Source organism: Amblyomma mixtum, chromosome 2 (genome assembly GCF_055824585.1).
Source record: "Amblyomma mixtum isolate Tamu chromosome 2, ASM5582458v1, whole genome shotgun sequence".
In the NCBI taxonomy this organism is placed as follows: Eukaryota; Metazoa; Arthropoda; class Arachnida; order Ixodida; family Ixodidae; genus Amblyomma; species Amblyomma mixtum.
Genome location: NC_143013.1, coordinates 182021134 through 182165312, shown reverse-complemented (window position 1 = coordinate 182165312; position 144179 = coordinate 182021134). Strand labels below are relative to the sequence as shown.

The 144179-nt window shown below is 47.4% G+C and overlaps 3 protein-coding genes and 2 pseudogenes across 15 annotated transcripts in view; 3 read left to right on the top strand and 2 right to left on the bottom strand.

The window, feature by feature from the left end:
• LOC149361755 (monocarboxylate transporter 2-like) overlaps nt 1–20726 on the top strand; it is a 21896-nt gene extending 1170 nt beyond the window's left edge. Inside the window, exons 2-6 of the mRNA XM_089568147.1 lie at nt 6815–6961; nt 9974–10117; nt 16223–17008; nt 20436–20609; nt 20716–20726. Of these exons, the coding sequence (XP_089424273.1) occupies nt 6815–6961; nt 9974–10117; nt 16223–17008; nt 20436–20609; nt 20716–20726 (1262 nt within the window). The remainder of the gene's footprint in view (nt 1–6814; nt 6962–9973; nt 10118–16222; nt 17009–20435; nt 20610–20715) is intronic.
• Nucleotides 20727–29318: 8592 nt separating this feature from the next.
• On the top strand, nt 29319–58553 carry LOC149361754 (monocarboxylate transporter 2-like). Of its 5 annotated transcripts, none has more exons than XM_089572791.1 (6): nt 29319–29590; nt 44687–44811; nt 50900–51046; nt 53706–53849; nt 54466–55251; nt 57529–58553. In XM_089572791.1, exons 2-6 carry the CDS (start codon nt 44709–44711, stop codon nt 57705–57707), a joined length of 1359 nt encoding a protein of 452 aa, XP_089428917.1. In that variant the 5' UTR covers nt 29319–29590; nt 44687–44708; the 3' UTR covers nt 57708–58553. The 5 variants fall into 5 exon arrangements, with proteins under 5 accessions (XP_089428917.1, XP_089428918.1, XP_089428919.1 ...); XM_089572792.1 differs by having other exon boundaries at nt 29319–29607; XM_089572793.1 differs by lacking the exon at nt 44687–44811.
• A 39-nt stretch (nt 58554–58592) lies between these two features.
• LOC149361753 (uncharacterized) lies at nt 58593–65542 on the bottom strand (annotated as a pseudogene).
• A 21051-nt stretch (nt 65543–86593) lies between these two features.
• LOC149361751 (monocarboxylate transporter 12-like) lies at nt 86594–139394 on the top strand. Of its 9 annotated transcripts, none has more exons than XM_089572784.1 (7): nt 86594–86771; nt 91028–91111; nt 99097–99239; nt 130698–130844; nt 135333–135476; nt 136099–136884; nt 139177–139394. In XM_089572784.1, exons 3-7 carry the CDS (start codon nt 99119–99121, stop codon nt 139353–139355), a joined length of 1377 nt encoding a protein of 458 aa, XP_089428910.1. In that variant the 5' UTR covers nt 86594–86771; nt 91028–91111; nt 99097–99118; the 3' UTR covers nt 139356–139394. The 9 variants fall into 9 exon arrangements, with proteins under 9 accessions (XP_089428910.1, XP_089428911.1, XP_089428912.1 ...); XM_089572785.1 differs by lacking the exon at nt 91028–91111 and adding an exon at nt 87167–87235; XM_089572786.1 differs by lacking the exon at nt 91028–91111 and having other exon boundaries at nt 99097–99221.
• Nucleotides 131389–132609, bottom strand: LOC149361752 (uncharacterized; annotated as a pseudogene).
• Nucleotides 139395–144179: the final 4785 nt, after the last annotated feature.

Sequence of the window (144179 nt, the reverse complement as noted above, 5' to 3'; positions counted from 1 at the left end):
ATATTTACACTTCAATAGATTCAAAATAAATACAGAAATTATTCACCTGACCTAATCAGATATAAACCTGGTTTTCTGGACAGCTTTTCTCAAAGTGAAAAGAAAGATGTTTATATGCTACAAGAACGCAACAGATCTGATTAACTGGTTTTTGCTGGCAGCATGAACTTTCGTTGCTTTGGATGCAGCACAGCTTCTGGTTCAGCACAGCACGGTACGGTCAGTGGATAGAAAATGAGAAGATAGCGCCCACTGCTTTCTCGCTGATTTGCGAAAGTTGAGAATTTGGATTACTGGTGTTTTGGATCATCAGCTGGATCATCCAGCTAGTCCGCAAGGCAGCTGCCGCCAGCGGAGCCCTGGACTAGGAGTCCCGACCACGCGGTTCCTTCGAATTAATCTCTTAAAAACAAATTTTTTCTCTCTGTATTTCCTTCAATTCGTTTGCATGAACTTGCCGAAATAATGCATTCGCCATTTATAGGCGGGCTCCCCTGGGCATGCCGCAATCTTCTTTCCTATGAACGGCTAATCGTAACGCTGGGCGCTGTGTCTTCGTTGGCGCGGCGAGCGCGCCCTGAACATCTCTGGGTCCTTGCTTCCGTATTACATCCTTACTGACTGCAAACCTGAGGCTAGGCTCACATAGCGGCAGTGAAGACCTGGAAATACGCCAAACACGGTCTGCTAAAGCGTCCGGGCGCGCCCGTCTCGGGTGCGAAGAGGGCACTTCTTTTCATAGCGAGCGTCTAGGGACTTTTGGCGTGGCCGCGCCTATCGATTGCGCTCGTCTCAGAATCAAGCACTGCAAGACGTGAATTGCTGACGGGTGGCAGCGGCTTTTCCTTTTATCGCCCTAGCCCATCACCATCAGCCTTGCACCGTGATCTCCAATAATGTTACCGCTGGTGCGAGTGCCGGGAGACGTATACTCCCCTCGTAACCTGTTTCGTAACATTGTGTCTTAGAGGCCATCTGTGATTTTGTAAGAATAAAATCACATTCCTTAGCGTTCCCTTGCGCCGCTACAAAAAAAGCTTTTCAAAATATCAAGTAGAAGAATTTATAAAGCGCAAAAACCAGGACACCGACACTAGGTTTCCACCAAAGAATGGCTTCACGACGGACCATCCTATCGGACGCCATATCACCACGAACATCCTAATGCCATCCGGCCAACTAACTTTCTGTAGCCTCCTGCTACGCTTGCCTTTTCTTGGAATCCACTCTGTTACCCATAACGACCGCTGGTTACCTTGCCTTCGTAATACGTACGTGCCCGGCCCAAGCACATTCCTTCTTGGTTTCGGACAAGGGTGACACTGACACCGCGTTTGTTCTCTGACGCATTCGTCCATCTTCCTGTCTCTAAATATTACTCTATCACTTTCGTTCCATAGCTCGCTGTGTTGTCCTCAGTTTAAGCTGAACCCTTTTGGTTAGCCTCCACATTTCTGCTCCATAGGCGAGTGTCGATAATATACAGCTGTTTTCTCTTGAAGCATAGTGGAAAAGTGCCATTCATAATCTGAGAGAACCTCGTGTACCTCATTTTGTTGCGAAAGCAACACTCCGACAGCCAAAGCGAGACCTGGGGTGGCCGCCGTCGCGCCGTAGCTACGCTGACCTTGAGCCGCCGCCGCGCCTAGCAGATGACGCGCCGTAGCCCAGCAACGCTAGGGTGCCGCGATGCGCTCGCCCTCTCCGCCGCACGGAGCGGTGGAGAGGGCGCATCGAGGCACCCTACAGCATGGAGGAAGGAAAAACTAGGAGGGAGCACGACGTCACAATCTTGAAGCCTAGTCATAAAAAATATAATGGAAAGCATCATGGGAAATAGGCCCTCACGTGACAAGGCAGCGGTAGCTCTTAGTCGGATTTCAGTTTCGGTTTCGCTCTCTCGCTCTACGAGCAACTGCGCAACCATCTGCTTGTGTTCACTGACGGCTCCGTGGTGAGCGCAAACTGCTCGCTCGCCGCAGCGGCCACCACCCCCGAGCGACGCGTGCGATGACTGCGGCGCAGTGGAGACCACATGCTCCTTCGCTGTGCCGCTTCTGCAGTCTACAGGGCGCTGGGAATCATACCGGACAGTCTCGAAGCGCTCCTGTGGCCGCGCGGCAGTGCGAGCACCCATGACAGAACAATGGTGAGCCTCTGTGCGTTCATCGAGCAGGCGGGCTTGACTTCCCGCTTGCTCTTCGCCAGGTAGTGCACGCGTGACCCGAACGCTCCGTGGGTGCTACCTCGTACGGTATACGCGGCCAGGCACCCCACCCTGGCCGCCAGTGCAGTGTGCCGCGCGCGCGATTAGTCGAGACAGGAAGTTACGTGCGCGCGGCTATGTAAATACAGTTCACTTCTTTTTGTTAGTAATTGTGCGCAGTGGCCGGTATATCCCGCGCAGGGGCAGACGTAAAGCCGCCGGCACTCTCTCTCGACAGCGAGAGAGAGAAATACTTCACTGCTGCATTTCACGTCGGAACCGCGTATGTGCGCGAGCGTATTCGGCGCGAGTTGTGCCTCGAGAACAGCGGAGAACGGCGGGCCCATGGGCGGGCCGAAGTCCGCCTGCCCGAGAAACAGAATCTTGCGCAGCGCGCCGGAGTGCTCGTTAAACACGTCCGTCCGCCGCGAGCGCTCTGGAAGCCATTGTGCCCTTTTTTAGAGGCTCGTTTTCTTCGCCTACTCTCGAGTTCTCCGCTTATAGCATGCGCTGAAATAAAAGCTCTGTATGTGTGTATAACGACGAAAGGAATTCCTCTCCATTCTCTTTATGAACCACAGTTGAACAGTGACGATCGAGGTCGCAGCCGCACCCTTTGATAAAAAGTTTACCTGCAGTTTTATGCAGTGCACCCAAAAACTCGAGTGTAATCAACAGAAGTGTTGAGACGCGGAGCCTTCAGACAACCTCAAGCTCGGTACGCATTCCGCCAAAGCTGCAACACTGGCGCTGCGCTTCTGCGCTACATCGGAGCACGGACGTTCACTAAAAAACACCGCTGGTTGCCAGTCTAGTAACTGTGGAGGGCCTATTTCCCAAGAGCCAGTGCGCAAAAGGGCCCTCGGCAGCGGCGTCAGAGGAGAATGGCTTGCAGAGGCTGAGCGCACTCTCTCCTAGTTTTTTTTCCTCCATGCCCTACAGCAACGCGAGAGCAACTCGCTCCGCCCCCTCGCAGTCGCCTAGCAGCGCAATAGAGAGCGCTAGCTCCTCCCTCTCGCCAGCGCTCAATCCGAGAGAGGAGGTGATTCCTTCGGCTGGGCTGAACAGTCTCGCTATGGATAAAGCTAAGGAGAACCCAAGAACACAGACGAAGGCGAGGAGGAATCAACGTGCTTTCGGATTCCTTTAGGTGAAACAGCGTTAAACCACAGCCAATTTTTTATTCTCCTTGTTATTTCAATTTCGTTATCCCGATCTGAGGTGCTACCTGGCTTAAGTACCTATCGCACACTGCTGTAACCTTCCGAGGCCATTAAAGGTCAATTTTGCACGTTTTAATTTTTAGAGACACTGTTTGCCTAAGTGATTGATCAGGCATTGTATTTTCGCCCCAATGTTACTTATCAAGGCAGCGTCAGCAGTAAATCGCAGATAACTAAGGAATTCTACATTAACTCTCAACTCCAGCTGCTTTCGACACAGGTGTCTGAATACTAGCTATAAAGATGCGGTAAATAGCAATAGAGATACCTTGAATCCATGCCTGGCGGCCTTCTTTCGGTTTTTATTTGTCTCTATTAAAGAATACCATGCATACAGCAGCTACAGATATTTTGCAGTACTTCTACATAATTCTCTTCTACACCCGAATGCCTTAATGCCTGTATGACTGGTCAGGCTTGAAATGGATTTTTGCAATATATGAATCCCATAGGTTGGGGTTGATTATACTACTGATTTCTCTATCATGTGATTGACACTGTGAATTCTATTTATCGGCGAGAAGCCTTTAAGAAAGCCTGCCAGCTCCTTTTATTGACTGAACTTTACGCTTCTCCTGACTCCATAAGCGATTATCTTAGTCAACCCGTTCTACAAAACTGACTCCAAACTGATTAGTCGGTAGATAATGTTTCAGCGTTTTTTCGACATTTCGGTGCACTTACGGTGAAGAAGCATTGCGTATACAAGGTAGGCTTTTTTTTCTAACAAAATATTTCTTTAATTCCTATTCCTTTACTCTCCTGATATCCAGTTGCTCTCCACTTCTGCCTCTCTCATTACTGACCTGATTATATCGGCTAGTGCACTGATCTGTGTGGAACCCTGGACTACTTTTACTATGTCATCCATATTGATGATAACATATTGCTCTCAATCTCTTGCCCCGAATATATGTCTGTTGCCAATCTCTCCTTTTATCTTGCCAGCATATAATGTATCTTCGTGCCTCCTAGCATGCTCGATTATCTCTTTATTCAAAAAACAGCGCGAACAAACGCTGACGGAATGAAGAATACACAGAAACAAGCGCTGACTCTCAACTAAAGTTTAATCACAAGAAACACGCTTATAAAGGAAACAGAAAACAAATAACACCAAAACCAGAACGGATGTGCTACTAAGTGATATCCAGATATGCAACCTCACAGTCACGCAGGAGCAGGGATGGTTTGCTGACACACAATCTTGCTTTCTTTGCCATATTATACGCCCCGATGATTTTCCTGGTCAACTGGTCGGGGTGTTTGTACAAAATGTCAGTACAATGCAAGGACGGAAGGCAGGATTGACACTCTCGGCAATGATCAACTAGATTAGTGGATCCATTAGTTTCTAATGAATTGAGATGTTCTCCGAGCCGTGCGCTAATACGTGTATTCTTCCTTTCGTCCCCGTTTGTTCGCGCTGTTTTTTGCATAATATCACCAACTCGCCCGCATAGCTATTCTGTCTATTATCTCCATATTATAATTTCTTATGTCGGTTACCTGACTCTCATTGATTAACTTGGATAGTTTTCCAAGGTCTATCCCCTACCTTAGATTGCAAGGTTTTATATTTTGGCGTTTTCTAGTCAGGTAATTTGTCTTCTGAGACAGCTTGCCGAAATCCTGTCTAGCTATCCAACCGCCTTATCATATTGCGCACTCCATAATAATATATTTGATAGTATCTTTCATTGCTTTGAGTGGAACAGGAGAAGCTTGAGGAAACAATGTCCAAGCTAACGCAAGACGGCAACAGGCCGCATGAGAAGCAACAGTAATCAATTCTAGAAGGCCTTCTAATGAGACCATTAGGCTGAATCAATTCAACAAAGGTGAGCTGGGAGAATCTGTATCAACCAGCATAAATAGGGGATCACATATACAAAAAAAACGTGCCTGGCCAACCTGAAATTTTAAATGACGAAGACGACTTGACTAATTTTTAAATGTGTAACAGCTATACCACCACGTAAGCAGGTATTGCTCACCAACGTCGAAGTGTCTTAAAGAGTCCTCGGCCGTGTATACGCCGTGGTAACGAAAAATATTTCGCCAAGTAAGAATTGCTGCTCCGGAGCCGTGGGTACATATATAAAGCCTTTGCGAACAGCTTTGAGACTAAGTGGATTGCCATTGTATCGGTAGGACACAACATCATCTTAAGTTCGGACGAGTTGGAACTCTGGGGAGGCATTACCTGGTACGCAGTGAAGTTTAGAAGCAATGTCACAGGGCTTTAAATTTTAACAAACTGAACCCCGCATCGTGATATCAGGTTTGAACAGACACCTCGAACAGGACGCGTCATACCAAGCTTGAGCTAAGAATCTTCACGCTTCGAGGGCTGCAGGAGGAAACTCGAAGCTTCAAGCAGGCGGAAGCCTTTGGAGACTAACTGGGTCCTCGGCCGTTATTAGGCTGTGGGCTGCATACTGGGAACCGAGGCCAGGCGTGTCGCACGCTGATGTCCTTTGATCAAAAATTAGCCAATGTTTAACTCAACTTGAACCGATGTGTAACGTACGAAAACGCGGTGACGTGAATGTTGACACCACAATGGACATCAGAGCAACGAGATTACGCAAATCGTAAAGCTATGAACAACTTTTCTGGGGTGGCCAGTATTAAACTGTCGGAAATGACCAGGGTAAAGCTCGGACGCCGCGAGTGTGCCGGGCACGCCAAATTTTGGTTGCACATCGAGTTTGGTTCATATCGACCAAGGTTAAATTTCGCGGCTGGTTTGGGCTATAGACTCTTGCCGCTTGGTGTCGCAGTTGATATGGCAACGAGAGATGCACAAGCAAAATAAACTAGCAAGATGCGCAGGCAAAATTTTCCTCGTTTCTGACGATCGTATGAGTGCTTTCGCACTAAAATTAATTTTGTTGTCATTTTCATGGCCATGGCGCTAGTAGCACTGCACGAAGGTGGTCGGTCGTACGCTGGGCCCTGGGCCTCGTCAAGCTGACGAAAGCAGGTTTTAGCTGAGGTGTCCCACCAGAATTTTTTCTGGAAATAAAACTGAAACTGAAAAAAAAAACTTTCCCTCCGTTTTCCATTATGCGTAGTTGATGAAAACCTTTGTAAGCTAGTATTACCTGAGCATTTCGCTTTGGAAATTAGGATACCGAGAACCGCTTCTCGGTCAAAGTTGCACGGCATTAATTTTGAATTCTGAATGAAAGGCATCGTAACGCGTACAGCAGGCAATAATAATCGAAACATAGATACGTCCATCACCGTAACAGTTTTCTGAGGGGTAACTTTTATGGAAGTAGATTCGTACGTTCCCATGATTAGCTTGTATAAGAAGGCAAGCTAGGGGTGGTGAGGGGCAAAAACGCTGCTTGCGTTCTGTTTTTACCTTCCGCAGGGGCCTGCGCGCTGGCCAGCTTCTTTGCAATGGCGGGGAGGCGTTCTTCAGGGTTCCTCTTCGTCGCCATACAGGAAACCTTCCAGACAAACAAGAGCGATGGCTCGTGGCCTGTTATGGTCATGGGTGCTGTCGTATACCTCGCTGGTGAGAAAAAGCCTCCTATTTTCTCCGTATTAAAAGGAGACATTAATATTTCTTGTTAGTCTTGCAAACCCTCTTCCTCAAGCGACTTTCTTCTCGAGGTTACCCCAGTATTGATGGAATGAAACAAGTTATTAGTATTTATATACATACGGTATAGAGGGTTAGATTCTGGTCAAACATTTAAGGGAATCCCCCTAAATCTGCAAGCTACTATGTATACGCACTGACGTTGGGTAACACTTACCGGATGTTAAAACGATTCTACGAATTCATTATTTACTTGAAAATACTGCAGCCCCATTCTAGTGGCTATAGCAGGAGTGGTTATATAAAATGTGCAACAATTCCATGTATAAAAGGGTACATAACAAGGATTACCAATATAAGGGCTGAAAACAACACCATACAATGCTACGACTCAGTTGCCGACGCAAGATAAGAAATTGGTAATGCACGAACGTTGGCATGCAAAGCGTTCCAACGCTCTACAGTACACGAAAAAAAAAGCTGTATTTGAAAACGTTAGTACGGGCAAAAAAGGTTGGATATAAAGATCGTGATGGCTCCTTGTTGCAGGCAATTTTCAAAACGAGATATGCTTACCCTCTGAAAGACAATTAGCAGAATGGACTATTGAGTGACGAAGTTTTATGGGCTCAGTTTTCCGGTGGGATGTGAGTGGGCTTAAGTGTAGGAAAGACATGGCAGATGAGGGTGAAAAATGAAAGTCGCAGCGGCGGAAAGTAAATCTTACACCTTTTTGTTTTACAGATTTCAGTGATCGATTTCACATCGCTTCATATTCATAGGCTTCATAGGCGTCATTGCTTCATAGGCTTGGCAAGGTTAGCTGAAGAGATGGAAGCTAGAATTATCACTGATATAATAGGACAGGAGAAAAAAGCCAGCGAGGAAGAACATGAATAGGTTGTAGCAAGTGCGGAATAACGGGAGCTCTGAATTTCTATTCATACAAAAATTCTGCCTTAGCTAAGGAACAACAGAGCCCACCGGCTATGAACCTCAGCGTCATCAATATAATCAGAGAGTGCTGAGTGAAAACAGTTACCACGAAATGAATGGAATGTCTGCGGCCAAGCCCCTTACAGGAAAAGAATAATCCAATTGCGTAGGCCAACAACATGAAAATCTGAAACCCGTTCTGTTAGATAGGGCTCACAAAGCTGTCACATCTAATTGTAATTCATGAAAATAGACGTGTGGAGTATTGTTATCTTCCCATCAATGAAGCCAAAAATAACCATCTAACATGCCTATTCACGACCACGCAATGAAAGATCGAGGCCCCCATACCACTGACAAAACTAACCTGTTATATCAAAACGTTTGCTGAACGCAGCTAAGCGAGAACATGCACCCTTTCACGCTTTGAAATGCTGTGTTGCTTTAAGATCAGTTACCGCTGAGGAGGTACCGCCCCAGAGAAAGGCCATCACTGTATTTTGGAGATTTCGAAGCATACACGGGCTGCAGAAAATGTTTGGCCATAAACCCGCGACTCCGCGTTGTGAACACGCGGGCCTTTCGACGCGGTAACATAAGGAGCTCGCCGGCCCAGAAGTTGGCGTAAAGTGCCACTCTCCGTCGGGCTGTGAACTAAAAGAATAGGGAGACAAAATATGACGTGCGCGTTTTGAACCAAAGGCAGCGTGAACAGATAGCCTTCGCTTGCGGCTGAATTAGACCAATGCTCCTTCGTCGCGTAGCTATGTTCGCCGTCACCGGCAAACGAGCGCACAGACCCGAGGGTATAAGCGGCCATTTTGAACAAAGTTCAGCATTGTTCAGCCAAGTTAGCTCATAGGATGCTGCCATTTTCAGGAAGACGCTCACCAATAGACTTTAACAGCCATTTGCACGCGCGACATCAGTATTACTTTATTGTACATGGCAGCTGAGTGACATACGTTTACGCGTTTATCAAGTTCCAACTTGCAGTTTAGTGGACTACTTTGCACGTGAAGGTGTGAACGGAGCTGGATGTACACTAGACGGTCGTCGGGTGATCCTTCACCACAAAGCTCACTGCATGGCATCCGTGCGCGAACACATTTGTTTGAGGAGCGTCATTATAGCAAACCAAACGCAACTTCGATTTCATTGTCGCAGCGGCAGAAATACTTACTTACTTTATTTCACTTTATTTCAAAAATGTGCATACAGACTTTAGAATAAGTCACATGCCAAAAGCTAAAGAAAAGAGCTTGAAAATGCCTGTGGCTCATCTAAGAACCGTTACAAAAATAAATAAATAAAATAAACACATACATACAAAGGTGGCAGGTCGCATACGAGCACACTATAGAAATTGATATTTACGATTTAACCGATTGCTACACAGAGAAGCAGTTTTAAAACTAGAAAAAAAACATTACAAATGAACAAATGCATTTGAAAGTTAAACACTGGTGGGTTGATGACAAATGGGAAAAGGACACCGATACATACACAAACTACAATATATGAAAAGTATTTATGGAATATTATTTACAAAGTACACTTTTAAATCATGTGATCGGAGGTTACACATGCTAAGCTGGCTAGATCCATAGCTGCTTAGAACATGAAGTATAAAGAAATGAAGTGCTTGTTTGCCATAATCTGTTCTAGCACGTGGAAGTGTCCATTTTTCAGTGGATCGGGTTTGAACATACTTTTCTATGGGCTTTAACGTTGCGATATTAGGCAAAAAATTACATATTGATGGTGAAAAAAATTTTAGATACTATAATATGCTACACACTACCCACATACACTATCCACACTATCCACATCTTCATTGTTGACCACCTCTTGGGCTTCGACGCAAAATACGTCTCTAAGCAAATATTTCAGCAGCCTTTTCGTCTATTAAGATAAATATAATGAGCTGTAAAATTTGTTGTTTTTGCTATTGTCTATTGGCGTTATCTTCCACATTTGGATTTTCAAAAATCAGGAGAATGGGAGCTTACAGCATGCACCAATAATATTTGTTGTATTTCCTTCCAGGGTTGATAACAGGTCCCGTGGCTCACAGGTTCACTGCAAGGCCAGTGATCATAGCGGGAGCCGCTACTGCAAGCATAGGCGCCATCGTCAGTTACTTCGCCACAAGCATTGGCTTGATCACCTTTACACTGGGCGTTGTACATGGTAAGACAAATGCAGCGCAGCCCTGTAACATAATTATAAAATCCTAAATTGTGGGCTTTAGTGCCCTGGAGCAACACGGTCTATGAAGGACACCGCAGTGTAGGTGACGGAGTTAATTTATACCGTTCAACGTGAGCCGACATCGCGCAACGGAATGATGTTTTTGTATTTCGCCTCCACCGAAATACCGCCACGGCGACCCAGATCAAATCGGTCAGCTTTAGTCCAGCAGTCGAAAAGCAAAATAAATGAGTACTATAAAAAAGAATACTATATGAAACCAATAAGTCCTTGGGTGATACCTGCTATACTAAATGTTATGAAGCAACGTGATCATTGGCTTCTTAAAATAAAACAGAATAGGGGTAATGAATACTATAGCATGCAGTATCGTACCTATAGAAATAAAGCTGTGAGCATGATGAGGTTGCAGATGTCTTATCATTGTGGTGAATTATATAAGTGCGCTAATAATTTTAAAAAGATCTGGACTATTATCAATTCACTTATTCAACCCTCTGTCTGTAAAAGTGTACTGCCCCCATCCGACGACTCTCCACAAACAACTCCCACTGTTGATCGCTTTAATCACTTCTGCTCAGTAGCGTTATATGGTAAAGAGAGAGAGAGAGAGACTCTTTAATGAAATGCAGAGAATTTAGCCGGCGTTTAAAAATCGCTGGCATGCTACTCTGCGTAGGAAGGGGAATTTGGGAGAAAAAGACAGTAGGAGAGCAGCGTGGAAGAGGTAAAAGAAAAAAAAAACGAAGATAAAATGCGGCCATGAAATGGGTATTAAGGATGCAATGGCGAGTATTGATGTAACCTATGGAATGATGGAGCGCATAGTCCGACAAATGGGCTGACGAAGTTCTCTACATGAAGAATGCATGAAGGTAACGTGCAAGTGAATTTAGAGCTTATCTAGATGTCCAATGTCTTTTAAATATGAAAAAAGAAAGTTCATTGCAAGTCTCTGTTGCCTGAAGCAGGCTAAGGGACCTAAAACTTTGTCCATTGTTAGGGGCACTGGGCAGAGCTTCTGCATGCAATGTTCATAGTACGCACGCTCGTTAGCATACGCAGGGCACACAAGTAGGATATGTTCCACAGTTTCTACCGCGGCACAATTGTCACAATGCGGACTGTTCGTTTGTCCAAAACGGTATCGCAAGCGGTTTGTATATGCAGAATTCAGACGAAGTCGGTGATAAAGTGTTTCCAGTTGTCGAGGAATTCTGGGTGAGAGTCTTGATCTAAGATGTGGGTCGATTGAGTGAAGAAATTGGTACTGATGTGTCGGCAAACTCCAAAGCCGATACGTTTCTTCGTAGGCAAAACTTTTAGCCATTTGGGACGCATCCGATTTTGTGAAAAAAGTTCGAATGTATCTTCGATGTTGATGGCCCTTACGGGCCGCTTCATCTGCTTTTTCATTAGCCAGAATGCCACAGTGAGCAGGTACCCACTGAAATGTTATGCAGTGGCCTGCGGCAACAGCTAAATGATGTATATACCCGATGTCGAGGGAAACTGGCTGGTGATTCGTTTTCTTCAGCAGGTTGGCGAGGATCTGCAGCGATGCTTTTGAATCGGTGAAGATAACCCAACGGCCGGCGGTTCGGCGCAGGATGTAAGAAACAGCTTCCTTAATGCCGTGAAGCTCAGCTGTCGTAGAGGATGTCCTCCGCTGCAGCCGGTAAGAAAGGGCATGGTCTGTTGAGGGCACATAAAGGCCACAAGAAGAGGTTTCTTTAGTAGTTGAACCATCGGTGAAGATATGGATGTGCTGCGTATATTCCTCCGTTAAGTAGGCTAGAGTAGTTTGCAGAATCGCTGCCTGTGGCATGCGGCTCTTTGCATTCACACCTGAAACAGACTTCTTCACCTTTAGAGAAGAGAGTGTCCATGGAGGAAAGGCCAGAGGTAGTAGCTTCTGTGGCTGATTAATAGTAGGAAGGGGCATGAGCTGTACTGCCTGGCCAAAGCTAGAGTTGCTGTGAGTTAGATGGACGCGGTGTAGGAAGTGCTTCTTCCCTTGCAGGACATGGCGGAGATGGGTACGCATAGTTTCCTGGGCGGCAATCACCTCTAGTGGGAGACATCCTGCCTCCGCTACTGTTCCTGACGCAGAGGAACCTTTTGGTAGGCCAAGACATATTCGCAGGCAGTTGTTCCGTGCGGCATTGAGAGTCTTATTGCTTGATGTAGATAATCTTTGAAGCACTGGTAGACAGTAGCGCAAGGTTCCTTCAACGTAGGCTTTTTCAAGCAGAAGCATTGATCGGCAGTTGCGACCCCACCTTGTTCCCGCCATGAACCTGAACACTTGCGATGCTGCAGTAATCCTCTGGCGGAGTTTTTTGATCTGAGGTGACCATGACAGATTGTAGTCGATTACAACACCCAGGAATCGCTGAGATCGTACATATGGCAGCGATCGTCCGCCTAGGAGCAGCGGATATCGGGTCATCGTTTTTCTTGTAAACGCCATTGCAACACTCTTTTCTGGCGATAGACGAAGACCTCTGGAAGCCAGGTACATCGAAACGTGCAATAGCGCTCTCTGAAGACGTTGCTGGGTAATATAGCGCGAACGTGATGCGGTCCAGATGCAGATATCATCAGCATAAATTGTTATGCGGACCCCTCGCGGAAGGTTTCTTGTTATGTGAATAAGGACAATATTGAACGAGAGGGCTGAGCACCGCTCCCTGTGGTACGCCCCTCTCCACTGCGTGAAAGCGAGTTGGACCGTCTGGAGTGGTCATAAAAAGTTGCCGTTCTTTTAAATAATGCCCAATCCACTTGTATAGCCTTCCTCCAAGGCCAAGACTGGCAAAGGCGGCGAGTATTGCATGGTGAAAGACAGAGTCAAAGGCGGCCTTGATGTCTAGGAAAACGGCTGTCGGGATGTACCCAGCATGAAGGTACTCCTCAAGTGATGAGACGAGGGCGATGATATTGTCAGTCGCCGACCTGTTTTGACGGAACCCGTTCATTTCTTGGGGGAACTCATTTCGGCTTTCTAGGAACCAAATTATGCGCTTGGAGATCATGCGCTCCATGAGCTTACCTACGCAGCTCAGTAGGGCAATGGGCCGGAATGATGCGTAGCTTGTTGGCTGCTTACAGGGCTTCAAAACGGGCACAATTTTTGCCAGCTTCCATTCCGTGGTGACCTCACCAGCCATCCAGGAAGAATTGTAATACTCCAGAAGTCGAAGACGGGAGGTGTGGGGTAGCTTAGCAATGGCGTCATAGGTCACCTTATCATGACCCGGAGACGTGTGTCTGTTTGTCTCCGCGATAGCTGTGGATAGTTCTTCCATTGTGAAAGGCAGGTCTAACGCTGGCACTGCCGCCTTTGGGATGCCTGTTTTACCATCTGCGGAGAGTGTCGAATGCCCTGACCCTGTCGACAGTAGCCTGCAGTATTCTTCTGAGACTTCTTTTATAGATTTTTGTTCGTGAAGGGAGAGTGCAGCGAAGGGGTGGAGTTGTTGAAGTGGCGTGCGCATACCTCTAACTATCCGCCAAATGTTGGTTACTGGTTGGCGCACATCCAGCGTAGAACAAAAGTCACGCCACTTTTGCCGACTCAGTTTATCCATGTAGCGTCGAATGGTAAGAAATGTTAATCAGCAATTAAACAGCACACGTAGCATACGGCCGAGCCGATCTGTATGCTCTACTTCGTCGTCTTCCCTTCTCCCATGCCGCGAGTGCGTGCAGCGCACCTGCCACACTTCATCTTTATCACAAGTAGGCAACGACCTACAGCCCACTGAACCAGTAAATACTAACGTTATTATGCCAACGCGGAAAGAATCCTGTTTCGTCTACGAATATGGATCTGTTGATGGGGTCATAAGTACTGTTAAATAATTCTGTCAGGAAAGGCGTTGGGCATTGATGAAATTTCTATATCACTTTTTAAGGGCACCATCAATACACTTGGGTCAACTTTGGCCTCACTAATACATAAAGCATTTTATCCTGCTAGCTACCCTGATGCGTTAAAGGTTACCAAAGTTATACCATTTTTTAAACATGGTTAACCTAATCAGCTCAGAAATTATAGACCAATTTCGACTCTTAGTTACCTTAGTACTCTGTTTGAAAAATTGCTAGTTTGTCGTATAAAGCTCTTCTTAGAGAAGAATAACCTTATTTACACTAACCAGCACGGTTTTCGAGGTAACAGGTCAACGACGACTGCTATTTTATCTCTATGTGAAAGTATTAATGAGGGCCTTGATAGCTACGAAATTTCAATAGGAGTATTTTAGATATTACAAAAAAAATTGATACTGTAGATTTAGTGTCCGAAACTCGAAAGATGTGAATTTAGAAGTGTAGTTCTCCATTTCTTTAAAAGCTGTTTGTGCGATCGTAAACAGAGCGTAATTGTTGACGAAGAAGCTTCTGGCCTTCTGCGGATTCGAATCGGGCTGCCACAAGGGTCAGTTCCGGGGCCTTTGTTTTTTGTTCTATATATAAATGATTTGCCGGATTGTTTGACTAGCGCTCTCGCAGTAACGTACGCCGACGATACAGCTACTTTAGTGACCTTTAAATGTGAAACTCAAGTGGAACTCATTAAAAAAATAGAGCTTCAGTATTTAAATGATTGGTTTTTGTCAAATAACCTGTCTTTGAATTTTGACAGAACTAAATACATTATCTTCAAATCAGTTTACAGGCGCAGGAATATGCTGCCTTGCCATATACAGCTAGACAGCAAAGAAATGCAACAAGCGTTAACAGTTCCTTACCAAGGCATTACATTGGACTCTGAATTATACTAAAAACCGTATTTATACACCCTCGTTCTGTCAAAAGCACGTAAGTATTTTGATAAGACTCCTTTATGAACAATTTATTTTTGTATCTTTCAATCACATATCGCACACTGCATTGAAGCTTGGGGATTTACATACCGTACATTTCTTGAACCTCGCATAATATTACAGAAAGAGAGCTTCACGGGTTGTTCACTCGGCACTACCTGTCGCCCCGACGGGAGCGCTGTTTATCTACTCTAAAATAATGCCCTTACTTAAACTGCGTGGTTACCGCTCCACTTTACTGGTATAGAGGGTAATACACAGCCCGACTCCCCTTCCGTCAACTACATTTCCTTCACCTCATAGCTCATAGAAATTCACGCGCTGTGTCCGAAGGCAAACTTTTAATACCTCCCTCTCATAACATCTATGGCCACCGGCTCCTGAGGTACACTGGTGTGAAAGCTTGGAATGATCTTCCTCGTAGGCAATCTTCCTGCTTTCTCCAGTTGTAACGCACTAACCCTGAACAAATATATTTTGGCGCCGAATTTTTAATCATGTAATTTGCAAACTATAAGTGAAGGTCATTTGTTCACTGGTTGTGTGCTTTAGCCGTAATAATTAGTATGAGTGCAATGTGGACTATGCAGTGTATTCTTGATGGTGGTGTATGAAGTGCGTATTATTTACCTTATGATCTTGTATCCGTTTATCTGCATGGCAGTGTTATGCAACGTTGCTATGAATATTCGTTTTGTTTATTTTTATGAGACAGCTGGAAGAGACGGGTGAACACTTGATTTTCATGTTTAGTGTGTGGTCTTGAGTTCGTGCGTGCCATCTCTGTCTTACTTTTTCATACACTTGTGTATGAATCATGTACAAGCCTTTGGCTATGGATCCGCTCAGCTTTTTATATTGAAGGTGTACCTATAGTGACAATAAATCAATAATAAATAATGGGCCATTGTGTAGTATCAGCTTCAGCCCTGGGGAAAAATAACATTGCCTGAATAAAAGAGTCTCCGCTTTAAACACTACTGGTTAAACTAAGCTTGTGAAATCTAGTAAACAACATTATTATGGCGTCGCTATTCTTTAAAATACACTTACCTTCTTACTGATGATGGCACAAAAAACTGCTGTAATTTCTCTTTGAGTCCAGTCAACGGCTACCTGTTATAACGTGGGCCAAACTTAACACTAATGCGCTCCATTCAAAAGAACGATTTTAATGCTGTCATCCAAAAAATACAAACCACAGTGGTCCTTACCTGGTGTTGCTTAATTTTTTACAAATTCTCTATCGCAGCCATCGGCACCGGAATGGTGTTCATCGTTGCACCCACGATCATCAGCGAGCACTTCGACAAACACAAGGCACTCGCCACTGGCATCAACTACACGGGCGTCACCATGGGCCTGTTCGTGTTTCCCAAGCTACTCGAGTACCTCACCGGAATTTACGGCTTGCGTGGCTGTCTCCTCATCTTCGGAGCGGTTCTCATGAACGGTTTCGCATTCAGCCTATTTCCGCGTACTCCAAGGTGGAGGAATAGTAAGAACCAAAACCAAGGGATGGCCGGAAACTCCACAGCCTCCAGCACTGAAAGAAAAGAGCAAACTCTGCAGTATGGGCTCACGGTCTTCAAAGACCCTATTTTTTATCTCCTCATGTACGGTTTCATCGCATATAGTCTCGTCTTCGAGTGCTATGTAGCGCTATTTGTCGACTTCGCTATCGACCGAGGGCTACCTGTGTCCACCGCTGTGACAATGACTTCAGTGGGAGCAGTCGCCGAAGTCGTAGGGAGACTCGTGATCCCAGTCGCTGTTGATCGTGGCTTACTTGGGAGCAAAGCCTCTATGCTGCTGTTATTGAGCGGCGGCGGCATTCTTCTTATTCTGCTCCCAGTAATTTCCACTCAAGGGCTAATCTTTAGTGCAGTGTTGGGTATAGCTTTTCTTGTCGGCATTGGCATGGTCATTTTCCCCATGGTTCTGGTGTCTTATTTTGGACTCGAAAGATTGTCTATGTCGTTTGGAATGATCATCGCTTCTGCAGGACTGCTGTCATTTGTGAAGCCTTCTTTCATAGGTATGTACCTGCTAAATTTCAATGGCATATTCTGGAGTGCATTGACACGTGGGAAACAATATGAACAACGGTCAAGGGGAGGATCAGACTCCTATCCAAGGCTTCGACAAGAGGACTTGTCTTTTTCTATACGTAGACGAAGTCAAGATTTCTTGTCGAACGATTGGTCAGCGGTCTGAGACACCATCTCGGCCATTTTGGTTTGTGTTCCAAAGAATGCTATGTCAAAAATCACAGAATCTCTACTGTCTATTCTCCCACGTGGCACCTCAACAGGAGTGCTTGAATAAATAAATTAACTAATGTACGCAGCATGATCAGTAAAGGCCTCTTTGAAGAACCCTATTCATGAGAACATTACTTTTGTAGCCACTTTGGCTACTGAATTATGAGTGTGAAATGAACATAAAAAAAGAATTACCAAATATATTGGCATCTTATTAGTATAAGATCAAGATTACAGTTTATATATTTAAGTTGGTCCGATACCAAGGAGCAAAGTTCCGCAAGAAGTTTCCGCACTGAGTTCGATATTGTGTTGGCCACAAACATGCAGCAAATTCTCTCAACGCGGACGATGGAGTTAGAAGTAAGCGTCCGTAAAAATGCTTCTCTGTGGCTCTTATATTTAGATATGACCTTGCTAAGCCTAAAAAATGGCTTAGGCACCGAGCGACCATTGCCTATCCAGCGCGTATACACAGGTTCTTAAAGGGCATATCACTTAAGCCTGCTACATAGATAATATTGGGCTCTAAGACCGGCTAAGTCACACAAAGACTTTTGCATCACACTGAATTCATATTCTACGAAAATGCTGCATTTTAGGCTGGAAATGCTGAAGTGTTCTCTACCACTGTTGGAAAACGCCGGTGACGTCAAAAATCACAACCTTCACTGTACTCTGACTGCTGTGTTGTGAAATGTGCTCTGGAAACCTTTGGCGATACAAAGGTACAAATACGAACTGGTTTCTCAGAAGTGTTGGCCGCCATACGCTGACGTACTTTCTTTCAGTGAGGAAAATTTTTTTTCTTGGAGGCTAATTAAAGACACCAGTGCATTGCACCGTAGCTGCATTGGCCTTAATGAGCTGTTAATAGTGCGCGTTTCTGGTACTTACCAACACTGAACCATGAAATAGAATGAATGGGCGGCTGTTACGACGCAGTCAAGGGGAAATATTTGTAGAAGAAAGCACGTATTTTCGGTGGTATAACTGCTCACAAGTTGTGAAATGTGTACTTCCGTGCCCGCACACCAGTCCCCGGACATGGAATAAATTTAACGCTTCATACTGCTGCCGAATAAGACTGGAAGTGGCGGTTCACTTGCAGAGGTTCATGTTCAAAGCCGTATGGCAGCTCCAGGTATACAATCAAGTCAGATGACTTGCAGAAAAGGTGATTAGGCAGGGTGGAAAAGCTCTTTAAAGAAAGCTTTACACACTGCATCCTCCTGAGCCGGCAGTAACAGGTTGCATACATCAGAACGCGAAGCGAAAAGTAAAACGCGACAAATGGGATACCCATGCTCCGTAACACCCAAACAAGGCAGGAGCTGCTTTTAAAATGTCAGTTGTACACTGAATGCACATTTATTATTGCTAATAATTTACAATTTCGATCTAAACTTGAAACATGCCTACGCCACCATACAGACTTTAAAATGACTATCGTACATTTGAAATGAAATGAAACCTTCGCCTGATTAGGAAAAAAGTCAACAAAAGTGGACATTATTAAGCAAAAGATATAGAATTAGACCATCTTTAGACGTAACAGCAACTAGTTGCTTCTAGTGAACATCAAAGATATTTGAAACTCGCTCACGATGGGTTCATTTCCTTTGAGACGAAATGCCAAAACACCCCTATGCTTCGAGATGTCGTCGCTCCTAGATCCATGACTGGTGGAAATCAGTTGTGAAGTCTCTGCTGCTGCGTGGCTCGCATCATGACTGTAGCTAGATGAAATTACATATTACCCTTCCGTAACAAAATTCTATCGTATATCATTAAAATAATTTTTTCAGTGATGATTAATTTTCATTCATATATGGAGGCTCCCTACATCTGAAAGTGCTTTATCTTTGCTTTTAATGCCCTAAAAACCAGAATTCAGCTGCAATCCCTAATCATTGGTTGATTTAATAACACAAGCAGTAGTTGCAGTTGTGAAGTTCTCCAGAAAGCATTTCAGACGAAAAAAACAAAAGCAGAAGTGTTTGGCCCCTAAAACCTCTCGGTTTGCGGAAAGGAACGTACCTTGAAATGTGCCTAGATGAAATTCTTTCCTAATTACCGAACATCTTACAGACGTTCTCTATTACACTTAACGCTAATTTCATCTTGTCATCAATGTATGTCTCCTTTGGTGTTAGCAACCTTTGTCCTGACGAGAAAATATATTTCGTTTGATTAATGGGGGTTTAACGTCCCAAAGCGACTGTAGTTATGGGGGCGCCGTTCAGAAGGGCTCTGGAAATTTCGACCACCTGGGTATATTTAAACTGCACCGACATCGTACAGCATACGGGCCTCCAACATCTCGCCTCCATTGAAAGACGACCGCTGAGACCAGAACTGAACCCGTGTGTTTCGGTAAATCATCCGAGCAGCATATACCCCGAGCCACTGCGGCGACTGGACAGTACTTTTGAATATTTCGGCATTCTCGGGCCGCCTATTTCTGGCCTCCTTATATAAGGGCCAAGTCACTGTCTTGTTCCTTGGTTACAAAGGACATAGTTGTGTCTGCCTTTAAGGGTGTCCATGTTCAAATTGCAGGAAACGCCTCCATAAATTTGAAACGTCAAGTTGCAAAAGACTGCCGTGGACGTGTTCTTCACACGTCGTTAGACACCCCGATATTTTGGGAATACTTTTCTTTTGGGAGATTCAAATAAAATCTTATTTGCTGGTTGTAACAGCTGCAAGACTAAAGTACAGAGAAGGACATATCACTTGTGTGGAGAAAAAAAAACAGATTAGCGTGCGCTCTTTGTTGGTAGTCTGTGCCTGAATCGAATAATTTATTTATGGGAACTGAAAACTAATAGAGAGAAAGTAGCAGAGCGCACACGGTACACTATTGACACGGTGTGAATGTAGTCGGTAGCATAATGGCCAAAGGAGCCCAATATATGTTCAGAGGTGGAATTACAAACTGCATGCTTGTAGATGAAAGCAGAGGTGTAGGCTTCAAGAAGAAACGGCCGAGCTGTAAAAAAAAAAAGATTATCTTAACCTCAGTATTATAACACCGTGCAGTGGGATATCGGGTGGCGTGGAGTTAGGATTAAGTTATTCGCCTGCGCATCTTCCCCACTAAATCCGTTCACTGCTTTCTTTTTGTTCTCCTTCACCAGAAAGGATTTCAAAGCTTTGTCGATGGGTTGTGACCACGCGAGATCATATTTTTTGCAGGTTTCTTCAGAGACAGAGTTGGTGCCTACGATTGGATCTTCGTGATCTGTGGATCCCTCAACCTTATCGGCGCAGCTATCTGGGTTGTAGTCCTGATATCGGAGGCGAGGCATCGAAAGAACCTGAAGATCCAAATTGCAGATCAACCCTCCAAAACAACAACCGTCGTCGAATGTACGAACGCATTTAAAAATCCAGTAACTACGTGATAGAAAATATCTAGTGATTTGAAATGTACAAATTGTGCATCGTGGTGCATTTCGCGTGTTTTGCACTGCAGATGCGTACTAAACGCAAAGGCAGCCGTAATGTTTTCACGAACTGGGCAGCAGACAGAATGCAAAAATTTTATAAATATCATAGAACGCACGACAATTCCTGACTCATAATACGTGTTTCAGTTTTGAGGACTGATGAACGTAATGGTGCACGAATACTACCACTTCGAAATGAGCTGGATCAAGTATTGTTCTTATGCAGCATTGTTTAGACCAGCTGATATTAATGGTCCAGCCGAAAAGAAAGTTATCAATTCTGATCAACCTCCGAGAGGGAGAACGGAAAACCGAAGTCAAACGCGGACTTGCTGTCCTTGTTGTACTTCGTTCTATCTTAATATCTGCGCAGATGTCGACACTTTAATAGCCTGGTTGTTTTGTCGAGTGTTCAAAATTTGCAGAATTTTTGCTATTGGTGACAAATGTTGTTCAAAAGATTAGCGTCTGTAATAAAAGTAAATTACTGGGCGAAACTAGCAATTGATTGCGAATGAAATTACAGCAACGTTCTCTCACTTAATGCCATTAAGAAGAGAAGGTTGCTGTAAAGAACAGCGCCTATTCTCGACTGCGCTGATATTGAAATACCGTATCAGTGCATAGTTAAGCCACGTAATTCATTCAAAAAGGATGAAGGCCCGCATGTTTGCGCTATTATGTGCTCGGTGGCCGCGAGCACCTTCCACTGAATGGAGAAATTAGGGGGTCACTCAAGCTCCACCTTTAAGGTGGAGCAGTTTCTCTTCCCGCACAGTAACAAACATCAACCGCAATTATCACAACAGAATTTCCACATTCTTGTCTTTGATCTCTTTCATACTAAAGTTTACGCACATAACTTTACTCTACTTAATACATAATTGGCATGTGTCTGTTTCACTCTACTAGTTCTAGCATTCCTAAGCTTCAAGTTAAGCCAATGGCGCACACACAGCACCGCCCCGTATCTCAGCGAAATCAACGTGCCTCCTTGATAAACAGCTTGAAAAGTTTTGAATTTGAGGCGGAATTATTAGAATACAATATTTTGACTTTTAATTTTACTGGGCAAGTTTACATGCTGAAATTGAAGGTCGGGAACATCAAAAGAAAGCGCTTTTTTCACTCTAGAAAGTGCCTTGAAATATTGGACCTGAAAATTCATACTTAAGAGTTCACTGAGCTTGCTTGTCCCCGTTACGCATTAACAAAATAGTATCGCTGTGCGTATTATCATCGCTGATACTACATTGGCTACCTCTGCCGCATACAATACACATTTCTTTGCTGCTTTAAAAATGAAGCGATCCCATTTTACATATCTGCAAAGAGGGAAAGCGAACTTTACGAGTTTGATATCCGTACTTTTCATTTTTCATATTCCTAAAAACCTAGCCAATTAAGAAAGTAAAGAGTTAGCCCACGTAAGATGCGGACGGCACAAAATATCTGTTACAATACTTCCATCTCAAATTCAAAAATTTTTAAAGCTGTTTATTTAGGTTCAGTTTCTTCGTCTGATTATTGACTTATATCACGTATTTAATGTCTGCCTTGCAGTAAAATAGACCGGCACAGACCGCACTGTGAAGTCTGTTAGATACAAAATACCTAAATTTAAAAAAAAATCACCCGTTATAGTGATGTAAAATTGATAGACCGGAAACTAAAAGTGGGCATGCATCTATTAATTACACAGCTCCAATTTCAAACGTTCTAGTCGGCTACTTTTCGGCCCTTCTTCATCCTTTCAGGCACAAGGTAGGAGGCTTACTTCTCATTGATTTGAATACTTTTTAGACTAAGTCAAGAGAAGTACGGTTGTTGAAGTAATGGAATCCTTTGTCAAGCCCAATTCGCAATTTTTGGAAGGCGGTAGTTAAGGCTGAGGGCAATGCTCCCTTGTAATATTTCTATTGAACCTATTTCAGCTTTAACACTAACCTGCGTTTGAAGTTTAGGTTGAATTACTGGGCATTTGAAAATTCGCCTTAATTAAAATCGTCTCAGAGAGATTGTCACCTTTAAAGTTACCTACTTTTACCTTGTTCTATAAAAGCCTCACTTATCAATTCAGACCAATGGCTTCCCACCTTTCTTCCTCTTTCCTTAACATTTTTCTGACACTCAAGCCTTTTGAGCCTTTGGTAGGCCTGATTTATGTTGTATGATAATTAACATGAATAAAAGTACTATCTATCTATCTCCACGCCGCTTTGTCTATTTTTTACTGCTCAATTGTTTTCTCCTGGCTTTTCCAGCTCAAACAAACCAGCCACAACACTGCGCCTACCGCGGCTGCCCATTCGTGAATGCGCAGCCTTTTAAGCAAACGTTCGCGGTCTACGTCATTTTCGATCCCAAGGTTTCATTCTGTAAAGCTGGCGTGTGTCTGAATAACAGCTTTCCAGTGCTACTGGCTAATCCTCTATAGTAGCCATCCTGCTTGGAAAAGATTTTCAGGTTCACGCTCCGCATTCTAAGACCCTTCGCGCATTCCGCCTCCTCGCCCTCACCGGATCTTCCACACTGGAACAACCTCATTTATTGTCACACTGCTGTGACCGGGAATTCATATTGTCACAGTACGCCGGTAGAACGTTCTCCCTGGCAGAACAGTACTTGGCAAGAGCACTGGACAGAGCACAGCCGACTGACCCTAAGAGCGAGCAGAAGACGACGAAGTCCGGCGCGCGACAAAGGATGAAGACAGACCGCACGGGGGCGCCGGTAGAGTGTCTAAAATAAGCGTGGCATTGCCCCTCCCCTCTGGAAAGGCATCGACTCGATGCCTGAAAATGAGGGGGAGCCACGTGTGGGCGTGAACAGAGTGCCAGGCACTGAACGTGGCCAGAGATGTCCTAGCGTGCATGGCATGGTTGAAGTCTTGCGATGTGCACAATTTCGGATGTCGGCGGGCGTCTTGAAGAGTGAACACTCCCTTGCGGTTTCAATTCGTATGTAACGTTACTGAGTTTGTGGAGTACCTTGTAGGGGCCGAAGTAACGGCGCAAAAGCTTCTCGGAGCGACCGCGCAGACGGATGTAGCTCCAAACCCACACTTGATCGCCAGGCTGGAAAATGATGACGAAGGTTGTAGCGGTGAGCATCGACTTCTTGCCGCACGCAGGTTCGTTGCCGAGCCAGCCTGCTGGTAGCCTGTGCATGGCGAACGAATGCATCAGCGTCGGCAACGGAGGGTGCGCAATATCGAGCAACAACATCGTGTCCAGCATAGTCACGACTTCACGACCGTGTACCAAACGAAGTGGCGTGAACCCCGTCGTCTCTTGAAGGGCAGTATTGTAGGCAAACGTGCCGTACGGAAGTATTTGGTCCTAGTTCTTATGGTCATCGTCGACGTACATAGAAATAATGCCAGCGATAGTTTTATTGAGGCGCTCGGTTAGGCCATTGGTTTGAGGATGGTAAGCTGTGGTCTTACGCTGCCTTTTGCCACGGAGCCGCACAACTTCCTGAGTAAGCGTGGACGTGAACGCTGTGCCTCGGTCAGTTAAAACATCATAAGGGGCGCCATGGCGGAGGACTATGCTGATGATGAAAAAGTCAGTTATTTCAGCAGCAGTGCCGCGGGGAAGGGCTTTCGTCTCACAATACTAGGTGAGGTAGTCGCTGACAACTACAATATACCGGTTACCCAATGATGACAGGGGAAATGGGCCTAGTGAGTCCATGCCGACTTGGTGGAAAGAGATTCTCGGTGGAGCAATGGGTTGGAGCAAGCCAGCCTGCTTGAAAGGTGGTTTCTTCCGACGTTGACCGTCGCAGCAAGTGCGTACATAACGCTTGAAAACCACAGAAAGCCTGGGGCAGTAATAACGGTGACGAACTCGTGTCATCGTTCGAGAAAATCGGAGGTGGCCGGAAGGAAGCTCTGCATGGCATGCCTACAAAACGACAGTGCGGAGCACCGTTGGAACCACGAGCAAGTATCCAGAGTCCGTAGGGCCGAAATTTCGTTTGTAAAGGACGCCATCCCGCAAGCACAACGTCGACAAGCCACACGCGAATAGACGAGGTTTTAACGAGGCGCTACCCTCGAGATAATCGATGAGTGGCCGCGATTCCGTGTCATCCCTCTGTTGTTGAGCGAGAGCGGATGTGGTCAGAGCACCAACAAATTTAGGGTCATCTTCGAGGTCATCAGAGCTGGACGGGATAGGAGCACGGGACAAGCAGTCTGCATCACTGTGTTTGTTTCCCGACTTGTAGACAACTGTAACATCAAATTCCTGCAAACTAAGGCTCCAACGAGCTAGCCGGCCCGAGGGGTCTTTAAGGTTCGCGAGCCAACACAGTGGGCGGTGGTCGCTCATGACCCGAAATTGGCGACCATACAAGTAGGGTTGAAACTTTGTTATCGCCCGCACAACAGCTAGGCACTCCTTTTCAGTGGTTGAGTAATTCGCCTCGGACCGTGACCGCGTGCGGCTGCCCTAAGCAATCACGCCCTCAACACCATCTTGCCACTGGACGAGGACTGCACCGGCATCGATGCAGGCATCGGTGTGAAGTTCCGTGTCCCCCACTCCGTCAAAATGGGCGAGAGTGGGCGCTGTTTGTAGGCGTTTGCGGAGCTCTTCGAAGGCGTCCTGCTCTTCCTGTGCCCAGGCGAAAGGCTGATAGCCTTTTGTCAAACGAGTGAGAGGCTCAGCCAGCCTGGAGAAGTCTTGCACGAAGCGTCTGTAATATGCGCAGTGGCCAAGAAACCGGCGCACAGCTCGCTTATCAGTGGGGGTCGGGAACGCAGCTACAGCAGCCGTCTTGTCGGGGTCAGGGCTGACGCCTTCAGGTGTCACAACTTGCCCAAAATCTTCAGCCGTTGGTATGCGAAGTGACATTTTTCAGGTTTTAGAGACAGACCGGCTGATCAGATTGTCGCCACTACTGCACTACGGCGTTTGAGATGTGCTTATTAGGTCGCGGCGAAAATAACCCCATAATCAAGGTTGACGAGGCATGACTGCCATTTGAGGTTCATCAGGACAGTGTCCATGATTCTTTGAAAGGTGGCAGGAGCGGTACACAGGCCAAAGGGGAGCACCTTGAACTCGTACAAACCGTCGAGGGTTATGAAGGCGGTCTTTTCACGGTCACGTTCATCGACTTCGATCTGCCAGTACCCACTGCGTAGATCAAGAGAGGAAAAGTACCGGCCATGACGCAAGTGATCGAACGAGTCATAAGTTCGGGCTAACGGATAAACGTCCTTTTTAGTAACCGTCATGGCCTTTTGAGGCGACGATAGTCGACGCAAAAACGCAGAGTGCCCTCCTTCTTGGCCACCAGCACAACGCGCGAAGCCCACGGGCTTGTTGACGGCTGGATAACCTCGTGGCGGAGCATTTCCTCAACCTGCCTCCAAATCACCTCCCGTTATTTATAACGGGAGACACTCGCAGACACTCGATAGGGGTGGTGTTGTATAGGCCTCTCGCCTTCATCACCTTCAATGCGATGTTTAGCGACCGATGTTTGCCGGACTTTAGAAGTGGTCGCAAAGCAGTCACGAAAAGAGTCGATGATCATGCGGAGGTGGTGTTTCTGATCGGTGGTTAGGTCGGGGTTCACATCAGTCATAACGGGGGCGTCAGACGGCGAAGCATGGGTATCGTTGAGGGACAAGGCGCACTAATTTTTTCAAGTCACTAATTTCATCGAAATAGGCTATGGCTGTTGCTTGCGGCAAGTGGCGGTATTCGGCGCTAAAGTTGGTAACAAAAAACTGCGTTCGCATTCCGCGGAGGGAAGTAACACCCCACGCAACGCAGACTTGTTGACTCAGCAGTAACGACAGATTACCGTCCGCAACCCGGTGAGGCGTGCGTGGGTTGGAGCATTTCACCGAACTAAACAAACTGGAGCGTGGTGGTAGCGTGACATTGTCATCACACACGCGAAAAACAGGCCTGTCGTGCTCGCTGCTGTCGGCTATGGCACACTGAGGTTAGAACGTCACGACAAGTTCGCGGAGGTTGATTATCGCACCGTGTTCCCGAAGAAAATCAAACCCGAGGATGAGGTCCTTCGAGCAATGAGCCAACACAGCGAAGCAGGCAGTGAAGGTTACACCACGAATCTCCATTATAGCGGTGCAGACACCAAGTGGTGTCACCAGATGGCCTCCAGCTGTCCGGATGTGCGTTCCAGGCGAAGGTGTCAGTACTTTCCTCAAGACAAGCGCCAGACCACGACTCATGGCGGAGAAATCGGCGCCGGTATCGACGAGAGCAGTCACGCGGCGGCCATCAACGATGATCGGGATTTCAGCCGAAGCTTGGTCACCTTCAGAAAAACGCTGTGTGGGGGAGGTCGGACTAGGGGTTCGTTCCCGCGGTCGAGTTGGGGCGTCAAGCGGAGGCGTCTCTGTTCGTCGAAAAGTCGTCGGACTTAAGGGTCGTTCAGATTGTCCAATTGAAGGGTCAAGCGGAGGCGTCTCTGGGCGTCGAAAGGTCGTCGCGGCGTGGGGTCGGAGGTCGGGTCGCATGCTAACGTCGGTGAGCGGAGGATGTTCGTCATTATGTCCAGTGACGGCGGCCCTACCTCCGGGGGTCGCCGCCCTCAGTTTTTACGGCGCGGGCTGGAGGACTGCCGGACGTAGGAGTGGCGGGCTGGTGAAGACAACCGCGGAGGCGACGGTGACCTGGACTGACGTTGGGCAGTGGGTGCAGGTGGGATGTTGGCCGCTAGGTACTGATCGATCTCGCGGGGTCGTTCACCATAGCGTGGCAGGGGTGCGTCGGGCGAGAAGCCGTTCAGGCCAATCCGGCGGTACGGGCAGTGACGACGGATGTGGCCTGCTTCGCCGCAGTGGAAGCACAGGGGCCTGTTGTTCGATGTGCGCCACATGTTTGCCTTCCTGACGGGTGGGCGGTCATCTGGCAGCGCTGTCGTATACGGGAATCGGTGGGACGGCGCGGTAGGGGCAGGAGAGTAGAACGCCGGCGGTGGTGGCGCAGGACTTCCCAATGCCTCGCTGTATGTCATCACATAGGGCGCTGGCGGTTGGGGAGGTGGAATGGGCTGACCGTGCGGCGTATCTCGTCACGGACAGCATCCGAGATGGCGGTGACACTAGGAGGCTGCTCCACAGAGCGAAGCTTCTGCAGCTCTTCGCGAACGATGCTGCTGATGAGTTCTCGGAGGGAGGTGTTCTCATCCCCGGACCTCGACATGTGGCACTCCACAGCAGTGGTGTTTGATGGACGGCCGTAGTGAGCAAACCACTGTTGCAGGACGCGCTCCATGCCTGCCGCTTCCTTTGCAAAATCGGTGACTGTAGCCGGAGGATCGCGCACGAGCCCGACGAACAACTGCTCCTTCACTCCCCGCATCCAATGGAGCACCTTCTTGGCTTCTGACATCGAAAGATCAGCGCGGTTGAAAAGCCGGGTCATGTCCTTTACGAACATTGCCACGCTCTCGTTTGTCTGCTGCGCTCTGGATTGCAGGGCCAAGTCAGCATGCTCCATCCATTCATTGTTGCTGAACGTATCCAACAACTGCCGCCGGAAGCCTTCCCAGGTGTGGATGCGGACTCGTGGCTTTCGAACCACGTCTTGGTGGTGCCCTGGAGGGCAAAAAAAACGTTCCGAAGCTTGCCGTCCTCGTCCCACAGATTAAATTTAGCGACCCTGTCGAACCCGTTCAACCAGACCTCCACATCCTCAAGCTTGTCACCATGAAACGACGCGGGCGTACGAGGTGTATGAAGAAGCAGCGGTAGCGAACTCACAGATTGCTAGGTGGTCTGGCTGGCTGCCGTAGAGGTTATCTTGCGGGGTGGCGCGGTGAGGGGATTGTATTCAGGGGCTAAGCCTCTCAAGCGGCGGCTTGACTTGTGGACAGGTGTCGTGTCCAGTGGGTGTGGCTGAGCGCTGGAGGTTCCTGGGACCTCTTCCTCCATGGAGGAAGAGGTCCCAGGAAGCAGCTCAGCAGACTCAGCAGCTCCCCCAAAACGTCGTCGGACACCGGTAGAGCGTTCTCCCTGGCAGAACAGTACTTGGCAAGAGTGCTGGGCAGAGCGCAGCCGACTGACCCTAGGACCGAGCAGAAGACGGCGAAGTCCGGCGCGCGGCAAAGGACTAAGATAGGCCGCTCGGGGGCGCCGATAGAGTGTCTAAAATAACGTGGCAATATAAAATGTCAAGCACTTCTGTGTGTGGTTTTCTCGATGCGTGGAAGCGGAATCCGTAGGGCGCGCTCCTACCGATATAGGTGGCTTTATCCTGACATTTTAATATTTGCTGGTTCCGGGTGTTCCACTTTGCCTTCGTTCACTGACTGCTGTCACTCATACTCGGATAAAAGTAGAGCGCGCAGAGCTCGAGAAATCTTACATAAACAGTAGTTCCGGCCATATCGCGAAGAGTTAGTTACTCGCGGGTTGAGTCGAAGAAGGGGAAATTAGGAACGTAGGGACCCGTAATGGACCATCTTCTAGCCACCATACTGATTTTGACCGTCTTGTGAATCAATTTTTATAAACAGGGCAGGCGAAGAGGGCAGGGCGACGACAAGAGGGGCTTGCAGCTCAAGCTAGGAAGAAGAATGAAAAGGGTTGATAGCCGGCGGCAGTAAACAGAGCGGACCTTGACACCGCTATGACTGCACCTCGAAATAACAAGAGTGCCTCCGCTGTCCACATCGCGGGTGGCTCTTATCGCTGGAGACGGCCGTCCTAACCCTAAAAACCTACTCTGCTCTGACATCGTTTAGTGCTGCTTCAACCGTTACCTGAACAGGGAGGCCGACGCCCTGCATTCTACTCTCTCAGGAAATATAACCGCTTTCTAGCTAATGGCACGTTGAGCAGACCACCGAGTGGTCCGCAAAGGTCCCGAGGAAGCACCGCTTAAGGAGCTCTGTTTGTACCAGGTTAGCGCATTTTCCTCGTGAGTAGGCATTCAAAGTTTTGCATGGTTTCCGGTGCCTTTGTCACTGCTCGCATGTATTATGTTTTTGTCCGTCGCGGTCCTGATGCTCTACAGGACCATGCTCGCCCTTATATATTGAATTTTTCTTAAACATACTGCACAGCATGTCGACGCACTTACAGGTAAACTCCCCAAATGGTTTGCCATGACCGATATGAAAAGTTTGAAAAGTGAGCAAAAACGCTACAAAGAGTTTAGGCTGCTCTAGTCAGGCATCTGAAAAGTACAAGAGCGGCTGTGCTTAGGTTCTTTGATGTTTGTAGAGTAGTATGAGGGTTTGAGGGCGAGTTTGGTGTTCCAACCAAATGTTGCCAAGTGTAGTGATGAGGGTTTTTAGTTGGAAAGTGTTTCCAGCCGCGCGCCTCCGTTTTCTGCAGTGTCTGTGTGAAGCTATTGAGTTGCAGGTGTAACTGGGGCACTGAGTCAGTGGACATCTCTTTCGCGCTGTGAGTAGGCGGCTGTGTAAACCTACAAATTGGGGCAGTTCTCGCCTCTCCTTTACTGAAAACCAGTGAAAGGTTTAGGCTTCATTGAATTTGAGGAATGGAAAGGCGCATAAGTGGCTCTGTGGGGTAGTGGACACTTCAATCGCGATTTGATATAGGTGACGGAGATGTCGTCGGCGGCCTATTGTTCCAGGAGGAAGGGTGACGTCATTTGCGTGCCGTATTTCTGCCAAGGGTTTCTGATGGCGGCGGAGTTTTTGCACAATGTCCGAAGTAATGCAAGGTATGCTCGCATCAATAATATCGGGTACCAAGGTATCTTCCACGGGCACTGAAGTCCCACAACAGACAGGCGCTTTTTAAACGGATGTAAATACACAGGCAAAGTGCATGTTACGCTTTTTCGCAACTAGCGCAGCACGGGGTAAGGGCAAAAATATTCTGTGTTCATTTTGGTTTTCTCTACAATCCTCCGCAAGATGGCTCCACACTTCTTACCTTGATCAGAAGGCCTGAGATGAACGACCACCAGCTTAACTGTTTTAACGCGGTAGAATTAAGGCTTTGTTTCCCATCCTGCAGCAACTCTCCCAGATAAATATTTTTCTTTTTATATGAAGTCCTCAGCCCAGAACAAGACCACTCGAACAAGACGCCAGCTTACTTTCACCGCACTTTTCCGCATGGGAACGCTAGGAATACCGGCATAGTTCCTCTATAATGGGCTAAAGCAATTTGCCGTCAACACATGCACACTGCATTAGTTGTGTTGCAGCGTTGCTCGCGGACTCCCCGGACTGTTCCATATGTGGCGTGCTAGAGACTGTCGAGCATGTTTTAGGGGCGTTCCCAGCATATGCACGAGAAAAACTCATCCTAGCATCTATTTTGAAGCCTTTTGACACCAGATCCTTTCGGAAGATTGGATGCTCGGTGCTTGGCCCGATATTTCGAAAACTCTACAGGCAACGCGAGCGCTCCGAAGCTTTTTAAACGACACGGGCCTTGACTCGCTTTTTGGAATGTTAGCAAGTGTGCCTTGTTTTTTTTTTCATCTGCCACCTCCCATCATCCTCATCCCCCATCGTGACCCTCACTTTCTCCTCTTCCCGTTCCCCAATGCTGAGTAGCAGGTAAGATATAAATTTTTCCGGCCAACCTCCCTGCCTAGCCCGTAAATAAACTCTCCCTTTGTCTTTTTTGTCGATTTCGTGTTGGCATCTTCCAAATGAAAGCGTTTTTGTTGTTTTGAGGCACCTTTGACGCACACCATCGCGCACCATTGTTTCCGAAAAACCACTTGTGGATTTTATTTCCCCTAGCAATGAGTCTGTGCAAATGCTCTCGACTTGTTGTCAGATGACAGAATGGTATAAAATGTTTTTGTTTTCCTAATCAAAAACTTGTTGTGAGTCTCAGCGCTTTTATTTCTCCTCTTTCGATACGTCTTGAGTCTTTTTGCGGTGTGCCTACCAGTATGAAGCGTTACCAACTTGCCCAAGTTTGTAACTTCATAAAGAGGCGAAGTTTATAACGCATGATGCTTTATACTAGATGCGACTTTAGCGTAAATGATATACTGGTATTGGTTACAGTAGAGGTGACAGGATGAATGAATAATTCTATGAAAAAATTTTACGCAGATAAAGTAGTGGTGTTCTGCGAGCGATGTTGCGTTAAGCAAAGTCATGACTTATGACGGCGAGAGCCAGAAGTCATTACGGCTGTAGATAAATAAAATAGATTTAATAAGGAGTTTCATAAGAAAATATGGCGCGCATAAGTGTTGTAAAGAATAACAACAATTTAGTGTCGCGTGGAGAATTAACCAGGGTACGACATAAAGAGCCTGGTTTTTGTAAATATTTAGTAGTTATTGATTCAATATTCTTCGACCATGACCGTTTAGTGGTGAACGTAAAACTAAGACATTTATATTCTAAAACTCTTTGAAGGGAACTGTAATTGAATTTGTAAATTTAAAAGAACAGAAAAGTATTTTTAGCGACAGTCATGACGGCGGTATTACGGAAATTAATCCTCATTTGCCGCGTTTCATAATATGCGGGAAATCATATGAGCGATTCATTAAGGCGAACATAGTCAAGGGGCGATGAAATTGTTGTAGAAAAGATTTGGAAAAATTTATGAATTAGCGCCTAGTTTGAAGCCCTTATTCGGGTTACAGGCCCTAGTGTGCACGAACTCGGGAAGTGGTATTGTTGGGCCAAATCTCCGCCAAAATCCATGCTGAAGAACAGAATGTTATTTGATTAGGAAATATCTGCAGTGGGTTTGAATATTATGCGCTGTAGATTTATCATGATTAACTTGCTATATGTGTCGCTTGGTACTTTGAAAGATATTTTTTACTAGACTTATGTAACAGAAGCGTCTTGGACAACTGCCAAGGCGAAGGCACTGCCATGTAAGGTTGTGATTTATTGAAGATAAGAGCAAGAGGTCGTGAAATCCATCAGTATATCGACAAAGAGAATAGTTTGAGATACTGTCGTGATGCACTGCGTCGTAGTCGGAACACTTAGGAGCGACGATGCAGGGAGCACTCGTACTAGCGACACGAAGGTAGATCAGTAAAGAACTTTTTATTCTATGCTGAATTTGATGATAGTACGGTACTGCGCAGGGCCTTCTAATGATAAGTATGACATTTGTACAAGGCAATCGATCTTTCTCTCTCTTAAAACAAATACTACATTTCTTTGTACCTCATAAACAATTTTGACTCTTCACAAAAAACAAGCACAGCACACTAATAACTCCAGAAAAACTGAATGAACGTTCTCACCAGATCACAAGGGACGCACAGATTTTTTATAGGCTGATGCGAGTGAAGTGAGTAATAACTTTATTCAGTTATCACTCACCATTTTATTTAGTTTTTCAACTTTCTTTTTAGATAGAGTGAAACGTTTTCGATTTATGACAGCACTTCCGAAAGAAGATCCTGGTTCAACGTATATGGCACCTTTCTTGGCACCTTTTTCCTTCAAACATACAAAATACCTTGTGTTAACGGTTTCATTGCTGTACCTTCTTATCAGAAAACTAAAGAATCTTCGGCTCTATGTACTGCCTTCCAGTTCATGCTGATTCCTGATTCTAATCTACTGAGGTCAGTCTGCGGTTGAAGCACGTCTTCTGACTGCTCATTTTGCTATCTGTTTTGATGCAACAAGGCTTCCTTATGCTTATCAGCGTCTCGTTCAACTTTTTCATTATCATATAAGTTATCTGCCGCACGGGACCGGATGAGATCCTATACTTTCGGCGTATCTTGCGTCTCTAGCAGCAAGAAGTGTTTAGAAGCAAGGTCGTATTGACATAAACCGACTTCAAGCAGAGCACTTTCTATTGAGATTGAAGCTGGGGCTTTAAACTATATTTGCGTTGTATTTGCAACCCTAAGGCGATAATAGCGTTAACATACATCTTGAAAAATTTAGCGCGACACACAAGGACAGAAAGAGTAGACGACACGAGCGCTGTTTTACTAACAACTGGAAGTTTATTCGAAAACACGTAGAATTATAAAGGAAGAAAGTGCGATAAAATCGTTGGTCTCTTTCTGTCCTTGTGTGTCGCGCTAAATTTTTCAAGATGTATGTTAACCAACTCGCCCAATCTGCAGTATTGTTAAATAGCGTTAAATTCAAGTGCGACTATTTCTTGCGGATCAATATAGAAAAGCTCCCTAACTTAAGAATCTCTGATAGTGATTGGAGCCACGAAGCATTCTTGCACCTTGATTCTGTTCTTAAAGCAGTCAAAAAGTATCTCACTGGCTGCATGCAAATATATCGGCAGTCCCGGCCTGGTGCACCTTGCGGAGGACAAAATTATCAGTTATAGCCGACACTATAAGAACCAGAAACGACTCCTTCTTTCCGCGCAAAGCCTCTAGAATATGTACGCTGGTTGTCTTAGGCCGGTCCTGAAGCAATACGCTGTCTCCGATCCGATTCGCGGTACAGTCGATTTCCTGAACATCAGTTCCTCTTTTGGCAGAAAGTCTTGGCGCACTTCGGCAAACCCGCTGGAAAGGACCTATTTTGCCACACTCCTTGCACTTCTTGTCCTTGCCAGGCAAGTAGAATTAGCCATGTGTTGTGTCGAACTGCAGCGGCAGCAAGCCTTCTGCACATCTGAGGAATGCCTGCGCCCGCATTGTAACTGCCACAGTTGGTCGACCGCGAAGGCGTCGGACAGGCATAACACTTTCACGTGACAGGCGGCTTCTTACAGACTCCTGGCAATGGTACACGCTTGTTCCAGGAATGAAAGGCGGTTCTCAGAGCATTGATGGATGTTTTCGACAGGATCTGATCTGGGATGAAACCATCCATCTTCGAAACAAAGTCGCAATTGGCACGCAGCTCTCGATGTGTCGTGACGAATCGTTGCATGGATTCTCCAAATTGATAGCGGCTGATGAAAACGTTCGCAGAAGCTGTGTAGTGCGCATGCAATGCAGCCATTGCCGCGTCAAACTCATCGCTGCGAGCAGCCTCATCTCTGGAAGGATCGAAGCCTGTCTTTGCGAACGTATAGAAGACGTCTTTTCCTCCAACCCCGAGATATTCAGTAGCAACGCCTCCCGTGACGTAGGAAAATGGGTATCAGATCCGGAGGCCAGCTCGTAATGCTCAAACATTGGCCGGTATGGCTTCCATAGAATAGACGGCTTCTAAGAAGGCGGCTTCTAAGGCAAAATCGTGATGGCCCACCTTGTAGCCGCAGTACGCGAAGAGCACTCAATAGCAGTTCGTAATCCTCGTCGCCAAATTATTGTGATGTATCGCGCCGTTGCCGCGTCACTAGTCAGCGACGACACAGGGAACAGACGTATGTACGACTGGCACGAAGGCAAAATAACCAAAAATGCCGTTGCCTGCTGCCATCTAATGATAAATGTGAGATTCGGAGCTGAAATAACATATACCATAAGGTCTCAAGCGCTTAATTGTATGAAGGCTCCTTCTGTGCTGAGATATAAATGATGACAATTCTCCCGAAATTTTCTGAGCAGTATTTTCGGCCGATGTCACAGTGAACAAAACTATGCCTTACGAGGAGCTTCAAGAAGTCTCAAGATGATGTTTTTTCCTTTCAAATTCCATTTCATGCCTTCTGTACACAACTTAAAACCATCGTTTTTCTTTCAATTTATTTCGGTGAAAAAACCTCTCGTCCTCTGGGCATCATTCTAAATAAGAAGTAGACCTGTTTAAAACGCGAGGAGTAATACCTTCTTTATAGTTACGTCACTGTTCCGGTGCTGAAGTAAGTGGTGAAGAAGTCTAACTGAAAAGTGAGCTTTTAATGAGGTAAAAATTGCAGGGTGAAGAGAAAGAAGCGTAGGCACTGGTGACAGAAGCACTCAGGCGTTGGAGGCACGATCGATTTCGCGCTAAATACGACTCAAGACATCTAAGACACCGCAACTACAAACTCGCTACAGGCGACTAACATCGTATGATCAGCCCGTGTGTAAAAAATCCACTGCCAACGATTTGGCCGCGTTCAGTAGCCATGGCACAGCTAGAAGGCCTCAATGGCAAACAGGGTCATAAGACCGCCTGTCTGCGGTTGTAAGTAGAAAATGTGAAAATCAAACATAAGCTTCGTGGCACTATGGACTTCGCATGCAGTGGCTGTGTGTAGGGTGGCAAAGTGTATGATGGCATCGGAGATCCTGTGTGTTGGTGCATGGTTCAGGGGGGTTCAACGTCCAAAGCGACTCAGGCTATGAGAGACGCCGCAGTGAAGGGCTGCGGACATTTCGATCACCTGGGGTGCTTTAACGCGCTCTGACATCGCACAGTACACGGGGATCTAGAATTCTGCCTCAATTGAAATTCCACTGCCGCGGCCGGGATCGAACCCGCATCTTTTGTGTCAGCAGCCGAGCACCATAACGACTCAGTTACCGCGGCGGCTTGATCCCGTGTATTTCTAGGGTGATACGGGAGAGTGGGGAGGTGTATAGACCGGTTGTGTGAATGTTGGTTGTAGAGACGCAAGGGTGGAGGAAGAAGGCTGCTGTGGAGGCTGCGGTTTCCGTGAGAAAGGCCATCGTGTAGGTCACCACCGCCGCCATAAAAAGAAAACGCGTCTCCGAACGCTAAATCCATAAACGTTAAGAACACAAAGGTCCTAGTGACACAGTAGGACACTAGGGTCGAATTTCTGTCCCGAGCTAGCCGCCAACCTGACTGAGAAACGTATGCTATTTGGAAAGAGAAATCGCACGGCGTCTCCCGCAACGGTATAGAATGAACGTTTGCGTCTCAATTTGGATAACAAAAAAAGGATTTTGAGAAAAATAAATGACGGCGTAAATCTTGCGCATCTAGCCGATTTCCTGGCATGGAATTTATGCCCAATTATGAAGTTTCTCTTCTTCATATGTGCATGCTAGGGTTGATATTCGTTTCACCGGTGATGTAGCGAGCACGTAAATTGCCTCTTTCACCTCAACCCATGTTCTCCTGACGGAGTTCGCCCTAGCCTTTCTCGTTTCCTTATGAAATTCCGATTGCATATTTATAGAAATACATCGCGCTATGACCTACATCATATGCTGTTCTTCCAAGTCTTCTCTGTCCTCCGTAGACTAAATGAATGGGAGCCCTAGTGTACCCAGCACGTCCCTTCCCGTCCTGCTCCCTAATACGGCTTCCAAAGAAATCAAACGGCTTTAAGTAATTTCGGTTGCAGTGTTGCGAATGGCCATGTTTCTAAACTGCAGGTCTCTCCTGTTGTTGCTGCCTTTGGTTGTCCTTTGCATATCGTCATCCTTGTCAACTTCTATGCTTGGTCAATGGATCTAAAAACCGAAACCGATGTGAAAGCCGAAGTAGTTGTGCAACTTAATTGCATCAGGACTATGTGCCTCGCTAGCGAAAGAGCCATCTTGTCAGGCTGTTGATTAATCAAAGAGTTTAAAGCCTGTCAGAGTTTAAAGCAGGCAAAGTAGACATAGGGAGATGTTTCCTTTCGTCTTGTAGAGGAGAGATGGAAGCCAAGACTCAGATACACCGAAAAACCCGGATCTTTCAAACGCTCCATATTACTACTTAAGCGGAGTCCAAAGGGCATGTGCTTTCTCAGTTTCCAAGCATAGTTGAAACTGACCGTCCTAAATTTAGCTTTCGATTGAAGAGCGGCGTTGAAGAAGAGTTTTTCTGCACATTCCATTATCACCGAAGATTTGGCCATGAAGAGAGTTGCGGCGATATTCGCGCCGAAGCTGCTCACGGTGGAGCCAAATCAGCTTCGTGTTGAAGTCTCACAGGACACGCTGGATTCCACAAACAGTGACCGCGACTTCATTAACACCATAATCACTGGTGACGAGTCTTGGGTGTACGGGTACGACCCGGAAACCAAATCCCAGTCGTCACAGTAGAAGCATTCCACGTCCCCAAGACCAAAGAAGGCCTGCAAATGCTCAGCAACGTCAAAGTGATGCTGACTGCTTTCTTGGACTGTCGCTGTGTGGCACACCACGAGTACGCACGCCCCAGGGTCAAACAATGATTAAAGAGTACCACAGGGGTGTCCTCCGTCGCCTACGCGATGCTGTGCGGCGCAAGAGACCGGAGTTGAGGTCAACAAGAAATTGGCGCATCCATCATGACAATGCTCCTGCACATTCCTCACATTTGATTCAGATTTTTTGGCGAAAAACCAGGCTCCTGTAGTTCGGCAGACTCCTTACTCTCCTGATATGGCCCCCTGCGACTTCTGGTTGTTTCCGAAAATCAAGAGGCCATTGAAAGGAGCGCGATTTCAGACAAGAGAGGACATTATGGCTGCAAACGACAGCTGAGCTAAATTCCATTCAGAAAAAGGCCTTTTCGGAATACTTCCAACAGTGGCAGCGCATCTGGGAGAAGTGTCTGGAGTCCCAAGGAGACTACTTTGAAGGTAATTAGGTGTCCAACGCTCCAGTTATGCCATTTTTTTTTCTACGGCCAAAGGTCGGATACTTTTCTAACAGACCTCGTAGTAGACACCGCGGAAGTACAACCGAAGCTGTGGCCATCTCCTGACTGAGGTCCGACCTTCTCGCCGGGAGGCCAGTACCACATTTGAGAGCATTCGGTAAGGTTCTCTGCAGACTCTTTGATTGGGGGAAGCAGCCAAAACGTTCTTGTACACTCTGAGAAGTGCGCTGAAATTTTTCGCAGCTGCTCTGAACGCAAACAGCAAACGGTGATGCGCCCTCTGCACACGCACGGTTAACTTGCCAGTTCTCATTCAGTGACCTCTTGTGAAATGCAGACCAATTTTTTAGGAAGTCGAAATTTTTTGCACTTCACGAAAGATCGTAATGCGTGAAGTTTTTTTCCCCAGGCTCTCCAAGGACAAGCCCGTTTTGGAAGCGCGCATCATTTGGCGCGAGGAAAGGAAAGTTTGTGTAGAAACAGTATTGAGAGTAATACCTATATCGAATTTACAAGAAACAGTCATGGCTGTTACAACGCTAGTTTGAAGTCGCGAAAATGAACCTGCTGGCTAAAGGCCATAAATAAAAAATCCAACAACCTCAAAATAGTTAAATGGTATTCAAGTTAGCAATAACCACCCTGGTCTGGCGCCCGCCATCACCAGTATTACCAAGCCGCAGAAGCCACACGTATACCTCAACAAGCTTATAATTAAAATTAGTGGCAGGCTTCCCAAAAACCTGGTAGAAGGTACGTCTGTAATATGTTGTCACCACTGCCTCAGCCACCATTAAGTACACTCTCCGCTACCATATACGAGGGCAGTACGGAGAACTCCTTAAAGCCAGGTGCATAACTGCTGGTACGTCTCTCTACAAAGTTTGGTGACGGGGACGGAAAGCTCAACACGGCCAGGCCGACCAGTTTGTTCTGCCTCTACACCGAGCTCCTTCACCGCTTCGTCGTCCACACAAAGCACCTGACACTCCCCCCTCTCCTCTTCCTCTCTCGCAGACGAAGCCCCGGCCGCGAGATAAACAGGTTTTTCGAGGGTTAAATTGTTTGAGTCGAGCTACATGCACCACCTGGGTCTTTCGTGAGCATCGACCGCTGGGCGATTGTCGGTGGGCACGAACGCCGCGAAAACCGTGAAAGGATAACTGTTGTTTGTGCGAGTACTGCTGGAGTAAGAGCCGAAGCACCGAACGAGTGGTGTGAAATATCCGTCATCTTAGTACTGTGGGACGGTCGGGGTGGCGGCACCTGACTTGGCGGAGGGGATCCTAGTCGAGCCCCTGTAGGTTTTCCGTCTCAGACGGTCGGAGATGCCCGCAAAACGTTCTCTGTGGTGCGGGAGTACGCCCGACGCCGAGGGCCCACTATTGGTGGACGGAGTGCTCGCCCTCCAAGGAGGCCTGAAAAGGAACTCAGGATCAAATCAAATCTGGTCAAAATCCCTGCTGTCCCCAATCCCACCCAATTCCCACCACCCAAACCAATTTCCCATCTATTTGCCCATCGCTTCCGCTACTTCCCACGGGAGATCAGGGGACTCTCCTCGGGCCCGCTCCCCCGGCTGTGTTGTGAAGGTGTAGGTTGCGCAACCACGGGACGAACCACGAAAAAAAGACAGAAAGACACAGAGAGCGTCCCGTGGTTGCGCAACCTACACCTTCACAACATCATGTACCAACTAGGCCCTTCCCAAGTTTTACTGAAGCCCCCGGCTGTGGGTCGCTACAGTAGCTTTTCCCTTTTTTATTTTACTTTTTCCACCCACGGGTGGTGAAATTTCAATTTGCCTATGAGCCTATTCTTTTATTTTCAAATTGGGCTAAGCCTGTTGTACGTACGTGGTGCAGGCAGGGGCCTATTTTTCTTATTTCGTTTTGGTTGCCCCAACTTATTCTTTGTCACTAAGGGGCGAGAGGACGTAGTTCACATCACTTATGCGCTCAAGCACAACAAAAGGGCAAGTGTAGAGTGACAGGGGTTTCTGACGCAAACCACGCTTGCGGAGCGGCGTCCACAGCCGCACTAAATCGCCATCGCCGAGACCATAGGAGATGGGCCGGCATCGGATGTCGTAGCGCTGCCTAGAGCGCTCCTGCCAGTACAAAATCCGGATGCGGGCAAGTCGGCGTGCTTCTTCTGCTCAGCAGAGAGTGGCGGCGATTCAACGTGCTTCGTGAAGAGGAAAAGGAAGGATAGTGTCGTCACAACTGCAGGGCTCTCGAGCGTAGAGAACGGCGGGGCTCTCGAGCGTAGGTATGCGTGCGCATACATAATGAAAGGGTGGACATCATCGCAGTTACTGTGGTGAGAATTTACGTACAGCGCCTGCGGTTTGTGTGTTTGACGAGGCAATTTGTTTGGGGGTGATACGGCGTCGAGTAACGAAAGCTGCATGCATAGAGACAAAGAAGCTATTCAGCAGTACCCACAGTAAACTGGCGCCCACGATCACTGATCAGAATCACAGAAAGGCGCGTAGGAAAGGGAGAAAGCGCAGAAAAAAAAGAGACACATCGGATGCAGCGGCTCATCGTATGGCGGCTGTTTTGCTGTAGCGTGTTAGGTGGTTGAGACATACAGTCACACTGCGGCTGCCACTGGAAAACAGTGGAAAAGGGGCTGACAGTTCAACGCCACTCGCTAAAATTGTGCAGTTGAGGATGCGACATGGTGGAGCTAGCCAGAGGAACACACGTACGGAGCTCAAAGCAACTTCACTGTTCGCAACTGCCTACGCAGCGTCGGATCGTTTGACGCATTTTGGGCCAGTAAAATCGTTACTGTGTGCGATGAAGAGTACGGGCAACTCCCAAGTGGCCAGACGTGGCACCGTCATGCATCAGTTGAAGAAGAGGGATGCGAAGGCTCTGCAGTACGACGAGTAAAAACCGCGTACCACCAGGCGCGCAATTATTTTTGTACGTTTAGCAGAGGAATCGCGTGTGACGTCGAAGAGCGACATAAATGTCGTTTCTTTACGTGGTTCGGTCTTAAAGAGGGGAAGATCAGGAAACATGGGTGAATTAGAAGCGAGGTAGTCGTCGAAGTTTCCATTAGAACCGGTCGTCGGGAGAGGCAAGCACTAGAGACAGACAGTGTCGGTGTGTTGACGACCGCTCTTGTACACGACACTGAACTCAAGTTCTTGAAAGCCGCCGAAAGACGCGAGTTCGATCCCGGCCGCGGCGCTTGAATTTCTTTGGAGGAGAAATTCTAGAGGCCCGTGTACTGTGCGATGTCAGAGAACGTTAAAGAACTCCGGGTAGTCGAAATTTCCGGAGCCCTCCACTACGGCGTCTCCCGTAGCCTTAGTCGCTTTGGGACGTTAAACCCCATAAACCAACCATAAACCAACCAAGTTCTTGAAGACGAAATCCCAACGGGCGAACGGGCCGCACGGATCTTGGAGGTTCGCGAGCCAACAGCAGTGTATCAGTGTAATTGCGTTCCGACTTAGTCAAAGACCCGCTGGGATAATCTATCACATGCACATCTTTAGCGTGGCGCTGGATGAGCACAGCGCCAACTCCGTCACCGCTGGCATTAGTGTGAACTTTGATGGAATCAGAAGGGCAGAAATGGCGCAGTATAGGGCCCGATGTAAGAAGAAATTATTTCAGATGGACGTCCAGTTGTAAGCCACATCTTTATGTAGGAGGCACATGAGAGGAAAGGCGGCGTTGGAAACTTTGGAAGAAAATGGTGAAAATGCGAACAATTTTCCTAAAGAAACTGAGAAATTCTTTCGACGACTGCACCATTGTGATGTTGGTGACAGCCTCAATAAAACACCATGTTTTAGCATGTCATGAACTTGTTCGTCTATTACCTTACACACTGCCTGGGACACGCGGTAAGGCTTCTGTTTCTTTGGAGGTGTAAATCCAATACGAATGACATGGTGAATGCGAGAACGGGGAAGGGGTTCTGGGTTGCCCTTGAAGAAATCGACAGAGCCACATGCTTCCCAAGCAGTTCCATAAAAATTTATTTATTTATTTATTTATTTCAGCATCAGAGGAAACACAGAGTTAATGCAGAGAGAGAAGCTAAAGGCTAATGGTGCCTGACGAGGCCTCTGACCCTACAGAGTTCACAGCGGTACAGATGAAATACTCATCTTAGAAACAGAAAAATGAATTGTGCATCCCACCTCTAATAACAAAAGATAAAAACACGCAACATTTGACACTTGTACATAAACGTATTGCATTTACTGTTCAACACACAAACAACAAGTCACACATAATAGGACGTCACACAAATTACATGAATAAATCAGCACAAATAGCTGCTGTACAGAATCATACAAAAATGCACAATGCACTTTTTAAATTGTCACTGAAACTGCATAATGCGGTTTGAAACAACACAAACGTAAGTTAAATGCAATTCAGAAAGTCGTTTTGAGTTATACTTTTTTGTGTTTCTTTTGTGAGACGACAGGTAAACATGAAAAACAGTGTTCAGTTTAGACTATACCTAATCTCACAACATAACAATAAAATTAGGTTGGCATTTAAATGCGTTTAAATGCGTGTAAATAAATGCGTTTAAATGCCTTCCATAATTTGTTCGGATTTTTGGTGTACCGTGTTTTCGGTGCCTCAAAAGGTATTCAGCGTTTTCGGAAGAAATAATTCCGTACAGTTTCTTCTGCTGTATTACTTGCAGTGCTTTGAAATAACATAACTGGTGTGCCTTTAGGATGCCGTGTTTTTTTTTAAAAGAGGAGTGGTTCTTAAGTCCTGTGCAATGCAACAATAAGATTCGAAGCAGCGCAGGATTTTCTTCTGTAACGTGATCAGCTTAGTATAATTGTATTGTGTAGTAGTGCCCTTAACCATTAAAATGTAGGTTAGTTTAAAATAAAAAAGTGACTAATAAATATTCTTTTTCAGCTAGAGAGGCATGAGCGCAGATATTTTGTACAGACATCCAACTGTGCGGGCAAGTTCTACACTTAAGTTTCTTACGTGTACAGACCAGCTCAAGTCTTCATGAAAACAAACCCCAAGAAATTTTTGTGCCTGAACTTGTCTTATAAAGGTGTTCTGAAATTTTATGTTAAGTTTGTCGTGTAGAGGTTTGTTGGCGGGACGAAATATTACGTATGTTGTTCTGGAGGCATTTAATCTTAACCTATTACTTCTTAACCAGTTTGAAAGTTGTACAAGGTAGTCATTTACCGAAAATTCTGGTGTCATTAGGTTACGTGAAGAGAAGAAGACATATGGCGGTCGTTTAGTGAAAGAGACTTATTAATCATAGCCTAAACTTGAGACTGTGGGCATGGCTGTGCCGGCTGGTCTAAATCGGAATTACTGAGTGCGCCACCGAAATGGGTAAGGCTTCCCCGAAATGAGCGAGTGTCATGCCACGAAGTACCAAAGCTGTCTCTTGCGAATAGTTCAATGTACACAGCGCGGCATATCCACTAGTCACGGGTGCGAGGCAACGGCGCACGATGATACACGTCTTAGCGCACGTATGTGCAGTTGACTCTACAACGGCTTGAGGTAACAACCGGCACTAATCAAGCGGACAATGTCGGCACAACTGAGTCTTCCGACCCAAACGGTCACAACTTAGGGAGCGAGTCTACCACTAGAGCTGACACCAGATTTGAGTTCAACGAATTCCCTTCATTGCGACAGTCTGAAGTTGCACCGCACTTTTGTAAAAGGCCAAGCATAACGTCATGCGAAGGAGGCGGAAGGACAGTAAATATGATTCTAAACGTTTAACCAACGATAACAACATTCCCGCAGCATACAAAAAGTGGAACGAACGTTTCACCTCAAACACCGCGAAATATTACAGCCTGATCAATTCGTCACCATAGCACTTCTTTATTTCTTCTATACAACGGTCCGAGGTAGCGAGGGAGTCTTCATGATTGTCGTACCAAATCGGAGCAGTTGGTTCCAAAAGGAACAGGACGTTCGTTAACATCACGGAAGAATTCCACCGGCAGTACGGGCTGACTCGCTCGTAATTCGTGAGCCACTCGTCGACGTCTTTGCCAGTTTTCCCTGCAAAGAACCAAGGTTCTCGGTGATGCTGCCAGTAGCTAGCCGCGGCTGCTGCTCGCTCGGTGTCGCCGTCCTGAGGCATATCGAAAGGAAAGGGGGTAATACAGCAAGTCTAAGCCTCAGTCGAGCACCAGAGGGATTCGTCTTAGTACCGAGCACAACCACCAAAACTGCTATGTACTCAGGATGCACCGAGCATGCTGAGGTGTGTGTCTACAACTTTCGGTGACGGCGACGGAGAGCTCAAGGTGGCCTGGCCGACCAGGTTCTCCTGCCTCTACACAGAACTCCTTGACCGCTTCGATGGCGACGGAAAGCACTTGACAATTTTTTTTTATTTACTGAATTTGGGGTTCGTGTGCTGGTCCTCCAGATTTATTTTGGGACCTCTTGGATAATAATACCTGTGACAGCATCTGCATTCTTTTTTTCTTAAGAGAGGTTGGTACTGTGAATACGAATGGAGCAGCTGCCCTTCATGTGATTCCACCACCTCTGAGGCAATAACATTTACCGCTCTATGGACGGTGGGAGCTAGCCTACAATTTTTATACCTTTCGCACAGGAACTCAGCATTCCGCCCTGGAATGGAAGCCAGGATGCCCGAGGGTCGTCAGCGGAGTCATTGGAAATGGGCTACCGAAGTACCCCAGCACGGTCCAGACAGCGTCCACAGCTGGCTTGTGGCTGGTAAGCGGCAAAATGGTCGTGAGAAGCATTCCCTAAGCAAAACCTTTGATCCTTACCTTAGCTTGAATGACGCTCACACTTGGATTTCGCCCCTTTAAACTATGCCGCGTTGAAAACCTTACGATGTCCTTTTTTACAGTTGCCTGATTTCGTGCTCAAAAAATGGCTGAGGCTTAGCTAAGGTTAAGCCTAGTCAGATGCGAAGGATATTGATTGCTAGGCTTGGTCGTCGCTCAAATCAGCCCTGCTTCTAGGCGGCATCCCAGCACCTGGCCGCCTCGTAAGTGCCCGGAGAGCGAGGCAAGCTCAGCTTTATACCGCTGCTGTAGCATCACGTGGTCAGCCGCCGCGCCTCTGATGTGGAGCCTCCACCGCCGCGGCCGACCGCGCGAGCCGGCAGCCCATCTCTCCTGTGCTGTGACGTCATGTTGTCACGTGGTGTCACGTGGCCATGGTAGCTCCACCGCCGCTCTCGACGGGCTGTAGTGTAGCTCTAGTAATATGCTTCGCATAAAACACCTTCACGAATGGCGTCGTCGTTTACGTCCACTAACTCTTTCGTTTGTCTCGTTTTTTCAGTTCGACAAAGCACCGCAGAAGACAGATTTCATGCATTCTTAAGTTTCATTACATTTAACTCCTACAGACTGCTCAACTGCCTGATGGCACCCGGTCTGTCGTCAGAGTATGGACGAGCTGCGGATGTTCCTTTGAGGCTATGTGGCACTCAAGCCGTTCGTATTTTGTGAGCAAGACAAGTTTTACTGCTGTGTTCACAGTTTAAAACTGAGTCAGTCACCGAGTTTCTCGCCGAATTCCAAAAAATTTGTCGATCAAGCGACGTCGAGCTATTTTCTGATAAGGCTGCCAGAGCCAGATTTGTCTGTCGCTTGCACAGAATTGACACTTAAGAGCCCTCTGCACGGATGATGAGTACGCGTTTCATCGGCTCCCAAATGAGCTCTCACGACGGAATCCGCCATTACAATCACAAGAATAGAGCACACCACGGCCGGTTCGGTTCTTGACGTCCAGAAGGGATATTCCCAGGCAGAAGCCGACTTCTGCGACGGGAAGTGCATGGGAGCATGGTAGAACCAAAGGCTTTATTTAGATGCGGCTTACGTAAGCACAGTGCCAGAGACTGTACGTGCTTGTCAGCTACGTGTGACGGCTGTAGGAATAAAGAGCATGATCATCCAGTATGTCTGGAGGACAAAAACTGCTGATGGCCGGAGAGACTTTACCCTTCATCACCCTAGCCCCTCGCTACTGGCACTGCATCGGGCTCGCGAGTTATGTTGTCGCTTCCGCGAGAGCGGTAGACGCTTATTAAAGCTAACGCTTTACTAGACCATGTTCTGCTAGTTTCGCTGACTCTGTAGCTTTGACTTTCAGCGACTTTCAGCCGCTCCGAAGGTGCGCTGGCTCGAGCATGTTACTAGCCACGTCACACGCCGCGGTAGTTCCCCCGCCGTCGTGCGCGCTCTCTGCGGTGCCGCCGCTGGAGCCATGCGCTCTCCCTCTGTCTGAGTCCGTGACTCGTCGCGCACTTGGCTGCTGTTTATAGAGAAGCGTACTGCTCGTTGAGACAGTGCACGCTTCGCCATGGGTCCGAGAAAAGCTGGGCCATCTCAGAACGTTACGCTGAGGACCTTGCGACGTCCTCAGCCAGCGAAACCTGACCATCCTGCGGATATCACCCGCTTTTGCTTTGTTCTTGTATCTGTTTCACTCTAATGGTCCAGACCTACGGTAACTACATGTCTTAATCAGACGTATTCCCTTACCGCTTCCAGCGCTCTGCTTCTAATCGTAAACTCCTCTTCCATTTAAAAACCTTTTGAGCAAAAAAATTGAGCATATTAACATATATACAAACCGCTTTGCTTCGCCTGCTCAAGTCAATAAACACGATTTGGAATTCGTACCGTCTGTTACTCAGTAAGGCAGTGACATCAGGGAATTCGACGCTACTAAGCTGTTCTCCATTAAATCTTATCCGCACCTGTGCCCATTCTAGGACACTAAATACCTCCTGTCAGCATGTCATGAAAAGCATTGGAGTCATCGCGTCTCCATGATTAACACCATTCCTCATGGCAATTTTGCTGCTCAATTTATAGAGGACTAATGTGACTATGATTTAACATGATAGTCTTCTAGGCTGTGATGCCGGAATGCTAAATGACTGATGACGTCTCTACTGTGTCAAATGCCTTCTTGTTCTCTCTCGAACGTTATTGACGGGAGCTAGCTTTATTCTGTGCATTTTTTTTTTCACCTGATTGATAGGTTTACAATGTATGTTCTGGGTGAGCAAACTCTAAGGTTCTCCAATTATATTACCGACGACCTTCTGAACCACCTCGTAGGCCACAGATAGTAAACTGGTCGGTCTCCATCCGCTCAAGTTCTTGAACGCCCCTTTAGCGATGAATTACGATGTTATCAACGTTCCTCCAACATAGGGGTAGAATTAAGGTCATGATGGAAGGCTCATGTGGGGTTGCCATTTTTCTAGCACAATATTTCTTTGTTTCCTCTTTCATCACTGGCGGGACGTCGAATAGCTCTGCACTACGGCCGCTACAGTTAGGAACCTCATCACATTGAACAGTGTATTCATCTGTGTAGAACTCCTCAGCTGCTTCGACAATCTTATTCATATTGAAAATGACATTGATTTCCTTGTTTCTCAGGGTATGCATCTTACTTTAGTCTTTCTCTCGTTTTCTGCTCACCAATTTAAGGCTGTTGCGGTTGTGAAAAGCATGCTCAATTCTTCCGTATTCTAGTTTCTTACATAGCTTGCCTTAAATTAAATATTTAACTTTAAAGCTCTGCTACTTCTGTTCGGTCTGATGAGTTAGAGGCTCTCATTTTTAGGTGTATTTTAACAAAATGTTTTATTTCCTTGGATACTTCTCTGGAACCTCTCCCGCCTATTATTTCAACCGCGTGCTCCGTAACATATCTCTGTGACTACCATTCATCTCTTCAATGAAAAAACCGACATTTGACTAAAACACACGGTTTTAACTCAAGCTGGCAGGCAAATAAGCAGTGCCATCAACGGCAGCAATAAATGGCTAGTAGGCTTTCTTTAAGGCCATATAACTGTATGAGTTTGAAAAAATTCAAGAAATGTAGTCTCGCAGCATCTCTATTAACTAGCGCGCACAGGTGCCTGCATAAATACGAAAACGTGCCTTGCCGACCCGAAATCTTGAAACGTGAAGACCTGTAGCATTATTTCGGAATGGGAATTTGCAGCATGATCAGTTGTTGCTCACCGACAGCGTGCTGTTTTAATGAATCTCTGGGTTTGTGTCCCCGGAGCTGATGACGGATACTTGGGTGAATACGCAAGAATTGCTGCTCCTGAGCGATGCGGAGACCCACGGGCCTTACGACGATAACAGCACGCTTGCAACACAGACATGGGGCACGACGCATGGTTTCAAGACAGCAGAGAATTCTTGCGCTTGCGTCCCTGCACAAGGAAGCGAGAGACATCAAACATGGCTGCAGCTGGCGGAGACCCACGGGTCTTCCACGTTTTTCTGCTACCCGCTGCATCCTTGCAACCGAGGGTGGCCACATGGAATGGAGGTGTCCTTAGAATGCATGGAAAACTTTTACGATCGGCTTGAGCTACAAGTGTGTTAGATGATCTTGCTAGGCGGACGTCAGTGGTAGTTCCGGCAACCCGTTGGGCTTTCATCATAAACCGCACTTGAGTTTCCAGGTGCAGCTGAGCTGCACCCTTCCACAGGTGCAGGCGGGCGGGCCTCTCAAGCGATATTGGTGGAGGATCTGTCGGACAGTCCCAGAACATGTTGTCTACGGTGGCTTTACCGCACAATTTCTGCACTCTGGTTAAAATGTTTGCGGTTACACATGGCTTAGGACACATGGCTCAGGAGCGTTTTAGTTTGCAGTTGTTTACAGTACCCCCTCTTCAATGGTTAGGTTGTCTTCTAGAGGTTGTAAGATAAGCCTTTATATGCTGTAATGCTGAGTGATCTCACGATAAATATTAAGGCCGCCTCTTGTCAATTCGGCGTCCGAGTTAGCACCGACAGCGCGGCGGATAGATCTTCGAGCTTCGTCGCGGGCTACCTCGTTCCACGGGGCTGACGAGTGAGCTGACAATGAGACCAATTCCGCGTCTTTCTAGTCTTTCGTGTAATTCTTGAGAATGCAAAAGGAGATGGCAGATATTCCGCCCTTGGAGAAATTTCCAATGGCTGCTTTAGAATCTACCTGCTGTGGTTGGCCCAGTGGTGAAGGCGCTCATTTACCGAGCCGGAGTACCCGTGTTCCAGCCCGACCGCGGCGGCCGCGTTTCGATGGAGGCGAAACGCGAAAGGCGCCCGTGTGCTATGCTGTGTCAGTGCACGTTAAAGATCCCAAGATGGTCGAAATATTTACGGAGAGCTCCACTAGGCACCTTTTTTTTTCCTTCCTCTTTCACTCCTTCCTTCCTCCTTACCCTTACGGCGCGGTTGGGGTGTGCACCGAGATGTGAGATAGATGCGGCGCAATTTCCTTTCCTCAATAACCAATTATTATTGTTTCGTTTATTGGTTTGGTTTGTTTCATGTGGTTTAACGTCCTAAAGCGACTCAGGCTATGAGAGAGGCCGTAGTGAAGGGCTCCGGAAATTTGGGTTTAACGCACCAAATCAACTCGGGCTATGAGGGACGCCGTAGTGAAGCTCTCCAGAAATTTCGACCACCTGGGGTTCATTAACGTGCGCTGACATCGCACAGCACACGGGCTTCTAAAATTTCGTCTTCATCGAAATTCGGCCACCGCGGCCGGGATCGAACCCGCGTCTTTAGGATCAGGAGCCGAGTACCGTAACCGCTGAGCCTCCGCGGCGGGCCCAATATTATTATTATGATTATTTGGAATCGCTGACAATACCGGTCTGTTTTTCAACGCCAAGGTAATTCCTGCTCCTTCGGCTATTTCTGGAGACTTTGTTCGGACAATCGCGTTTGCTACTAGCTCGTCTTCCTCGCTCACGGCGTCTATCGCGTATGTTTCCTCGTGTTTTGGGTAAGCGGCCACGTCTAAGCAGCCTACGTCCGGTCGGCTCTCAAGTTTCTTGCCTAGGGCTTGCGCTTTGGCCTTGCATCTTCGTGCTGGACGCGGTGCACGCTTTCGGTAGTGATTTTACGTAATTGCCATTTTAACGTTGTGCGGTATTTTCCGGGTGACCACGCTGAGCGGTTCCGCGTTTATTCCGAGCCTTTCTAGGATCCCTCTACCCGCACTGGTGACAGCGAACTTGAGCTCTTGCATTCTGATATGGGCCTCAGTCAAATCCGTCTAGCCTGTTGTGTAGGCCGAGTTGCATGAGCTTGTCGTTGGAGGTGTTGATGAGTATTCCTAGTGCCGACTTGTGGGATTGCCTGAAGAGTCCTTCAATTTTGATGTTGCCTTTGTTGTATAATGTAGATAGGGAAGGCGTACGTCATCCTCAGTAAGTTGCTTCGTTTATGCTAACTTATAAAGGACTTGGTGAACCTCGCGAATAGAGAAAAAAATTTCTTCTTCTTCGCAGCCACTTTCATGCGGTGCTGCTCGGGCCCCGGCTATGAAAATAAAAGTAATTTTCTTCTAGTTTAGCTGTACATGTCCTAGAGAAAATTTATCTTTCTCGCTTTTATAGCCGAGGCCCCTATTAGCATCGCAGGAAAATGACTGTGAAGAAAAAAATGTTTCTTTTTTATTCGCGAGTTTCAGCAAGTTCCTTATAAGTTACCGCAAACGAAGCGCCTCGCTTAGTCTTAGAGTACCAAAACTTGTTTTCCGTAAGAGTTACAAGGCTAATTTCTTCTGAATTACCAAAGAAACCGCCCGTCTTCAGGCGTTCCAACTTTTGCAGCGGCCAGTGATGTTGAAAACATAAACACGATCGTCGACTTTACGGTTATTTGTATGATTAAGTACAGCTTGTAGCTCCTGTAGATGTAGATTCATACATTCCTGGGGTTAGTGTGCACGTGAAACCATGGTAGGGGCGGTCAGCGATAGAACCTTTGCATGTGTTCTAAGATGTTATCTCATGCAGGGGCATGTGCAGTGGCCAGCTGCTTTGCAATGGCGGTGAGGCGTTCTTCGGGGTTCCTCTTCGTCGCCATACAGGAGACCTTCTTGACAAACAAGAGCGATGGCTCGTGGCCAGTTATGGTCATGGGCGCTGTCATGTACCTTTCTGGTAAGGAAAAAGCTGATGTTCTGTCCATTTGAAAAAAAAAGCGGCGCGGTTTTAAAGTAGTTAAACCGGGTAGACATGTTAATGCATCTGTTTAGAGTGGTTGTGTCATGGTTTTGATTTGCTGAGTTTTCGGCATGTTTTTCGAGGACATTAATTCTATAGTAGCATTAGTTGAAGACAACGGTGTGCAATACAAAGAGTGGGAATGTGTTGCATTTTAACACAAGGCATGATCGGCTGAGGCGATAGCATAGTGCTCGGTTGAAGTGACCAGTGAAGCTGATCTGTCGATGCCGCCGCGGTTTCAAATCCGAGTAGTATTAATACCAAAGCTAATGCCTGTCTTGGTCATGCATGACGTGGAGGGGAGTTGGAGGCAGAGGCTGTACTGAATGTGACGTCTCCAACTGTCGGTGTATGGTTTTTTTTTTTTTATAGGGGATTCACATCCCAAAGCAACTCAGGCTAATAGGTACGCCGTAGTGAATGGCTCGGGAAATTTCGACTGCCTGGGGTGCTTTAACGTGCACTGACAACGCACAGTACATGTGTCTCTGGAATTTCACCTCCATCGAAATTCGACCGCCGCCGACGGGATCGACCCAGCATTATTCTGGCCAGCAGCAGAGTGCCATAACCACTGAGCCACCGTGGCGACTCCAAACTGTCAATTGCAAGAACAGAAACAAATTTGAGTGGGAATCGAACACTGGCAGACGGCGTGCGAGACACTTGCACTGCCACTCTGCCGCGAGACTTTTTTTTTCAAGATGGTATTCATTGCATCATGCAATAACGCGAGGACAGTGAGAAATCAACACACATTAGCAACGAACCACGAGAAAAGAGCGCATCAATTTGTTAAATTACTTCTCCGTTTAATCATGGTTTGGCTAAAGTAACCCTGCAGGCCAAGCTTCCCACAGACTCGATCAGCCCGTTTCACCGCGTGAAGTAGTGCTTTCACACTAAGATAGCACTTATTATTTCCTTGCTGATGTTGAAAATAAATTTATTGCGTAAAGCCTGAAGCCTGCACAAGTCCGCGCATATGTTTAGTCACGATAACGGGATAAGAGAAAGGTTTCATAAAGATGTCCAATTAAGCGCGATCGAATAAACATCACTGAAGGCTTCCTAGAGGCATAAATAATGGGAAACTAAGCAAAATTTCGGCCGTTGAAATTAAGGCTTTGGGCCAGCAATTATACAGTGCATGTTTTATTTCTAGTCATTGCGGTAAGAAACCACCCAACAATTATGAATCCCTGCTTGCACAAATGCGAGGAAAGAAGGGAAAATCGAAGATCGCGAATAGGGGCATTGAAATTAAAACAGATGGAACATCATGCACAAACCCAGAATTGTAGAGGATCTGGACCTGCCAGGCAAGGTGACGTATGGAAACGGGAGCTAGAATTAGCACACACTTGAAATGAAAACGTAAAACGTTCGCGGGGAAGAAGTTTACCGAGGTGGTGGTGAAAAAGGAAATGCACTACTTCCGGACTCTTATACAGAAGAAACGCTCTGCCTTGTACAAGTTCGCGAAAATATTTAGTCACAACGACGGGATAAGAGGAAGGCTTCATAAAGATTTTCAGTTATGCGCGATGGAATAAACATCGTTGGAGGACTTCTAGAGGTATCTACAATGGGAAACAAAGCACGAGTTAGGCAGCAGAAAGTATGGTCACGTGCCAGGAATTATTTAGGGTAGTGGTTTATTTGCAGACATTATGGTAAGGAAACAACTAACAATCATGAATAACTCCCTGCACAAATGCGAACAAAGCAAGGGAAAATCAAAACTCCCGGATTGGGGCTTTGAAATTAAAATACATTGCACAGCATGCCCCTAGCCCAGCACCGTAGAGAATCTGGACCTCCCAGGCAAGGTGAGGTGTAGAAACTGAGGCTAGGAGGAAATGAGAGCGGGAAAAGTTAGTGAGGAAGAAGTTAACCGAAATGGCAGTGAGAGAAGAAATGCACTACTTTTAGACTTTTATAGAAAACACATGTTCTGCCCTAGACAAGGAACGAGGCAGACAGCTTTTCATGAATTTCAGGGCTATCAATATAATCATGGAGTGCGAAATGAAAGTGGGGCAGAGGATCGAATCAGCATAAGGCAAATCAATCTACAGTGTAGAAATCATATGTTCACGAAGCTTTAGAACGTGAAAAGCAGGCACCCCTCAAATAAGGTGCGACTAATACGACTGTAATCGCTAATCGTACGTTAAATAAAGTGAATCAGAGTAGTGTCTTCTCAGCGATGAAAAGAAGTGCGTAATGCGCCTGCCGATGCCCGCAAAATGAAGGAAGGTAGTCACTACGTGATTGTTGAAACAAAACTCTTCTTTCAATGATTTTTCTACCTTTTACGCCAGCAAATTTAATCGGACTTTAATCTGAAGTATAGCTATAAAGCTGCCACCCAAGCGAACGGCCAAGTCCTCCGTATTCAAATCTAATAAATCTCGCTCGCTAGGTTTACAAAAAAACCTTTTCGGCTAATAGGCCAGACATAACTTGCCTAAATGCGTTGTTGCATTTCTCTTTCGACATTTATTAAATGTGTCCTTTGGATTTTAGAAATTCTGGAGATGGGGACCTCACAAAGTACATAAAGAAGTTTTAACGCTTTTGGTTCCAGGGTTGATAACCGGTCCCGTGGCTCATAAATTCACTCCGCGGCCGGTGATCTTAGCGGGAGCAGCTACTTCAAGCATTGGCGCCATCACCAGCTACTTTGCCGCAAGCATTGATGTTATGACCTTTACACTGGGCATTGTGCATGGTAAGATTCTAAATGCAGCACACCTTTGCGAAAAATTACAAAATCCTAAATTATGGATCTTAACACACGGAAGCAACACAAAGGCAATTAGGGCCGCCGTATTGTAGGTGTACGGGTTCATCTACACCAGCTGTGGTTCTCTCACAAGCGCTGTCATCGCCCTGCATACGATTTTTATACTTCTGCATGAAAATACGGCCACCGCTGCTCAAAAGAGCCTGCGATCTTGAAACAAGCAGCCGAATGCGAAAGCCACAAAGACACAGCGGAGGGCCCGTTGCAGTAAAAAAGGTTGTGCAAAAATTAGTATTTCCTTAGTAAAAGAACTGATATGGCCAGTTTTAGTTTAAAGAGGATTATATAAAATGTCTCCATGAAAGCAAGAATACACAATTTTTTGGTTTCGTAATATTTTAGCTTACACCTTGCGTCGTTGGATGTAGGGACAACAAATTCCTGCAATGCCTTCTCGTCTTCAGTCAGGGGTTTGCTATTTTTATAGTGGGCCACATTATTAAAACAGACCGCGCTGCAATTAAAACTGTTTTATCTGCTGTTATCTAAATTAGGAACTTTACCTCCCTATGCTTATATTGCTACAAATTCTCTATCGCAGCCATCGGCGCCGGAATGGTGTTCATAGTTGCACCCACAATCATCAACGAACACTTCGACAAACACAAGGGTCTGGCCATGGGCCTCAACTACACGGGCGTAACCATGGGCCTGTTCGTGTTTCCCAAGCTACTCGAGTACCTCACCGGAATTTACGGCCTGCGCGGCTCTCTTCTCATCTTCGGAGCCGTTCTCATGAACGGTTTAGCATTCAGCCTCTTTCCACGTACTCCGAGGTGGAGATATAGCAGGAACCACAACCAAGGGATAACCCGAAACTCAACGGCGTCGAGCAATGAAGGAAGAGACCGAACGCTGCAGTATGGACTCGCAGTCTTCAAAAACCCTATTTTTTATCTCCTCATGTACAGCTTCAACTCATATACCCTGGTCTTTGAGTGTTACGTATCGCTTTTTGTCGACTTCGCCATCGACCGAGGAGTACCTGTGTCCAGCGCAGTGACGGTGTCATCAGTGGGAGCCATTGCCGAAATCGCAGGGAGATTCGTTATCCCAGTCGCTGTTGATCGTGGCTTACTTGGGAACAAAGCCGCCATAGTGCTTTTATTGAGCGCAGAAGGCATTCTCCTTATTCTGCTGCCAGTAATCCCCACTCACGGTCTAATCTTTGCCGCAGAGTTGGCCATAGCATTTCTTGTCGGCGCTGGCGTGGTCCTTTTTACCATGCTTCTGGCGACCTATTTTGGACACGAAAGATTGTCCATGTCTTTTGGGATCGTCATCGCTACTGCAGGAATGTTGTCATTTGCGAAGCCTTCTCTCATAGGTATGTACGTGATTTGTTTCATCTATATAATTTGCAAGACGCTACCACATAGGAAGTAGCTTCAAGAAGGGTCGAGGGAAGCATCAGTGCGCTATCCAATGCTTTAACAAGAGAACTTTTCTTGCTTTGACGCCAAACGAAAAAAAATCTCTTGTCGAAGGACAGCCTAGCGGACTGAAACACCCTTTAACGTTGTTTATTTATTTTGTGCTCTTAAGAATCCCATACTCCCGCTTTCTTTGTGCGTTGAATTAATGCGCGCGGTATTTGACCAGCAGTGGTCGAATATTTCATTTTCTGGATGCACATGATGCGGAAACATCTGTGAGGAACTCTACTCTGGAGCAAACACTGCATTCATAGCGATGGTGGTTTCTATACGATGAGTATGTAATAAATATAGTAAAATTTCTAAATTACACTTCACCCTTTACCACAAAATAGGGTAAAATTTTTGCTCTTAATTTGCTCCTGGGTCAAGTAGCAACGATCCACAGGATGTTTCCGCAGTGACTGCAATATTGTGTTCTTCAGACACATGCAGGACATTTTAAGACGGCGCAAGACTGAACAGTAAGAAGCCGGTGTGAAAGTGCAGTCAGCAAAGCTATGAGGCTCACATATGAACTTTTACCTCAGCAGAACGATTCAGCCTTCACACCACCATAACATATTTAACACGTAAACACAGGATCTTCGACAATTCTTCATGCAAGCCTGTTGAGCAGGTCATGTTGCAATGTATGACTCGCCAAGTGAGCTGCTGTTATCAAGAATATATCAATATTCTCAGAAAATGATGCAATTTGCGCTTCAAATGGTCAAGCGTTCTCTATTAATCTTCGTAGCGCCAAGTGCAGCAAAGAAAAGCCAGTGACGTTAAAGCCAAACCTTGCACTGTATTCTAATTCTCATCCGCTGAGGTGTTCTAAGAGAACATTCAGCGACACACAGATAGAAATGTGAATGAAATTCGCAGGACACTTTGAGAACGGTGATCCATTATATGTATCGCGAACAGGACGAAGGGCAAAGACAGTGGTAGATTCCACAGGAACTGTCTTTGTCCCTCCTCCTGTTAGCTCCACATATCATGTTATATCGTTACTGTCTCGCGCTACTTTCCACCTTTGTAACCTTTGGGAGTCACTGGACCCCGCTCCTCTTCTGCGCGTTCATAAAACGTTATCTGTGTAACGAATTGCAGACACCAATTCATGGCAGTATAAAAGCATGGATCGTAATTAGTCGTAGAATGGTGAGCGTTTTTGGTACGTGGCAACATTAACCCAAGATATAAAATAAGGAGAGAATGGAAAGCTCCAGCACCGCAGTCTACTAAACATTTGTTAATGTGAAGGAGCATATTTATGCGTTAATTTATATGCTGCTTCTACTCAGGACTCCTCACAGCCTTCAGCTGTGGTGGCTCCCTGGATTTTCAGGCCTGGTAGTGAGCTTATAATCTCCGAACGCATACTATCCCAGGCCACCACATTTCGATGCGGGTGAAATGGGAAAACTCCAGTGTATAATGTGTTTTTTACCGAATGTGCAAGAATATCAGGTCGTCTTGTAGCCCTTCACTACGGTGTCCCATGGTCCATGTTTCGCTTCGCGATGGTAACTCCAAATACAAAGCAATGCATTCCACAAGCTATGTTGAAATAATATGTTACTGCGTGTCCTGCTCCCAAAAGGGGGGAATGAACGATTTCTTGAGGCGTGATTAGGCACCTTGTTGTTTTGGAAATATTTCTGTGTGAGTGAAGTTCAAATCAAATTTTGTTTTCAGGTTGTTACAGCTTCAACCCTCATGTACTGAGGAGATATAATTTGTGTGGAGCAAAAAGCAGATTTGCGAGCAGTCTTTTCGAATAGTCTGTGTCTGTAACGAATGGTTCATTAAGGCCAACTAAAATCTAACAAAGAGTAAGAAGCAGCGCGCACCCATCGCGAACTTTTGATACTATGTATGTGTGGCCGTTCATTGATGGACCAAAGGCGCCCGATACCTCTTTAGAATGGCATTTCTAAGCTGCTCGCATTTCAGTGAAATGAGATGCTTAGGCTTAAGGAGACACGGCTGAGCTACAGATAACGAATTTCTTAACCTCATGTCTATACTATTCTGCAGTGGATATTGGATCGTGTGGAGTCAGACATAAATTAATCGCCTTCATATTGTTTGCCACTGAGTCCACTCTCCGCTTTTCTAAAATACAGCTAGAAGACTTTCACTCTATTGCGTTACAGCGCAGGATTCTCTTTTTGCAGGTTACTTCAGAGACAGAGTTGGAGCCTACGATTGGCTTCTCGTGATTTGTGGATCTCTCAACCTTGTCGGCGCCGGTATCTGGGTTTTTGTTCTGACATTAGAGTTGAAGCATCGGAGGAAGCTGAAGGTCCAAACAGCACATCATCCCAGCAAAAGTGCAGTGATCCTGGAATCTTAGAATGCTACTAAAAAGCAAATACTTAGGCGATAGAAAATGACTATTGTTTTAAAGGTTATCACTTGCGCATCGTTTAGCCCTGATCTTGTGCACTGTAATAGAAGAAGCCTTATGCAAGCAACGGCGGCCGTGATCTTCCGAAGCTACGGGTCGAAGAGTCTGAGTGCAGAAAATTAATGAATATCATTGGGCGGACGGCAGCTATTGACCTATAACGCCTGCTTCACTTTTGACGATTCATAAGCATTAGAGTCGTGTGAGTGCGCTTCCTGCCGGTTCACAAAGGACTGGCTCAGGTGTTGTTTCCAACGCAGCCCATTTTATAGAGGATAGAGTTAATGGTCCAGCCGAAGGAAAAGTTTATCATTCTAATTTTCCACCGAAGGCCCAGAACGCGAAACGTAAGCGAAACGCAGACTCACTGTTTTGAATGTACAAAGGGCAAAACACATGTCTAGAACATCTTCTGAGCGTGTTTCGGCCTTAACACGCGATAACTAGCGATACAATTTGGTTCAAAATAATGTGGATGTAAACATGTGCAGTTCAACTCATAGAATTTTATCGTAATTTTTTGCCTTCTTGATCGCAGCAGCTTTGGGAGCTGTGGAACACACATTTGGTTGTTCTAGGCATGTGTTTTGCCCTCTGTACTTCTTTCTTTCTAAACATCCGTGCGGAGGCACAGATATTAATAGCCTGGTTCTGTTGCGTAGTCTTCTAAATTTACCAGAATGCTGTTGTTGGTCGGAAAATTTCCTGTAAAGCATTAAAGTTTGTCATCAGCGTTCATGGCCGCTGATACCTCAAGTAATTCTTTGGGAATAAAATACAGCAACTCCTCTTTTTAATGCTGGTTGAATTTTATCGGCTCCTTGGACATTGTCATTCGCCACAGTGGTACTCATTGTCGATGAAGATGGCGTAGCCCTGAGTCCGCATATTGATACCCTCTCCACTTCTCTCGAGCGCCGGCGGCGGTGGTTCGGAAGAAACAACTCGAACTTCCTGGAATACGGTCTCCACGCCTGACTAATACAGACGCATGCCCGGCGTGAAAGCGTGAAGGACGTTGTGTAGTTAATACTGGGTGTCTGCGCGCACCTCCCTTGGGCCAAGAACAAACAGACGCTGCGCGAGCCTATATATGAAGGGCGTTGAACGCTGTGTTTTAGCCGAGCCGCTGTTTAAGCTTCAGAGAAACGCGCCCGCACGACATATATAATACATATATTTACCAACCAGCTTGCCTCTGACGCCGCTGAGGTTATGGTGAACTTTTTCCTAATTAGATAAATTAATTAAGACATTATTTTAGATATTTGAAAATTAGGAACAAGGGTTTTGGTATATACATCACATTTCTGCAGCAAAATATTCGCTGTATAACACAAAAACTCAGAGAAAATTGGTTGAATGCATTTGTTGGGAAAAGTAGCCATGAAATGAAAATGGGCTGCCGCGGCTGAGGTGGCCGAACGACGTGGGTTATATTCCGGCTTCAGCGGTCGCACTTCGATGGAGGCGAAATTCTATAGGCCCGTGTAGTGTGCGATGCCAGTGCATGTTAATGAGCCTGAGGAGGTCGAAAGTATCTGGGGCCCTTCACTACGGCGTCCCTCACAGCCTGAGTCTCTTGGGGACGTTAAAGACTAAACCAAAACTTGAATTGGAAACAGAACTCCAGTGCTTGACTGCTGTACCGATGTGTACAACATTTGAGGCTTTTGTCAAGTCATTGGCAAATCGTGCATTACCTTCTTAAACGCCAGCTATGTTTAAAATGGCTTGAAGGTGATGATTATTTCTAGAGTAGTTCTCTGAGTAGCAAGCCTTATAGGAAGAGTTCCACCCCTTCCGATAGACTTTCTTTGATGGAATAGAATACAAAATATTGGTCGCGAAAGTTGTTGCATCCCCTGCTCAGAGCTCAAGGAATTCTGACCATCAATGACTGCACAGTGCACTTGGTGATATAAGTTCAGCGCTTTAAAAGATGTTATACTGCTTGCCGCATTAGCTCACTGATAGTAATTTTCTTGACTACCTACTGTCACTTGCCTAGTGTGGGATTCCTACTGTCGACTGCCTACTGTGGCCTAGTGCCGTTTCGCTATTGCACTACAAATCATAAAAAAAATATGTTGCAATGCACTGACCGTTAGATGAAGCAGGAAACATCAAAAAATACTGTCTACTCGCCTTAAAATATGCACATAAGTTATTATTAAATTTAGGAAACAATATCATGACAGCAAACTGCTTTTTAAAATTGTAAACAGTTGATTGCTAACATTGCACCCTCAAATACAGGCACACTTCTAGGGTTCCCTGAGTTTTTGTCAATGAAATGTGGACCTCTGTCACGACATGTCAAATAAGGCATTTTAAACGACTTTCACATTTCAACACCAATATGTGTGCACAGCATCCTTCCAAGATTTCTCATACTTCGCTGTCTGTCCTGGGATGAAGTGGAAAAGATACCGATGCGAATTCCTTGTAATTAAAACTGGTACAGATAGAGATTAGAATGAAACTAGGGGTGTCCCTTCCTTATCTCTACATTAGGGCGTCACACGTTGTACAGCCTCCCCGGCAGTGATGCTCTGCTATTCAGCACAAAGTGTAAAGTTCAGTCTGAGCTTCAGGAAAATGGACAGTTTACGCATATATTTCAGGACATCAGAGGTGAGAAATTAACGCACGAGCTCCATTGCAGCATTCCCACATAAGCACTTTATATGCTTGGTATAACAATTGCCGAGTGATTAAAATATCTCCATGAGGCTTTTTATTAACTTATAGCTGATAAAGTCTTATTTTCTGTTAGTGATCTCCGTTGTCATAGTGTCCGCAGTGGCTCCGTAGTGGCATTCAGCTACTGATCTCATTGTCGTGGGATAGCGGCAGCCGCATGTCGGTGACGGCGGTGGGCAAAAAGAGCGGTGCGCTATGCGCTGTCAGTGCGCGTGAAAGAACACCGGCTATCAAAAAATTCTCGAGTCCTTTACTACACCTTCTCTCCTGACCCATGTGTTGCTTCGGGACATTGGACTATAAAACTTACAGTTTACTTTCGATTTCCTGCGCGTGCTGTTAATCACTGTCAATAACTTTTGGCAGCGTGCATGGTGCAGCCTCTATTCTTTTGCGGATTTAATCAGTATGCATTGTGCGTGGATATCTTTCAGTTCCAATATAGCAATAGCACCTGAAAGAGACAGAAAGCATTTCATGATCTGCAGAGGTCAATTGTATTGGTTTCCCAAGCAAACAGCCGCTGCGCGCAAGAAAATTCTTTTCTTGTTCGCATGGGAACCATTCTCAATAACCTGAAAAATGTGCTTTATAAAAAGGAATTTATTCCCTGTTGTGCAAATATCTTTTTTGGCCTTGCATACATTGTTCTATGCAGCACAATGGAACGGGTACTAACCTAAATGCAATCAATGTAAGGTCGTTTTTTCTTTTGTTGAAATGATAGAAAACGCGTCGCATGACCCAAACGCATACGTGCTACCCACACTAGTGGCGTTCAGAGTGCGTGCGTGCTCCAGCATCATGGATGGGTAATTTAACGTCATCAGACGCGCTTCATACAGTCCTGGCATGCGTGACACGTAGTCCAGCAGTACGCGACCTGCGTCAATATAGTGACAATGTCTTAGTGTAAAAATGTATTTTCAGTAATACCAAAAGGGTTACGCATAAATTAAGCGCAATTGATTAGTAATATCAGGTAAAGAAAGTAACTATGGAGACCACAAGAGTACCTTTCATAATAAGTTGGTGACCAGGGAAGGGATGCTGATGAACACCGTGAGAAGATGCAACGACGAGCTCATAGAGCTGAGTCAGGCTTGAAACACAAGCACCGTATTAGGCAATAAAGGCAAAGACGAGATATCTTCGCAAAAGAAATATTGAGCAATTTGTTGTGCGATGCTCATGAGAACGTTAGCTACTAAATGTCTTTTTGGATTCGTTTTGATTTGTTATAGGTAGGCGTATGCTGTTTTCTTTTCTCAGGCGAAGAAAACAAAGTTTTGTGTTTCCTCGGTTGCTTTTGGATTACAGGTGTTTAGATGCTGACTTTCTGAAGCGAGGTAGAAAACCATGAAAACTGCTAAAATTACAACTGGACGGCTGCGGAGTGCTGTCACCTCAACTTCTAGAGAAAGAAAACTACTAAGCACTGCACAAGCATGACCAGAGGCGGCAGCTCACGACGGCTAACAAAAATGCACTCTTTTTTCTGCAAAGAGACTAGTTCCATTATCCTTTATCCGCCATTCTATTGGGGCAATAATAAGCAACAACTGAACATTTAGAGACACTTAGTGACAAACGATGTATACCTGTGTATACATCGATGTATACCCAACAAAAATGCATTGGGAGATCTTATGAACTAGAAAACATCAAAAAATGTTGTACAGATATCTCCAGTCTTTAACAAATGAAAACTGTAGTGACATTGAAGAAGGTATTCCCTCACATATCCCAAAGGCTAGGTAACCTTGCCGTCGACTCTCGTGCATTGAACACACTCTTTTCCAGTCAATTCGTCGTGAGTTTGAAGGAAGTGGTGGGAAAGGATATGAGCCACTCTGTCTATGAGATGTATTAGACTACATTGGTGCGTTCTACACTGACACCACTTTCATGAAATTTTCAAGCACTACACATCCTAGGTATAGAGAAAAGGATAAGAGAATCAGAGGCAGCACAAGTACTACAATTGTCATAAATTGCTCATGCCAGGCACCTGCAGACAAAAGTGCGAAGCCCACCTCTCTTTCACAGCTGCCATATTTTCTCGCGGTACTGCCAACGTCCAAATTAAAACAAAATATTTTGCAGCCGGGAATAATCTGCATGAATTATTATGCTGCAATGTCAGATCTTCCAGCGGGGGGTGAATATGGCTTCAACCAGTACTGCATGCGCATGCGAAGTAGCATGCGCAAATTGTAACGAAGGATATAAAGGACCAACAAATGCCGCTATTCGCTGGCTTTCTAGGGGCACTTGTCCATGAGCGTATGTGGCAGTCAAGTGAATGATTGTGGTGACTTTATTGATAGCAGCCATCTCTGCACTTTTCCCGAGGTTGCACGACGTCCTGAGTGAATGAAAATGTTATGACTTGGCGCTGGTGTGCACGTAACAAGGCCAATAACTTATAGCTGTTTACAGTTCCATTTTATGGAGAAGCTTTCTAAATATAGCAGCTGGAGCCGCATGCACAAATTCTGTGTGCCCTTTTGAGCCTTATGTCACAACATAGCAGCTGGACATATTGTAAAAAAATGGCTTTGGCTTAGCTAAGGTTAAACCTGGATATCTCGAAGCGAAAAGCTCTCGCTGCTTTTCAGCCAACCCCCAAGCTACTACTTCAGGACCGGTGTTTCTGCGCCGTCCGACTGTTGCATCTTCTTTTCCTTCCATGGCGAGTGTGTGCGCCTGTTCTAAGGGCAAGCGCTCCTTATCTATCCCTCCTTCAAGGTTGCCGTTGGGAACTTTTCGAAAAGAGCCAGAACTGAAGCTAAAAGTAGCCAAAAGTGGCCACGCCACCTGATCTTGGAGCCAAATTTGTAGCCAAGTAGAAAAGAACCATTATTATAAGCAACTTTTATTAATGAACAATGAATAATATTATTTTGAATCAACACAAAAACACAGAGTAAATAAAGAGCACGGAATTTTGGGTCTTTTGCTTGGCCTTCAAGCATAAGGTACGTTGCAAATAAATAGAAGTTCAGTCCGCGTAGTTTATCTAGAGTAGATAGTGTTCTTGCCGGAGTAATTTTGGCACAATATATTCAACAACTCAGCAGGAACGTTAAACGATGATGCTGTTTTTTTCTTGGAGTTGTAGCCCAAATTTGATTCGCAGAGTCGCCATAAGCAAGTCCAGCTTTATTTTGTTACGGATCTCTGTTTTCGTCAAGTTCACGCAAGAGAACACGCGCTCTGCATCAGCATTAGAAATTGGAAGGGTCAAAATTTTCAGTGCTCCTTGCGCCAGGTGTTGAAAAGGCCATTCGCCGCAAGCGTCCTTGTACGATGCCGCTGCGTGCGAGAAAGTCAAACATGATGTGCGATCAAGTGCACCGCTAACTATCTGCAGCTGGCGTACTTCAGACTCCAGTTCGATGGAGGAGAAACGAAAAAAATTCAGCGGTAGCTTCATTATGCATTCAAGGCTCTTATCACTTTCTATGCCATCGGGATTTATGTCGCCAGTCTTCGAAGTGCAGAGGAGGCATTTTGAAGTCGCTGCTGCAGTCCCATCGCCATTTGCCTCAAGAATTGGAAACAGCGCTCCCTCGTGGCCCTTTGGTCTTCAATAAGGACTAGTGAAATCTTCTCTCTGAAGACGTCACCTAGGTTGGCTACATCTGGTTGCAGGAAAATCGACTTCATTTCAACCAGGTCTAGCGACAGCAGACTTGCCGTTGTGTTGTGCCTCAAAACTGATGGATTCAAAATCCGTCTAACAAGACAACCAGTGGGTCAGTTGCATTTGTTTGGAACATTTTGTTCACTCGCCTGACGTTACGGAGAACTGAGGCAAGAAACACGACGTAAGCATAATTTTTTCTTTCTCGATACATCTCTCGCAAAATTCGCACGTTGTAGCTGCGATCTTCTGCTTTCTCAAAAAACTCTTCGAGAGACTGGTACTGCACAAAAATTCTTTCTCTACAGTCTGCAATAGCAAGCTATCTCGTCTGCGAAAGCGAAAAAATCTTGGGCGGTGGATTTGCACTATCATCTTCCCCTGTCATGCTGGCACATAGTCTGTTATAAGCATCTTGCCGGCAGCTGCTGTGTGCAAAGTAGTTGTAGGTTTCTCGCAACCTCAGCGGGAATCGCCTCCATCGACTTGGATGCCGCAAGGTCCGGGCTGTGGCAAGAGCATTTTATCAGAATCAAGTCTTTGTTGTCCTCACTAAGACGACTGAAAAGAGAATTGTGTTTGCCGCACATGGCATTTGCACCATCGGTGCAGAGTCCGAGACAGTTCTTGATCGATAGGCCGTGCTTGTTCAACGTCTTCAATACCGTGTCGTGAAGCGTTTCTGCCTTTCCATCAGACAGCTCGACGAGATCAAGAAGGGTGGTTGCAATGCTGCTTTCTTCTAAACTCAGAAACCGCACAACCAGGCAAAGTTGCTTTGTGCAGATCAAAATCATTGAATTCGGAATGCGGAATCTCGCCAAGTTCGTCGACAGCATTTGTGGAAGTGTGCAGTGCAGTGTACAAGGCGATCCTTAACTCTCAGCGAGCCTTTTCATAGTACGTTCGACTCGAAGACGCCAGAAACTGCGGCAGTTTTTGTTGCGAACTTGGGATTACTGCGCACTCGCGGTGCTTTTTGGTTTCTGCCTGTTTCAACAGATCACTGTAGTGGGGTCGAATGCTGCAATTGTAGTACTTGCAGTGAGCAGTCGTTCCGCTGTCAGGTGACTAAATCTATCCAGTAACGCATGGTAATAAGCATATTAGATGCTAAGCAGCATGCGACTAAACGCCTAAAGAATAGTTTCCGTTTTGCTTACCGCTTAGTTTCTTGTCCTTTCTCTATTCTTCTCGAAACGTGCGCTTTGCTCTTGCGTCTTTTCGCATGGTAGACGCTGGTATCGGCGAGCCGAAGGCACAAAATGAAGCATCGTCGCCTTGGGGTAGACAAGTGTTATTTCACCCGTACCGTGCTGCTCGTTCCTCTCCTGGTGTCATGCCGTTCACACGGCTGAACCTAAACGCATGGTTTCGGATGCATTACCCTAACGGAGAAAGTACTCTAGATTAGCGTTATTTTGTCCAGATGGAGCGCAGCGTCCTCGCGGCCTTTGCTTCGCCGTGCGCTTGAACTAGCGTTATTTTCTCCAGATGGCGCGCAACGTCCTCGCGGGCTTTGCTTCGGCGTGCGCCCATCACCCAGAGTCCGCGCTTCTGCGCACCCGCGTCTGCGAGTTGGTATAATTGCTCTATGTGCGCACCGCCGGCGGAGAGAATATATGCGTAGAGGACGCGCGCGCGCGCATCAAGGCGACCAGGACAGCCATGAGGACAGCAAAGCTTGGAAATAATTTTTCTTCTTTGTTCTTCCTTGCTATTGTATATGCAATTGCAAACATGGCTAGTAAATTCGCCAAAATAGAAGTTCAAAGTAGCCAAAAAGTAGCCAAGGAGCCAACGTGAAATTTTCATCGCCAGACGGCGTCGAAAAGCTGCCATTTTGGCACAAAGTAGCCACCAACGGCAGCCCTGCGGGCCTCCTTTCAAATGCGCACTGCGCACGGCTGCGGCGAAAGGTCAAACGGTGGCGAGGAGGAAAAGCGGCGGCGCACATGCGCAGTAGCGTGCGGCGGCGACAAAAGGTCAGCCGGCGCAGTCAACGGCGGCGACGGCGGCCATCTGCGCCGTGCGTGATGTCGCTCGGTTTCGCGCATGCGCAGAAGTGGCAAATCTGGCCACTGCCTCACGCGAAGCGCTGTGTTGACTGCTTCAAAAAGTCATTTAAATGATGTCAGGCGTTTCCTTTGCGATGAAAACATTGAGAAGGATAACAGGAAAAAAACTGCTTTTTGTCTTCTTCACGTGCAGAAAAGTCACACAACTGTATGAGAAGATGGTACTGGTTGTAGTAAAGCAGAATTAGAACATTATTGGTCAAGATGAAAAGCCTGAGACTAGATTACATTCCAGCATGGCACAGCACACCAAGATGTTATGCCGCAGAGTTCACATTTCCAACTTCAGGAATACAATCACGCTTTGTTTTCACTTATAGTGTATGCTGCATAAAAGAGTTCTTTCTTTAGCCACTGCCACATGTTTACCAAGTGCAATATTAGGAGGAGAGGTTAATTGCACTCCTGTGTTTGTATGCACCTTGAAATGTTTAAATTAGAAGGTGAGCGCAAGACCGAGTGATATGAACCAGATGCAAAGAAAAGAATTTTTCAGCACGTTAATTTTGATCAATGTGTTGGTGATTGCTTACAATTAATGTGAGTAATGCACACACCTCCAGATGCTGAGTGGCACTTCACGGCTGCTATGCCGAGGCTTTTTCTTTGAAGGTGTAGAAGTGCAGCTTACTCGACTTGAGCATGCCGACCATTTATTCGTATTATGCATGTGAAGTTAGGAGCCTCCTCCTGATCATAAGCACCTTTGCGCTTTTTCGTAGTGAGTTATTATTCTTGCCCAATTTAGAAAGAAGGACTTGGCCACACATTGCTTGATAAGCCAGCTGAATGAGCACTTCATCTTTAAAATGAGAGCTAACATCCACCATGTAAGCAGCTGACCTGAACGGAATTAGTTTATTAGGGATTACTACTCAACAAACTTTGCTTTCGCATTGTTGTTAGGCTAATTCTAGTTGAATGTAGCCTTCAGCAATGTAGTGCAGAGTTTTATACGGTGTTACAATGTTACTTTGTGTTATACTGTGAAGAATTGTAGCAGTTTTGTTTTTCCCACGAATTACCAATGTAGAAAGTTTGCTTAGAGTTCGACGTATCAAACCACTGGTCAGTAAGGCATTTGTGAGCCCAGTGAGCCCACAATGCATGTTCTCCACTGTGTGACGAAACACAATGTTAGAGTGTTTCAGATGATTCAGCGGGGTCCACCGTGTAAAGCCCATTAAAAGCTTCATTGATTTTCTCTGCGAACTCCGTGCCTTTCGATATCTCACCTGTGGTCTGGTCCTCACCGACTGTAACATTCTCTATGCCTTTGGTCCTCTGGGAAAAAAAAACGAAAAAATAGAAAGTGTTCTCGATTGTTTGCCCACCGAAAGCAAAATCTATAGGAATTAGGCAATGCCTGTGCATGCTTTATACATCGCACGATCATGATTCAAAGTAAGAGATTCCTCCGCTCATGTAGCGAACCATGCCACATATCATGAGGGCGCTGCGTGACGAATTACTCTAGGGTGCCTCGATGCCAGCGCGGCCGTACGGCGGAGCGCTGCCATCGAGGCACCCTAAACTACTCGTCTTATTGAAAGCATCGCAGAGCGCCAATCGTGACACCGGGAGGATTTCATCACGTAGTGCCCATGTGGAGTGCGGCTTGGTTTGAACTGTGAAGGGGAAGTCCCTTACTTTTTCTATGACAGCACTCTTACCGGGTGGAAAGGCTCTCACATGACATTCGCGTGATGTGTTAAAGATAGCAAATTTTAGACCCACTTTCAATACTTTGCACCTCACATTTGCTGTCACGGGCAAGTGTGGCATATCTTATATGTCGGAAGTTCGTAATGGTAATTTCATTGGGGCGAGAGCTTGCACAAAGTGCAGCGACAACTTTCATATAAACCCTCTGGTGCACTGGCATGCGCCAGAGTTTCCTCGAGGGTATCCATAGAAACAAAATTTAATAAATAACGGACACTCGGCGAAATTTGGCCCCAGTAACAGCGTAACGAAATAGTTTTTCCGCTATCCGTTTAGTTCACCAGCGTAGGCACGTGCGTTGTAGGGAGGCCTGCCTTGGAAGCACATGGTAATACACCTAATAAGGGGGTACAGGATGATATAGAAAAAGGTTTCTTTCGAAAGCAGAGAACCTGGCAGTCGACACAATACGCAATCGACGAAAATAGAGAAAGCGAGTTAGAAACCGGACATACAAAAATCTGGACATCAGTTGGGGGCGAATCAGCAACTATCGGTTAAGAAAAGGCTAAAGAAACAGAGAGAGCCCTGTGAAAAACAGGGATGCTGAAGAAATCGACACTGGGTGCATACAGAAAGTTTAAGCAGGAAATTGCCAAAGAAAATATCTACGATACTTGCATGGCAACCCTTTTGTAGTTCCAGCCCAGGACGGGAGTTTCACGGACTAGGACATATCGAGTCAGGTACCACGAGATGGCCACTTTATGCGGTGAGTGTGGAGAGGGGGAGGAAAGGGTGAACACTTGATGCTTTTCTGTAAAGGGGTTCACCCTACACTTGAAAGCAGCGGGGCTGATTTATTCAAAGCACTGGGGTTTAAGGACAGTGAAGGAAAAATATATATCAAGCAGGTAGAAGCAACGAAGCAAAGGTTTAACTCATGGTGAATTCCAACCGCAGGCCCGGAGCGGTCTGCCCGCTCTCTGACAGACAGCCTGTATCCGGCGGAGAGCGCGCGACCTGAAATTGCTATTTGAGTACATTTGGTCTTGCCACAGCATGTAGGTGGCGCTCGCGAACTGCTTGAGGAAGTACCCGTCATTCCTTGCGCTTGCCCGCGCTTTTCGAGTGCGCCTCGTCTGCTTTTCGAGCGTAGCTGCAGGAGGTGAAGGTTACTCCCGCTGCTACTGCTACTGCTCTCCAACTCGCTGTTGTCAACCAGAGCGAGCGCAAGTGCGCGATTCCATAACGGCGGGCATGTCGGCGGGAGATGATCGTCTGCTACGGAGCGCCGAGCCAGCGCGGCGGGCGCGACAAGCCGCCGGAAATGGAGGGCGCCGCTGAAAAAGAACCTCACGCAAACTTCCGGTCGACTCCGCCGATTTCGACGGAGCAGTCCCGACTGCTCCACGGAGCGAACTCGACTCGGCAACCGCTCCCTGTCTACGATTGGAATACGCGACCCGTGGCTCAGATCTGCGTTTGGAATACAGTTGATCCGCAAAGAGCAGGAAACGTTGCTCCCCAACTGCTCCAACTCTGCGTTTGGAAGTCACCATCAGTGGGAGTAAAATGAAGACAATAGTGAAGTTTCACTTTTCATGGCTAAGTGGCTTTAGCCACCGCCTGATTTAAAGGGTAGACAGGGAACGTTTGCCGAGTCGAGATCGCTCCGTGGAGCAGCCGAGACTGCTCCGCCGAAATCGGCGGGGTCAACAGGTAGTTTTCGTGACGTTCTTTGTCAGGGGCGTCAGCGGCGCCCTCCATTTCCGGCGGCTTGTCGCGTCCGCCGCGCCGGCTCCGAGCTCCGTAGCAGTCGATCATCTCCCGCCGTTATGCCCGCCGGTATGGACTCGTCGACAGCGCGTTAGGCGTGATTCTCTCGGCCGGTGTCCTCTACGGCGCGGCGGCGAGGGAGGCGGAAACCGCGGCCACAACGGAGCAGAGTGGTGTTCTAATCGAGAGGCGCCGGACACCGGCAAACCAGTTTGGGTGGCGCCTGCTGCTCCCTGCTCCTCGCTGCTTTCTCAGTTCCCATGCACCCAGGCACCCGCGCATCACCGCCGATGGATGGATGTATAGGAGCGCCCACTTTGAAACGGGCTGGTGGCAATTGCCACCATGCTAAGCTTTTCTTTCTTTATCATTTTTTTGTTTACTGTGTTGGCAATTCTCATTAAGAATCACCATCATCTTTACCTACGGTTTCCTACAATTTTAACCTTAGGCCACATCTCTGCTTTTCAGCCACCAATCCTCCAATCACTTTTTGCTAACTTCCACTGCAGATTTATTTACATGACCATTGTTATCTTTAAACCCTAGGGCCTCAGGAAGAGTGACTGCGCCTGCATCGACATCCGGACGGATACCATCGCATTTGATTATGAGGTGTTCAATTGTTTCCACAGATCTACCACACACTGCACATGTGTCATCTTCTTCGTTAAATTTCTTTTTGTAGCTGCGCGTTCTAAGACACCCTGACCTAGCTTCAAAAATTAGGGCGCTGCCTTTTGAGTTATCATAGAAAAATTCTTCCCTGATCTGCCTTTTCCGGTATCGATATAGTTCTACACTATGTTTCTTTTCCATTGAATTCATCCAATTTTTAACTTCCGCGTTTTTAACCTGTCGTTTAATGCTCTTTCTTTTTCCGTCCTCATGACCGGCATACTTACTGGTTAGTTTTCTAGTTCTTTTCTGCCACGGTGAGTCAACGCTCTTTCTGTATAATTATTTAAATACCTTAGCTGCCCACCTGTTATCGTCCAATTTCCTCAGGCGTTCCTCATATAGTATTTTACTCTTAGCTTCGCGTGCTTCGAACGATGCCCAGCCCATATCCCCTTGTACTGCCTCGTTTGTGGTTTTGCCGCGCGCACCTAGTGCTAATCTTCCAACAGCTCTCTGATTTACGTCTAATCTCGACTGAACTTCTGCCCTTAAGCACAGAACCGCATTGCCGAAAGTAAGTCCCGGCACCATTATTCCTTTCCAAATACCTCTTAGTACTTCATATTTGTTGTACCCCGATAATGCCCTATGTTTGATTATCCCGGCGTCTCTTCGTCCTTTTGCCCTAAGAGCCTGTTCGTGCTTTTCCGTGTATATCTGCCCTTCGTTTAGCCATATCCCGAGGTATTTGTATTCGGCCACTTTGGGTATTTCGTGGCCTTGTATTGTAAGCACCTGGTCAGTTGTATCGTTAAAAATCATCAAACCTGATTTAATTGCGCTAAAACTGAATCCTAGAGCGTCTCCTTCGTCTCCACAGCAATTAACCAAAGTTTGTAAATCTTCCTGGCTATCTGCTAACAGTACAATATCGTCCGGATCATTAAACCTGGGAGTCGCTGCTCAACTAGATTTCCGCCTAATCTGTACGACAGATTATAACCTTGATTACTTTCTTCTAGCCTTCTTTCCATATTTATCACGTAAAGCATGAACAGCAGCGGTGATAGAGGACAACCTTGCCTTAATCCTTTGTGCACCCGCACAGTTGTGGTACTTTTATGCGTAGCATATTGCAATCACTCAGTTCAGCCTTTGGGCGCGGCCGGGCAGCCAACAAACCACGTGACGTGACGTCACCAAACCACTTAAAAATATTAAAAAATAAAAATAAACAAAAATATACAAAAAAAGAACGGCTGAGCATGGTGGCGGTTGCCACCACCCCGTTTCAAAGGGGGCGCTCCTATCCATCCATCCACCCATTCATACGTCACGGAGGAAACGCTGCTGAGAAAATCGAGTGCCGCCAAGCAATACCTCGCGCAAAAAGACCGCGCAATATGCAACGCAGTCTTGGCTTAACCAAGCTAAGCCTGAGCATCTTTTTTTTGGCTAAAGGAGCAAGTGTCGACCACTGCGCGCGCGCTACCTGCGAATCCTCCGCTCCAAGCAGTGCCCCCGTTCGAAAGGGTGGCTGAATGAGAGCGTACCCCCCCCCCCCACCCCCAAATCGGGCGGCCGGTGCCGCGGGGTCCTGCTCTACGTTTCCGTCGCCGCCGCTGGACGGAAACGTAGAGCAGGACCCGGCGGCACCGGCCGCCCGATTTGGTGGGGGGGGGGGGTCCAAAAACCGGACCGTCCGTCAGCTGCGGGCGCGATGGAGGCGACGGAGTGAGGGAAAAACCGGCTGTGAGAATGTGGCCTTACCGCCTGCCCTCCCACCCGTCTGTCCGTTCGTCCGTCCGTTTGTCCCTCCGTCGATCCGTCCTTCCGCGCGTCCGTCCGTCCGTCCCTCCGCCCATTCATTTCCTGTTGCTTGACGGCGGAACGAATCGCTGGCCCGTCAACGCAACGTTTTGGTAGAATAGAATGTTCTCAGGGATTTGACCACAGAAAAGCCGAGCACCAAACGGGGCGAAGTCTCGTACACTGTAAACACAAATACGCCCAAATAGGAGTATAAATGACTAGTGTCCGCTTTTAAACTCCTTATTGAAGATTGCGCAATCGACTTTAAGTAGTAAAAAAGAGGAAATCCCCCTTTTTTACTGCCGTTGCGAAATTGAGGAGTAAAATAAAGCATTTACATGATTTTACTACTTTTCCAAGCAGGAGTATGTCGGCTTCAATACTCCTTCAGGCCCTTTATGCACTCCTCAGTGTCTGCCCGCCGCCTAGTGGCAGCTGCCGGTTGCTGAACTTGCAGGTGACGACGCCGGCTCTGTCGTCGCTGCCTGCTCGCTTCTCGCCTCTGCTTTTCCTGCTTCACCCACGTTTGTCATGTTATACGAGACGCCGAATCGCCGCAGCCTCGCGCACCAATGTGCGCCACAGACAGTGCCTGTGAAGCCTCCAGTGTGTTCGGAGAACGCTTGGTGTTGCATCGCCTGCGACGGCAGTTCGTGAGAGGCTTAGCCAGCCGAGCTCAGTCGAGCCAACATGGCGGTGTGTGACGCGTCGACCTCCCCGCAGACGCCAGTTTGCCACCCACTCCTTTGCGCGCTCTTGTCGTGCCGTAAGAGACTGGACATCATCGACCTTAGCAGCAACGTGCTGCAATGAACGTCTCACTCAAGCCAGCAATACGTGCAGAAGCAGCGGCTGGTCATTCATTGTCTACGCAGCATACAAGTGTTGGCTGCTGCCGTTTCGCCGCGCCATGGCGGTGTGTGTGTGTGACGCATCAGTTTTCGCGACATCGTCGGCCCCTCGTTCTTTCGCTGTATTGCAAGAATACTAAAGACCGGATTATCATCGTCGTGTGTACTGGTAAGCAGCATTAAACTCTCCTTTAATGCCACAGACGCGCATGCACTTAACGCCGCTCCCTTTTCAGTGTGCGTAGACTTGCTGTGAACCACGGGTGCGCCGAGATGAAAGGCTTAACGAGAACAGCAAAACAGCAAAGGCTTCATCGTGGTCCGGCGGAGCCAACTCACACAGCAGTCATAAAGTAAGTATCTGAGAAATTTGTTGTTGCATGCGGCTGAAAAAAGAGTGTGGCACTGCAGTTGTGTCTGTTACGCTAACATGTACAACTGGAAGTACGGTCAGTTCTTCTAGGGACCAAATTTTCTTCATGCGTTCACGCCCCATGAATATGGAAAAGTTGTACAGGCAATGACAGGTGAAAATGCACAGCCTTGGGGTCCGTTAATTTTTGTCACGTTATTACGAACAGTGCTGAGAACAAAATATTGCCTGCCCTAATCGGTTGCTTCCTTTCCTGTGTTTTAACAGGGCCTTGTTTTGCAAACAATGCAAGCGGTTTTATTCTTTTCAGTCATAGCACAGGACATGGCGACGCCTTAGCGCTCAAGGAGATTAGCTAAACTGTTACATTTTCCGAGTTGGTGGCATCTTAACGTTGCAGCGATTTTCGGCAGCGGATATGAGGCGGCAACCATACTGAGCGCTGCCTTTCGGGATAGTTAGGCGTCTAGTTTCAAAATGTGGTATCTTGTAAGCTCTTCACATTTGAAAAATGTGGAAAGAAGTTTCCACTTCGCGTGCAGTTTCCGAACACATTCCATTATGTGAAACTCGTGGAGGCAAGCGTTCCGGTTCAGACTGCTGATCCCAGGAAGGCAGCGAAAGAAAAAGAATAAAGCATACGCCAGTGTAAAGATCCCCTGCTCGTGCTGGACGTACTACATTGGCGAAAGCAAGCATTTCCCAGAAAACCTGAAGCAGCACAAAGCGGATGCCAAACAAATGAACAAGGAAGGAAGCGCGGGTTGACAAGACTGACTTCGAGGGAACTATTCTTGCATGAACGGTCCAGGACCAGTGACCCGGCGGATGACTAACGGAAGGCTGCTGACTAACCGAAGCTTAAAAAAGGCAAGCTGTGACTCGCTCGCAGTCACACCTGCTGAAAGAACGAAGAAGATTCCGAAGCGTCGTGTTTTTTTTTCGTTTTTTTTTTGGGTTGGCGTTCATCCCTACTGGGAAAGTATATTCCTTTCCCAGCCAGATAGACCTGTGTAGAATGTTTTCTTTTGAACCCTGGCCACGAATGTCAGGGCAAAGCTTAACAGAGGACACGTGGTGGCGGGAGGGTGGGTCTGGTGGTAGCTTTCTATTCCTAACAATGCCTGCTATGTTAGTCACCCTTGCCCTGCCTTTGACCTATACACAGAATGAGGACGTCCTGAAAATGCGTAGCTGCGGGTTCTCCCATCAAGGAAATTTCATGTAAGCTTCCGCTGCGTGTATGCAAAGCGCTGTCGTTTGTTTGCATGTTCTGATTTCAATAATTGGTTCTGATATGGTGCCTGAAAAGCATGAGGAGCCTCTGACAAGTGAAAAAGAAAATTATATCGCAAGGTCTCTTTCAGTGCAGGAACGCAGCCAAAGGCAGCGCCAATGCGCAAGTGCCTCAGTAAGACCATTTTATTTTTTCAGTTTTATGCTGTGCGGGAAAAATGTTCCCTATCGATGCTGCTTCCCATTCGCTGTATTACCTTAACGTTTACGAAAACGGCCTCTGGAATGTGTGATTCCCTGAAAACCGCGTTTAGCCGCTGTCATCCGACAGGGTACAGGTATGTATTAGCTAGTTGATTACCTACTATGTTCTACTAGCTAATTTTTTGTCATGAAAAGCGTTTAAACTTCAATAATACCTACTTTATTGAAAAGTGCACTCTGAACTGCTTTGGGACCTTGACTTCTACACTTGAAGCACGTCACACTTCAAGCTTAGAGGTGCAATTCCTCTGATGCACTTTTTTTTCTAATCTTTCTTTCAGAAGGAGCCTGTATGTTGACAGCAAAGCATTTCAAGGTTCCCTCCCTGCTTTCAAGTGTGGTATCTCTATTTTAATTCCTTTGGGCATTTCAATTCTGTACCCAAAGACAGCGTGGGTTAAGGCACTCTTCTTCTTTTCTACAGGGGCCAAGACGTTGGTTCTCTGTAATCGTCGAAAGCAAGCTGCCGAACACATGTCTCAAATGTTTTGTACCCAATAAAATATTGTTTGAAATAAATCACTGTAATTTCATCGGCGCATTTATCCTGGAATATCAAGCTCTAAAATGAGCCTTCCATACGAATACTTTATTTCAAATCGGCTTCCACATCATGTGAAATAATATACTCGTCTGGGAATCATAATGTAACCTTACTGTAAGGAAAATTTCTCAAAAAATTTCCTGTCAAAACTACTTAAAAGGAACAGGCACGTACTCCTGAAATGTACTATAAAGGTAGCTGCAAAGGAGTATATAATACTTCTATTAATTGCCATGCTAACTCCTTTGTGATCACAAATTTACTCCTAAATAAACTCCCGACTGCAGAGCGGTAACACTTTACTCCTTCTAGCACTCCGAAAGTACCCCTTCAAACAGAGTAGACGATATACTCCTATTCTGAGGAGTATATAAAACCCCTTTTCGGGAGTGCGCTACGCGATGAGACATTTACTCCTATCTGGGAGTTTTCCGGTTTGCAGTGTACCCACTAGAAAACGGGCGGGTCCCCGGTGGCACTCAGGTTCGAACCCAGAACCTCCTGAATTCGAGGCGCACGCACTACCAAAAGGCCACCGCTAAGGTGCACAAGAAGTTTTCGGTCTGCCGAATGTCCCCCCCCCCCCCCCCCCCCCCCGGCCATATACAGAGTAGGCCAGGGCCAGACCACTTCCCAGGTCTCTGTAATTGTTGGTGGACCCCCACAGCAGAGACTGCTCTTGTACCAGTTTAGGTTTGGTCATCCTGGGCACGAAAGCCCCCTCCTGGGAGCGCGACGGACCGATCAACTACTGCCACCTCTTTGGTCGTATGTAGGTCCAACCCATGAGCTTCGGACGGGCGGCGTCGCTACTGCCCATGGTGCGCTTCCGTGCTGCACACCCCTGCCAGACGCCGACGAGCCCTTAACTTCGGGTAGTCTCTTCGTGCCGCGCTTCAAGCTTGAGCCCGTTTCTACTAACTCTTATTAAGCGTGTTGGATTTGACGCCGGCTCTGGTGTACTAATTCAAGACTACAGCTACGTAACGGGAGCGCGAGTGTGGGCTTCATCCACACCCTTATTGTCTCACAGGGCTTTACTTCCAGACTCTCAAAGGACCCAAGCGCCAGTTCTGCTTTCGCTTTGTCCTCGCTCTCTTGGCCCACTGAGACGCCCGAAGGCCGTCGCGTTTCCCAGAGATGGCCCTAGTCACCCGTGGTAGGGGGAGGGGGGCCACCGCTCTCAAGAGATTTCAGGGGCCCTACCAATGATGTCTTCTGTCAGCGGGCATTTCCCTGCAGCACATCTGCTTGAGATTTGGCCCGAGAAGCCTAAGCAGTAGGAACTCTGTCGGTCCGGGTACCTAATATCGATATAAAAGCGCAGAGACATGTAAAGAACACTTATGATATTTATGCTTTGGAGACGACGAGGTCGTTTTCTTGCCCGTGAAAATTTTAAACTTATTTTCTGGTAAGTTCAGCAAACTCTTGTTGGGTCACTACTCAGAGTCTTTTCTCTTGTGGTATGAAACTAATAATTAGGATTTTGGTTAAAAGTTCGCACCATTGTCTTTGCTTACATCAGCTAAACTCGATCGACAAAATTCTGTCACAGCCCATCCCGCGCAAACTAGGGTGCTTAAAATGAGGTCCCAAATAAGTAGTGGCAGTTATACCTTTGACAACGAATTTGGTGCATTAAGGCAAATAGTTGGGCCTGTTCGCATGTTAACACAGTTGAATTCCACACGACAGAGGAGGCTGCGGCAACGGAGGGACACGCAATGTGCAGCGACTATATGAAATAGCGTCGGTAGTTTGTGCACTCCGTCTTTTTTCTTCGTGTTTTTTGTCTGTTAATTGCACTGAACCTTGACATTTTACATGTTTGTTTTACGTATATCGGCATTGTTTAGCTGTCCACTCATTTGGAAGAGGGCGCTGGCTTTATACCTTAATTCGGCATATATTGAACGCATGGGCTTCTATGCAGGCGTTGCTACTACCCAACATCTACCTCAGAGGGGCAGTTAAAAGTTGTCTGCTTCTGCGCACTCACTGTAACTTCTGCCGTTTTATATCAGGTGCACCTCAGTTCGCTAGCTCATCAACAACGGCCACTTTCTTGCCTTGCATCTGTGCGGAGCAACCATGCTTGAGGATTTCTTTAAAGTCTACAGATTTTCGTTTAAAGAACTGTGAGAGATGCGTTAGTGTGGCCTGTAGAGGAGGGGTTTACTGAAAAGCAGACATTATGCCCAATACTCATACCACTGGTTTACAAAGTTGTCAATTACCTTGTTCCTTTTAATTTTTCGCGGCAAGCTTATATGCTGAAATTGAAGGCTACGAACATCAATATGGAGTGCAAGAAAAATTTTTTGTTCTGGACGAGGTGCTTCAACATATTGAACATCAAAGTTTCACATTTGAGAGTTCGTTGAGGTTGCAATTGCAGGTTGCTCATTGACAAAACGGTGTTGCTGTGCGTGTTATCTTTTCCGATACTATGTTACCTGGCTCTACTGCATACAATACGCAAACCTAATCTTTACTTGCTGTTTTAGAAATGAGGGGATCTCTTTGTACATAGGAAAATGGGGGAAAACCATTTTAGCGATTTTAATTTCCGTGCTTTTCCCTTTCTACAGTTCAAAAACCACATACTCAATTGGGAAAAAAAAGTGAACTCGAGTTCGATGCTGATGGAGTAAAATTTAATATTGTAACATTATCACCTAAAACTCAGAAAATCAAAGTTGTTTAGTCAGATTTAGTTAATTATCTGTCTCAATATTGAGCTCTATCATGCATTTAAAGTCTGCCTTGCAATATAATCGATCTGCACAGACAGCACTGAGATGGCTTGCACATAAAAAATGTAGAAACTAAAAAAATTAATCACCCGGTGTCGTGCCGGATATTCCATAGTCCAGCATCGAAAAGTGTGCATGCATTTGTTAAGTGCACCGCTCCAATTACAAACGTCCTAATAGGCTCGTTAGCCTCTGATAATGCTCCTCGCTACTTTTCACCCCTTACGGGCTTACTTCTCATTCATTTGAATAATTTCTAGACTAAGTCAAGCGAAATACACTTGCTGAAGAATAATTCAATCCTTTCTGAAGCACATTTTCTAATGTTGGAAAGGCGGTAGTTAAGGATGAAGGCTAGCTTGCTTGTAATATTTCATTCAAAATAATTCAATTGCAACCCTCACCTATGTTCGAACTTTAGGCAAAACAGTGACAGTTTGAATGACAGGCAATATGAAAATTCGCCTGAAGTAAAATCGTCTCTGAGAGATTATCCCTTAAAGTTACCTAATGCTACCTTACGCTCTGAACGTCCTCCTTATCAATTGAGACCTTTGACTTCCCACCCCTCTCTCACTTTACATCTTTGCCTACACCCCTTTCTCTTTATTCTGAAATGGGGTTCGTGCACAAGTAGAACTGGGAATCAGTTCACGGCGGGCGACACAAAACGGTGAGCAGAACGGCGGGTAGCGCAGAAGACGGCCAGTCCAACCGAACAAATCTCGTGCAGCGCCTCGGCACTGCGTCTTTCATCGGCGCTTCGTCTTCGTGGACGCTTCGTCAGTGATCTGCCTACGCGGTAACAGGCGCGCCCGTTGCGGTTCGCTACAATTGCCCCTGGAGCGAAGAGGAGCCACCCTGGTGACTTATGGCGAGGGCAAGAGGAGCGGGTCGCAGTAAGTCTTCAGGCGGCTGACGTGGACGGCGCCTCGACCGCGATGGCTCAAGTCCGAAGAGGAAGTGAGGGGCTCTATGATCTAATTGACCGTCGACGTTTGCTGGACAACGCGATAAGGCCTGTGGTATTCCGTGCGAAATTTTGACGACAATTCCGGTGCTGTCGCTGGAACCCAGAGCCAAACTAGGGATCTAACCGGAAAAACGTGTCCCCTGTTACCGTTATCGTGGCGATCCTTTTGGCGGCCTTGGGATTCGGAAGTAAAGGAGCTCGCCAGTTGGCGGCATTCCTCTGCATGCTTTGCTACTTCAGAGAGAGGCGTCCACTCGAAGCCGTCAGGAGTATAAGGTAGAATGGTGACTATTGTGGACGACGGCTCACGCCCATCCAGAAGAAGGCAGGGGGTGAAGCCGGTGGTTGACCGCGTGGCGGTGTTGTACGCGTGCTACCAAAAGGAAAGACAGCGTCCCAGTCGGTCTGATCTGCTTCGACGTAGTTCATCGTGAGCATGTCTCCTAGTGTACGGTTGAAAGGCTCGGTCAGCCCGTTAGCTTGAGGATGGTTGGCAGTGGTGGTCTGATGCACGATACGAGATTTTGTTAGCAAAACGCGAAAGACGTGGGAAAGGAAGGCCCGGCCTCTGTCACTGTGCAGCTCGCGCGGCGCGCTGTGGCCAAGAACAAAATATTGGAGAAGGAACATAGCAACTTCACGGCTAGTACCAGCTGGAATGGCGGCTCTCTCGTCCTACCGAGTGTGGTGATTGACACCGACGATAATACAACTTTTCCCAGAGTCCGTAGAGGGAAGCGGGCCGTAAAGGTGAACGCCAACGCAATCAAAAGGACGTGCCGGGCAAGGAAGTGGTTGTAAGGAGCCGGTCACACAGGGAGCGGATGTCTTCCGCCGCTGACAGGCGATGCAATATCGAATGTATTTTCGAACATAGGCCTACATGCCACGCCAATAATAACGCTGAGAAATTCTTTTCGATGTTTTCAGCACACCAGTGTGCGCAGAGTGAGGTTCAGAGTGGTAGGAGGTGCAAATTTCAAATTGTAAATGGCGGCGAATCGCGAGAAGCCACCGCCGGCCATCAGGCATGTAGTTGCGGCGGTATAGAAGGCCGTCCCGGAGGGCAAAGTGCGGAGCTTGACGCCGTAAAGCTCTAGAAGGCGCAACACTTTGTGTCGAAGACACGCCGTCTATGAGGGACGGAAGCCACGGGTCTTTCCGCTGCTCCGCCCGTATATCAGCGATCAGAAGAGACGAAAGTACGGATCGGTCGCCGAGGAGCAGGCAGCGCCGCTGGGAGCATCGGCGTCCATGTGCATCGGCGTCCATGTGCTTCCGGCCAGGACGGTAGATGATGCGGATGCCAAACTCTTGAAGGCGAAGAACCCACCGAGCGAGGCGACCGGATGGATCTTTAAGCGACGATAACCAGCAAAGTGCATGGTGGTCCGTGACGACGTGAAGCCGGTGCCGTATAGATACGGCCGGAATTTCGTTAGTGCCCATAGAATAGCTAAACATTCCATCTCCGTAACGGAATATTTGGATTCAGCTTTGGCGAGCACGCCACTCGTATACGCAAAGACGTTTTCTTCTAAACCATCTTTTCGCTGGGCCAAGACAGCTCCGAGACAGAGCCAATTGCATCCGTATGGACGTCGGTAGGCGCTGTGGGGTCATAGTGTCGGAGCATTGGGGGTGAAGTCAGAACATGGCGCAGGGTAGTGAACGCTTCGTCGCACTCGGCCGACCAGCCAGATATGTCATTCTTCCCGCCAAGTAGCTTCGTCAGCAGCGCAGTGATGGACGCAAAATTGCGTACGAAGCGCCGCAAATAGGAACTCAAACCTATGAAGCTTCGAAGTTGCTTCAGCTAAACCGGTTTAGGAAATTGCGCCACAGCACGGAGCCTGGCTTGGTCAGAGAGAACGCCTTCCTTGTAGACGATGTGCCCCAAGATGGTCAACTACCGAGGTACGAAGTGGCACTTCTTGAGATTCAGCTACAGTCCGGCGACAGTCAGGCAAGTCAAAACCTGCTTTAAGCGTGCGAGGTGTGCGGTGAAATCGACTGAAAAGAAAACAATGTCGTTCAGGTTGGAGGGGCAGGTCTGCGATTTGAACTTTTGCAAGATTTTATCTGTCATCCATTCGTATGTGGCGTGTCCGTTGCACAGACCGAACTGCATGAGAAACTCGTAGAGGCCGTCGCGTGTAGCAAGTGCTGTCTTTTTTCTGTCAGGTAAAGCCATCTCTACTTAGCAGTAGCCGGAACGTAGGTCAAGGGACAAAAAGTAATCAGCGCCTTGGAGGGTACCAAGAGCGTCGTCGATGCGGGGAAAAGGTTGGTTGTCCTTCTGGGGAATTTTCTTCACGTGGCGGTAATCACACAAAATCGGATTGAACCATCTTTCTTCGTGACAAATACCACCGGCGAAGAGCAAGGGCTGTGAGACGGACGGATGACACCATGGTGCAGGATGTCCTCATCATCATCATCATCAGCCTGACTACACCCACTGCAGGGCAAAGGCCTCTCCCATGTCTCTCCAATTGACCCTGTCCTTTGTCAGTTGCCGCCTCTGTATCCCCGCAAACTTCTTAATCTCATCCACCCACCTAACTTTCTGCCGTCCCTGATACGTTCGCTTTCTCTTGGAATCTACTCCGTTACCTATAAGGACCAGCGGTTATCCTGCCTTCGCATTACATGTCCTGCCCAAGCCCATTTCTTCCTCTTGATTTCAACTAAGATGTCCTTAACCCGCGTTTGTTCCCTCACCCACTCCGCCCTCTTCCGATCTCTTAACGTTACACCTATCATTTTCCTTTCCATAGCTCGCTGCGTTGTTCTTAACTTAAGCTGAACCCTTTTTGTTAGCCTCCGCGTTTCTGCCCCATAGGTGAGTACCGGTAGGATACAGCTGTTGTATACTTTTCTCTTCAGGGATATCGGTGTCACCTAGACTTCGCGCACTTTTACGTGGGAAGCTCCCAGACACCCTTAGAGCGTGTGGGGGCAGCGGTCTCGGACTCAAAGGAGATGCCCTCGACTCAGCGTGGCAAACTCAGCGGAGACAAGCTACCAAGTGACAAGAGGTTTTTGGGCGTTTGGTGCCCAGCTTTCGCCGGTCGCAAGCCAGAGAATGGGTCGGAGCCAAAGGTTCACAAACAAAACAAAGTTTATACAGCAATGAGACGATACAGAGGATTTCACAATAACTAGTACAAACACATACAAAGTGATTAACCAAACAATGCACTTCGTGCAAAGTTAAACTCGAGAGAGAATGCAATACAAAGGCAATATTGCACCTAAAGTGCACTAACACACAAGAGAGAGGTAAACAAACAAAACACAATTTGTTCACCGGGCACTGCGGCAGTCCGACGACCAGAGTCCCACGACGATGCCGTCCCGCAGACTGGCGAACGTTGCCTCGTTGGTCCGATGCTGGCCGAGTGGTGTTTTCCCGGGAGTCGAACGGGCGCACTTCGATGAAGCTTAAACGGCGGTCCGGACTGACTGGTAGCGGCCAACGCCCTTTTTATAGCCACGCTCTCCCGTCTGTTTGTTCTACGCGCCAGAGTAGGCGCGCACATACACGCTGCATCTCCCGTGCAGGTTCCCTTCCTTTCTCTCGCCGGCCGCGCGTCCTCATTGGTTAAAGTCAGAGTCGTTTCGCGAAGGTTCCAGCGTGTTCTAGCGTGGCGCCGTCGTGGCGGCGTAGCCGACGTCCGAGTGCAGAGGAGGGGGACATGTCTTAGCGCTCGCAAGGCTTCCCCCTCTTCCCCCTGTTAACAGTAGAAATGACTCGCGCGTTCTAGAGAAATCGGCGTGGATGACTCATTCCTTCGGCGCACGCCGTATCGGTGAGCGGTGGAGGAAGGGAGAGAGAGCACACGCACACACGCTAGGCGCCCAGCGGGGGTTTCCCTCTCCCCCTTTCGGCTTGCGCCGGCGAGAGGCGTCCGCGCGCGCTGTTTTTCTTTGTTTCTAAAATGCGCCGAATTTTGTGACAATCGGTAAGCTACCATTCATGATCTGAGAGAACCTGCCATATGCGCTGCACCCCATTCTAATTCTTCAAGTTATTTCCCTCTCATGATCCGGATCTGCGGTCACTACCTGTCCTAAGTAGACATATTCTCTTACTACTTCCCGCACCTCGCTACCAATTGCGAACTGCTGTTCCCTTGCTAGGCTGTTGAACATTATGTCCTCAACTTGTTCGCTAATCATGCTGCGCTCTGCCACTGACACACAATATGGCCGCTGTCGAAAGCGAAGCGAAACCTGTGTAGAACGGTGGAGAGCTGCGTCCGGTGGGTGGAAGGAAGAGCGTCGTCGATGGTGGCTTGGAAGAAGGCGTAGGGCAACGTATCATGTGCCGAATCGGGATGAAGAGTATTGATGGAGGAACGGCGGGCGGTCAAGGGGGCATCCAGGTAAGAGAGTAGGTGGGCAGGTTAAATTGAACCCGGAGACTCGCAACGCAGCAGAAGAAACGGCCAGAGAGATGTATTGTAGGTAAGCATCTTCGTGGGACCTCCGGGAACATCTAGAACAGCAGACGGCAGCGGTATGTTTTTGCGATAAAAAGGAAGACGACGGCGTAAGTAAAACACTCACAGCGGGCGTTCCAGGATATGAAAGGGATACAAGAGCTGAAGCCTCCGGAGCGACGTCGACGTCTTCAGTTACAGTGAGCTTCTGTGGACACTTGAAATGGAGGTTGTCGGCCAGTTCGTCACACAATGCAGAAAATTCTACCTAAGCGCGGGCGCAATCTATCACGGCGTTATTTTTTGACAGGAAGTCCCACCCTAGAGTCACGTCGTGAAAACAAGATGACACGACGAAGAGCTGAACAGCGTACAAAATATCTGCAATGACGACCCGCGCTGTACATGCGGCCAAACGTGCGATCCTCTCTTGGGTAGCTGTGCGAAGAGACAAACGAGGAAATGGTGTCGTCGCTTTCCGTAACCGACGGCACAGTCTCTCAGAAATCACTGACACAGCAGCCCCCGTGTGGGCAGGTGCGTACACAGCCGAACCGTTGACAGAAACCACTACAATGTTCGTGGGAGAAAGATGAAGCCTTGAACTGTTCGACTGGCACGATGTTCTTGCCTCTGGAACTGCGGAATACAGTTTTCCTTGTCAGCAGATGTAGGGCGACGGAGGATAGGTGACAGTGAACGGCGACGTGGGGAGAGGATCTACGGGTCGTATACGGACGCTCGTCGGTGACGTACGCTTCCCGAGGTGGAACAGAACGGAGCTGCTGAGTTGAGCAGGCAGAAGGCGCAACCGCTTGAGGGGCAATCATGTGGCGACGACAGTGGCGGGCGACACGTGAGGGAAAACCACACGAAAAACATGCAGGACGAATGGCAGGTGTGCGCCAAGGGTTTTAATATGGCGAAGGGGGAGGATGAAGCGGAGCCGCTGGTGGGACAGGTGCCGGGCGCAGGACAGGCTGACGGGGTGGTAATGCTGCAGGCCGACGCCGCGCAGCCACGGCGGCGAACGTCAAAGGCGCCGCCACAGGAGTGGATTGGCTATAATAGGCCGCGGCACCGGCGTACGTCAAAGGAGGGAAGGAACTTCTGGTAGAGTAGGAAGAGCTTCGGCAACTGGTTCTCGGATGACGCGCTGTAGCGAAGGCACAAGAAGAGAGGAAGCGGCAAGACTCGGGTGGACGACAGACAGCTAAAGAGCAACTTCTTCGCGAACAAACTGCTGGATCTGGGGTAGCAGTAGCGACTGGTCGGAGTCAGACGTCAAAGCGGCTAGAGGCTCCGGAGTAGAAAGTGAAGAGCAAGCAAGCCCACGACGCTTGCGGAGTTTTTCGTAGCTCTGGCATTGCGCTATGACGTCGATGGCGGTTGCTGGAACGTGTCGTCGTCAATGCCGTTCAGGATGTGGTCTATCTTGGCGCGCTCAGGCATCAAGGTATCCACACGCTTCCACACGTCGACCACTTCCTCAATATAAGTGGTGAAATTTTCTCCGGGCAGCTCCACCCGAGCACGCAGGCGTTGCTCAGCGTGCAGCTTGCGCACTGAAGGCCGGCCGAAGACGTCTGTGAAATTCCGCTTGAAGGCGGACCAAGATGTGATGTCAGCCTCGTGGTTTCAGTACCACAGATTCGCAACGTTCGTGAGGAAGACGATGACGTTGTTGAGTTTTAGAGTGTCGGCCCATTTTTTATGCGTGCTGACCCGCTCGTGCGAGGCTGACCAGTCCTCAACGTTGCGGTCTCCGGTGCCGGTGAATACAGCCGGATCGTGCAGGCGCAAAGCTCCAGCGCAGACGACTGTCAGCGGCTGTGCAGAAAGAGTGTGCGTCAGGATGGTCGGCGGCTGTGCGGAATCTTCACGCGTGGTGAAGATCGGAAGCGTACGGCTTCGAAGCGCCAAGACATCAGCAAATCGGCACCTCCACCACGTGATAGGGGATATCTGCAGAAATGGAGCAGGGACGATGTTCACGGCGGACACCACAAAACGCCGAGCAGAGAGGCGGGCAGCGCAGATGGCAGCGAGTCCAACCGATCTGCAGTGTTCTAAAGCGATCCAATCTGGTGCAGTGCGGCGGCACTTCGTCTTTCATCCTCCGCTTCGTCTTCGTCGGGGCTTCGTCAGTAATCTGCCTAGCCGGTATCAGGCGCAGCAATCGTGGTTTGCGACAATTCTTTTTTGGTGCTAATTTCCTTTCTCCCGGGTTTTCTAGGTCAACCCAACCAGTCACACCATGCCACATGCCGTGCTTACCCTTGCGTGGATGCGCAGCCTTTTAGGCGTACGCTCGTGGACACATCCTCTTAGACACCAGGATTCCTTTCTGCTGAGCTGGCGTGTGTCTTAATAACAGCTTTCCAGTGGTAGGGGCTAATCCTCCTGGAAAAGATTTTCAGGTTCGCGCTCGACATTCTAAGACCCTCGCACATTCTATCCTCCTCTCTCTCACCTTAGCTACCACGCTGGAACAACCTCATTTATTGTCCACTGCTGTCACTAGGAAGCCATCAGATGTCTTGCACATCGCAGTTTGTTTTCCTCTATGCGTGGAAGCGGAACGCGCAGGGCGCTCTCGGGCTGACATCCGCGGCTTTATCCCGACATTTTAATATCTCCTGGTTTTTGGCGTTCCACGTTACCTTCGTTCACTGAGTGGAGTTGAACAAGCTCGGATAAAGATCAGGAGAGCGCAGAGCTCGAGGCATTCTGCATACACAGCAGTTCCTGCCATATCGCGAACAGTTAGTTACTCGTGGGTTGAGTCGGAGGAAGAATTAGGGACATAGACTCCCGTAATAGACAATATTCTAGCCAGCATCCTGATTTGGTAAGTCTTCTGAACGAATCGTTATAAACAGGGCAGGCGAAAAGGGCAGGGCGATGACAAGAGAGACAGGCGGCGCAAGCTTGGAGGAAGAAAGAAAAGGGCTGATAGCTGGCGCAGTAAACAGAGCAGACCTTGACACCGCTGTAAGTGCTTCCGCTGTCCACATCGTTGGCGGCTCTTATCGCTGGAGACGGCCGTCTTAACCCTTAAAACCCTCTCTGCTTTGACATCGTTTCGTGCCGGTTCTGTCGTAACCTGAATAGGGTGGCCGACGCCTTGCATTCTGCTCCCTAAGGAAATTTAACGGCTTTGGAGGTAATGGCACGTTGAGCAGACCACCGGGCGGTCGAGAAAGGCAGATGCCTCGAGGAAGCCCAGCTAACGAGCTCTGTTTGTACCAGGTTAGTCGATTTGCCTCGTCAGCAGGCATTCATAGTTTTTGCGTGGCTGCAGGCGCCTTTTTCACTGCTCGCAAGTATGATGTTTTTGTCCGTCGCGGCCCTGCTGTTATACAGGAGCAGGCATGTGCTCATGTTGACTTTGCTTTAAATATACTTCTCAGCATATGCTTCTCAGGTGAGAAAAAACGCTGCAAAGAGTACAGCCTGGTCTCGTCAGGCAACTGAAAAGTACAAGAGCGGCTGTGTTTAGATTGTTTGATGTTAGTAGAGTAGCTTGTTTGAGCGAAATATAGGTTTGAGAGAGAGTTTAGGGTTCTGGTGGAATATTTCCGAGCTTAGTGGTGCAGAGTTTTAGTGGGGAAGCGCTTCTAGCTGCGCTCCCTGGTTTTCTGCAGTGTCTGTGTGAAGCCTCCGAGTTGCAAGTGGAAATGCCTCACTGATTCAGTGGACATCTCATTTGCGCTGTGAGTAGGCGGTTGTGTACACCTGCAAACTGGTTCAGCTTTTGCCTCTCCTTTTCGGAAAACCAGCAGAAGGTTTAGACTTCATTAAATCTGAGGACAGGAAATGTGCGTAAATTTCTCTATGGGGTACTGGACACCTCAATCGCGACCTTATGTAGGTGGCGGAGAATTCGTCGGCGGCCTGTTGTTCCAGGAGAAGGGACGACGTCCTTTGCGCGCCGTATTGCTGCCACGGGTTTCTGATGACGGCGTAGCTTTTGCACCATGAGCGAAGTAGTGCAAGACATGCTCTCGCATTAATAATATCGTCTACCTAGGTATCTTCCACGGGCACTGACGTCGCACAGCAGACAGGCGCCTTTTCCGTTCGGCCTTCTTTAACACGTGGCTGCCACGGCCGGTGGCAGCGCATATAAATACACAGGCAAAGTGCATGTTTTCTCTTTTTCGCAACTTACGCAGCATGGCGCAAGGGAAAAACATTATTCTGTCTTCATTTTGGTTTTACTCTACAATCCTCCACAAGGTGGCTCCACACTTCTTGCCTTGATCAGAAGGCCCCAGTTGAACAGCCACCAGATTAACTGTTTTAACGCCGTAGCATTAACCCTTTGTTTCTCATGCAGTCCCTAACCTCTCAGATAATGTTTTTGTATTTATGTGAAGTCCTCAGCCCGAAATAAGACTCCCAGAACAAGAAGGCAGCTTACTTTCAATGCACTTTTCGGCATATGCACGCTATGAATACCGGGATAGTTCCTGTAAAACTGGCCAAAGCAATTTGCCGGTATTTCTTCATCAACACACAGGCACACTGCTTTTGTAGCATTGCTGCGTTGTTCATGGACTCCCCAGACTGTTCCACATGTGAGCGCCACAGACTGTCGAGCATGTTTTAGTTGCGTCTCCAGCATATGCACGAGAAAGACTCATGCTAGCATCTATTTTGAAGCCTTTTGACATCAGGCCCACTCGGAGGATTTGATCCTCGGCGCTCGGTGAGATTGTTCGAAAACTCTACAGGCAACGAAAGTGCTCTCACGCTACTTAAGCGACACGGATCTTGACTCGCTTTTGTACTGTCGGCAAGTGTGCCCTGTCTTTTTTCATCTGCCTCCTCCCATCATCCTCATCCCCCATCATGACCCTCACTTTCTCCTATTCCCGTTCCCCAATACAGAGTAGCAGGCCAGATATTCATTTTTGCGGTCAACCTCCCTGCCTTCTCCGCAAATAAACCCTCTCTCTCTCTCTTGTTGGCCGATTTCGTGTGGGCATTTTTCAAATTAAAGCGCTGTTTTGTTTTGAGGCACTTTCGAGGCACATCATCGCAAACCGTTGTTTCCGGAAAACCACTAGTGTTTTTTTTCTCCCTTGCACTCTGTCTGTGCAAATGCTCTCGACTTGTTATCAGATGACAGAGTGATATCAAATGTGTTTTTTTTCCCAATCATAATTTGTTGCGAGAGTCAGCGCTTGTCTTTGTCCTCTTTCTATACGTTTTGCGTCGTTTTGCGCTGTGCCTTCCATTATGAAGCGTTCCCAAATTGCCCAACTTAGTACGTTCATAAAAAGGTGTACTTTCAAGCGTATGATGCTTTCTATTAGAAGCGACTTTAGCGAAAGTGATATACTCGGATTCGTTACAATAGAGGTGACAGGGTGAGTGAATAATTCTAAAAAATTTTTTTTAAGAGATAACGTACCGTTGTTCAGCGAGCGATGTTGCGTTCAGCAAATTCATGACTGATGACAGTGAGAAGTAGTTGTTATTACGGCGGCAGATAAATCAGGTGGATTTCCTTTGGAGTTGAATAATAATAGGTGACGCGCATAAGTGTTCTATAAAATAATATTAAGTTAGGGTCGCGTGGAGAATTAACCAAGGCATGACATAAAGAGCCTGGTTTTTTGTAAATACTTAGTAGTTACCGATTCCATATTCTCTGGCCATGAACAGTTTAGTAGTGAACGTGGAACCAAGATATTTATATTCTAAAACTCGTTGCAGAGAACTGTAATTTAATTTATAGTTTTATAAGGACGGAAAGTTTATTTTCAGTGAAGGTCATGACGGCGGTATTACGGAAATCAATCCTCATTTTCCTTGTTTCAAAATACACGGGAATTCATTTGATTCATTCATTTAGGCGAACAAATCAAGGGGAGGTGAAATTGTTGTAGAACAGCTTTGGAGAAATTTATGAATTAGCGCCAATTTGAAGCCCTTTATTCGGGTTACAAGCCATGTTACACTTGAACTCGGGAAGTTGTGTTCTTGGGCCAAAATCAGTGCTGAATAACGACAGTTTATTTGATTGGAGAAAATCTGCTGTGGGTTTGAATATTATACGCTCTAGATTTTTCATGATTAGGGTGCTATATGTGTCGGTTGGTTCTTTTAAAGATATTCATTTCCAGACATATGTAACACAAGCGCCTTGGATAACCGCCAGGGCGAAAAAACTATCCCGGAAGGCTGTGATTTATTGAAGATAACAGTGAGATGTCGTGAAATCCTTAACAATATCGACCTTGTAAAAAGTTTGAGACACTGTATGGCGTCGTAGTCGGAACACTTGGCATCGACGATGCAGGGAGCAGTCGTACGACCGACACGAAGGTAGATCAGCCAAGAACTTTTTATTCTATACTGAAGTTGATGAGAGCGTGGTACCATGCAGCGCCTTCTAATGATAAATATAACATTTGTAACAGGCAATATATTTTTCGCCCTCTTAAAACAAATACTAAATTGCTTTGTACCCCTTACACAATTTTGACTCTGTACACAAAAACAAGCACAGCACACTAATAACATAACACTAAAACTGGATGAACGTTCTCAACAGATCACAAAGGACGCGCAGATTTTCACTGATAGTCTGATGCGAGTGAAATGATGAAGATAGTGAGTAGCAAATTTATTCAGTTGTCACTCACCTACTTTATTGAGTCTGGTTTTTTTTCTTGGATAGAGTGGAACGTTTTCGATATATGACAGCACTTCCGTTTGGTGACCGTGGTTCAACGCATACGTAGCACAAGTTAAGGTGTACCATTGTCAGCTTGTCAGCAACTTTTGTCTTAAAACATGCAAAAGCACTCTGTTGAAACGGTTTCCTCTCTGTACGTGCTAAAGCAGAAAACTGAAGTAGCTTCGGCCTGCCAGTGGATGCTGATTCGTGATTCTAATCTACTGAGCTCAATCCGCGGTTGAAGCACATCTTCTGACTGCTTATTTTGCTGTCTGTCTTGATCCATCAGGGCTTCCTTATGCTTATCAGCTTCGCGTTCAACTTGTTCATTATCATGGAAGTTATCTGCCGCACGGGACCGGAGGAGACCCTGTTCTTTCAGCGTATCGAGCGCCTATAGTAGCAAGAAGTGTTTACGAGCAAGGTCGGAGTGGTATAAACCGACTTCAAGGAGGCACTTTCGTAATGAGATTGAAGCTGTGGCTCTTGACTATCTTTGGGTTGGATTTACGACCCTAAGAGCGATAATAGCGGGAAATTCCAGCACGGCTGTTTCTTGCGGAACAACGCAGAAAAGCGCCCTAACAGAAGAATCTCTGGACGTGAAGGGAGCCACGAAGCATTCTTGCACCTTGATTCTGTTCTTAGAGCAGTCATAAAGTCCCTCAATAACTGCATGCAAAGATACCAAAAGTCCCGGCCTGGTGTACCTTGCGGAGGACAAAATAATCAGTCACCGCCGACACTATAACAACCAAAAACGACATCTTTCTTCCGCACTAATGATCTTGAATATGTGTGCTGCTTCCCTCAGGACGATCCACAAGCATTACGCAGTCTCCGGCCGGATCCTCGGAACAGTCGATTTCCTGAACAGGAGCTCCTCTTCTGGCAGAAGGTCTTGTCGCACTTCGGCAAACGCGCTGGAAAGGAACTATTTTTTCACACTCCTTGCATTACTTGTCCTATAAGCAGAAATGACCATATGCTGTGTCCAACTGCCGTGGCAGCAAGCCTCCTGCACATACGAGGGATGCCTGTGTCCGCGTTGGAACTGCCACTGTTGGTCGACCGCGAAAACGTCGGACAGGCATAACTCTTTAACGTGACAGGCGGCTTACAGACTCCTGGTAATAGTCCAGGCTCGTTCTAGGAATAAAAGGCGCTTCTAAGAACATTGATAGATTTTTTCGACATGATCTGATCCCAGATGAAATCATCCACCTTCACAACAAAGTCGCAAATGATACGCATCTCTTGATGTGTCGTGTCGAGTCGATGCACCAAGTGTCTCTTGATATTTGTGCCCGTTATCCGAATCAATAGCGTCTGATGACAGCGTTCACAGAAGCTGTGTAGTGGGCATGCAGCGCTTCAATTACCGCGTCTAACTCATTGCTGCGAGCAGCCTCATCTCCGGTAGGATCGGCCTCGGAATCTGTCGTTGCGAACGTATAGAAGAGGCGTTGTCCTCCAACACCAAGACATTCAGCAGCAACACCTCCCGTCGCGCAGGAAAATGGGTATCAGATCCGGTAGCCAGCACGTAATTCTCAAACATTCTCAAACATTCGCCGATATTGCTTGCATAGAATAGGCGGCTTCTAAGAAGATGGCGTCTAAGGCAAAATCATGATGGCCCACCTTGTTGCCGCAGAACCCGAAGAGCACTCAGTAGCAGTTCGTAATCGTCGCCGCCAAATGATTGTGATGTATGGCGTCGTTGCCGCGTCACTAGCCAGCGACGACACAGGGAACAGACGTATGTACGACTGGCACGAAGGCTAAATAGCCATGGCCAACTTGATGATGATAGCATTGCACCGCCTGGCGCCATATTGTCACGTTGTAGTGACGGCAGTCCAGCAGTCAGGAAGACACCAACCAGTCTTGGAAACGAAGCTCTTTATTTGGGCTGACTTGCGCCCGCAAAAGAACTAAATCACTCGGCGGCGGCGTAAGCAACAAACGTGCTCCTCGGTCGTTGAACTACGAATGCCCGCTGCTCGCGGCATCGTTCAATTTAAAGCCCGCAAGGAAACTTCGAGATAACTGGTCGAGATCATCTAGAGTAATCTGGAAACACGTAGATGCAGCTCGGCATGGCTGTGATCAATCGAGATTATACTGGTCGCTTCTCGCGTCACTAACAAAAATGATAACAGCCCTTTCCTGCAGCCTTGAGCGTGAACGAACAAACAGTACAATGATACGTGGCATTACCCCCCTTCCAAAGAAGCATCGTCTCGATGCTTTAAAATGAAATTAAACACGGAGAATGCTTCGAGAACTTAGAGTCCTTTAGCGTTCCTAATAAGGTGTAAGGGCAGCGGTAAAAGCTTCAAGTCTGGCCGTGTTGTCGTCGTCGTCGGTGTTGTCGTAGTTTTTGTCGTCGTATTTGTCGTCGTCGTAGGGGTCGTCGTCGTCGTAGGGGTCGTCGTCGTAGTAGGGGTCGTCGTTGTCGTAGGGGTCGTCGTTGTCGTAGGGGGCATGGTCTTCTGTTTTCGTCGATGGAGGATCTTAGTTCTTGCGCTCATAACCTCACCTCCAGAGGCTGCTTTATTCAGTTTAACCTTCGGGGGCTGGGGAAGCGTCCACGCACTGCGTAACCTCGGTTAGGAGATACAAAGCGCGGTGAAGATGGCGACGGGGAACGTGATAGGCGGCTCGGCAATGAGCATCCTTCCCGACGCAAAAACTCCTCGATTTCGGCTGGTCGCTGCCCGGGTCGGGGTCGTGGAGCGTCGTAAGAGAACCCTCGGATGCCCAGTCGTCTGTATGGGCAGTGCCGGAGGACGTGACCGGCTTCGCCACAGTGGAAGCATAGTGGGCGGCGCTGGTCGGGAGTTCTCCACTCGTCGCATTTCCTCGGCTGCGCGCGTCGCTCGTAGGACGGGCGGGTTGGGGCGAGTGGGCGGCGGTCCAACGCAGCTGGCTGAGGGCGATAGGGGCTTGGGTCCTGGCGTCGAGGGGCAGGGCGGCGCACAGCTGCGGCGTAAGTCATGGCTGGGGGCTGCAGTGGCTGCGTGGGTGTCGGCGTCACACCCAAGGCCTGTTGAACCTCGTCCCGGATGACGTCAGTGAGCGATGAAAGTTGCGGCTGCGTTCCCGTTGGAAGCAATCGTTGGAGCTCTTCTCGCACAACTTGACGGATAACCTCCCGCAAGTTATCGTTGTTAACGGTGTCCAGGCAGTTTGCTGAGAAGACGCGCTGCTGGCGGTCATATTGGCGGGCTCGGGCGTCAAGGGTTTTTTCCATTGTGGATGCCTCTTCTACGAATTCCGCGACGGTTTTCGGTGGGTTGCGGACGAGGCCGGCAAAGAGTTGCTCTTTAACTCCTCGCATAAGCAACTTCACCTTCTCTTCTTCCTTCATGTTCATGTCGGCACGCCGGAAGAGACGCTTCATCTCCTCAGTATACACTGCAACGGTCTCGTTTGGGAGTTGTATGCGAGACTGTAGCAGCTGCTGGGCTCTCTCCTTTCGCACGACGTTTGTGAAGGTCTTCAGAAGCTGTTCCTTGAAGGTTTCCCAGTTGGCAAGGCTGGCTTCCTCATTCTCGAACCAGACTCTTGCTGGTCCCTCCAGGGCGAAGAAGACGTACCTAAATTTCATGGCATCGTCCCAGTTGTTGAAGACAGCCACACGGTCGAACTGCTCCAGCCATTCCTCGGGGTCGGCGCCAGGCGAAGCGTCGAAGGTTGGTGGCACCCGAGGCTGCTGCAGAATGATTGGAGTGGTCGTCTGGGGCAAGGTCATGATGGACGTTGGTACTTGCTTTCGCTTCCGGGTAGGGTCCGGCAGGGTCCCGAACTCAGGTGCGTCCCCTTGCAGGCGTCGGCTTGCGCGGTGGACTGGACTCTGGTCCTGTGGTAGATGACTCAGAGGGCTGGCGTCACGACTTGTTGGGGGTATCCGGAACATGAAAGGCTACCCAGCACCTCCACCAGATGTCACGTTGTAGTGACGGCAGTCCAGCAGTCAGGAAGACACCAACCAGTCTTGGAAACGAAGCTCTTTATTTGGGCTGACTTGCGCCCGCAAAAGAACTAAATCACTCGGCGGCGGCGTAAGCAACAAACGTGCTCCTCGGTCGTTGAACTACGAATGCCCGCTGCTCGCGGCATCGTTCAATTTAAAGCCGGCAAGGAAACTTCGAGATAACTGGTCGAGATCAACTAGAGTAATCTGGAAACACGTAGATGCAGCTCGGCATGGCTGTGATCAATCGAGATTATACTGGTCGCTTCTCGCGTCACTAACAAAAATGATAACAGCCCTTTCCTGCAGCCTTGAGCGTGAACGAACAAACAGTACAATGATACGTGTCAATATGATGATAAATGTGAGATTCAGAGCTAACATACAATATACCTTAAGGTCTGTAACGTTTCTTTGTATGAAGACTCCTTGTGTACAGAGATATCACTGATGAAAATTCTGACGAAATTCTCTGAGCAGTATTTCAGGCCAAACTCACTTTAACCAAAATTATGGCTGAATTTGAGCTTTCAGATGTCACAAGGTGATTTTTTCTATGTTCAAATTTCATTTCATGCCTTCTGTCCATAACTTAACTCCTTCGTTTTTCTTTCATTTTCTTGAGGTGAAAAATACCTCTCGACCTCTGGGCATCGTTCTCAATAAGAAGTAGGCCTGTTGCAAGCGCGAGGAATAATACCATCTTTACAGTTACGTCACAGTTCCGGTGCTCAAGTAAGCGGTGCAGAAGTCTCACTGAGAAGTGAACTTTTCTTGAAGGGAAAATTACCGGGTGAAGAAAAGAAGCGTAGGCACTGGTGAGAGGAACACTGCTCCCGCTCCATCTAAGTTCGGTGCGGTTGCTTTGGGTACCGGGGCACATGGGAATTCAATTAAATGAGGCTGCCGATTCCTTAGCAAGGGCCTCTCTCTGCGGCCCAACAACTGCTGTCCTGCCAACCTGCGCATATACAGCTGCGGTGAGGTTTCGCAGTTACACATTATTTCGGGAATTTTCATCCTCGGCGCTTACTTCATCTCCCGAATATCAGCATCTTCTGCATCCTTGGAGTAGCAAAGACTGGCGCTCGCGCACACTGGAGATCTCTTTCACGGGTTTCCGAAGCCTAGTTCCTCTGCTAAATTTCTAACTTCACAGATCTGGTCTGTCAGTTTCTCCACTGTGACCATTTTGTGCCCAGCCTGAGGCAGTGGAAGACTACCTGTTGTTCTGCCGCCGCTTCGCTTCTTTGAAGATGCGCCTATTAGAAATTCCGTTTCACCACCTGGGTCTGCCTGTGTCCGCTCCGATTGTTCTTTCCTTTGGCGCTTCTTTGCTTAGATGAAGCAACAGTAGTGCGAGCTGTGCTGTTCAAAATTTGCTTCTAGAAACACAGCGACTAATATGCCAATTTTAATTGTATTTTTTTATTGAATTGAATTTTTCTGTTCTTCAAAATGTATTTTACTATTTTATTTTTCTATCTTTCGGTCAGTGCAAAATGGAACCATTACATGCGTTGCATTCGAATTTGCACATAAAGCCATCGTGCCATCTTCGATCTCCCACTTAACTGGTCCTCTGTCGTTGCGTCGTCCATTCTGTCAGCCTACGTCCTACTACTGCTCCTCTTCCTCTATAAATGCTCCTCATTATAGCAGTTCACCGCCTGCGTCTTGGCTACTCCCCCGTAGTGGGTATGAGTCATTTTATTGGAGGTTAACCAACCAACACTCAGGCATTGGTGGCACTATCAATTTCATGGCAAATACGACTAAAAACATCTAAGACAACGCAGCTACAAGTCGCTACAGGCCATTAACATCGTATGAGCACCCCGTGTGTTCAAATTCCGCTGGAAGCGATTCGGCCGCGTGCAGTAGGCAAGGCACAGATAAAAGGCCTCAAGTGGCAAACAGGCTCATAAGACCGCTTGCCAGCGGTTGTAAGCAGATTGTAAGCTTCGTGGCACTATCTCCATTTCAGATTATGCATGGGAGAAGGAATAAAAATATGAAAAAAAAGACAAATCCCTAGAGAAGAACTATGATGGTCTGTAATGCGTTCATAACATTTGGCGGACGCTTAAGGCTGACTACATGCTCTGAAGGCGAGTGTATTAGTGTGCTATGGTGAGCGTTGGACGTGGACGTAGGTTGCGCACTTGTGGTGGTGGTCGTGGGACACTTTTTTTTTAAAACAGCCTTTATGTTAGGCGTTCAATAGATCCTGGACCCAGGTGACCAGGGCGCGTTGAGTTTAGGCTGAGTTGAACTAAGTAAGACAGCGTTCTATGTCTGCATATTTGTGTTGAAAGTTCGGGCACTGAGGTGCGGATGATAAAGTTTGGCCGGTGTATGCAGGACACTAAAATGCATTCGGCGAATAATGCGAGCTTCACGGATCAATAAGTATGTGTGTGGCGGTGGTAAATCAGCTAAGTTCAATTTTTGCTGCGTGTAGTGTTCGTCGACAGTGTGCTTGCAAGCCCTGATCGCCTGCTCCGTCGGTGGGCTCGTCCATGGGATCCCCGGCGCCCGGTGTATAGTATCGCAGGCAATTTGCTGAGCCAGCTCATTGCCGGGAATGCCCATGTGACCAAGAATCTACCGAAAGGTCACCGGTCGTGGGCTCAATGCTCTGAGGACGGCATCTAAGGCCGATCGGGTAGGGAAGAGGAGGGCTCTTTCATGGATGGCAGGCAGAGCTACCTGCGAGTCTGTAGACTTCGTATGTGGGTACCGTGGGGAGGATGGCAAAATGTATGATGGCATCAGCGATCCTGTGTATTGGTTCACGGTTCATGGGGGTTTAACGTCCAAAGCGACTCAGGCTACGGACCTTGTATCAGACCACCTGAAACGCTGTACGACTGACGGTTGCGCATAACTTCGGTACGAATGTTGCCCTGGTGCACTTTGCATGTCGTCGTCGTCAACTTTCATGCGTGGTGAATAGATGATGAATAGAAGTAGCTGTGCACCTAATTCGCATCAAGACCAGGTGCCTTGCTAGCGAAAGAGCCACATTGTCGGGCTGTTGATTAATTAAATAGCCGCATGCCAGAGTTTAAAGCAATGAAAATAGTGTGATGTGCACACGGAATCGTCGAGGGATTTTTGAACGCAGTGCGTCGACGGTGGTGCGTCGGATGCGGAACGCCGCGCGTTCCAGCTCCGCGTTGCTAGCGTGCACGTGCGAATGGTGTGTGCGAGGCGGGCACGAAGGGCGGAGAGCGGGCGTGTCAGGAAACCGAAGTGTGAAGGAAAACACTGCAGCGGAAGTCTGATTATTCAAGCGTAGAGGTGGAAGGATGAATGGAGCCACCCGCGGGCTTGAAGATTCCTGGATAACGCCTCGTTTTACCATGTCATGAAATTTTTCCTCTATTACCTTACGTACTGTCGGAGACACGCGGTAATGCTTCTGTAGCATCGGAGGAGCAAATCCACGGACGTTTGCCTCGCGGCATCTGGCCTGGTCGCCGCAAGTATCGAGAGATGTCTCCGGTCGCGCTACAGCAGCAACACACAGGTGGTGGACGCCAGCGATTATCATACATCTCCGGAACAACGGGGTCCGGGCGTTGATTGTAATCAGATGGCAGCTCCTCGCACCTCAAGTGCTCCCCGTAGGCATACCTTCTTCCAACAGTATGATAGGTGGGCTGTATATCGTACGGTCTCCGATTGCCGATGTTCGGTGCACTGCGAGGTGGTTTCCAAGATGTGGACAGGGACGCTGACCTTACCTGGTGCGCGCAGCCGTCATGAGAGGCGTCATCACGGCGCACGGGCCCTTGATGCCGGAAACGTTGTTCACGCACACTTTGTCTGATCATATAAGCCATGGACATACAAACAGCGATGTCAACACTCGCGAGGGAGGTGAAGGTGGCAAGTCGTCCAAATTTCTGGACAATACGAACAAGCTTCAAGGCCTCGAACTCTCTACAGTGCAGGCTGACGTACATAGTATACTTACAGGTTTCATTACTGATTACGAAGGAATAACCATCTTCAGTGATTCCTTTAAGAAAGTGTCACATTTTATCTACTTGCGACATGCTTGGATTCACTAGCTTGCGCGATTTTATCACGTCTTCTACGTAGGTGTTGCAAGGTTCACCAGGTAATTGTGCTCGATAAAGCAAGGCTTGCTGAGCGCGTTTCCTTTTGGGGCACTCTTATGCAAGGCACATCTTTATTTATTTTGTGAAACGGTTCCAGGTAGTGAAGGAGTCTTCATGACTGTCGTACCAAATCAGAGCAGTTGGTTCCAAAAAGAACACGATGTTGGCTGACTCGCTCATAATTCGTAAGCCACTCGTGGACGTCTTCGTAAGATTTCCCAGCAAAGAACCAAGATTCTCGGTGATGCTCCCAGTGACTCGCCGCGGCTGCTGCTTGCTCGGTGTCGCCGTCCTGAGGCATATCGAAAGGAAGGGGGGTAATCCAACAAGTCTAAGCCTCAGTCGAGGACCAGAGGGGTCCGTCTTGGTACCAAGCACAACCACCAAAACTGCTATGTGCTCAGAATGCAGTGACCACGTACTGGGGCGTGTGTCTACAACGTTAGGTGACGAGGACGGAGATCGCAACATGGCCTGGCCGACCAGGTTCTTCTGCCTCTTCACCGAGCTCCTTCTCTGCTTCGTCGCCGACACAAAGCACTTGGCAATAGTGAATTTCGGGCTCCTGTGGCGGTCCTCCAGATTTTTTTAGACCTCCTGGATAATAATAGTAGTGATAATATCTGCATTGATTTTTTTAAAGACAGGTTAGCGTGAATACGAATGGAGCTGCTGCCCTTCATGTGATTCCGCCCCCTCTAAGGCAGTAAAATTCACCGCGCTGTGGACGGTGAGAGCTAGCTTAGAATTTATATTCCTTTCTCCCAGGAACTCAGCATTCCGTCCTGGAATGGAAGCCTGGATGCCCGAGAGTCCTCAGCGCAGTCATTGGAAATGGGCTACCCAAGTACGCCAGCACGGTCCAGACAGCGTCCACAGCTGGCTTGTGGCTGGTAAGCGGCGAAATGCCCGTAAGAAGCATTTCTCTCTGTAACCCCTTCGTTTCTTACCTTAGATTGAATGACGCTCACACTTGGATTTCGCTCCTTTAAACTCTGCCGCGTCGGAAACGTTACAATGTCCTTTTTTTTCACTTGTCTGATTTGGAGCTGAAAAACAGCTCTACGCTCACGCATGGCGTCGGCTTTTACGTCCACTAACTTTTTCGTTTGTCTTGTTTCTTCTGTTCAACAATGTGCCCCAAGAAGACAGATTTTATGCATCCTTAAGTTTCACTAGATTTGACTCCTACAGCCTGCTCAAATCTCTGACGGCACACAGTCTTTTGTCAGACAACAGTACTGACTAGCTGCGGATGTTCCTTTGAGGCTATCTGGCACTCAAGCCGTTGGTATTCGGTGAGCGAGAAAAGTTTTACCGCTGTTCACAGTTCAAAACGGAGTCAATAACCGAGTGTCTCGCTGAATTCCGAAAAATTCGTCAATTAAGCGACGTCGAGACATTTTCTGATTAGGCTGCGAGAGGCAGATTCGCCTGTCGCTCGCACAGAATTGACACCTAAGAGTCCTCTGCACGGATGATGAGTAGGCGTTTCATCGGCTCCCAAATGAGCTCTCACGACGGAAGCCGCCATTACAAGCACAAAATAGAGCACACCGCGGCCGGTTCGGTTCTTGACTTCCAGAAGATGTATTCCCAGGCAGAAGCAGACTTCTTCTGCGAGGGGAAGTGCATGGAAGCATGGTAGAACCAAAGGCTTTATTTCGATGCGGCTTACGTAAGCACAGTGTACGCGCTTGTCAGCTACGTGTCACGGCTGTAGGAATAAAGAGCATGATCATCCAGTACGTCCGGAGGAAAAAAACTGCTGATGGCCGGAGCGGCTTTACCCTTCATTGCCCTAGCCCTGGCTGCTGGCACTGCATCGGGCTCTCGAGTTATGATGTCGCTTCCGCGAAAGCGGTACAAGCTTATTAAAGCGAAAGCTTTACTAGACCATTTTCTGCTAGTTTCGCTGACTCTGTCGCTTTGACTTTCAGCGACCTTCAGCCGCTCCGGAGCTGCTCTGGCTCGAGCATGTTACTAGCCACGCCACACGCCGCGGTAGTTCCCCCGCCGGCGTGCGCGCTCTCTGCGATGCCGCAGCTGGAGCCATGCGCTCTCCCGCTGTCTGAGTGCGTGACTCGTCGCGCTCGGCTGCTGTTTGTAGAGGACCGCACCACTCGTCTAGACAATGCGTGCTTCGCCATGGATCCGAGCGAAGCTATGCCATCTCGGAACGTTACGCGGAGGACCTTGCAACGTCCTCAGCCAGCGACATCTGACCATCCCGCGGACATCGCCCGCTTTTTCTTTCTATATCTAGGTTTAGAAGAGGTGCACCTTAAGGAATTTTTGTTCTCTCGCCACCTCGATCATGGATCATCCTTTATTCTGCTCGCCGTCTATGGTTGACGCACAAGGATTCACTGCTACCTGACGCCATCCGTTTTGTGAGCACCGTAGAAGTGCTTTCGCAATTAAAACACTTATGCGGCTCTTTATAAGTGTTGGAGCTCCAGTTACGATGGCCATTATAAGCGCCTGAAGCACCATCAGTGTCACAGAAACAAGTTTGATATAGTAGATATTTGGATAGGTTTTACTGCAGGTCAGCTTGCTTTCCGCGTCACCTTCAGCCATCTCATTATTGCAGCCATCTATATTTCTAAATATACAAGTTCACTGAAGCTAAAAACATCAGATTTAACTTGATGATGTATAGAGAAGATGTAAGATTAAACACATTAGAACAGTGCTGACATATGCGACAGAACAAGCCTAAGGCTTTAAAGGGATTTATAGATTTAATTGATGATATTCATTTGAAAAACAACACTCAGAGATGATGAATAGTTTTGAGTTGCAGGATAAAAGATTCCTGCGCAGTGAGCTAAGTCCGTTATTTACTCAGCTCGAGCGTGCAATTGTTGAGCGCACTACAAGTCGCAGTAGAAAGCAAAATACCCCTGAAAGATGGGTCCAAATATCGAAAATAACCAAAATAAAATATTAAATTTCCAAACTGCGAAGGACAGCCTCGAATGATTCTAATAGTGACTCGAACGGCTTGAAATTGGCATCATCTTTAGCTTGCCTACGCCCACTATAGGACAAGGGCCTCTCCAATTTTCCTGCAATTACTCTGGTCGCGAGCCAGTTGGGGCGACTTCATCCCAGCAAACTTCCTATTTGGATCCACCCGAAAAACTTTTGCCGCTCCCTGCTACGCTTGCCTTCTGTTGGAGTCGAGTTCGCCATCCTTGGTTATTTCTGCTTTACATTGCACTGTCATGCCCATTTCGCTTTTTGTTTCGGCTACGATGTCTTTAACTCGCTTTTGTTCCCTGACCGACCTTTCTCTTCATCCTTATCTCTTTTAGTCTCATGGCCCTGCGTCTATGCTTTTAATTTTTACGGCTCGCTGGGTTGTTATCAATATAAGTTTAACCGATTTAGTTAGCCTATGCATGTCTGCCTCATTTTTGAGTACCGGTAAGACGCAGCTTTCATCTATTTACATCGGAAATATGTATGGAAACTAATATTTATTATCTATTAGTGCGTCCTAAATGCGCTCCACCCCACTCTATTCTAGCTGTTTCAAATTAATGGTCTGGACCTACGGTAACTACGTGCCTTGAACACACGTATTCCGTTACCACTTCCAGTGCCCTGCTACCGATCGCAAACTTCTCCTCCACTGAAAAACCTTACAACATTAATTTTCTGCATATTAACATATATACCAACTGTTTTGCTTCGCCTGCTCAAGTCAACAAAAACGCTTTTCAAATGGTACCCTCTGTTACTCAGCAAGGCAATGACATCAGCGAATTCGATGCTACTGAGCTATTCTCCATTAAATCATAACCGCACCTGTGCCCAATCTAGGTCACTAAATACCTCCTGTCAGAATGTCGTGAAAAGCATTGAAGACATCGCTTCTCCATGATTGACACCCTTCCTCATTGTAATTTTGCTGGTCAATTTACAGAGGTTAGTAAGGCATGTTGACGGGCTAGTTGGTTTTTCATCTTGAAACTTGGAAAAAACCCCACCTTGGTCTCCTCGTCTCTTTTTTTCTCGTGAAATCATTTGCGCCTAGATGGGTTTTTTTCTAAAGTTTCAAAATTTACAGAGGACTTATGCGAATATGATTTGACATAATAGTCTTCTATGCTGTGATGGCGGAATGCTTCCTGTTCTCTTTTGAACGTTATTTTGCAGGAGCTAGCTTTATTCTGTGCATTTTCTTGTCACCTGATTGGTAGTTTTACACTGGTGTATATTTGAGTAGGCTTCATAACTTCCTCCTATTAAATTTTGGGAGAGTGAAGTCTAAGGTTCTCCGATTCTATTGGCGATGACCTTCTAAAACACCTTGTAGGCCGTAGACAGTAAACTGACCGGTCTCTATACCTCAAGTTCTTCAACGTCCCTTTTGCGGTGAATTACGATGTTATCAACGTTCTTTCAAGATTCGGATAGAATTAAGGTCATGATGGAAGGCTCATACGGGGTTGCCATTTTTTTCTAGCACAATATTTTTGTTACGTCCTGTTTCATCACTGGCGGGTCGTCGAACTGCTCTGCACTGCTGCCGCTACAGTTACGAACTTCATCACATCGAACAGTGTATTCATCTGTGTAGAACTCCTCCGCTGCTTGAACAATCTTATCCATATTGATAATGACAATTATTTCCTCGTGCCTTAGGGTATACATCCTACTTTCGCCTATCCCTCGTTTTCTGCTAACCAATTTAAAGCTGTCGTGGTTCTGAACAGCATGCTCAATTCTTCCGTATTCTAGTTCCTTACATAGCTTACCTTAAATTAAACATTTAACTTCGATAGCTCTGCTCCATCTGTTCTGTCTGTTTGGTTAGAGGCGCGCATTATTAGGTGTTTCTTAACAAGATGTTTCGCCTGCTGGAAAATCTCCCCGGAATCTTCTCTACCTCTCCCGCCTCATGGTTCAACAGCGTGTTCCGTAATGATATAGGTTGTGATTACCATTCATTTTCGAAAAAAACACCCGTTGGACTAAAACAGCCGATGTTAACTCGAGATGGCATGCAAATAAGCCTTGTCACCAGCGGCAGGAATAAATGGCTAGTAGGCTTATTTGCTGGCCATATAACTGTATCATTTTGAAAAATTGAATGAACGTAGTCTCACAGCATCTCTATTAACTAGCATGCACAGGTGGCTACACAAACATGGAAACGTGCCTGGCCAAACCGAAATGTATAAACGTGAAGACCTGTAGCATGATTTCTGAGTGTGCAATGCAGCATGAACAGGTGTTGCTCACCGACGCCGTGCTGTTTTAATTAATCTCCCGCAATGTGTCCTCGGAGATAACGAAGGATAGCTGGGTTAATACGCAAGATTTGCTGAGCCGGAGCGGTGCGTGTACAGGTGCTTTACGAGGATAACAGCACGTTTGAAACATAGACATGGGGTACGACGCATGGTTAGAAGCCAGCAGAGAATTATTGCGATTGCGCCCCTGCAGAAAGAAGCGAGAAACTTGAAACTTGGCAGCAGCTGGCGAAGACCCAGGTGTCCTTAGATTGAATGGGAAACTTTTACTACCGGCTTGAGCTACAAGTGTGTTTCATGGTCTTGCTAGGCGGACGTCAGTGGTACTTCAGTGAATCTCTTGGGTTTTTATCATAAACTGTACTTAAGCTTCCAGGTTGGAAGTGAGCGTCAAGATCTCCCACGGGTGCAGGCGGGCGGATCTCTCAAGCGATATTGGTGGAGGATCTGTCGGACAGTCCCAGAAGATGTGGTCTACGGTGGCTTTGTCGCCACATTTTCTGCACTCCGGTTCAAATACTTGCGGTTACACATGGCTTTTAGTTTGAAGTTGTCTGCACAGAACCTCCTCTTGAATGGTTAGGTTTTTTGTAGTGGTGGTAAGATTAGCCTTTCTAGTCTATAATGATGAGTGATCTCTCAATAGATATCAAGGCCATCTCTTGACGCTTCGTCGTCCGAGTTAGCATCCACAGCTCGGCGGATAGATCTTCGTACTTCGTCGCGGGCTATAGCGTTCCCCGGGGCTGACGAGTGAGCCGACAACAAGAACAATTCCGCGTCTTTCGAGTCTTTCTTGAGAATTCACAAGGAGATGAGAGATATTCCGTCCTTTGCGAAATTAACAATGACTGCTTTCGAATCTACACTCCGCGGTTGGCTCAGTGGTCAAGACGCTCATTTACCGGGCCGGTTCATGTGTCCACCGAGATGTGAGACGGATACTGCGCCATTTCCTTTCCTCAATAACCATTAATCATTATTATTAGTATTATTGGCAATTTCTGACAATTCCGCTCTGTGTCAACGCCAATGTGATTCCTGCTCCGTCGGTTATTTATAAGAGTTTGTGCGTACAGTCAAGTTTGATACGAGTTTGTCTTCCTCGGTCAAGGCGTCTATCGCGTATGTTTCCTCGTGTTTTGGGTAAGCGGCCACGTCAATGTAGCCTGCATCCGGTCTGCTCTCAAGTTTCTTGCATAGGGCTTGCGCTCTAGCTTTGTGTCTTCCTTCGTGGTGGAAGCTGTGCACGCTTATCCGTAATGGTTTTACGTGATTGCCCTTCTAAAGTAGTGCGGTATTTTCTGGGTAACCACGCTCAGCGGTTCCGCGTTTTTCCAAGCCTTTCTTGAATCCCTCCACCACCCGTGCTGGAGCCAGCCAAACTGAGCCCTTGCATTCTCCTGTGGGCCTCAGACAAATTCGTCTAGCCTGTTGTGTAGGCCTAGCTGCATGAGCTTGTCGTTGGGGGTGTTGATGGGTATACAGCCTGATATGCCCAATTCCCTATATACCATTATCTGAATGAACTCATATAAGGAAATATATGTATATATGGGCGTATATGTCCTGATATGCCCAATTCCCTACATATCCATATCATGATTGAACTCATATATGGATATATCTGGCATATATGGCCTGATATGCCCAATTCCCTGTATATCCATATCATGCTTGAACTCATATATGGATATATCTGGCATATATAGCCTGATATGCCCAATTACCTATATATTCATATATGGATTGAATTTATATATGGAAATATATGTATATATGGTCCTTATGTAGCCAGATGTATCCGATCCTTATATGACCATATCTGATGGAGCCCATATATGGAATTTCTATATCTGGGCTTTATATACCTAGATACGGCCAAATCCGTATATAGCCATATCTGCGAACAGTCATATATGGATGAATATACTTATATGGGCCGTATATGGCCAAATACGGATAAATCTGCATATGTCCATATTTGGCTAGAGCTTATATACATGGAGCTAGTTCTATATACGAACATATTGTGACGAAGACGAAGCTGGCAGTGGCGCGGGACGGAGCGCTCGCGCTAGGCCAGCGGCCATTAAATCATCTCTCGTTCATGGTTCACCACGCCTCATTCTTCGGCTGGCCGCCACGTTTGGTGTGAGGTGCTGTGGTCCCTTCATCGCCATCCTGGTCCCGGAGCTCCGGTGTCCTGCGCCTGCCATGGACGTCGGCCGTGAGTGCCTGGTCCGCGCTGCCCGGCCGTGCCCCAGCCCGCCGGAGCTGAACCGACCTCGCCGCTCACCCCAGCCCCGTCCCCCGCCCGGACCAGAAGACACGGCAACACAAGACCCCACCGGCCCGAGACCCCATCAACCCGAGACCCGACCGACCCAAGACCCACACGTGAAGACACCGCCCCCCTGCCCCTGTCGTCCGGTGCGTCCACGGACCTCGGCCGACAGCTCCTGGCACCCTCCGGCCCGGATGCTTCGTGGACCGGGACTCATTCTCTCATCTTTCTCATCGTGGCAGCCAGCACTGCACCATCTTCTACATCCTGTTCAACCCCCCACTCAAGATCATCGCCATTTCACCGTCTGTTCGTCGCCGATCAGAATGATCGCTCGGAGGCCCCGGGTAGTGTGACGAAGACGAAGCTGGCAGTGGCGCGGGACGGAGCGCTCGCGCTAGGCCAGCGGCCATTAAACCATCTCTCGTTCATGGTTCACCACGCCTCATTCTTCGGCTGGCCGCCACGTTGCAATATACTGACAGATCTGCACATAACCTTATATACTTTTGGTTAGATATTGAGGGGAAATTTCCCCTAAGGCGGAGCAGACTTCCAATAAGGTATTAATTACTTATTCGAATCCATCCAAGCACCGTCATACACCATGTCCCCAGACCAGGACGAATCTTTTTACGAAAGTGCAAAAGTTTCTATGTAAGCTGTGTCGGATCCCTTTGTAGCCGCGTGACTGCTTGGCGGAATGAAAATGAGTGATTACTCCCTTACTAAAACCTTATAGGCGTTCATATGTAAATATATAGTAAATGGCAGCCTATGTATATGTGCCCTCATACGGCGAGATCTACCGAAGGAGACTTTAAAAAAACTGAAGAAATCCAACAATTTGCGGCGCGTTTCATCTTCAATCTCTGCAAGCACCTTGGCTCTCGTTCTCCAATGTTGCAGGCTGCTACTTGGGAACCACACCAGCATCACAGCCAGTATAACTATTCTCATTCGAGTTCTGTACTATTCGCTCTCTGTGATTGCCTGCAACAGCGACGCGGCCTTCTATCACATTAGCCAATAAAGATTGCACCTGGGGCGTGGCGTCTCGAACCAGTGATGAAGGGCGGCCAAACAAAAGATGTAATGAAATTAGTCACAATCATTGCAGAATGCTCTCATACATATGCCGTTATCGCCACATGCAGACGTAAGCGACTGTGCAGTACGTCCTTACCGCTACTACTTCAGATATGTAATACAGCTTGGATTTTTGACGTAGATTTTTATTTTAAAACTGAGAGACACGTTGGTGCTGTGAAGGAGGTTATATAGGATGGTTAAGATTATGTAAGCGATAAACCTGATTTAATAGACGATTAATTAATTAACATTAACTAATGAACATTCTATTTTGATTCTAAGGGGCAATATTATAATGTGAAATTAAGGCCATCATCGTAAAAGGTGAGCCCAGTTTCCAACTTTTTTTTAAATCGGTATAGCGGTTTGAAATATCGAGCGCCAGATTTTACGCATTTCAAAGCTCGCTCAGTTGGTTTACCCGCACTGAAAATGCATAAAACTGTCGGTCACTTTTTTTGCGCATTTATGATGCAGAAAAAGTTTCTTTGAATTCGGCGACGATACGACGCGCAGCGACGCGTTTATGAATATGCGAAGCGGACAAGGCAATTCACCGAGCTTGCAAGTGTGTATGTTCAGTATTTCGAACCACATTAACGATTACGAAAATTTAAAAGCTAAGGTTATCTTTTTTATTGACGGCCTTCAGTTTCGCGATACAGACTTCCGCCCCAAAATCAAAATTATAAAAGCTGATTAGTTAACTATAATTAATCATTTTTTCTGATTATTGAGCTCTATTACGTACATAATGCCCGTCTTGCTGTACGGTCCGCCTTCACTGACCACACCGACATATCCCTCGCACTTTTCAAAATAAAAATCTGTAAACGTTAAAAAATGTCATCCAATATATCTCTAAGCACTGCTTTAAATTGAAAAACCACTCCATTTTATGCTGCTCTAAAGTTTCTGATAATCATACAGCATAGGTAAGTACCTCTCCCCAAAGTAACACAATTACCACACAGAAATTGCGCAGGAAATTTTATTGGGGTCCATTTAATGCTCTTGTGGTTCTATTGTTCTGTATGCTTCTTATCGTCGATGCTTTTCTTTCTCGCTCCTCAATGCGCTGATATTAGAACCCACGGCCATCAACAGCAGTTTTCCGGAGAGCACCCGCGCCTACTTGGTCGGCAGGGCCGTTGTGTAGGCTGCGTGGGAGATAGTTTAGAGCGATCATGATATAAATCAGCGCAGAACTTGTGCACATGGCCACAGTAGCATAAGTCGAAGAATTATGCACTGAATCCGAGCCACCCTAGCGTAAAATGTATTCTGGGATATTAAAAGCTTAGTCTCATGCTTTTTTTTTCCGGCTTTACCATTAAAGTTTCCTGGCACAACCGCGAACGGAAACAGGTATACGCCAATAGACCCTTTAGAAAATTCAGCGCCATCTGGTGTGTGGTGCGCAAACCGCGGTGCCGCCGCCATTACTTGGGCATACGCCTGCCGGTATGCGCTCGGGCCAGATTGAAAAGTACGGCGCCCGGCGAAGCCAGAACAAGCGCAATTTTCTTGTTTCTGTGTCCTAGCAATGTTCCTTGACATTGGCTCTCTGCTCCAAGCTATAGTCGCGATGCCGGCATGCTGCTGTGTGCCTTTCTGCAGCCAGCGCGGCGAAGAGACGCGCACGGAAACAAGCAGTTTCTAGAGCACCGAGCGCATGGAGTAGCTGCATGCTTCTTTCTTCTCGTCCGTGACCTGTTCGTTTTCACATTAAAATAAGTGATATAAGTATGAAAGAGCAGCGAAAAGTTCCTTCTACCGTGTAGCCGCTCCGCTGTATAGTGAGCACAAAAATAAAGGTGCGACCTTCGGCGCACTCGAGGACATGCATTCTGATGCTGGCGACTGTTTCGGCGCTTCACAAAATCAATACGTAGCTGAAACGCGCTTGTTTTGGATTTTAAAGCATCCACGTCCATTCATAGAGAGTTCCGTGGGCGTGAAAAAGAGCACGACAATGCGGCGCGGCGAGGAGCGCCGTCGTTCTCTCCGTTGCGAACTTGCAGCAAACGATGGCGACATAGGCGGAGTGCAGCAGCAGCAGCTGTGTGTTTTCGTTCGGTCAGAAAGACTGCCAGCTATACTCGGGCGGCGACAAAGCATGCCTGCTGATGTTGCGAGCTTTCGGCAACGGCACCGCTCGCGGGCGCTCAGGGCGACGACCTCTGCGGCTGGCTGTCTGCCGTGGTCGTCGCTATAGGCCTGTAGCCTGCTTCGCATCGAAGGGGCAGGGGCCGGCGCTTCGGAAGTCGCCTGCGCTATAATTTAAGGCCTATTCTTCACTCCGCTTTGCTGTCAGCAGCATCATCTCACAATAAAATAATAGTATGGTCAATTAATACGACGCCTTCAGCAGCGGAGCTAGCGGGCGCCAGTCGAGCCGGACTCCAGCGTCGGGCCAGCGGCAGCTGCGAGGCGGTTCTCGCAACAAATTCGCTGGTACCACAGTTGTCACGGTTACCAGCAACTCGGTATTGACCGATGACCCAGAAAAATGATATATTTTCTCATTTCCCTATCCCAGGGTTTATTATTTACGTTGAGAACACTAATTACTTCGTTTTTATGACGCCGGCAGACGAGATCCAGGCTGGCCGGCCGGCAGGCTCGGCTTACTTCACGTTCGCAGAAGAAAATACAAAACAGCCATGCTACCAGAAAGGATGCTTGCTAGATTCTAGCAACGACAGCATGCATGTGCTAGAGTGGAGCTTTCGGCGACGACACCGCCTGCGGCAACGCCGGGCGACGAACTGCGCGCTGGTCCCCAACTGCCATAGTCGTCGCTAGGCCTAGATGCTGAACAGCTACAACGCGACTGATTTCGCACCGACGGCTAGCGCACCGTCACTGCTGATCGAGCGCCCGTATCCAGATCCACACGCATTTCGCCCTGCAGTGCGCCTGCTCTTAGTCGAGTCCAGTTCAGGTGTTGTTAGCCCCCCTTTATCGACGGTACATGTGACCTGCATGGTGACACGGCAACGCGCACTGTCGACGGATCGCAGTAATACCGGCTTGCAGCTTCGCTGAGAGGTGCGGTCGGACAATAGGAGTCCAAAAACCTTTCCGAATATCCGCCCGGGATGACAGTCGGGGCCCTCGACCACTCCAAATTTTCCGCCTGTCGATGGATCGCAGTAATACCGGCTTGTAGCTTCGCTGAGAAGTGCGCCCGGCCAATATGAGTTCAAAAGCCTTTCCGAAAATCCGCCCGGGATGACAGTCAGGTCCCTCGACCACTGCAAATTTCCGCCATCGCATTCACAAACGCAACCAGGCATACCAGAAGGTGGAAACTAGTGCAAAGGCTGTGCAGAGCGCTATAGCTGCGCGTCTTCCAGCCAAAGGTGCCCAAAATATGGCCCACGGCGCCGACGGAAGTTGCTGATGATGGTGCCTGCCGAGTTGCCAGACTGAATTTTCTAAAGGATCTATTGTTTCTGAAACACGTTCGTTCGTAGTAACCACCCGAAATAAAACGCGTACCAGCTCTTAATTCCACTGCTCCTGCTTAGCTGTAGAGCGCAAGCCTTGTTGCAAATGTAATGGCGTCATTGTAACCTAATTAGATACGCAGAACGCCGCAATGCTGATCCCGTGTTAAAATAGAATTAGCACTATTACGACAATGAAAAGGATTCAGTTCCTGATACGTGCATATGACAGAATCCATGACAGGCTGTTGTCTACGTCTCGTTACTTAGAAAATACATCACTAACTAGCCCCGCAATGTGCTTAGCGAGGTTAGTCCTTCATGTTTTTTGCGTTACACAAATCATGTCATGCACTTGAACTGCCGCTGGCAGGAACGCAACTCGTTGGGGGAAAAAATTCGCGACTGAAAAATGAGAGATTACTCTCCGACTGCACATAGCCCAGCTTACAAATAAATCATGCATTATGATACCATTTAGCTTAATTTGTAGCCCTATCAACGAAAACTGCCGACAGCATTGACAAAGGTAAACAAAGCAATACGTGAAAAACAGTAAATGGTTGTTCACGCTTACCTGAAATATTGATGATTGCAGGTTGACAGAAACCCTGGTCTTTCCCACTCCCTTGCACCCTGGATCCTTCCGATGCCTCATCATCCCATGCATGCTTGGTGCAGGTCATTTTAACGACGTCAAAAGTGTCTTCTTCCTCAAAACGCACAAGTGTGGCCTGTACCATGATTTCAAGATGAAAACAAGTGGATGCAACAACGGGTATAACCGGAAATTGCTCGCCCGGCAGGAAAGTGCGGAGCACACTGCATAGTCCGGCTTCTAGCTGTTCTAGCTCTGTGCAACAGACCGATAGATAGATAGATAGATAGATAGATAGATAGATAGATAGATAGATAGATAGATAGATAGATAGATAGATAGATAGATAGATAGATAGATAGATAGATAGATAGATAGATAGATAGATAGATAGATAGATAGATAGATGGACGGACGGACGGACGGACGGACGGACGGACGGACGGACGGACGGACGGACGGACGGACGGACGGACGGACGGAGGGACGGAGGGACGGACGGACGGACGGACGGACGGACGGACGGACGGACGGACGGACGGACGGACGGACGGACGGACGGATGGATGGATGGAGGGACGGAGGGATGGATGGATGGATGGATGGATGGATGGATGGATGGATGGATGGATGGATGGATGGATGGATGGATGGATGGATGGATGGATGGATGGATGGATGGATGGATGGATGGATGGATGATGGATGGATGGATGGATGGATGGATGGATGGATGGATGGATGGATGGATGGATGGATGGATGGATGGATGGATGGATGGATGGATGGATGGATGGATGGATGGATGGATGGATGGATGGATGGATGGATGGATGGATGGATGGATGGATGGATGGATGGATGGATGGATGGATGGATGGATGGATGGATGGATGGATGGATGGATGGATGGATGGATGGATGGATGGATGGATGGATGGATGGATGGATGGATGGATGGATGGATGGATGGATGGATGGATGGATGGATGGATGGATGGATGGATGGATGGATGGATGGATGGATGGATGGATGGATGGATGGATGGATGGATGGATGGATGGATGGATGGATGGATGGATGGATGGATGGATGGATGGATGGATGGATGGATGGATGGATGGATGGATGGATGGATGGATGGATGGATGGATGGATGGATGGATGGATGGATGGATGGATGGATGGATGGATGGATGGATGGATGGATGGATGGATGGATGGATGGATGGATGGATGGATGGATGGATGGATGGATGGATGGATGGATGGATGGATGGATGGATGGATGGATGGATGGATGGATGGATGGATGGATGGATGGATGGATGGATGGATGGATGGATGGATGGATGGATGGATGGATGGATGGATGGATGGATGGATGGATGGATGGATGGATGGATGGATGGATGGATGGATGGATGGATGGATGGATGGATGGATGGATGGATGGATGGATGGATGGATGGATGGATGGATGGATGGATGGATGGATGGATGGATGGATGGATGGATGGATGGATGGATGGATGGATGGATGGATGGATGGATGGATGGATGGATGGATGGATGGATGGATGGATGGATGGATGGATGGATGGATGGATGGATGGATGGATGGATGGATGGATGGATGGATGGATGGATGGATGGATGGATGGATGGATGGATGGATGGATGGATGGATGGATGGATGGATGGATGGATGGATGGATGGATGGATGGATGGATGGATGGATGGATGGATGGATGGATGGATGGATGGATGGATGGATGGATGGATGGATGGATGGATGGATGGATGGATGGATGGATGGATGGATGGATGGATGGATGGATGGATGGATGGATGGATGGATGGATGGATGGATGGATGGATGGATGGATGGATGGATGGATGGATGGATGGATGGATGGATGGATGGATGGATGGATGGATGGATGGATGGATGGATGGATGGATGGATGGATGGATGGATGGATGGATGGATGGATGGATGGATGGATGGATGGATGGATGGATGGATGGATGGATGGATGGATGGATGGATGGATGGATGGATGGATGGATGGATGGATGGATGGATGGATGGATGGATGGATGGATGGATGGATGGATGGATGGATGGATGGATGGATGGATGGATGGATGGATGGATGGATGGATGGATGGATGGATGGATGGATGGATGGATGGATGGATGGATGGATGGATGGATGGATGGATGGATGGATGGATGGATGGATGGATGGATGGATGGATGGATGGATGGATGGATGGATGGATGGATGGATGGATGGATGGATGGATGGATGGATGGATGGATGGATGGATGGATGGATGGATGGATGGATGGATGGATGGATGGATGGATGGATGGATGGATGGATGGATGGATGGATGGATGGATGGATGGATGGATGGATGGATGGATGGATGGATGGATGGATGGATGGATGGATGGATGGATGGATGGATGGATGGATGGATGGATGGATGGATGGATGGATGGATGGATGGATGGATGGATGGATGGATGGATGGATGGATGGATGGATGGATGGATGGATGGATGGATGGATGGATGGATGGATGGATGGATGGATGGATGGATGGATGGATGGATGGATGGATGGATGGATGGATGGATGGATGGATGGATGGATGGATGGATGGATGGATGGATGGATGGATGGATGGATGGATGGATGGATGGATGGATGGATGGATGGATGGATGGATGGATGGATGGATGGATGGATGGATGGATGGATGGATGGATGGATGGATGGATGGATGGATGGATGGATGGATGGATGGATGGATGGATGGATGGATGGATGGATGGATGGATGGATGGATGGATGGATGGATGGATGGATGGATGGATGGATGGATGGATGGATGGATGGATGGATGGATGGATGGATGGATGGATGGATGGATGGATGGATGGATGGATGGATGGATGGATGGATGGATGGATGGATGGATGGATGGATGGATGGATGGATGGATGGATGGATGGATGGATGGATGGATGGATGGATGGATGGATGGATGGATGGATGGATGGATGGATGGATGGATGGATGGATGGATGGATGGATGGATGGATGGATGGATGGATGGATGGATGGATGGATGGATGGATGGATGGATGGATGGATGGATGGATGGATGGATGGATGGATGGATGGATGGATGGATGGATGGATGGATGGATGGATGGATGGATGGATGGATGGATGGATGGATGGATGGATGGATGGATGGATGGATGGATGGATGGATGGATGGATGGATGGATGGATGGATGGATGGATGGATGGATGGATGGATGGATGGATGGATGGATGGATGGATGGATGGATGGATGGATGGATGGATGGATGGATGGATGGATGGATGGATGGATGGATGGATGGATGGATGGATGGATGGATGGATGGATGGATGGATGGATGGATGGATGGATGGATGGATGGATGGATGGATGGATGGATGGATGGATGGATGGATGGATGGATGGATGGATGGATGGATGGATGGATGGATGGATGGATGGATGGATGGATGGATGGATGGATGGATGGATGGATGGATGGATGGATGGATGGATGGATGGATGGATGGATGGATGGATGGATGGATGGATGGATGGATGGATGGATGGATGGATGGATGGATGGATGGATGGATGGATGGATGGATGGATGGATGGATGGATGGATGGATGGATGGATACTTGAGGCCGTACCCTTTGTAACGGGCGGGCACCACTAAAGTGAGCACCCAGACCAAAAAAACAAAAACAAAAACAAAGAAACGAGATGAAAGCGCACAAGAAAGGTTGGAAAGAAAACGCAAAGTTCAGAGCAAGGAGTTCGCTCATCGACAGCGTTCTCATCCGACTGTGCGGTTTCGCGCTGTTAGACACAGTGCGCCACCAAAGAATCAGTCGACGCTTGGTTCGCAGCACACCCTCGCTCTTGTGCTTGGAGTTGTCTCCCTCGTCGTCCACCGCAGGATCGTGAAAGCCGAGCGCCTGAGGGAATGTGGTGCCCTCTGTCGGCATCGGATGGAGTCTCTGGCACGACATCACCAGGTACTCGATGGTCTCTTCCGCACCGCCACACGCTCGGCATAGTGCTGCCTGTGCTTCTGATGTTGCATCGAAGCGACGGCGGTACACCAGTGTCGGCAGCGCTCCGGCACGGGCCTCAAACAGCAATGTGCTACCCAGGCCGTTGTCAAACAACTTTTCTGGTCCGATGCTGTTCTTGCACTCCCGGTACACAGCCAGTGTCGGTTTTTCAGCGAGCGTCTGCAGCCACTGCTTATTCTCCAGTTCTTGGACCCGTCTCCTTGCCTCCTGTTTCCACGCCGTTGCTGATTTGGCATTTATGGGTGTCTGGAAAAGGCCATACTTGCCTTCTATACAGTGGAGGCGCTTCACCCATGTAGTGCATAGGCATGTCGCAGCTAGGTATTTAAAGACCCGCCTTGCCCATCGGTCGCGGCTCATGAACTGAAGTCGACCGCGGTACTCTAGCTTGCTGCATGCCTCCCTTGCCTCAAACCTAGACCATCCAAGGTCGCCTTGGATGACTGCATTGGCCACCCGTCCATGACAACCGACTGCAGTGCGGCCAACCTCTGTCTGTCTGCGCTCTAGCCAATTCCTGGTGGCTGATGGGAGGCAGACCATCGCGTTGGCGAACGTGAGTCCTGGTACGTGCGCGAGCTTCCAGAGGTCGCGGACCATAGTGTACTGATGGCACCCGCACAGGCATCGACGTCTGAGGATGCATTGCGCTCGGAGTGCAGACTGACGGACCTTGGCCTCTGCAGCCTGAACATGCAAGTCTCAGCGCACAAATTTATGCCCAGGTATTTGTACGATGTGTCGACTGTCAGGGGATCTTCGTTCAACGTCAGCAACAGCTGATCAGTCGCCTCGCCCGCCAGCTGAACAACCATGCATTTTCGTTGGTTGAACTTGAGTCCAAGGCTTCGCAGCTCCACGGCACAAACGTCTAGCATTTTTTGTACATCCTGTGGTGTTTCGGGTGGCGCCACCAATGCCTTCCTTAACAGCGCCACTAGCAACTGCTGCTCCTTGCACCGACCACTCAAGAAGAGCCGTGCACCAACATCGCTGTGCTTGCTGTGTTGGAAATGGCACGGTAAACAAATACATGAAGAACTGGAGAAGCGAAGAAAAAGGAAAAACGCTAAAAGAAGAAATAAAAAAGAGGTATCTGCCGGCGACAACACGGGGATCCCAAGTGAACTCAAAAACAGACGGTGACGCACATAGCTTCGCAGGGGGGGGGGGGGGGGGGGGCGCACTGCAGGTTCAAGTTAAAAGAGCCCTTTCCCTCTGACTACCCACAACTTACCGGGCCATAACCGGGCAGACCGGTTACCTCTCCCGTTGTGTAGCTGCGCGTAGCGCGGTTTCTCTTGAAAAAGGCCAGTTTTGCACATGCTTTGTACTTTTTGCAAATCTGCACAACGCGTGCTTTTTTCCTCCTGCTTGAACGCTGACAAAGAAAAAACTTCTAGGAGAATTCTAGGAAGAGAAGCAGCTTCGCTACTACCATCCTGCCCTTCCGGTCACCCGCCCCCCGAGTTCCCCATTCAAAGGCACAGTCCGAGACTGGAGAGAGCCAAGACGGCCGTGCGAGACAGGGAAAAGCGGACTAGAGTAGAAAGCGACTAGCGCGTTCAAGGAGCTCGAAAGAACAATTAGTGAAAATATGTGAAATGTAAGCAGCCTGAAACAACCTTAAGCCTCAACTCGATGTACACTTCCGAGGCGTACACGGAAAGCGCCTACGCGCAAGTACGCTGGAGCCTGTCTGCGCATGCGCAAGGCGCGACGCGCGAGCAGGTGCGAGCGGGGCGCAGATATCTGTGCATGTCAGATATCGGCACCTGCGCACGGGCGCTCGCGCGCGCGTCAGAAGCGGGGTCCGGTTTACAACAATGGGAGGACCGCGGGGCTCTCGGCGACTCTCTTCATGGCTGGAAGCTCTTTCAGCCTCCCCGAAACTTTCTTGAAATCCTTGCAGCTCCCCAACCATCTTTAGTTCACGCCTTGACATTTTTTTCAGTCGGCTCGCGAGGGGTAGCGAGCCAGCACTAGGAGCATGGAGCTTCATGCCACTTTTCGACGCCCGTCGCGGCGCGTGCTGGGCGCGCAGGCGCTTTGCTGCGTCGTGTTTTCGGATCACTCTGCAGAACGTATTATGTAAACTGAACCGAATAAATATTTCGTCCTATCTACATAAACCAAAGAGAGGCTTGATTGAGACCTGGTATGTTCGAAGTGATTGTTAAAGCGAATTTCGAAAATCGCTAGCTCTCTGCTCCTTGCGCTGGACACTGCGGAGTGAATTCGACCATACATCACGTCAGATAAATCACAAAGGTCCCAATCGCCTGTCTTGGAGATTGAAACGATGCGCAGTTTGATGTTTGCATTCGCTCGCAGATTTAGCATCTGCTTGTTCCGCAGATTCGGACCCCATGCTTGAGCGGTTGTGGCACATAATCACGTCATTTTACATGTTTTTTGCTTTAGGACTGGGTGGATTACGGGAACGTTTCAGCTGGTTATCAAAGGTAACGGCGCGCCTTCTCTATCAAATATATAGCTAGTCAAACGGCAATTTCCGTTTTGGACAAATACGTTTCATGAGTTTTTTGCACACATAAATGATGTTGTGAAGGTGCGGTTTCACAATTTATATTTTAAGAAATGATTAGCGGTACACCACAGTTGTTTCTGTATGCAAGTTATTCGGCCAGGTGGCCGTATAGTGTGATGGAATTATCACCGTTAATTTCCTAACCAACCTCTTAAAATTCTAATTACTTGCTGAAACTAAACCGCATGTTTTTGTGAAAACACAGGCAGTCATTCTGTTAGGGCGTTATCTTTGCCTGAATTTTTCAAAAAACGACGGCGTTCTGAGGTATCTTCAATGTCCGGTTGAATCGACGTGATTAGGACCTGACTAGAGTGACCAAGTGCGCCAAACGTTTCCCTGGTGTGATGACCAGGTGCATCTCCTGATGTTTCTTCGATTTCTCTTGCCTAGAATGAAACGAAACACTTTTCAGCTTCATCTAGTGCTCGTCGTCATGAACACAAGAAACTCAGCAACAAAAGCCTTCTACCATGGAACAGCAGTTAGTCAGCAAACTTCATTAGAAAATTTAGATCGCTGGTATATACTGTTTTGCATGCATACTAATTGCACGGATTGGTCCGATTTTTTTTTTTTGGGGGGGGGGGGAGGGAGGGGAGGAATTTGTGTGCGCTGTACTCCATTGCAGCACACAACAACATGTTGTTGTAGTTTCTTAAGGAGAAGCAGAAGGCTGCAACGGCTATAAGAACCGAATTGCCTGATCTGAGGGTCGCTTTTCACTAAAAAGTTGAAGACGGGGATCGTCATCCGTGATGAATTTTACAAGAAAAAGAACCCTCCCATCGACCACCGATTATCTGTTGTTGAATTCAGTCGGGCAGGGTCAGGCTAACCTTTTTTTTTCATCACATCTGCTCATCAGACATTCCATAAGCTTTGACTGTGACTCGGTGCCCTTGGAGTCCACTCTGCCACTCCAAACGCCTACCTTTCTTCGGCTCGTTACTTGGTCACCTTAAGCTCATTTTTTCCACATTTTGTTAGTGCTAAGATATGGATGACACCAGTTTGTTCCGTAATGCTCTAATCCTTCCCCTTGACGTTATCGCTAGTATTAACCTTGCCATGCCCAATGCGGGCTACACGGCTGCTTGGAATCCCGTCGAACCGATCGCCACTCGAGTCGACGGAGCTTTGCGGAAAATGAGAAAAAGATATCTTAGCGGAAAGTTGAGCACTCAGAGGCTCTTCGGTGTCCGGCCGACATTCGACGGTTTCAGATGCTTACGAAATGCGAACAGAGACCGCCCCTGTCATTGGCGGTGGCCGTTATCTTGCCTCAGAGCCGCGTCCCGCAACTGCTTCGGCCTTCTTGATTTCGACATCTGCTGCTCACTTGTTTCTTCTCCTCTTTGTTTAGCACACTGCTTGCGTTGTCGCTAATTTAGTGCTTCAAGTTAATCAGTTGTCATTCAGCATTTACAGCGCGCGCTTACAATTTCAACGGGAATACACAAATGTCGACTGCACTGCAGTACCACCGTTGTCTGCATACCTGTGATCGTTTGTATGGCATAAAACGCAAGCTATGTTAAATATTCTCTTTCTGATGCGCGGATTGTAACTATACTTGTTTACACAGCATGATCACTGCAAAAAGACCGGGTGATTGCGATGAAACACTTGATAGCCGGAGAACTGGCACTTCCCGGTCGTGGTAGATCCGCTTTCTTCCATACCACAAATACTCGGTGCTGAACTGCTTTATCCAGAAGCATGTTCGACGATTGATCGTATCAACGAAAAATGGTCTCATTTGTTATCAACGAGCGGCGCCAATGGTCGACTGTTGGCTCCCTAAAGCAATGCTCGCCATGTCGGCTGACACCGGCGCTTCCCGCTCGTTCTATTCGTCCTGCGATATCAGCAATCCTCCGCTAAGGGATACAGTTTCCAAAATTTCACTTATGACCGTTTGCATTCGCCAAAACTTGTGTATTCGCTCTCCACAAAAGCCGAGGCCACATACGCGAACAATGTTGCGACCTTCCTGCGCGACAGTCAAGGGCGACCTTCCGGCGCGACGGTCAGGGACGGGCTGACCCTACCGCCCATTAGTGTTCTTTTTTTGTGTGCGATCTCCCACTTGTCGTTTTCAGCCACATGTCCTTCTGGCCCGGGGAGCGCCTGGGGGGGGGGGGGGGGGGGGGCGTTTGGAGGCTCGCGCTCTGGTCTTCCGAAGTAATCAGTTATGAGCCGTGCCGGCTCACCCAAAGCGGAAGCTCTTTGTGTGAGCGCGGGCGCCGATGCCCCCTCAAAGGTGCCGCGGTTGGAAGGGGCTTTGCACAGCGTGGGGAGAGCGAGGGCCAGTTGTACTCCGGACGCCGAACGACGAGCAGCTAGCTTCGCTGACTGCTCGAGCGTTCCGGGAGATGTGTAGTTGGTTGCATTTGATTCTTGTGTTTAACATGTTAATAAATTCACCGAGTTAAGTTTCAACGACTGGATCAAGCCTGATCATTTGGGATTAGGCCAACGAATAGCGGCAGCTACGCATAGTTACAACAAACAATGCGGACTAGCGCTTATTCGTCGAAAGCAAGGGTCTCATCAAAGCAGCTTATGATGGCGCTGGAGAGCTCGGAAAGCGCCGTGATATGGTCTGGTTGCGTGCACAATTAACTTCAATTCAAGAGAGAAAAGCTATCTTTTTCTGATTTAGTATTTTTTGCCGTAATATGGGGAGTCATCATACTAAGAAGCAAACAGAATACGCGTGAGCGTCAGGTAGGATAGGCTGTACAATCCTGCCGGAATGAAACGCGAACACGCATATCGCCTTCTTTTTCTACATTGCACAGAGGTATTCACTTGCAGCCAGTTTAAAAATATATACTTCGGTAGACCCTTCACCCAGACACAGGAATCAGGCTAGTTCTGCACAACAGCTGAAAGTAGACGGGCAAAATATTTTGTTTTGTTCACATGCGCTGTTCGCTTGCCTTGCTGTAGACGGAACAAAATAAATAATTTACATTGCATTTTTTTTCTCACATGGTGTTTCGAATGGGGTTTTAATAGCCGAATGATGGCTGTGGTGTCGAAGTTAAGTATAGGCTCCATGTGCTGCCGTTTGGCGAGCACGAGTGACGTCATCTGGGTAACAGGGAAGAGGGAGGGGGGGGGGAAGGTGGACGTCGCTCTCTCGTTCAGTTTGCAGTCAGCTAGGAGAGCGCCAAGATATTCCCTCCGAAAGCGAAAACAAACTTCGCTAATTATGGGTGGCTCGACCTACTGCTGTGTTTATATATCGAAGATAAAATTTCATCTCTTTCCATGGAGATCATGCATGCTTGCGCATGCACATGAGGGTCCACTGGAACAGAGACTATTTTGGAACTAAATTCATGAGTGAAAACTGGGAGCGGATTTACATAGTCTGGGGTGTTTTCAATATGCCATCACTGGTAAGAGTCCTAGGAGTTGCTTTGTTTCTTTGTGTAAACAGAAGGAATGCACTGAGTAATAGGCAGTGGTTTTGGGGGCGTTCTTGGAGCGGGTATCTGTAGTTTCAAACTACGGTTTTTTTTATACATCTGTGTGGCTCAGCGGGTTAGGGCAGTTTTTTCTTTACATGCGTGCGTGCGCGTTGTGGGTACGATGTCGTTTTTCTGAGCGTGCTTATGTAGTTTTTCACGATGTTTCGCTTATAAGTTTTCTGTATGGATTTGTATCACGTTGCATACAGCGGTTTAAAATTTTTATATTGATATTGGTGAATCCCTGCCACCCAAAACCTTTTTCTTGATCAATAGAAAGAAAACTAGGAAGTGCATTGCATTTTGTAAAGTAATTTATTGCATTTCACATCGCTAAACCCTTCCTGAAGTTTACTATCACAATGCGATACATCACGCCAAAATTCCTTTACTGTCCATAATTAAATTAATGCCCTGAGGAAATACCTAACACAAAACTCCTGCAACATACTCAGGAAGAAATACTTAGTGTTTTTGTTTACTTTGTTTACTTACACCCATGCTTCTCTGAGCGGAATACATGTACATAAAGCAAAGCAGTGTTCATCCTGATGACATCCAGTATATAGCACTACCATTGTCTGTGTGTAGTAACGATGCGTTTTTCGCAATTCCAGCCGACCATGTTAGGTATGCGGCTGATTTCATTATGTGAGTCAATTAGACACCTGTTCTTCAAACTCTAAGGGCACTTAAAGGAGTATGGACACCTAACTTTTGGGTGCGTGTTATCTTCTTTTTAATGATGCGTGAGTCATTATTATACATGGACTACCACGTGGTGTTCCTACAACTGCTAAATAATTTATTATCGTTTTTTTTCTCTTGCTGTTTAAATTTCAATAACTGAACTATGAGTGGGACGTCAATGAGTGAGGCATGAAAAAGTCCGACATAATCGCTGCGGCCTCGTTTTAATTCACTACAATGTTGAAGCCAGTCAGCCAGCTTCATTGTCCGGACTTGTAACGAATGTAAAACAGTGATTATATTGCACTTTTTTCATGCCTGCTTAGTCATTTCCGAAATTCTGTGTCGGCACGTCGCCGGCGGGAAAATCACGTCTACGTCCAGGTTCCTGACCTCGGATCGCCACCAACCGGTCTATAGGAGTGCTACTTCATCGCCTGTACGCCTGGTAATCAAAATTCCAAGCGTTCTGCGCCGTTTTCTGGCACATCAGCATCTGGCTGGCCGCCCACGCCTGGCGCGCTAAGCCAAGCCTACATCTGCACCGCCGGGGCAACGCCCCCCGCGCTCGCCAGCATGCTCGCAGCCGGAACGGCGGGGAGCTCGCCTAGCCAGTCAGCAGCCCAGGCGCTGAATCACAAGCACTATGCTCCCGCGGCGCCCCGGCAAGCCACCGCAGCCACGATCGTCATGAAATTTGCGAACCACCTCAACCTCGGCAACACTTTATTCCCTGTGCTCTGTCGGTCCGTCATGGATTCCGCCCGCCTAACCAAGACTGAACGTGACAATACCTACATCAAACTCCGCACCTCGCAAAACATCCTGGCCATCGATACCCACCGCCCAGCCGCTGCTAACAAGCTGCTCCAACTCAAGCAAGTTTCACTGAACAACACCCAGTACGAAGTCACCTCGTAAGTAGCTAACGACCCCATTAACGCCCGTGGTGTTATACACGGCATCACCATGGACTTTACCGAAGACGACTTTGCCGCTAACCTTCGTGTTGACGGCACCCGACTACTAAGCGCCCGCCGTCTCGGTCGTACCAACACACTTCTGCTCACCGTCGAAGGGCCCCGTCTACCACGCTATGCCGTCTTCTACAGCGGAGTGGACCGCGTCTGCCCGCAAAAGCCCCACAGTAAACAATGCACGCATTGTCACGCCATAGGGCACCGTGCCGACGTCTGTCCTAACAAGCCTAGCCTTGTTCGGTGCTCGATTTGCAGCCAACCGTTTTCTCCTGACCAAGACCCAACGACTACCCCACATGAATATAAACCACACTGCTGGAACTGCAAGGGCGACCACACACCGTCTCATCCTGAGTGCCCCGCAAGGAAAGACGCCGACGCTGCAGTCCTAAAGTGGCACCTCGCCCAACGACGCCATCGCGCCCGCGCCGCCCCTCCACCCCCTAAAGCCGACGCGACCATCTGGCCGCCCCTGCCTACCTCGAACCGCTACAAGGCCCTTCAGCTCTCCTGCAGCAGCAGCAGCAGCAACAGCCCGGGGCACGAGACCGCGCAAAGAAGTCAATCTCGAACCAAGCCCTCTGCCAAGCGGCCACCGTCCACCACTTCTGGTGCGGCAACCAGCACCTCCACCCCCTCTACTAAACCGCAAGCTTCCGTGATGCAGTCGCAGACTCCACCAAGTCACCAGGTGAGCGGTCCATCTCCCACATCCATCGCACCCCCTCCCCCGTCCTTCCAACACCGGTTTTACTCACGTCCCTCCACACCTACTCCACTTTCACCCCTCCCTACCGACAACGCTATTGCTCTCATACAGCAATCCTTTGCTCCCGTCCTATTGGCCTTACAACAACTGACGGCTCGCGTCGAGCAACTAGAGCACCATCTCCTCTCCCTCGCGTCCTCTGCCCCATGCTCTCCCGACACAGACTCCAATGCTCCCCCTCGAAAGCGCGCAAGCGCCCCTCCTGTGCCTAACCTCGACACCATGGAGGAAGACCCGCATGATGAGTGATATCATGCGACACACGTCCCCACCCCAAAACCCTCTAATTATATGGCAGTGGAACTGCCGCGGTTTTCGTCGCAAGAAAAATGCCCTCTTGCAACACATGCGGATTACTGGCGTTAACCCAGACGTCATCGCACTGCACGAAACGCACGGTGCCTTTTCTCTTCCAGGTTACGACCATTTTACTCAGCCAAGTATAGTCATGAAGAGAAAAGGACATCAAACGCCCCCTCCTCCGCCGATTTTGACGGTTACATACATACGGCGCACGATACCCACCATTCAGGAAGATACATCCCACCTCAACTCAGGGACGAAAGAGCATGTCCTGACACACTCCACCTATCAGGGTCACCGTATCACGATTTTAAACTGCTACTAGACTCCCTCCGACTCTAAAACCAGCATCCCACCTTTGCATACGGCCCTCCCTGCCTCTAATGTCCCTACTACTTTCGTCCTTCTTGGTGACTTCAACTGCCCACACCCTGCATGGGGATACGACCGTACTTCAGCCTCCGGACGAAAACTCGACCGCTTCGCCAGTATTCATCACCTCACCCTCCTGAATGACACGTTCATGCCTACACGTCTAGGATGTGTAGCACAATCCGACACAAACACCGACCTTGCATGGATTCGCAGCGATCTCCGCGCTTCCTGGAGTAATACGGGTGACACGATGGGGAGTGATCACTGTATTCTTCAGATAACGCTCACGTCCCAGCGACCCTCCAGACCACCCGGAACACATCTACCTCCCACTATGCTCGTAGACTGGCCAAAGGCTCGGCCGGCCCTCGACTCCTTATCAGTCTCACTCGAGGACCCCGAAAAATGGTGTAGCGCCATTATGGAGACCGTCTCCCAACACACCAAACATATCCACCGATCTCCCGACTATCCATACATTGACACACACCTACTTGGGCTACGGAAACAACGTCGCCAGGCCATAAAAGCTTGGCGCAACTGTAAATCTAGCCACGCACTGAAAAGAAAAGTTGCTGAACTAACGCAAGCAGCCCAAGAATACGCTGACCAACTAGCCACGAACAACTGGCTTCAGCTCTGCGATGACATGGTCGAGAGACTCCACACTCCAAAAGTCTGGCACATTATGCGCACCCTACTTGGACAGGGTAAACCTCGTAACACACTTCAAAAGCTACAGTTGGCCCTCTCCATCTCACAAGAAGAGCTGGCTGAGCAAATCCGAAATCAATTTTACCCAGCCTCTACTTCTCCTGCCAGCTCCCCGTCATACCCTTACACCGAAGAAGAAGCAGACGAGCAAGGAATGAATTCCGACTTCACATTCGCCGAACTTCAGGCTGCTCTACGCTCCCTTAAGCGAAACACAGCACCCGGCCCAGATAAAATTACCTATGGTATACTACGTAACCTCCGATTCAGAACTAGACGAACTTATTCAGATCTTTAATACTGTTTGGCGCTCCGGGAAAATTCCCGCTGCGTGGAAAGAGGCACACGTAATTATGATTCCGAAACCAGGAAAATCCTCTGCGCTCATCACTAACCTCCGACCTATATCCATGACTTCTTGCCTAGGGAAGCTGATGGAGAAGATGGCCTTTACCCGCCTCGAATGGCACCTGCATACCAATCGCTGTCTTGCTCCCACTATGGTCGGATTCCGCGCCCAAGTATGCACACAAGACATTGGACGGTAAATCTATGAGGATTTGTACGCCTTCCCAAGCAGCGCACAGCTTCGAGTTTTGACCGGCGTGGATATCAAAAAGGCTTTTGATAATGTCGCCCACTCCGCAATTCTCACCAACCTGGCAGACACTCGCCCTGGGGTCCCCATGTTCAACTACATCAAAGACTTTCTTACAGACAGGACCCTCCGAATCATTGGCCCCGACGGCACACCTTCCGCCCCCTTTCCCCTCTCCGCAGGTACACCACAGGGATCCATTCTTTCACCTATGCTTTTCAACTTGGCAATGAAAGAACTGCCCCGAAAACTCGCTGAAATTCCTGGCCTACGCCACGCTAATATGCGGATGATATCTCTCTCTGGTCTACCACAGGAAACGCCGGCGAACTAGAATCCACTTTGCAGCAAGGCCTCGACGTCGTTCAGGAGCATGCACGCCGCATAGGTATGAGTTGTTCCGCCGAAAAGTCGGAATACATCGTGGTTTCTAACGCTCCTCAAAAAACCGCTTCTTCCTACCGCGAACTCATTCAACTCTCTCTCGCGCAAAACCCTATTCCCCGACGGAGCCACATCAAGATCCTTGGCTTCACTTTTCAACAAGATGGCAAGTGCAACGTGTGGCTTAGCCAACTGGCTTAGCAACGTGTGGCTTAGCCAACTGGCTTAGTAACGTGTGGATTAGCAACGTGTGGCTTAGCCAAAGGTATTAAGCTCGAATTCCACGTCTTAAATGAGCTTGCCAATTACTTGCGACACACATTTCGCCGCAATGGTAACGGTGCTTTCGTCAACAATCTGCTCCAGGAAGTGGACCTGATGCACTGTCAGTTCTCTTTTTTTTTTCAAGTTCGGCGCAGAAAAAAATCGCTGAATACTCTTTCTTGGAACCTACACTGAGAAGGTACTGTCGCGATAGAAAGAAATGCCAAAAGCGCGGCGCCTAATTCGAACACAAGTACGCTACAGACATGAATTCCAATTTCACAGTGCGTAGGCAAGATGCTGTTCACATTATTTTCTATCGCTCTTGTACATTTTCCTAATCCTCTTAACTTCGTCAGCGTTCTAGCAGGAAGGAAAAAGCAAGCGTCAGCGCAAACAGATTTCCAGGCAGTCCAACACGTGCAAAGCATGTGCGCAACTGGTCTTTTTTCAAGAGAAAGGGCGTTACGCGCAACTTCTCAATGGGAGGGGAGACAGGTCTGCCCGGTCAACTGTGGGGAGTCGCGGGAGACGGTGCTTTTCACTCGCGCTTGTAGCGCCCCTCTGCCAAGCACTGGTTCCCTCTGCGTGCCTTCCGGAGCGAAAGAAAGAGGGAGGTGACACGGAGCTGGAGTAGCCCAACACCACCTAGCCACCCGTACGGAAATGTCATATCTGGTCTGATATGAAAAAATCCAGATATGAACAAATAGGGAATTGGGCATATAAGGTCTTATATGAATATACGGGACCGTATTCACTAGACGCGCCTTTGTTCATTCCAAACCATCGAGCTGGCATGGCGGAGCTGCTTAATAGGAGCCCGCCATAGCCCTATTAAGCAGCCCGGTAACTTGAGACGCGAACCAGTCTGATTGAAGTTTTCCTCCTTTCTACGGAAGTTCTTCCATGCAATAAAGAAAAAAGAGCTGGCATGGCGGAGTGGTAGCGTGCTCGTCTCGCACACGGGAGACCTGGGCTCGATTCCCGACCTCGGCCAATTTCCTATTCAATTTTATTTATTTATCTGGTCTGACTAGAAAGGTTAATTAGGCTAATTGGTTAAGTAAGTCGCACTAACTTGGAGCTTCACTATACGATCCCTTTAATTGATTGCATGGATAGTAGCCAAAGTACAATTGGCCCCGTTTGAAATTCGCGCACTGTGACGTCACGACCGTTTCGACCAATTTTAAAGCGTGACATTTCTGTCGACAACTTCTGCTTACAACGATGAGGCATTAAAGGCTTCCGCCTTAATAAAGGATGTCTTGCTTCCCCGTGACGGCCGGTCTCAGAACTGGCATCTGAATATCGGCCGGCAGGGAAGGGTGGATTATGAAGGGAAGAAAAAGTTGAGGCGAAAAGAAACAGACCAACGCGCATAGTATCAAGAACAATTTGCAGTAGGTTTTTTACAAACTGTTCAGCTGTGGCACAACAGTCGGAGTAGAATGGCGAGCTTGGTCAGTACACCACGGATACTCGGCGGCGCGCAAAAGGCGATGGGTAAAAGATTTGCGTGTAGCTGTGGAGTTTTTCTCGTCTGCATTGTAAATGTTTTGCAGGCAACTCTAGATAGACGAATTTCCAAACGTTTTGTATTTTTTCTCTGACAATCATGCTAGAGCGTTCTAATCTTCATCCCTGTGCCGCAAGCAGCGCTGTATTATTTACGCTCCCGGACAAGAAATGGTTGTATGCTGCAGCGGTTTTGCAAACGTTTATTGTCTGGCATTACCGCAAACAATGCAGGTTTCCCATTCCTTCAGAACGACATAGTTTTGGGGAACAGCGCCCAAAGAAGGAACGTACACCGCACCACCGGCTTGATGGTTTGAGTATTCATCACGTTTGCAAAGGGGCTGAGTTCGATCCCCAATCGCTTGTTGTACAGTCGCGAGCAAAAAATATTAGCACAGATCATTGGGGATCAGAATTTGTATATCTCACCTCGCGGCGCTGCGGTACGCAGACCTGCCTAACGGGCCGTTTCCATGTTTGCAGCGTAGTGGGGGACGGCATGAAGTAAGCTTTATCAAGCGTGCACCGCCCGAGCGTTGAAGTGCCGACCCTACGTGACTGTGCTTGCGGCATTTATTTTGGCTCGGTTATCATAAGCAAAGATAGCCTCTTTTTATTACCTTTTTTTATGTCCGCGATGGTTTGTCAAAGGGAACTCGCGGGAACAATAGATGATAGCGCTGATTTAGCCAGTAATTTTGCTGTCCGTGGCAGTCCGCTGAACCCCCCTAATACTGTAGAATGGGAATGGCCCGGCGCTCTCGTTATCAGCCTCTTCGCCACCCGCAGCGCCACGCGTTGTCATTCAGGCGCTCCGGTGTTCCGTCGTGTGTGCTAATCTTTTTTACCCGCGACTGTACGTCCGGGACTCTATAATCTATCAATGTTCCTAAAAACTATGGTTTCGATCGCAACCAACTCGCTGGACTTGTAATCCACTTATTTAGACCCAGTCAGGAAGGTTCAGTTCGTCAGGAAGGTTCGAAGTCTACTCAAGATAGAAAGCGCGTATATGCATGTATTAGTGCATTTAAATCATAGCAAAGCTGAAGGTGATTTATAGCACTGTACTTTAATTCACCTTAATTAAACACCGGTATGTAATAGCAGTCCAACTTGATTGAAGCCTCAATCATACAAAGCTTAGTACCTTGTTGTGCGTTGTGTTTCACCATCTTAATTAACCAATAATATCATGTTTGACACAAAGTTAATTATTTAAGTTCGGAAGTATATGGCACAAGCATCCCATATATGAGGTAGAATATGTTCCATATCTGCGAGATTGTTTCCATATAAGGATTTGAAGGTCCCCATATAAAGAAAGAGCATTTATATAAGGACGCAAATACGACTATATATAGCAGTATATGGCAGTATATAAGGTACCTTATGGCCGTATCTGCCCGTATTTGTGGTCTTATACGCCCATACATAGCAGTATATGGCGGCATATCAGGTTTCCCGTGGTCATATCTGGCCGTATATACGGCCATATATGGACCTATTCAACTGTATATGATCCCATATATGAGTACATACCGCCATATATAAAATATATCTGGCCCATATCTGCCATTTTCGTAAGGGGTGTCTTCGTTCACTCCCATCTTCCTCCCTTCCCGTTACAGCGAGGTTTAGGTGTCCACCGAGATATGAGAGACAGATACATTTCCTTTCCTCAACAACCAATTTACCGACGAGCAACGCGTAGAACCTTTCCTCAAAAAGCGTTGCATTCAAAGGGCAACGCGTCACGCCGAACAGGTGGTGGTGTTCCGTGGACTCCCTGGCAGCGCTACAACACGCTGTCACGTTCCACTCCTAAGACGAAGCTTAAGCATAATTAATTTGCAGTTAATTAATGCACCAACAGAATGTGAAGTGAACAGTCGCGTAGCAGAATGCAGCATTCAGGCTTTTGCCTTTCACCACTTTAGCTGCTAAAGTTCCTCGTAATTTTTTGCGTAATAAATGAGTCACCGCTGTGTCTACGGTCAGCCACCACTCACGGAAAAATGTTCCTTACCCTACTGAGCGAGAGATGGCGTTGCTGAGGCGGTGGAAAAGCGGACCCTCGAGACCACCCCAGAACAGCAGAAAAGCGACACATTGCTGCCTTTGGCGATGCTCAGTTAGGAGATAGCTGGAGGGTGCCCTTACAAATAGCCGTTAAGTAGACGATCGTGTTTATATTTTGCTCATCACTGGCCACTGCAAAGGTTGCAACGCTTGAAGACGAGCAGTTTTTTTATTACTTCCGAAGAGTTAGCCTTGTAACTCTTACCGAAAATCAGTTTTGGTACTTTGTAACATACTAAGCGAGGCGCGCCGTTTACAGTAACTTATAAGGGACTTGGTGCACCTCGCGAATGAAAACCGGCAGAAATTTTTTTTTCTTCATGGCCACTTTCCGGTGGTGCTACTAGGGGTCCCAGATATGAAGCAAGAAAAACAATTTTTCTCTAGGACATGTATAGCTAAACTAGAAGAAAAAAAGTATGTTTTCTTTTCATAGCCGGGGTCCCTAGTAGCGCCACCGGAAAGTGGCCGTGAAGAAAAAAAAATTTCATGTGTTTTTTTTTTCGCGAGGTTCACCAAGCCTTTTATATATTAGCATAAGCGGAGCACCTCTCTTAGGATGATCTACGCCTTCCATATTTAAAGTTATAGAACAAGGACAACCTCAAAATTGAAGGACTTTTCACGCAATCCCACAAGGCGGCACTAGGAGTACAGTTTGTAGCTCCTGTAGATGTAGATCCACACATTCTTAGGGTTGTGTGCACGTGAAATCACGGTAAGGGCGGTGAGCCGCAGAACCTCTGCATGTGTTCTAAAATGTTATCTCATGCAGGGGCATGTGCAGTGGCCAGCTGCTTTGCAATGGCGGTGAGACGTTCTTCAGGGTTCCTCTTCGTCGCCATACAGGATACCTTCCAGACAAACAAGAGCGATGGCTCTTGGCCAATTATGGTCACATGCGCTGTCATGTACCTTGCTGGTAAGGAAAAAGCTGCCGTTTTCTCCATTTAAAAAAATGCGGCGCGGTTTTAAAGTAGTTCAACCAGGTAGAAGTGTGAAAGCATGTGTTAAGCGCGGCTGGGTCACGGTTTTGAATTCGTGAGTTTTCGGCACGTATGTCCGGGATATTAATTCAACAGTAGTATTAGCTGATGAAGAAGGCTATGTGCAATGCAAAGAGTGGGAATGTGTTGGAATTTAACATAAGGCATGATTGGCTCTTCCAGTGGCCAGTGAAACTGATCTGTTGGCGCCGCCACGGATTCAAATTCCAGTAGCGATAATATTGAGGCGAATGCCTGTCTTGGCTCATGAATGTCGTGGACGGGAAAGTTGCAGGCACAGGCTGTACTTAACGTGACCGCTTGAACTGTCAGTCGTAAGAATAGAAAGAAAATTGGGGTATAGGTGGGAATCGAACCCGGGCCGACATCGTACGGGACGGGGACGCTTCCACACCGCCACGAAACTTTTTTTTTCAACATTGTATTTATTACAAAGATGCGATGATTTATGTGCATGAGCTATCTACAAACATTAAAAGCACAGTGGCAAAAGACCACACGCATGTAACAAACCACGAGAAAAGAGCGAATTCGGAGAACATAGCTAAGACATCATAATACGGCCCATCTAAGCTGGCCGGCTGGCTTGATAGCTGGCTGGCTGCCACATAGCCATGTGTCGTGAAATCAGATAACCTTCGTTTGGTTACTTCTAATAGCCTAAAATCTATTTTTTCTGCATTGTCATTAAATGCCAATGCTTTGAATAAATCAGCCCCGCTGCTTTCAACTGAAGGGTGAAGCCCTTATCAGAAAAATATCCAGTGTTCAGCCGTTTCCTCCTGCTCTCCCCACGCACCGCATAACTTGTAAATCTCGTGGTATCAGACCTGATACCACGAGATACCACGCGGTCTTAGTCCGCGAAACTACCGTCCTAGTCTCGAACAGCAGAGAGCTTCCCCTACAATTATCTTTGATATTTTCTTTGGCAATTTCCTGCTTAAACATTCGGTATGTTTCCAGTGCCGGTTTCCTCAGCACCCGTGTTTTACACAGACCCCTCTCGGTTTATTTATTCTTTTTCTTAACCGATAATTGCTGATTTCTCCGGAAATACCTGCCGAGACATGTGCTTGTCAGTTTTTTATTTCGCTTTCTCAATTTTGTGTGGCCATTCCTCATGCACAAGTGACTTAAAACTTTCCTAACTTACTGATTTTCTCCATTTTTTCTGAATCGGTCTCTCCTCTCGAACGACGCCCATCCCATATCAATCTGTACTCCTTGATTTGTACTGCCACGCGCTACCAAAACAAGACTTTCTACGCCATGTTGTTTGATTGCTGACTTTGCTTGAACATCTGGTCTCCTGCACACAGGACAGCATTTCCGAAAGACAAACTAGGAACAATCACCCTTTTCCAGATCCCTGTTACCCCCTCGTGCCTTTTGAAATTCCGCGATCCCCTATTTTTTATGATAGCTGCATTAATACTAACTATTGTCATCAAACATTCTTCATGCTATGTCTGATGTTCAGCACGTTATATATCCACATTCCAAGATACTTGTACTTATCCACTACCTATAGCGTGATCTCCTGTATTCTATGCTCGCCGCCCTCTTCATTAAATGCCGGGATTGCTGATTTTTCTTACTAAACCTCAAACCTAATCTATCTATCTCTGTACCACGGATGTCTACGTGCTTCTGTAAATCTTGCTTGTTGTCAGCCATTATCCCTATATCATCCGCGTAATGACTGTTTAAAACATTCGCCCAGCTTGAAAAAAGAAACGTTGAAGCTGAGTCCGCTCTTCTCTGCTTTTGTCTCTAACCCTTGTAGGTACAACATGAACAGCGAAAGTGACAGAGGATATCTTTGCCTAAGCCCCCGCTGTATCTCTATAGGCTCTGATACATTGGTTGGTTGGTTTATGGGCTTTAACGTCCCAAAGCGACTAAGGCTATGAGAGACGCCGTAGTGGAGGGCTCCGGAAATTTCGACCACATGGGGCTCTTTAACGTGCACTGACATCGCACAGTACACGGGCCTCTAGAATTTCTCCTCTAAAGAAATTCTAGCCGCCGCGGCCGGGATCGAACCCGCGTCTTTCGGGACAGCAGCCGAGCACCATAACCGCTGAGCCACCGCGGCGGCTGATACATTTTCTCATTTTATAAGCAATTCGTTACTTCCGTATATGTCTTCTAAAAGCACAAATACTCAATCTTCCACATCTAAGATGCCCCGCATGTCCCATAAATCATCTTGAATAACGCTGTTAGGGCACCCGTACGACGTCGTGCAGTCGTAGCGCCATCATACTGAACCCGCTGAATACCCCCCTCGCAATGTTTGGTGCTGGCCCAACACATGGCGCGGGTTGCGGACCACGCGCAGCTTTCGCATTTCCGCACGAAAAAGTAGATACGTCATCATCGTCATCATCATTTATTAACCCTTAAGGGTCCCGTTAGGGAGAATACATAAAGGGGGGGGGGGGGGGGGGAAGGTGGTACAGGGTTGTTCAGCAGTCATACAAGAATATAAATATAGAAGGAATATAAATATAGAAGGAAAATAGAAATACCGAAAAATATAGAAAATATAAAAAAAATATAACCATATCAACTGGTTAATATATTTATGGCTTGGCCAAGTTAACTGAAGGCCAAGCTTCACACAAAATGGGTCAGCCGGTTCACCGCGTGAAGTAGTTGGTTTAGTTAATGGGGTTTAACGTCCCAAAGCGACTAAGGCTATGAGAGACGCCGTAGTGGAGGGCTCCGGAAATTTCGACCACCTGGGGTTCTTTTACGTGCACTGACATCGCACAGTACACGTGCCTCTAGAATTTCTCCTCCAAAGAAATTCAACCGCCGCGGCCGGGATCGAACCCGCGTCTTTCGGGTCAGCAGCCGAGCACCATACCCACTGAGCCACCGCGGCGGCGTGAACTAGCGCTTTCCCACTACAATAGTGCTTATTATTTCCTTATTGATATTCAAAATAAACTTATTGCGTGTAGCCTGAAACGTGTACAACTCCACGCATATGTTTAGTCACGATAACGGGATAATAGAAAGGTTCCATGAAGGTGTTCAATTAAGCGTGATTGATTAAGCATCGTTACAGGCTTTCTAGAGGTATCAATATCGGAAAAAAGCGAGATTTGGGCAATAGAATATATGGCTACAGGCCAGCAATTATTTACAGCCATTTTGGTAAGAAACCACGAAACAATTATAAATTCTGCCTTGCACAAATGCGAAGAAGAGAAGTCAAAATCGAAAATCGCTAATTGGGGCATTGAAATTAAAATAGATCGCACATCATGCGCCCTACCCAGCATTGTAGACGACCTGCACCTGCCAGGCAAGGTGCGGTGCAGAAACGGGAGCTAGAATGAGCGCACACTAGAAATGAAAACAGCAAAAGTTAGTGGGGTATAACTTCACCGCGATGACGGTGAGAGAGAAAATGCACTAACTCAGGACTTTTACACAGAACAAACGTTCTGTCTTATACAAGTCTACACATATGTTTAGTCACCAGGACGCGATGATAGAAAGGTTGCATGATGATGTTCAATTAAGTGCGATGGAATAAACATAGTTGAAGGCTTCTAAGAGGTATCTACAATGGGGAAATTAAGCGCGAGTTAGGCAGTAGAAAGTATGCCTACGTGCCGGCAATTACATAGGGTCGTCCATTATTTGTAGACCATGCTAGGATTAGCGCGCACTTGAAATGAGAACTGGAAAAGTTGGTAAGGAAGAGCTGAGATTTCGCGGTTAGCCAGTGATAATGAGGGCTTACTAATGCATGCTGTACCCCCTTTGTCAATGTGATATGCCTCTACTATTTCCCTTACTATCTGATCCTTATCTGATGATGCAGTGTTTTTTTGTTTTGTTTTGTTTAGTGTTTGGCGGGAATGCTATATATGTACACATGTGCGTAATAAATCGTCAGTTGAAAGTCAGCGCTCGTGTTGTCGTGTTTGTTCCGTCCTCGTGTTTTTTCCGCGCTGTTTTACCATGGATAGTAATAACCAACTTGCCCACATTTCTGTACTTCTAAATCTCCTTTTGCCTTGCCTCGTGGGCAATAGTTGTATTGCCTAAAAAATGAATAAATAAATAATAAAATAAATTTATCAAGTGAAGCTCTCATTTCAGAGTTTTCTACCTTTCATGCCAGCAAATTCTATCGACCTTTAAAATAAAGTACCGCTGACAAGCTGCCGCCCTTGCGAACGGCCCAGTCTTCCGTAATCGCATAAAATAAATCTCGAGAGCTAGATTTTTGAGAAAAATTTCTGGCTATTAGTCTAATAGTTCTCTTTTTTACTTGTCTTCCGACATTTATTAACTGTGGTGTTTGGATTTTTAAAAATTCTGGATGTGGGGATTTCACTATGTACATACAGAAGTTTTAATGCTTTTGGTTCTAGGGTTGATAACCGGTCCCGTGGCTCATAAATTCACTGCGCGGCCAGTGATCATAGCGGGAGCAGCTACTTCAAGCATTGGCGCCATCGTCAGCTACTTTGCCGCAAGCATTGAAGTCATGACGTTTACATTGGGCGTTGTACACGGTAAGACCCGAAATGCAGCGCAACTCTGCAACAAAATTATAAAATCCGAAGTATGGATGTTAACATACGCGAACAACACAAAGGCAATGAGGGCCGCCGTAGTGTGGGGGTCGACGTTCGTTTATACGAGCTGCGGTTCTTCTCCAGGCGCAGTCATCGCAAAGCATACGGACATTTTTATGCTTCTCCTCCATGAAATTACGGCCACCGCTGCTCAAAAGAACCTGCGACCTTGAAATAACCAGTCGAACGCAAAAGCCATAAAGGCACAGCGGAGGGCCCGCTGCAATAAAAAAGGTTGTGTAAAAATTAGTATTGCTTGAATAACAGATCAGGTATGACCAGTTTTAGTTTAAAAGCAATTAGACAAAATATCTTTATGAAATAAAATGTACACTACTAATTTGCTTTCGTTATTTTTTAGCTTACCGCTTGCATCGTTCAATGTAGGGACAAAATATTCCTGCATTACCTCCTCAACTTCAGTCAGTGGATTGCTGTTTGTGTAGTGGGCTACATTATTAAAACGGACCGCGCTGCTATAAAAGTCTTTTATCTGCTGTTATCTCAATTAGGAACTTTATCTCACTATGCTTATTTTGCTATAAATTCTCTATCGCAGCCATCGGCGGCGGAATGGTGTTCATAGTTGCACCCACATTCATCAACGAGCACTTCGACAAACACAAGGGTCTCGCCATGGGCATCAACTACACGGGCGTAACCATGGGCCTGCTCGTGTTTCCCAAGCTGCTCGAGTACCTCGCCGGAATTTACGGCTTGCGCGGCTCTCTTCTTATCTTCGGAGCCGTTCTCATGAACGGTTTAGCATTCAGCCTCTTTCCACGTACTCCGAGGTGGAGATATAGCAGGAACCACAACCAAGGGATAACCCGAAACTCAACGGAGTCGAGCAATGAAGAAAGAGCCCGAACGCTGCAGTATGGGCTGGCAGTCTTAAAGAACCCTATTTTTTATCTCATCGTGTACAGCTTCAACGCCTACAGCCTGGTCTTTGAGTGTTACATATCGCTTTTTGTCGACTTCGCCATCGACCGAGGAGTACCTGTGTCCAGCGCAGTAACAGTGTCATCAGTGGGAGCCATTGCCGAAATCGCAGGGAGATTCGTTATCCCAGTCGCTGTTGATCGTGGCTTACTTGGGAACAAAGCCGCCATAGTGATTTTATTGAGCGCAGAAGGCATTCTCCTTATTCTACTGCCAGTAATCCCCACTCACGTTCTAATATTTGCCGCAGAGTTGGTTATAGCTTTTCTTGTCGGCACTGGCATGGTCCTTTTTCCCATGCTTCTGGCGTCCTATTTTGGACACGAAAGATTGTCCATGTCGTTTGGCATCGTCATCGCTACTGCAGGAATGCTGTCATTTGTGAAGCCTTCGCTCATAGGTATGTACCTCATTTGTTTCAATGTTATACCTTGAAAGACTTTAACACGCAGGAAGCAGCAATAAGAAGGGTCGAGAGCGCTATCCAAAGCTCTAACAAGACAATTTTTTTTTTTTTTTGGGCTCAAGCAAAGAAAAAATTTTTCGTGTCGAAGTGCTGCCTAGCGGACTGAAACACCCTCTAGAGCATTGTACATCTATTTTGTGCTGTCAAGAATCCCATGTTACCGCTATTTATTTACCTTGAATTCACGCGCGAGGTATTTTGCCAGTAGTGCTCAAATAATTCATTTTCTGGACGCACTATGGTGAGGAAACAACCCTGTGAGGAACTCTACTAGGAAGCAAACACTAAATTCATAGCCACGCGGATTTCTAGATGACGAGCACGTAATAAGTATAACAAATTCCTAGAAATACAGTTCCCGTATTACCAAACAATCAAAACGGCAAATTTTTTACTCTAAGTTGCTCCTGCGTCCAGGAGCAATGGCGCACAACATGTTTTCGCAGTGATTGCAATATCCTGTTTTCAGGCATATGCAGGAGATTTTCAGACGGCAGACGACTTCCAATGATAGGCCGCCACAATATTGCGGTCGGCAAGGCTACGAGGCTAACAGTGAGCCATCCGGCCACCATAGCATATTGAGCACGTAAACACAGGATATTCGAGAATTTTTCCTATAAGCCTGTTTTGTAGATAACGTTGCAATCTACGACTTGCCAATTCACAGCGGGCCCTTCTTACCAAGAGTATATCGATATTCACAGGAAATGCTACATTTTGGCCTCGCAATGGTCACGCGTTCCCTATTAGTGTGCGTAGGACCCATTGCAGGGAATAAAAACCAGTGACGTCATAGCCAAACCTTCCACTGTATTATACATCACATCAACCGAGGTCTACTGCTGATAGCCTTTGGTGATGCATAGATACAAATGTGAACGAAAATCGCAGGAAATTTTAGAAACGATGATCTATTAATTGTAGCGCGAGCAGAACGAAGTGTAAAGACAGATGTATACCAAACAGGTTCTGTCTTTGTTCCTCCTGTTCGTTGTACTTATCATAAGTCATCTTTACCGACTCGCCCTAGTTTCCACTCATGTAAACTATGGGAACCACTGAACGACGCACCACTTTTCCACGTCCATAGAACGTCATCTCTAAAACGAATTAAAAACGGCAATTCACTGCACCTGAAAAGCGTTGGTTTTAACGAGAAGTAAAGTGGTGACCGTTTTTGGTACGCGGCAACATCCAGTCAAGAAATATAACGAAGAGATAATAGAAAGCTCCAGAGCCGCAGTCTACTAAATAGAAGGGTCGTATATATGCCGTAATTTATATGTTTGTTCTAGTCAGGACTGCGCACAGCTTTCAGCTGTAGTGGCTTCCTGGCTTTGCCGGTCTGGCACTGAGCTTATAGACTCCGAGCGAATACTGGCCGCATTTCGATGCAGGTTAAATGTGAAAACTCCAGGATGTAGTGTGTTTTTAGCGAATGTGGAAGAATCCGAGGACGTCCCGCAGCTCTTAACAACGGCGCCATGTTGCGCGTCCCGATTCGGAATGTTAAGCTGCAGTGCACAGCAATGTACAGAGCAATGTACTCAGCAGACTGTGTTGAAAGATTATGTTACCGTTTTGTCCTGCGCCCGAAAAGGGGGCATGAACGATTTCTTGAGGCGTGGTTAGGCACCTCGTCGTTTTGGAAGCAATTATGTTTGTGTGAAGATCAAATAAAATTTTATTTTCCGGTTATTACAGCTTCAAGCCAGAGAAGGAGATATAATTTTGTTACAGAGAAGGAGATATGTTACAGAGAAGGAGATATAATTTGTGTGGAGCAAAAAAGTAACTCCCTTTCGAGGACTGTTTTCTGATAGTCTGTGCTGCAACGAATGATTTATTAAGGGCAACTAAAAGCCAACGAGAAGTAAGAAACACTGCGCACCAACCGCAAACTTTTGAGAAGATGTAAATGTCGTCGTTTATGGAGTGGACAAAGGAGCCCGATATCTTTTTAGTAGTGTAATTCTAAGCAGGTGGCATTTCACTGAAAACAAAAGCTTAGGTTCAAAGGTGGTACGGCCGAGCTAGAGACAACAAATTTCTTAATCTCATGTCTATATTATTCTCCAGTGGGTACTGGACGGCCTGTAGTTAGACTTAAACTAATCGTCTTCATATTGTTTGCCACTAAGTCTACTCACTGCTTTTTTTTTTAAATCATGGCTAGAAAGCTTTCTCGCTGGTGTTCTACAGCGCAGGATCCTCTTTTTGCAGGTTACTTCAGAGACACAATTGGAGCCTACGATTGGCTGCTCGTGATTTGTGGAACTCTCAACCTTGTCGGCACCGGTGTCTGGGTTTGCGTTCTGACGTTGGAGTTGAAGCATCGGAAGAACCTGAAGGTCCAAACAGCAGATCATCCCAGCAAAACCACAGTGATCCTGGAATCATAGAAGGCTAATAAAAACCCAATATTTAGGCGATAGAGCATATCTAATGATTTGAAATTTACAACTTTCGCATTGCCGACCACTTACCTTGTGCGCTGTGACTTACGTCTACTACACGCAATGGCAGCCGAAATCTTTCAGAGCTCTGGGTCGAAGAGACTGAGCGCAAAATTTTAATGAATATCGTTTGGGAACGGCAACTGTTGACCTTTAACGCGAGCTTCACTTTTGACGATTCATGAGCATTAGAGGCGCGTCAGTGCGCATCCTACCAGTTTACAACACTGGATCAGGTGTAGTTTCTACTGCAGCCCAGTTTAGAGAACCTGAAATGGATGGCCCAGCCGAAAAAAATTATCATTGTAATTTGCCATCGAAGGACGAAAACAGAAAACGAAGGTGAAACAAGTGCTCACTGTTTTCAATGTGCATCTTTCGTTCTGATTATCCGTGCGAGGCACACATGTTAATAGCCTGGTTGTGTTGCGTAATGTTCCAAAATTTACCGAAATACTGTTGCTGGTCGGAAAAATTTGTGTAAAGCATTAAAGTTAGTCACCAGCGTTGATGACCGCTCATAACTCAAGTAATTGTTCGGGAAGAAAATCACAGCAAGGTCCTCTTTTTAATGCTGGTTGAATTTTATCGGCTCTTTATACATTAGCCTTCGCCAAAGTCCAAGGATTCTTTTTGGCCATTTTCATAGGCACAGCTGTCACATAATTCGGAGGGGCGAGAGCCCGCGGAGCGCAGAAGCAATCTCACCAGTGCGAGCCGTGTAGAGAATTCCAGAACAGTGGAAAAAGCAAACTACGGGGAGCGCATAAGTATGCTTGTTGCTATCCTCTCTACTTGGCTCGCCGGGGCGACGCCACAGGAAAAATGCTCACGCCCGCCGTCGAGCAATAGAGAACTGGAGTAAGTGCTACTCATTGTCGATTGAGAGGGCGTAGCCATGAGTGCGCAGTTTGATGCCCGCTCGACTTAGCACGCGCGCCTGCGGCGGCGGATCAGAAGTGAGCACTGATCTCCACTAGGTGGCTGGATGCCGCATTCCCGCTTTCAGAGACGAGCGCGAGTGAACCCATCGTAAGTTGGACGGCTTGTCCCGGAAGTGGGGTGTCTGCTGTGTATTTCAATGCAAAAAGTCACGTCTTTCGCCCTTTCGTTCTCAGTTTTTTGCGCTGTTCTCGTGTAATGTCTGCTGTTATATGAAAGGAACAAGCAAGCTGAACGCGAGAAATGTGAGCATTGTGTCCAGAACCCTGTAATTTTAGAGAAACCGAAGAAAACAGGCATGCAGGTCTCACCCTGCCGCGGTAACGGAGTACGTGCATTAAACACTATGTTCTTGTCTGGTTCTTGCCTTCCGAGCGTGAAGGAGAAGTAGTGGAATGACGATGAGGCTAGGTCATTTTAAAACCGAATTTTCGTGTAGCAAAGAAAAGGCACAGCGCGAGAGGAACGACTGAGAAGAAAGACGGATGCTACAGTGCGCGTGAGAAGCGCTGTTAGAAGTCAACTGCACCAAGCACCACGAATAAAAACCCATTAAGGCTTAACTTGCTACAATACGAAACGGTACATGACACGCTAAGTCGAAAAAGCAGTACCATACCTTTTAGAGGTGGTAATGCGAACCAACCGAACACCGTCGACACCTCACCAGATATTAGCTTAGCTCTCGCTCCGGTTTTGTCTAAACATAATTCGGTAAAATGGTCACTGCAAAGACAGCTGCCTGATGAAGGTTTCCATCTATTCTTTCTGAAATTTATCCCCCACTGATAGCATAACTTGGCCTTGAGCGCAGGAACGTGCATCACAGTAAACAGTGGTGTTGGCGACGGCAGCGACGGGACGACACAGAGCTGAGCAGACGAGATTCAGTGCTCGCGATTCAGTGGTCGCGAACTAAGTCCGAGGAGAGAAATTGAGGGACGCAGGGTGTGTAATGGACAATCTCCTAGCCAGCAGCGCGGTTTTGTGCGTCCTGTGAATCGTTCTTTGTGGACAGAACTAGCGAAGAGGGCACGGCGACGATAACAGGAACGCGCAACGCAAGCTGTGAAGAAGAGAGAAAAAGGGTGATAGCTACTGCTGTAAAGAGACCGTTCCTTGACAGCGCACAGACAGTGCCTCGACAAAAGATCAGCGACCTCCACCGTGCAAATCGCTTCAGGGTCTTATCGCTGCAGGCTGCCGTCTTACCTAAATGTTAAGATGTTGTGGAGCTTTGACCTGGCTTTTGGCCGATTCAGCAGTTACATGTATAGAGCAGCTGAGGGCCAGTTTTGTCTGCACTCTCGGAACTTGAGGGCTTGGGAGATAATGGCCTCCTCAGTGGACCGCCGGGCGGTCAGGGAAGGCAGATTCCCTGAGGAAGCATCGCTGAAGGCTTCTCTGTTTTGATCAGGTTAGTCCTTTCTCCTCGAGCGCAGGTGGCAATAGTTATGCGCGGTGCAGTCGCCTTTATGAGTACTTGTATAAATTATGTCTCTTTTCTTTGGGGCATTGCTTTTATACCGGGCCAGGCATATGGCCACGTATATTGATTTTGCTTTAAACAAACTGCATAGCTGTCGAAGCGCGCACAGGTGTGCAATAGTTTATATTGCTATGAAAATTGTTGCCGCGATCGATATGAACATCTTAAAAGTAAAGGAAAAGTGCTGCAGCGAGTACACCAATATGTCAGAGCGTCTGTGTTTAAATGGTCTGATGTTTGTGGAGTGGTTCGTTATCGCGAAGGAGAAGTATAGAGGCGCTTAAGTTTGGGACGCATTGGATACCGAGGAATCTGTGTGCAGATATTTCACTAGCATGGTTTTCCAGAAGAGAATTCTTTGAGCCACAAAGATTCATTTGAGGTGGTCAGACGCTGCACTCCGAAAAATTCCCGATAGGTGACGGGAGATGTAAATACCATCCTCAGATCTAGTATCTGACACACTTTCCTGCTACATGCAACCCGTGTGGCGCCACTCAGTTCATTTAATGCCTCCGTGGAGAGCTTGAAGGTTCGGTGAAACGCTAACAAGAACAGCAGCCGCCGTTCGGGAGGCATGCTTAAGTATGGAGTGAAGCGGCAGGGAATAGTTTTGCTTTTACGACAGGGTCTTTAAAGCGGGAGGTGACAGAATGGTGCAGCTTCGCGTTTATCTCAGCGGCTGCTTCGTCTGAGAAAGTTTTGTGGGGCTTTCTTAAAAAAGAAGTGCTGCGTAAAACGCTTTCCCTGTACCAGCTGCAGCGTAGACTTCAAATTCTGAACGAGGACAAAACAGACGACTATTCCCGATGATGTATATGGCTTTGTTCTCTCCCGTTTGTTCGCGCATTAATCGAACCCTAAGGTTGGAGACCACAACTTTAAAAAACGGATTATCATCAAAAGCTTAACTTGTCCACTGCAGGAGGAAGACCTTTCCAACGTGCCCAACAATCCTGGACAAAAGCATTTTTGAGCGGAAATCGTTTATAAACGCATTTTTTTCATATAATGTAAGATTTCACTATAACACTGAATATATCGGCAGATTACCCGGCGGCAAACTATTTTTTTTTGCTATTAACGTTTTTGCTATTGTCAAAACCGTGCCCTATTGATTTTCTATGGCAGTCTTAACTGTTCAATGCGATCGATGGAAACACATCAAAAGAAAGATTCGGCTACATATCAGAGGAATGGCCATAGCCTTCGATATTTTCAAGAGTGTGTCTTGAAATTTTACAATTATCAGAATTCTTCTCCGAGGCAGTTGGACATGATCGCTCTGATAATCTAGGTCTGGGTCAACTGTGGCCAACGTATCCACGAAAATTTCCTACCCTCTGCGCCAATTTGACCCTCTGACGCCCCCGTTACGCTTGCCCTTTATAGAGATCAAATCTGTTGCACTAAGAGATAATCGGTTGGCCTGTGTACGCATAACATGCCTTGCACATGCCCATTTCTTTTATTGATTTCGAGTAGAATACAATCAATCCAAGTTTGTTCTCTGACCTATTATGCTCGTCATTCCCGAGAGTTTTCGATTCTAACGAGAAGGCGAGCCGCAGGTCTCTCTTGCAAGTGTGAACAACGGTGTTGTCGACCTGCTGCCTCGCGGCAAGCGACTCCCGGTTGCACGCCCTTTGCGACTTGCAAGTGTGAATGGGTCCTTAACGATGAAGCTTTTTTCATTTTTGCACACCATGAACAACTCCAAAGGATAAAAATCTAATTCGGACGACTGTACGTGGCGATGACAATGTCGCAGCAAATAGGCAAGGTGATTGACGTGGTACTTGAATGAACACTTTTTGGAGTGACCTGCGTACACAAAAAACTAAGATCGGAGGCGCTGGCGCTAGCAACGAGAGTGCTCGACGGTCGTAGAGGAGTATACACGCTGCTCTCGGACGCGCTAAGTGAAAAGCTTGCATTAAACTTTCGAGATACAGCCTGCGAATTAACCACAGAAGTCTGAAACATCGTAGAATTGAATCCGCCTGTCTTCGACCGTTCAAGATCACCATCAGCCCGACTACGCCCATTGCCGGTCAAAGGCCACTCCCATGTCTCTGCATTTATTCGTTTTTGCCAGCTGCCGCCATCCTATGCCTGCTAACTTCTTAACCTCATCAACCCACATTTGTGCCGCCCCCTGCTACGCTTGCCTTCTCATGTTATCAACTCCGTTACCCTTAAGGAGCACCGGTTATTATCTCGCCATTCTATTACATGCCCTGCCCAAGCTCATTTTTCCTCTTGATTTCGACTAGGATGTCGTTAACCGGCGTTTGTTTCCTATCCGGCTCTGTCCGCTTCCGGTCACTTAACATTAA

Excerpts from the sequence above, each read along its gene's own strand:
- LOC149361754 (XM_089572791.1), top strand. The coding sequence starts at position 44,709 with ATGGAAGCCAGGATGCCCGAGGGTCGTCAGCGGAGTCATTGGAAATGG. Across the intron at positions 51,047-53,705 it reads CGCTGTCATGTACCTTTCTG|GGTTGATAACCGGTCCCGTG; the intron begins GTAAGGAAAAAG and ends TTTTGGTTCCAG. Across the intron at positions 53,850-54,465 it reads TACACTGGGCATTGTGCATG|CCATCGGCGCCGGAATGGTG; the intron begins GTAAGATTCTAA and ends TCTCTATCGCAG.
- LOC149361751 (XM_089572781.1), top strand. Across the intron at positions 135,477-136,098 it reads TACATTGGGCGTTGTACACG|CCATCGGCGGCGGAATGGTG; the intron begins GTAAGACCCGAA and ends TCTCTATCGCAG. Across the intron at positions 136,885-139,176 it reads TGTGAAGCCTTCGCTCATAG|GTTACTTCAGAGACACAATT; the intron begins GTATGTACCTCA and ends CTCTTTTTGCAG.